General features: G+C 44.0%; 1 protein-coding gene across 1 annotated transcript; it reads right to left on the bottom strand.

The window, feature by feature from the left end:
- Positions 1 to 51,895: 51,895 nt before the first annotated feature.
- On the bottom strand, positions 51,896 to 125,566 carry LOC121290432 (NXPE family member 3-like). Its single transcript, XM_041210869.1, has 7 exons — positions 125,418 to 125,566; positions 90,059 to 90,226; positions 85,672 to 85,894; positions 82,827 to 83,605; positions 73,940 to 74,013; positions 63,720 to 63,929; positions 51,896 to 52,449 (listed from the first exon to the last, which is right to left on the bottom strand). Exons 1-7 carry the CDS (start codon positions 125,564 to 125,566, stop codon positions 51,896 to 51,898), a joined length of 2,157 nt encoding a protein of 718 aa, XP_041066803.1.
- Between the last annotated feature and the right edge of the window lie 18,613 nt (positions 125,567 to 144,179).

Genomic DNA, 144,179 nt, shown 5'->3' with positions numbered 1-144,179 from the left:
CTTCTTGCTTTACTGTATGCCAGTTGACTTCCTTCAACAACCTTACTCTACCTTCCCACATTTCACCTGGAGAATTATATGATGAACATTTTTAGCTATATTGAGTCAAGGCTTTTGATTATAAACTCTATTGCACAGTTCTGAGTACCTTAAAATTTTAAAAGGCAAGAATAAAGTTAAAATACTTTCTTACGTTGAAAATTACTTTTTTGATTATGTTTAATGCAATGTTTGAAATATTGAATGATTGTTCACTAGAAATATGCCTTGTTATCTGCACAGAATGTTTCATTATTACTCTTTTTATCTGGTAATGGGATCCTGTTGAATTAAAATGTTGTCTCTATCTGTGTAACTAACAGAGACTGTTATTGTCTTCTCTAGTGTTCGGTCTGTTTGCAGACAGAATATGGATTCATTAACCTCAAAAGATGCAAAGCTGTTGTAAGTGAATATAAATGAATGCCATGTCAAGAGGATAAAAATCATTTTGTCTTTCAGCCGCAGGCAATAACAGCTTTGTTGCCCATATTGGCTTAAGCCGAATCCAAGCACAAACATTGTGTTGTCAACAGGATACTAAATTACTAATCACAAATAATCCTCATAGTTGTCTGTTCAGTAAAATTGACAACTGAAATTTAGGGCACAGGGTGTGACTGTTTGAAACCATGAAAAGCAAGAAGCACATCAAGTTGTACATTTACCATCCATAAATGAGATTCTCGATGATAAGTGACCTCCTTATTAGTTTGCTTTTAGATTTGGCTGCCATTATAAGGCAATTTATTCTTTCCATGGCCCCCATGACCTCAGCCCTGTTAATTGCATGTTAATGGTATGTTATTATCAAGTTTAAAGTGAAGGACATTGATTAATTAAGTATTTTGACCACCCCCGGAAATGACATTTTAATTTGATTTGTAAGTTTCATTTGACGTTTTGTTTCAGTTACAGTGCCCCATCAGGGGATATCACCCCCTCTCATTTATTGACTTTAGTTTAATTTATTGATTGTGTTTTACAAAAAAAATAGAGTATAAATAAAGACTTGAAGGTGGTAGCACATGTTACTTGGCTAGTAATCCAGTGACCTGGGCTAACGTTCTGGAGACATGGGCCAGAATTTTATGTCCCGTGGGTGGGCATGCACCTGACCCATTTGGCCACAAGATAGCGTGTGATGACGTCATCATGCACTCGTGCGATATCTTGCTGGGCGGGCATATGCAGCAGTTGGAAGCATGCCCGCCGACAATTAAGCAGACAACTAAGCCCATTAAGGAGGCAGTTGAAAGTGATTTTTCATGGCCCATCCACTTTTACGATTGGCGGACGGGCCAATCGGCCAGGCAGCCTTTACATTTTTGCTCAAACCTTGATCCAGGGCGGGATGAAATCTCTGTGGGGAAATAAAGAGAGATATCTGGGAACTTGTTTTTTATGAAGTATGCTTTCAGGTGCTTGATTGTGCTGCATATTTTGCAGCATATTTGTTGTTTTGTTTATTCTGTGGAGGTCTGCAGCTCCCTGAGGCAGCTGTCTGCCTTCCAGGAGCTCACTGGAAGCACTCACCAGCATCCACAGTGATGTTGGCGCCTGCCCTCTTACCCGCCCCCACTGGCAGTGCTGAGCCTTTCCCAGCGCACATTTCATGCTGACTGGCCGTTAATTGGTCAGTCAGAGTGAAATCACAGTCAGGGCAGATTTCCCGTTTCCTGTCCATTCCCGGGCCTGCTGATCGCGTGTGCCTGACAAGTGAAAAATTCAGGCCATGCGTTGAAATCCCACCATGGTAGCTGGAAGAATATAAATAAAGACTTGGGTATTTAGGGAGGAGGCTGCATTCTGTAAGTAAATCTAGTATTTAGAAAAAAAATGGTTTTTGGTTTCCTACTTTCCCATCTGGCTTTGGAATGAATTAATAACCCCCTCCCCCCCCCCCACCCCCATCTCCTCCAGTCTCACAACCCTCTGAGATACCTGTGCTCATCTAATTCTGGCCTCTTGAACATCCCTGATCTTAATCACTCCATGAGTGGTGGCTGTGCTTTCAATTGCCTTGGCCCTAAGCTCTGGAGTTCCCTCCCTTGACCTCTCTGCCTCTTTATTTTGCTTAAGACACTCCCTAAAACCCATCTTTTGCCAAACTTTTAGTTATTTGACCTAATATCTCCTTATGAGGCTCAGTGTAATATTTTGTTTTGTAATGCTCCTTTGAAGCACCTTGGAATGTTTATTAAATTAAAGGTGTTATATAAATATAAGTTATCTATTAATCAAGAAATGAACTAACTTAACTTGACAGTTTGATATCAAATCCATGCATGACATTAAATAACTTCACTAAGCTTAACCGTATGTTAGTTAATGAAAGAGAATAATCACATGAAAAAACATGAAACGTGAACTGAGCATTTTCAACCAATGATTGATTACTCTTCATCCAATGATTTGTTACTTTTCAGTATCTGTGGTAAACCTCAAATCTGTTCCCAGTTAGAAAATCTTCCAACTTTTTCTCAAAGTAGTGATTTATGCTTTAGCTGAAAGCCTAATCCACAGATCTACTGTTAAATTGGTTAATTGTTATTGATTCACCCAGAATTAGTCATGGTCCATGAGGGGCCATAGGCATCGCTCTTTGTTCACTGCAATTCTGAGTGCTGCTGTCATTCCTCCCTCTATCCAGTCCTTCTCTGACCTGACCTGTTCTTTCCTGATGTTACACCTTCTATTGTTGCTAACACTAGACTCTCACTGTTATACAGTCAATTAATTGAAACAATATGTTGTAAGACTCATACAAAGGTAAAAAAAAATGTTACTGATAATGAAAGATTCAAGACCTCACAAATAGATTAGTCCTAAAATTTCTCTGGAGGCCCATTGAGGTTGGGTCAGTGGTGTAGTGGTAATGTTGCTGGAGTAATAATCCAGATACTCAAGCTAATTGCTCTGGGCTCATGGGTTCAACTCCCAGAGTAGCAGATGGTGGAATTTGAATTCAGTTAATATATCTGGAAAGTAAAGCTAGTCTCAGCAATGGTGACCACGACAAATATCATTGATTGTCATAAAAACACATCTGGTTCTCTTATGCCCTTTAAAGGATGGAAATCTCCCATCCTTACCTGGTCTGGCTTACATGTGACTCCAGACCCACAACAATGTGGTTGACTCATAAACTGCCCTCTGAAATGGCCTAGCAAGCCACTCAGTTTAAGGGCAATTAGGGATGGGCAACAAATGCTGGGCCTTGCCAGTGATGCCCACATCCCATAAAAGAATAAAGAAAAAAAAATGTGTCCAAACATTAGTCGAACCTCTGGCCATCTCATGTTTAAGTTACCAAGGACCATTTGTATGGATCAAATGGGTGCTTGCATTATTAATTGCACAACTGGGGTCTGTAGTCAGAAAACTCCCACTGGGGATTGACCTTAGAGGAACGGTGTTGCCTGAAAAAGTTGCAAGAGAAAAGGTTCATTTTCAAAGTTTGGTTTCCAAGCTGCTATCAGTCGCATTATGGAAACCCCACCTTAAAAATGTTAACCACTTCATTGCCCTATCAATGCTCAATACTAAGGATGCATGGCAACATACTACATCTATTAAAGGGTAAGTGTATTATATATACCTGCTCCTAAAATGTACATAAGTTTTATGGGAGACCAAAAGGAAGGGACTTCGCCAAATTCTTCCCCACCTCCATAGATAACAATGGTTTTGTAACTCCAGGGCAGAAATTTTTCACCCTCAATGTATAACGTATAATTTTTCAGGTGCAAGTAACTATTCTTCCCTGCCCAAAATCTTCTAAATTCAGATTTTCCACTTTGATACAATCAGCAATGAAACTGGGGTGAGATTTCTTCTCTCTTCTGATTAAAGGTCATAACTTGAAATGTTAACTCTGTTTCACACTCCACGGATGCTGTCAGAATTGCTGAGTATTTCCAGCATTTTCTGTTTTTATTTCACATTTCCAGCATCCTCAGTAGTTTTATTTTGAGATTTCTTCTGCCTGAGCAAGCTGGTATGAACCATTGTAAATTTTCAGATTTTAATTTGATTTCATTTAAGTATTCAGGCTGATGCAACCTCCGGGGGGTGGTTGAATTCTAACAGCTATAGGTGCTTAAATAGCTCAGCAGCTTCCACCACCAATCAATAAGTGGTGTTTATCAATTCCACAAGTTAACTGAGATGGTCCTCTCTCTAGTGATTTGCTTCCTGTATTAATTACATTTTTAATCATATTTGATTGCCTTCAGCAATGCTGAATACCTATTTTATGTTGACATGAATTGCATCTAGTGTTGTTAAAGTAAGGATGATGACTACAATGTTGGTGTCGGCTCTGGCATTCTTACCTCTGTGGCCTCAGTTGAAAACTGTCTTCAGGGACTGGAAATACAAAAATCTAGGCTGACACTCCAGCAAAGTGCTGCACTGTTGGAGGTGTTGTTTTTCTGATGAAAAGTTAAACCAAGGCTGTTCTTTCAGGTGAATTTAAAAGATTCCGTGGCACTATTTTGAAGAAGATCTAATATTTATCTCTCAATCACAGCATCACTAAAGAAAAAGATTATCAAGTAATTATCATATTGCTATTTGTGGGAGCTTGCTGTGTGCAATTTGGCTGCGGCATTTCCCATATACCAACATTTTAAAAGTGAAGCACTTTGTGGTGTACACTCAGGTCATGAAAAATGCTATATAAATGCAAGTAATTCTTTCCTTTTTATGCCAAATACAATATATCAAGTTGAACCACCATTAAACATACCTGTCAATTTTTAGCTGCGCATTTCTGATGCCTGCCACAGGTAACATTAGGATAAGGACATACAGACAGGGATCCATTTGAAATGGAGGTGATAAAGCCTGACAGATGCCTTCTCCAATAGATAGAACATGGCTCACTGGATTTTACCTAGCCAGTGAGATTTACACCATGTAAATGAGGTCGGTGGTGGGGTATTGTAGCTTCATATATTTTTAAAGACGTTAATTATAAGGAGGATCGAGATGGAAACCATTCATACTCTGCTGGTCAAACATCCTGAAGCCATTTTTTGGAGGTGGTTTTGCTTTTGCCAACACCAGCCCACGCTGACAGTTTTAATAGTGGCCTGCTCACAAGATGCTGTGACTGCTACCCAGGAAGACTCAGCACTGAACATGTTTTCAATGGAGATAGGATAGTTGAGAGGAGATACGATTAAAACTTTTAAAGAAATGGAAAATGCTGATACAAGATAGTTAATTAACTTAGATTATGAGCCCAGCTTTAAAGAACTAATGCATGAAGAAACATCAAATTTAATCAGCAAATCCTCTTCTCTTACTTAATAGCTTTGCAAAGATCTGAATAAGTGTTAAATGAATTTAAATGAATTACTTTCACATGTTCAGGATTATTTACCAAAGGTAAACCAAGACTATTGACTCAGTCTTTCTGCACAAGAGCTGCGGCTATGATTGTATCATTTATCTTGCTATAATTTTTATTGGGAGAAAAGAAAGCTCGGCAACTAGGATGCTGAAATAATTGAACACAGAACATTTTGCCACGAGAAACATGAATCCATTGTGAAAGAGGTCACCTTAATTCATAATAAGTCATGTAATGAACTGCATGATTTTCTCACTGGAATTTAGTTCCTTTTTAATCACTTGAATATTCCATTAAAAACTACAGTGGGTTATATGTATCAAAAGTGGTGCAATTATGTAAATCCACAGTTCAGGATCAGTAATACAGAAAATTAATTGTTGCAGGGGAGCTTTTTACTGATTCCTGTTGAATTTTATAAATCTTTCAGTGCTATGCTATTTTTCTTCAGGTTTTTGATAAATATTGACTGAAGTATTGAATCTGATATGCAACCAGATCTGTTGTTATGGTTACCATGACTGGTTGTCGAAAGATATTTTAATAGCAATGTGTTTTGTGATCCAATGTTCACATTTTGTAGTATTAAGTAAGTCAAAATTACAACACACAAGACACATATATTAAAACATTCACTTTTTCAGCAATGACAAATTCGAAATAAAGACCCTATTAATAAGAGTCCACTTGTGCCAAACATTAATTATATCCTGTTAGTTTGCTTACATGAAGCCATTGTCTATCTATTTCAGTAACACATGGAGAGGTTGGGATAATTTTTATGAATTAAATCTAATAGTTTATAATATGCAACCAGTTTGTTGCTTTCTGTTGAATGAACCATTAATTTACATATCTTATTTCTCATCCTTCTGCTATCACAAAGAAGATGAAACTCTCTCACAGATTGATTGCTATGAATCAGAATATATTATTTTACATATGTTGTTACAGGTCTGACATAATTAGTGCAGAGATGCAATTGTAGTGATAGGCTGTGGTGGTCTGGTAATTGTGTGTGTTTGGGGGTGGATGGAGGAACAGTGGGAGAAAAATAAATTTGTTATTGGGAGGATGGGGCAGCTGGTGGTCAGTGGTGGGAAGGTTATTCAATGCCTGCTGGTGGAGCTATGGCAATCAAAGATTAATGAGTGGCATCCTGAGTTCTTTAAATGTTGGGTCAGTAGACACCCAAATTAGTGTGCCCAAATTTCTAGGCTGTTGACTAGGTGACGGTTCCTCATCGAAGTGCCAATTATTATCAAGCATTTTTTGGAACTGTAGCCCATTATTCCAGCCCTCCTCCAGCCAAGTTATAAAGGAGCTGTGTGTACCTCCTCCTGTATGTCCCTGCTGTCCTCATCCGAATGTGGATTTACACTTGGCATGTAATAACCAAGTGGTTTCAAGTTTCCTGGGGTGTTCCATTATTTAATAGAAACATTATTCTTTTCCAAGGCCATGATGCTAGATCATAGTATTAAACTAGAAAGTGAAATTATATTTTCCGCATGACACAAAACAAGTTTTGCTATAAGATGAGTTAACACTCTTCTATTGGTTATAATATTCCAAAATATGTTATAAGAATACATCTTTCTTCCATTAATAGAGTTTCAGAACAACAGCTTGTATTTATACAGTACCTTTAATGTGGTAAAACATTGCAAGGTATTTCACAGAGGCATTAGCAAACAAATTTAGCCATATAAGGAAAAAATGGGGTTGGTAACCAAAAGCTTGGTCAAAGAGGAAGGTTTGAGCATCTTAGAAGAAAGAAGGGTAGAGATATGGAGAGTGTTAGGGAGGGAAATCTAGAGCTTAGGACCTAGGCAACTAAAGGCATAGCCACCAATGGTGAAGTGACTAAAGTCAGGGATGCTGAAAAGAATTGAAGGAGCACAGATATCTTGGAGGGTTGTAGGTCCGGAGCAGATTAAAGTGATAAGAGTAGTGAGGGCATGGAGGGATTTGAAAACAAAGATGAGGATTTTAAAATCTAGGTGTTGCTTAACCGGGAGCCAGTGGAGGTCACTGAACACAGGAGTGATGGGTGAACGGGAGTTAGCAAGCATTAGGACACAGGCAGTAGAGTTTTGGATAACCTCAAGTTTACAGAAGGTGGGGAATAGAAGACTGGCTGGGAATGTGTTGAAATAGTTGGATCTAGAGGTAACATAGAGATGAATGGGGATTTCAGCTGCTGGTGAGCTAAGGCAGTTGCAGACTCAGGTGATGTTGGGGAGGTGGAAAAAGGCGGTCTAAATGATGTTGAGGATATGTGGTCAGAAGGTCATCTTGGGTTAAATGTGGCACCAAGGTTGTGAACAGCCTGACAATGGTTGCCATAGAGAGGGATGAAATCAGTGACTAGGGAATGGATTATGTGTTTAGGTCTTCCCAATAGTTAGTTGCAGAAAATTTCTGCTCATTTGGTTCTGGGTGTTGGACAAGCAGTCTGACAATCAAGCAACAATGGAGGGGGTCGAGAGAGGTGTTGGTGAGGTAGAACTGGGTGTTGTAAGTGTACATATGGAACCTGATGCTTTGATTCGAATGATGACACTGAAGAGCAGTGTGTAGATGCAAAATAGAAGAGATGGCCAAGGATAGATTTTTATGGTCACCAAAAGTAATGATACAGCAGTGGGGAGAAAAGCCAGGTGATTCTCTGGTTTTGACTGGATTAATAAGAATTTAGCCAGGTGAGCGCAGTGTGACATTGGCGAGGTGTTGGAGGAGGATAGTGTGGTTGGCCTGTCGAAGGCTGTGGACAGGTTGAGACCGACAATGAGGACAAGTTTACATTTATCACAGTTGCAGGATGCCATTTGTGACTTTGCTAGGAACTCTTTCAGTACTATGGCAGGGCAGAAACCTGATTGGAAGGGTTCAGTCATGGCAGTTTTGGAAACATGGGCATGGAGTTAGGAGGTGACAACACTCAAGGATTTTGGGGAGGAAAAGGGGATTAGAGATGGGTCGGTGGTTTGCAGGGATGGAGGAAGAGAGCTTGGTTTTTTGAAGAGAGAGTTGATGATGGCAAAGTTGGAAAGAGGGCAGCACCTGAGGAGGGAGAACCATTAACATTAGGAATGAACATGAAGATCTGAAGTCCGCAGTTTAATGGGAATAGGGTTGATGGATCAAGGAGGTCAGTCTCATGGACAAGATGAGCTTGGAGTGGGTATAAGAAGAGATAGGAGAGAAACTAGAAAAAAATACACATTCAGGACTAGGACAGAGTGGGATCTTTAGAGGGATTTAGGTCCAGTGGGCTAGGAAGAGAGGGAAGCAGCAGTGGTAGCTGATTGGATGGTCTCAATCTTGATGAGCTCATTACCTCTTCACACATGTTCTTGGAGGTGAGGGTGGGAAGACATGGGAGATGAGTTTAAAGAGATGGTTTGCAGTAAAAAAAAATAAGCTGGGTTTTATCTAAGCATTCCAGGATGCCAAAGAGTCATTTAGGCAGATGAATAGGACTAGATAATGCTTTATTGGTCTAGCCAGAGCTGGTATCAAATAACTAAACCTCCATCCCCTTAGTACTGTATTGTCAGCCTAGATTTTTATGCTCAAGTGCCACCAACTGAACCACATCTGACATATCAATTCAATGGAACATATTTGATATTGTTTAATAACCTAGCATTTGATGATATTTCTCATCAAAAAGAATAATTCTTAATCATTAAATTATTTTTGTTGTCTCATGACTGTTATGGAATAGACACACAACTTAATCAACTCAGACAAGTTATTTTATTGAGATAAAAGCAAAATACTGTGGATGCTGGAAATCTGAAACAAAAACAAAAATTGCTGGGAAACCACAGCAGGTCTGACAGCATCTGTGGAGATAAAGTGTTAACTTTCGAGCCCAGATGACTCTTCTTCAGAACTAAAGAGAAGTAGAAATGTGGTGAAATATATACCGTATTGGGGAGGGTGGTGGGGGGGGGGGGGGGTATGTGGGAGAGATGAAGCTGGATAGAAGGCCAGTGATAGGCGGAGGCAAAGGAGAGATCGCAGAAGATGTCATAAACAAAAGTTGGAAGAGGTGTTGATGGTGGTGATACTGGCTAAAGGAGGTGCTAAAGGTGACATTAAGAGTAGAAAGCAGGATGCACCATTGACAGATGGCCCGAGTGGGGGTGTGGTAGGGGGAGGGGATGATGTGGGAGCAAGGATCAAAATAGGCTAAAAAGTGGGGATGAAAATGAATAGAAATAAATTTCAAAAATAATAATAGAAATAGGTGGGGAAAAAATGTATATACAAATATAAATATTTGAAAAAAGGGGATCAAAAAAGGGTGAAGAAGGAGAGAGTTCATGATCTGAAATTGTTGAACTCAATGTTAAGTCCGGAAGGCTGTAAAGTGCCTAATTGGAAGTTGAGGTACTGTTCCTCCAGTTTGCGTTGAGTTTCACTGGAACGTTGCAGCAGGCCAAGGACGGACATGTGGGCATGAGAGCAGGATGGGGTGTTGAAATGACAAGCGACAGGAAGATCTGGGTCATGCTTGCGGACAGATCGAAAGTGTTTCGCAAAGTGGTCACCCAGTTATTTCATTGCTTTTTTTTGCACATGCTCAACACAAGGGGCAAAGGAGAAGTTTTTCCTAAATTATTTGTTTTATGATTTTATTGTGCTAGAAATGTCACTAACTGGATGAGTACTGGTACTGGCTGTACACGAAAAGATCATCATATTTCCCCTTTCCAATTTTTACATAATGATAAGCATGCTTCCCCCAAATTTCTGACATCAGGAATTTTGGTCAATTAGATGTGGTAAAAAATGATGTGCTCCACAAATCCAATAGTGATTTAATATGTTTAAATATAGTACAGCCTATTTGGTTGCTGAGGAAAAAGCATTCATTTAATTCACATCAGTGGTAGATTTTAAGCAAACCTGTTACATTGGATGGATCAGCCCTCAAGAGAAAATTCAGCAAGAATCAGTATTCCAACTCAAGTTCCACTTGATTTAATGCTTCAGAAGCAAGTCCCAAAGTTTTCTTAACTTTATTTTAGGCTCAGTTCTGCCGTGCCTAGTTGAATATTTCTCAGGTAAGCAACACTGGTACAACCTTGTAGATTCCCCGTAGAACAGCTTAGCTGCATAGGACATGACATTTTACTGATAGTTTCAATTGTCTTTCTGTTTCTGTATAGACTAGACTATAATTCCAACAGGGCCTCAAGGCACTGAGAGGCTTAGTGCATCAGGGCAGATAGCAACAATCTAGAAAATAGAATTCTGCCTTGTATTAATTTGATGTACAAAAAGAATGACACTTGATTCTAATCTTCTGGAACATTTCATCGGATTAGTCATATTCCTTGGCCTGGTTAATATGACAATTCTGTGGCTACAACCTAATTTTTCACCAGCTGCACGGGGAGGGAGGACAAGTACCATAGGATAGCAACAGCGGAAAAGTTGTAAAGGCTTTGAGCTGGTTTCGTGGCACAAATCTATTAGATTTTAGAAAAATACATGCAGAGTATTAACCAGTTTTTTGGACTATCATCACCTTCTGGTCAACAATATTTCACAAACATCTGGCATTTAGTGAATGAAAGAGATGCAACTCAATGTTGCTAAAATGACATTATTATTGTTGGCAGTGAGCAATGTGTCATTTAGGAAGAACTTGTTTGTGATCCTAATAGAGAATGAAAGTTTACTCCCACATGAACTTCAAATTAAACCATGACTACAAGGTAAGGAAACATGCATACCAAATTGGTAAAAGACAAGTTGAGGGTTGGTGTCAGGAAACATTTTAAAAGAGCCATTAATACCTGGAGTGATGATGGTGAAATATAATTCTCAGAGAGAATTTTTTTAAAGGAAGGAATCTAACCACCCACTTACCTTCTAGATGGTCTGGTCATTGCAATTCATTGTTATTCCTCTTGTTCATTTTTATACAGATCTTCTGCAGTTCTACTTCTTAAGTTAGCATTAATTTTTCAGAGTCCAAAATGCCAGCTAATTCTGATCCTTTCAACATTGAATTCTGGTCGGCCTCAAACTCTTTGTATGGAACTGCAGCATGAAGGTGAGTAAACATTTGATCATCTAGCTGATCCCTTTACTGAAACTTACCATGCCCTTCATCATAGTATCTAATTGCCTCTTGGATTACTCCATATATTTTACCACCATCACTTCAGGTATTAATGGCTCTTTTAAAGTGTTTTCTGATGCTAGCCCTCAACTTGTCTTTTATAGGTTTGGTATGTATGTTTCCTTACCTTGTAGTCATGGTTTAACTTGAAGTTCTGTTTAGGATTAAACTTTCCTTCTCTATTAGGATCAGAAACAAGTTCTCCCTAAATGACACATTGCTCATTGCCAACAATAATGATATCATTTTAGCAACATTGAGTTGCATCTCTTTCATTCACTAAATGCCAGATGTTTGTGAAATATTATTGTTAACCAGGAGATGATGATAGTCCAAAAATCCAGTTCATACTCTGCATGTATTTTTTCTAAAATCTAATAGATTTGTGCCACGCAACCAGCTCAAAGCCTTTACAACTTTTCCGCTGTTGGTATCCTATGGTACTCGTCCTCCCTCCCCGTGCAGCTGGTGAAAAATTAGGTTGTAGTTACAGAATTGTCATATTAACCAGGCCAAGGAATATGACTAAACTGATGAAATGTTCCAGAAGATTAGAATCAAGTGTCGTTCTATTTGTATTTCAAATTAATACAAGGCAGAATTCTGTTTTCTAGGTTGTTGCTATCTGCCCTAATGCACTAAGCCTCCCAGTGCCTCGAGGCCCTGTTGGAATTATAGTGGCGAAGGCAGTCATTTCGTACTACTTAATTAATACTAATTAGGTCACTTCTATCAATTTCTGCTCTGCTTTCACATCAGTGACAGGAAGACAGAAAACGTCTCACATCAGTTAATCTAGGATGTTCGTGACTGGTAGTGTAATGGCATTGGCAAAGATCTGCAAACAAATCATCTAATCTCCTCAGCTGGGGAAAGGGCAGTGAGTGATACCCAAAGTGAATTGATTTCTAAATAAGAAGTTTAAAAATGAATTAGATATCACAGGAGCCATTTCTATCAAAAATGAAGGACAAATTGAAAATGTTTTAAATTCAGGTCATTAACATCATTTTAGTTATCTAACCCATTGAGGTCAATGTCTGATTTTAAAAAAAAATTCGACATCCACAAATGTTCCTCAAGTTCATGGAGTGTTTTGCATCATATTGTTTACAGTGGGTGCATCACTTAAAGAAAATGGAAGGGCGCATTACCATCTTTATCAGTATTGCATTCATCCGTCTTATTTGTGACAGACCATTAATTAAATGAACAGTGGATATCATATTTTTGGCTTCTTTTGCACTGCTATTTCATTTAACTATCTGATGAAATTTCCATGAGTAGGCCATGGGGTTAGGAAGCTATTAAACTATCAGGGAATTTGCCTGTCCTCAATGAATCTTATGCAGCTGTATTCTTCAGAGGTCATCACTGGATAGCAGTCAGTAATAATAGTTGTTACCCATACCAAGATCAATCATAATGTCTGGGATTTAGTGCTAGCGATGGCGCCCCTGTCACACCACTAGTAGGAGCCCTGCATTGCTTCATTGATGGAGATCTCAGGCACTTAACTGGACAGCGCTTGGCTTCCCATGCAATCAAGCCCACTGTAGGGTAGTAATCCTGCCCTCGAGAACTTCTGGCTAATTGGACACAGGCAGCTCTCCATTATCGGCAATGCCACGAGAAGCGGTGACTGCTGCCAGTAATGCTGCAAGGCCCAGCCCAGGATTGCTGCTGGATCCTTGGGGCAGAATTTTCCCACATTTGCACTGTGTTTTGCCCACCAGCCGCAATGGCGGGTTTTCACGCCGTATCTTCCCAAACCCTCCTCATTATTTTTCACTCCTGGGAAACAGGCTGTTTCCATGGCGGGTAGGCTCTCAATCGCTTGCCGGTCATCATCCTGCTTCCACATCACATGGGCGCCATGTTTAAAGGCCAGCTGCAAGCACAGCACTCATTGCTTCCAGCTCATCACTGCTGCATGGAAGACATGGCCAGCAAAAGAAAAAAGACTGCAGCCCCCCACTTCAACAACGGGTCCCTCAAGCGACTTCTGGATGCCTTGAAGGCTCACCGGGATGCCCTGTACCCTATCTCTGGACACAGGATGGGCAGCAATGTGACCAATCCAGCTTGGGAGTTGGTGGCAGTGGCGGTCAGCACCAACACCCTTCAGGAGAGGACAGCCACCCAGTGCTGCAAAAGGATAAATGAGCCCCTCCGTTCCACCAGGGTAAGTCACTCTTCTCATCACTCTCAGCTCACACACTCACAAACCCATCACACATCCAAAGGGCCCTCACTCACTGCCAGTGCAAGGGACATCACCATTCACTCTCTCACTCACACCGTCATTGTCCTCATCCAATCCATGGGACCATTCAGCACCTGGAATGGCCAGTCACACATCATCTGGCCTGGCAGGCATCTTGCTTACTCTTTCTTTATCTCTATCCATGCAGACAAATTGACATATCACAAAAGAAAGAGTCACAGACCAGTGGCAGAATGCCTGAAATCAAGGTCCTCACAGACTTTGAAAGCAGAGCCATTCAGCTGGCAGGTGAGGATCTGGACTGGTCCTGTGCTGACATTGAGGTTGGCAGTGCTCTAGCAAGTGAGGATCCAGCAGTGCAACATCCATCAGACAACCATGCCGTGAATGATATGTCCTGTTTCACAGGCCATTGCCATGCACTAATTATCTCTCCTTGCTTTCACAGGCACATCTACCAACAGCCAACAGTCTTCATGACCCAGGGCCTCAAATCAAGCCCCAAAGAAACCTCTGGAGAGGAATCTAGAGGCACCCTCCATGAAGTCCCGTCACAGGGCTCACCCATACCCTGCACCAGCACAGAGACACACACCTCGGTGGGACCTAGCTTTAGAGTAGCCCCGGGATCACAATCTGGTGAGCATATCACACTCTCTGATCCACAGCAGGCGGCGGCAGGGATTTCCCAGCCACATTGCACTCGAAGGACTGCTGGAAGCCAGAATGTTGCTGAGTCCGAGTCAGGCGATGAGCCTCTGGAGTCAGTCATGTCACAGTTGCTGAAGTTGCAAAGGCAAACCCGAGAACGTCAAGGAGGGATGGCCGGTGCACTCCTGAACTTGCAAGGCACGATGGAGGAGTCTGTCCACCTTCAGGCTGAGGTGATAGCACCGGCATGCCAACACACCAAGGTCAACACTGCTAGGACGGTGGCCGCCATGGAGACCTTGGTCCAGGACTTCACTCCTGCACACGATGTGGGCTCAACTCCATCACTGATGACATAGTTGGCCTCCAACAGTATTTAGGCAAGGGGGGTGCTGGGCAGCTCAATCTCACTCCAGCTACCCCTGCTCCTCAAGGAGTCAGCCTGGTGCCCCTGGGTACCCATAGAGGGGAGGAACAGCAGATGCACATTTCGGGCCCATCCATCCAGGGGACTCCGAAAGTGTCTGGCCAATCTGACTCCCCTCTTCCTGTGACCTCAGCAGTTCCAGCTGCACATTCAGTGAGTGGAACCCCTTGCGGTTGATGTAGTCCACCGTGTGTAGCGACAGAGAGCTGTGCGCCAAATGGGTGCAGTCAATCGCACCCTGCACCTGTGGGAATCCCAAGTTCCGGGCAAATCCGATGGCCCTTGCATCCTGGCTGTCACGGTCCTGGAGAAAATGCACAAAGTTGTGTGCCCTCAAGAAGATGGCATCTGTGACCTCATGGATGCATTTGTGGGTGGCAGCTTGTGATATCTCACAGTGGTCACCTGTGGAGCCCTGAAAGGAGCCACTGGCATAGAAATTGAGCACCACGGTTACTTTCACAGCCACTGGCTGTGGATGCCCTCCATGTCTCCAAGTCCTGCAGTAAGTGTCAGATGTGAGCGACCAGGTCCATAGACATGCGCAGCCATTGGCGAGACTGGTTCTTGGTCATCCACAGGAATGATAGGCGACGTCTATAGATCTTGGGTGTCGCTAGGCGCCGACCAGCCACGGCTTGCTCACAGGGCAGTGTGTGCGGGAGCCCCAGCAGTCCCTTCTTCCTGAGGTTGCTGCTCCTGCCTTTGTGCCAGGAGCCTGTCTCTCTCTCCTCCGTCTTCTCTGCTGTTCGTAGGCCATCAGGTATACAGCTAGGTCACCAGGCTCCATGCTCATGAAGCGATCCTCCTGCGGCACGAAAGAGAGAGAGAACTGGTTAGCATGGGCGTACTTAGCACCTTTCCTGGCCCTGTGTGATGGCCCCTTAATGCTTCCCAGAGAGTGCTGGCCATCTCCTCGGATGGCCACAGATGAGGGCGCTGTTTTGCTGCCCTGTCAATCTGCGACATGGGGGAGACTGCTCCTAACTGGGATGCTGAGATTGTAAGGGGCTGTGAGCGCCTCCAGCAGTGACTGCTCCATGGCCAGCATTGGCGAGGAGCTTGTACAGCGTGTGCGGTTCACAGCCACTGGCAGCTCTGCAGTCCAGTAAAGTGGTCGTGGACTGTGCCGGGGCAGGGGACACGAGTGAGAGGCCGGAGATGGGGTGGGTAATGTCTGGAGCACTTGGTGGCACTTTGGTGCCTCCACGTTGCTTGTGTGGGCAGGCTAGGAGCCTGACCCCAGTCATATCACTGTGGCTGCACCTGAATTGTCTCAGTTGCAGAGAAATGGTCAGTTTACACAGATGTCCCTACTGCATGGCCACTTCCCTCGCCTGCCCTGCCCCACATCTTGATTTCTTATGTGCGCGATCCAACACCAAGGCAGATGTTGCACCCCACCACCGCCCCCCCACACCCCCCATCCCACTGACAACAGTCGCCTCTGTGGCAGGTTGGCATTTCACCCCAGCACCCCGGAGCCCCTGAAGCCTGCAAAGCAACGACCCTGGCGAGCTCTGCAGAACTTTGCTGTTCACTCACCTCCAGTTCACCCAAAGTGAAGGCTGCCAAGTGTATGTCACCTGTGTGCCACTGAGAAATGGGTCAACGTGTTTTCCCGCCAACGTGGATGGCCAATCCGGCAGGGTCTGGTGGTATTGCCTTTTAATGATATGCTGATATATCACAATGAGCTCCCCGATGATTGTTAGCGGGAAACGCAGCCCGCCATCAGCAGGCTGAACGGACAATCGCATCCTGCCATCATGAAACCGATCACGTCATATTGTCCGCGCATGCCATCTATCACACCCGCTGCCAGCGGACACGGAAAATGCTGCCCTTGGACACAGGTGAGTGGGGCAGTATAGGTGTTTGCAGGGAAGGTCTCAGTGGAAGGGATTGGATCAAGGGGGTCAGAGGCAAGGTTAGGCTTTTAGCAGCTACAGCCTTTCCAATGGGTCCCTCGATCAGACATTAAATGCCCCAACAGGGCCATAGAGTTTGCTGGGCAGCCTTCGGGAGGCACAGGAGAGCCATGCAAATCCCATTAAATCCCTGAACCACCACTAAATTCCAGTGGCCTCAGAAATAATTGCTCACAAGCAGCTCATCAATGAGTCTGATTGACATACTGCCGTTGGGAGGCGGAAATCTCACGTCGGCCCCTTCCCATCCCCAACTTAATTGGGGCCAGTTTTTCTGATGCTGGGAATCTGATGCGGGTACTCCTGCCCAATCCGTCCATTCCCCCCAGCATCATGCCCACTCCGGCAGGCTCCATTAAAGTCCATCTAAATGTCAATACTGAAACCAGCCAACTCATTATATACCAGCGATCAAATCTGGGACATTTGTAGCTTGTATGGCTCAGTTCTACACTATGCAGAACCACACTGCTCAGTGCACTTACCAATGAAGTTACAGGGGAGCTTTTCTAATATGTCTTTAAAAATACATGATGTGCATCTGTGTATCTGGAAAGTAAAAGCACTGACACAGAAAGGTGTTATCTCTCACCATCAATGGTGTTGCAGGAGAATCAAGAGGGAGTGATTTTATTTTATCTTATTCATAAAGCATAAAGCACTTTTATTTCTCAGTGCTAAACTTTTTTTTTAATATAATGATTGGTGAAAGAAAATGACATGCTTGTCTTTTACACAGGGGGATGGGAAGCAGAGCGTAGATTCAGATGGGAGAGAAGCAAAACTGGAAATGGAAGGCAGGAAATTAGTAAGTGAGGATGAAAGGCAGAGAAAATGAAGACCAGAAAATAGATAACAAAGGAGTTGTTCAGTGATTAGTGGCATATTCTCCAATGCATGGAGACTAATGAATAAGGCAAATGAGCTGAGGACACAGATAGACACTTACAAATATGACATCATGGCTATTACTGAAGCATGGCATAAAGAAGGACAGGATTAGCAGCTTCTGTTTTCAGACGCAATAGAGAGGGGAATACAAAAGAAGGTGCCGATTACAACATTGCTAAAAGATACAACCATAGTTGCGAGGCAGGATGATGGCCAGGATTTTCCGTGCCCGCTGGCGTCGGATGTGTTCGGTGCTGCGAGTGGACAATATGGCAAGAAGGCCAAAAATTGATTTCACGATGTCGTGAACTAGTTTGCAATTGCCGCTCCGCCCGCCGATGGAGGGCCATATTCCCCACCGTCGGAAACCAGGAACCTCATTGTAATACTTTGGTGTATCAGTATAAGGCCAGCCGCCGGACTCATCGCTCTTCTGCTGGATGTCCGTCCACGTTGGCTGACGTGTTTCACAACAGCATATATAAGGCATGCACTTGGCGGCTGCACTTTGCTTGTGACTTCAAGGTTTGTTTGCCTACCTTGCTTTGGTCAGCACTCGCAGTCATCAGTGCCCGACTTCCCACATAGCACCACATCACTTTTAGGGGGTTCACGGGCAGCTCTCTACCTACCAGATCAGCCATATGTGGGTGGCTTTTCAATGGCTGGAGGGCTAGGTCTTGTTTGGGGAAGGAGTAGAAGTGGCCTCAGGCAAGGATAGAGGCTGCAGAATGAGGGCCTTACTGGGGAAGGATGGTATCCCAGGGTGTGTGTGGAGACGCATGTTGATCTGTGCAAGTGGCCTCAAGATGGTGAGGGCTGAGGAGGCAGTCTCCAGAGGAGAAGAGGCCAAATGGACATGTGAGGGTATGTGTGTGAGAATGGGTGGCGATGTCCCTTGAGCCGACAGTGAGTAAGATGCCAGTGAATGTGTGATGGGCTTGTGAGTGTGTGAGGTTAGAGTGATGAAATGGTTGCCATACCTTGGCTTCACGGATGAGATCATTCATCCTCTATCTGCATTGGATGGCCAACCTCTTCTGTGCAACATTGGCACTGATCACCACTGCCATTGCCTACCAAATTAGAGTGGTAATGTTGCTGCCCCTCCCGCGGCCAGAGCGGGAGTAGAGGACATCATAGTGGGCCTCCACAGCGTCCAAAAGGCGCTTGAGGGCTGCAGTCTTCTTGCCTTTCGGGGCCATGTCTTCTTCGTTGTGGTCCTGGGCTGGAAGCACTGAGTGCGGCTGTACTTTAAATGTGATGCCTGGCGTGATGAAGTGGTGAGGTGACGGCGTGGCAGGCAAATCGGAGCCTGCCCACCATTGAAACGGCGTGCATCCCGGGATTGCATAATTACTGTGGTGGGTTTGGGACGATACAGTGTGAAAACCTGCTTCCATGGCCGCCAGGTAAAATGTTGTTTTACCCACCCACTACCGCACTTTGTGCAAATCTGCGACAATTCCAACCAATATGTTACAAGGTTCATTTGTATCTTGTATGGCTTAGTTCTACACTGTGCAGAACTACACTGCTCAGTGCAGTGGGTTGAAATGAGGAAGCAAAAAGGCGTGATCACACTGCTGGAGTATACTCTAAATTCCTAAACAGTCAGAGGGAGGTAGAAGAGCAAATATGTAGGCAAATTGCTAAGAAGTGCAGAAACAATATTTTAACTACCCTAACATTAAGTGGGATAACATCAGTGTAAAAGGTATAGAGGGTGCAGAACTCTTTAATGTGTTCAGGAGAACTTTTTTTTAACCCAGTGCATTGCAAACCCAAGAAGCGAAGAGGCAATTCTGGACTTAGTTTTAGGAAATGAAACTGAACAGGTTGGAGGGTTATCAGTGGGAGGGTATTTTAGTGGTAGTGATTATAATTCATTTAATTTAGTACATTTATCCCAGTTATGGCAAAGGATAAATATAGACCAAGAGTAAATGTTTTAAATTGGGCTAAATACAACTTTACTAAGCTGAGATGTGATTTGGCAAAAGTGAATGGGCAAGTAAATCAATGTCAGAGCAATGGGAGGTATTTAGGGAGAATATAGAGAATGTTCAGAACAGATATGTTCCCAGAAAGGAAAAGAATGGGAACCACAAGTCTGGAGCTTCCAGGATGTAAAGAGCAGAGATAAAGCAAAAAATGGAAGTGTATGTTAGATTCTGAGAGCACAATTCTGAAGAAAGCCTAGAGGAGCAATGGAAATGCAGAGGGGAGATTAAAAAATATATTAGGAAAACAAAGGGAAGGCATCAAAAAATATTGACAAGAAAAACCAAGAAAGCCCAAAGATGTTTTATAAATAAATAAAGAGCAAAAGGAAAGAGTTGGGCCAGATAGAGACCCAAAAGGATAACTTCTGTGTGAATGCTGAAGACCTGGGTTATTTATGGGCAGGATTTTACCTTCATTGGGCAGGCGCAGCAAGCGGGTCTGGGAGTGGTTGTGAAACTGACCATCGCCCGCAATTGGGCCCTGACTGCGATTTCACGCTGGCGGGCCAATTAAGGCCCGCACTGGCTGGGAAGGGCCAACAGGGGCTGGGAGCCTGTTGGCTGCTGGGTCCATTGGCCAGTTTAACAGCGGCCCAGGCAGCCCCTGGAAGGCTGCAACAGAGGCTGTTCCCTGAGCCAGCACTATGGACCCGAGTATAGCTGGACACGGCAGGTGGGAGGGCAGGTTGGGTGGGCACTCAGACTCCTGCTTCTCTTATGAGTGCCTCGCCATCCTACTGGAGAGGTGGCTGCCAGGACGGCACCCTTGTCCCTAAGGATGGGAGGAGGAGGCCACCGCATTTCACCAAGAGGGCATGGGAGGAGGTGGCAGCACTGGTCAGCAGCCGTGATGCTCCTGGGTGCAGTGCCGGAAGCGCTTTAATGACCTGCTGAGCTCAGGATGGGTGAGTACCATTTTGGCATGGGTCAGTGTGCAGATGTGTTCAGGTCTGGCCATCTCCCGTGGACCTCAGAGGTGCTAGAGTCTGAGTGCCAACTGTCAATCACACTGGAGCTGGCCAAGTGGATGAACGCTGGCTGCTTGGACTGAGTGCCTGCAGCTTGAGGGCCACAACTTAGTTGCCAGGTGCTGCTCAGCTGGGGTTGGCCAGGTTGCAATGGGGCCGCATGTACAAAGTAAACTAATCAATGCTCCTCTGTTGTTTCAGGTGAAGACTGCCCACAACAGTATAGAAAGGTCATGGATTGGCGGACCTGCTAGCCTCCTAATCCTCTCAAGGTATAAGCGAGATGCCCTAGAGCCAGAGAGCTGGCACGCCCCACATGCAACCGGGTGTGTAGAGGTGGGGATGCCAGATGAAGGTAAGAGTGCAGTGCACAGAGGTGAGAATTTCAGCTTGTGCAACCATTCTAATGTAGTCCCTTTATTGATGTGAGCCTCAAGCCTGGAGTCCCCATTGATCATTGGAAGACGAGAGCACCATGATGCAGATCTCCATGATCTCACCAGGGTGCCTGATGACTTGAAATAATGACATCTCCTTCTTCTCCACCCCGACACTGGAGGACCGCCAGGCGTCATTTGCACCTGCGTCACACCAGGTCTCTGAAGCAGGCACCAGCGCAGATACCAGCTACTTGGTGGGCATTAGAGCAGCGTCTAGTATCTCGGTGCACATTGGTGAGGGCACTTCACAATCGCTTGACGTGCATGCGGAAGCAGAGAGTGCTCAGGATGACAGCAGTCGGAGGACTGCTGGGGGCCAGGACGATACTCGGGGGAGAATTACAACTTTAATGGGCTTAATTGCCCTCCTAATTGTTGGTGGGCGCACTTCTGGCTTTTGTGTGCGCCCGCCGACTGAAATATTGTGTGAGGGCAGGATGACGTCGGGACGCTTGTCCGATGTCATTACGTGGTACTTTACGCTCGAGCAGGTCAGGTGCGCACCCATGTTCTAATCTAAAAGGCAAAACCCAGTAAAAACACCTAAAAAGACTCTCAATTCCAGTTTAAAAACGTGTCAGCTTGAATGTTGGCCCTCATGGAGTTTTCCTTTTTCAGTCAATATTCAACTTAAGTGCTGACATTCTGAAATAACATCAGAAATGCTGGAAATACATCTGAAATGAAAAGACAGATTAGTCACTCAAGTGGTGCCTCTCATCAGATCTGAATAGTTTCAGACTTTGGTTATTTGGAATAATTAGGTATATATGAAAATCTTGCATAATATGCAATCATCAAGATTACATAGGATTACATAGGACCTGATAATCCACAAGCCAAAGTGCTGAGATGTGTGGCTGTAGAGATAGTGGATGCATTTATGGTCATCTTCCAAAATTTTATAAATTCTGGAATGGTTACTGCAGATTGGAACACAGCAAGTAAAATCACTATTTAAGGAAGGAGTGAGAGAGAAAATGGAGAAATACAGACCTGTAAGCCTGACATCAGTAGTCAGGAAAATGCTGGAATCTATTATAAAAGACGCAATAACTGAATGCTTAGAAAATAATGGTAAGATTAGGCAGAGTCAACATGGATTTATGAAACTTCAAACTTGTTGGAGGATGTAACTAGCAGAATAGATAAGGGGGAACCAGTGGATGTGGTGTAATTGGATTTTGAGAAGGCTTTCAATAAGGTCCAACACAAGAGCTTAGTAAACAAAATTAGAGCACATGGTATTGGGGGGTGATATGTCGGCATGGATTGAGAATTGGTTAACAGATAGAAAACAGAAAGTAGCAATAAAAGGTCATTCTCAGGTTGGCAGGCTGTGACTAGTGGGGTACCACAAGGATCATTACTGAGGCCCCAGCAGTTTATAATCTATACCAATGATTTGGATGTGGGGACCAAATGTGATATCTCCAAATTTGCTGATGACACAAAATTAGGTGGGAATGTGAGTTCTAAGGAGGATGCAAAGAGGCGTCGGAGAGATTTAGACAGGCTAAGTGAATGGGCAAGAATATGGCAGATGGAATATCATGTGAAAAAATGAAGTTACCTGATCGGTAGGAAAAACAAATGCAGAATATTTTTTAAATGCTGAGAGGTTGGGAAGTGTTGATCTCCAAAGGGACCTGGGTGCCCTTGTTCACGAGTCACTGAAAGCTGGCATGCAGGTGGATCAAGCAATTAGGAAGGCAAATGGTATATTGGCCTTTATTGCAAAAGGATTTGAGTATGAGTAAAGATGTCTTGCTGCAATTGCACAAACCTTGGCGAGACCACACCAGGAGTATTCCATGCAGTTTTGGTCTCCTTGCCTAAGAAAAGATATACCTGCCATAGAGGGAGTTCACCAGACTGGTTCCTGGGATGGCAGTATTGTCCTATGAGGAGAGATTGAGGAGACGTGACCTATAAGAATGAAAGGTGATCTCATTGAAACATATAAAATTCATACAGGGCTTGACAAGGTAAATGCAGGAAGGATATTTCCCCTGGCTGGGAGGTGCTTAGAACCAGGGGGAACAGTCTCAGAATAAGGGTTGGGCTATTTAGGACTGAGATGAGAAGGAATCTCTTCACTCAGAGGGTGGTGAATCTTTGGAGTTCTCTACCCCAGAGGGCAGTGGAGGCTCAGTCATTGATTATGTTCAAGACAGAAATTGATAGATATCTGGATAGGAAAGACATGCTGGGATATGAGGATAGTGTGGGAAAATGGCATTGAGCTAGACTGCAGGAGGATATGAATGAACTGGTCAGTTGGGCAGAAAAGCAGCAAATAGAATTCAGTTCAGGAAAGTGTGAGGTAATGCATTTGTAGAGGGTGAACAAGGCAAGGAAATACATAATAAATACTGAGCAGTGTGGATGGACAGGAGGACCTTGGAGTGCATGTTCACAGATCCCTGAAAGTAACAGAATAGGTAGAAAAGGTTGTTATGGTACACGGGATACTTCTCTTCATCAGCTGAGGCATAGAAGATATGAGCAGGGAGGTTATGCTAGAACAGAGTAAATCACAAGTTAGGCTTCAGCTACGGTACTGCCTACACTTCTGGTCACCAAATTGCAGGAAGGATGTAATCGCATTAGAGTACAGGGGAAATTTATGAGGACATTGTCTGGAATGGGGAATTTCAGCTAGGTGAAGAGATTGGATAGGCTGGGATTATTTTCTTTGGAACAGAGGAGGCTGAGAAGAGATTTAATTGAAGTGTATAAAATTATGAGGGGCCTAGATAGAGTGGATAAGAAGGACCTAATTCCCTCAGCAGAGAGATCAATAACCAGAGCATATAGATTTAGAAGAATTGGCAGAAGGATTAGAGGTGAGTTGAGAAATATTTTCACCCAGAGAGTGGTGAAGATCTGTAACTCACTACCTGAAAGGGTGGTCGAGGCAGAATTCCACATTGTTTATAAAAAAAAAGGTATGAATTTGGAGTGTTGTACACACTGCTGCTACTGTAAGTAAGTGGTGGAGGGAGTTTGTGGATGTGGTGCCAATCAAGCAGACTGCTTTGTCCTGGATGGTGTCAAGCTTCTTGAGTGTTGTTGAAGCTGCACTCATCCAGGCAAGTGGGGAGTATTCCATCACACTCCTGACTTGTGCCTTGTAGATGGTGGACAGGCTTTGGTGAGTCAGGAAGTCAGTTACTCATCACGGGGTTCCGAGCATCTGACCTGCTCTTGTAGTCACAGCATTTATATGGCTAGTCCAGGTCAGTTTCTAGTCAATGGTAAACCCCAAGACGTTGATAGTGCAGGTATCAGTAATGGTAATGCCATTGAATGTCAAGGGGCGATGGTTAGATTCTCTCTTGTTGGAGATGGTCATTGCCTGACACTTGTGTGGCGCGAATGTTACTTGCCACTTGTCAGCCCAAGCCTGGATATTGTCCAGGTCTTGCTGCATTTGGGAATGGATTGCTTCAGTCTCTGAGGAGTCGGCAAGGGTGCTGAACATTGTGCAAACATCCCAATTTTGATCTTATGATGGAAGGAAGGTATTGATGAAGCAGCTGAAAATGGCTGGGCCTAGCTCACAATCCTGAGGAACTCCTGCAGTGAGTTCAGTGAGTTATGTCCTGGAACTGAAATAATTGGCTCCCAAAAGCCATAAACATCTTCCTTTGTGCTAGGGTTCAACTCCAACCAGTGGAGAGTTTTTCCTGATTCCCATTTTGCTAGTGTTCCTTGATGCCATACTCGGTCAAATGTAGCCTTGATGTCAAGGGCATTCACTCTCACCTCACCTCGGGAGTTCAGCTCTTTTGTCCATGTTTTAACTAAGGCTGTAATGAAGTCAAGAACTGAGTGGCCCTGGCGGAACCCAAACTGGGTGTCAGTGAGGAGGTTATTGCTAAAAAAAGTGCCGCTTGATAGCTTGAAGTGACCTCTTCCATCACATTTACTCTTGTTCGAGAGACTGATGGGGCATAACTTGGACAGGTTAGCTTTGTCCTGCTTCTTGTGTACAGCACATACCTGGGAAATTTTCCACATAGCTGGATTGATGCCTGTGTTGTAGCTGTACTGGAACAGCTTGGCTAGGGGCACGGCAAGTTCTGAAGTTCAGTACTTTTGCCAGAATATTGTCAGGGCCCGTAGCCTTTGCACTATCCAGGGCCTTCAGCCATTCCTTGATATCAGGTGGATTGAACTGAATTGGCTGATGACTGGCATCATTGAGGATGGGAATACTCCAGGAGCCTCCTCCTCCAGAGAGTTGTTTAATTGTCCACCACCATTCACGACTTGATGTGGCAGGACTGCAGAGCTTAGATCTGATCCATTGGTTGTGGGATCACTTAGCTCTGTCTATCACTTGCTGCTTATGTTGTTTGGCACGAAAGTAGTCCTGTGTCATAGCTTCACCAGGTTGACACCTCATTTTTAGGTATGCTTGGTGCTGCTCCTGGCATGCCCTCCTGCACCCTTCATTGAACCAGGGTTGATCCCCTGACTTGATGGTAATGGTAAAGTGGGGGATATGCTGGGCCATGAGTTTAGAGATTGTGTTTGAGTACAATTCTGCTGCTGCTGCTGATGGCCCACTGCACCTCATGGGTGCCTGGTCTTGAGTTGCTAGATCTGTTCGAAATCTATCCCATTTAGCATGGCCCAGCTTCATTCCTTTGTAGTGGTTTGCTAGGCCATTTAAGGGTCAACCACATTGCTGTGGGTCTGGAGTCATATGTAGTTCAGAACAGGTAAGAATCGCAGATTTCCTTCCCTAAAGGACATTAGTGATTAGTGATTCCCAGGTGGGTTTTTTACAACAATCGACAATGGTTTCATGGTTATCATTAGACTTTTAATTCCAGATTTTTATTGAATTTAAATTCTGCCATCTACTGTGGTGGAATTCAAACCTGGGTCCCCAGAGCATTACCTTGGGTCTCTGGATTACTAGTCCAGCGACAATACTACTATGCCATTGCGTATAGGCAGAGGTAGATAGATTCTTGTTAGACAAGGGAATCAAAGGTTATTGGGGGTAGATGGGAATGTGAAACTTGAAACACAAACAGATCAGCCATGATCGTATTGAATGGTGGAACAAGCTCAAGGGGCTGAATGGCCTACTTCTGTTCCTATTTCATAGGTTCATATAAAAACTTCTGGACAAAGTGACAATAAATTTAACTCCATTTCTTTCCCTGCAAGTGTTCCATGTATTTTACCCTGCTCCTTTCACTTGGTGTTTTCTACATCTTAGTCTTGTCATTTCCCAGTGGCATAAGTATGAGAGGTGATTGGCTGCTGGATGTCAATACGAGCATGTTGGTCTTCAAGTGGTCCTATATACCCTTCCAGAAAATCAACTGCAATGGAATCTCTAATTCCACTCCCACAACTTTACATCTGGAATGCTCCAAGGATTTACCTTGACCTCATCGTATATCCCATTTACATGCTGTCCCCTGGCAAAATCATCCAAAAACACAAGGTCAGGTTCCACACGTACACTGCTAACATTAAGCTCTATCTCATTACCACCTTCCTTGACCTCTCTGCTGTCTCTGATTTGCCATACTGTTGATTTGATGTCCAGTATTGGATGAATGGAAATTTCCTCTTAACTAGATAATGGGAAGAACAAAGCCATTGTCCATGGTCCCCACTACAAACTTCAATTCCTAGCTATCAATAATACCCTCCCCAGGCAACTGCCTCAGGCTTAACCTTGGCTTTATTTGATCCTGATATGATTTTCCATTCACATATCTGCTCTATCACCAAGACCACTTACTTCCACCTCTAATTATTGTGTGACCCTTGCTTCAGTTCATGTGCTGCTGAAACATTCATCCATGCCTGTGCTATTTTTAGACTTGTCAATTCCAATCATCTTCTGACTGGCCTGGCATCTTCCACTCCCCGTGAACTTGAGCTCATCCAAAATACTGCTGTGCATGTCCTAAGTCCTCTTCACCCATCGCCCTTGGGCCTATTGACCAACATTGTTCCTCGTTCAGCAACACGTCAATTTTAATATTCTCAACCTGCTTTTCAAAACCCTCCATCACCAAATCCCTCTCTATCTTTGTAAATCTCATCCAACCCACCAAGCTATCTGTGCTCCTCCAATTCTGACCTCCCTGATTCTAACTGGTCTATAATTAGCACTGCACCCAGTACTGCACACGTGGTTTCACCAAAGCTCTATATAATTGCAGCAACACTTCCTTACTCTTGCAATCCAACTCCCTTGCAGTGAAAGCCAACACAGCACTTGATTTCTTAATTGTTTACTATCCTTGCATTTTAACTGTGTGTTTCTTGTAAATAGACACTCAAAACCCTGTAAACACTTTATAGTTTCTCACCGTTTCAAAAATATTCATGTTTTCTATTCTTCCTACATGAATTCCTATGTGAATTCCTTATGCTCCATCTACCATCTTTTTTCCCACTCAGTTAGGCTTTTTATGTATTTGCAGATTCTTCATGTCCTTTGCATAGCTTACACTCCCACCTAGCTTTGTATCATAGGCAAACTAGGATACATTACACTCAGCTCCTTCATCTAAGTCATTAATATAGATTGTAAGTAGCTGAGGCCCCTGCTCAGGATCTTGTGACGCCCTGCTAACATTCCAACCTGAAAAATAATGCATTATTCTTGCTGTCTATCCTCCATCCATGTTTATTAGTCCCAAACTGATGGCAGCTTATCAAATATCTTTTGAAAATCTCAATGTACTACATACACTGCTTTTCCTTTATCCACTCTGCTAGTTACAGTCTCAAAAATATCTAATAGGTTTGTCAAACATGATTTCCCTTTCATAAAACCATGCTGACTCTGTTCAGTCATATATGATTTTCCAAGTGCCCTATTGCCTCTTCCATCATAAGGGATTCCAGTATTTTCCCAATGGCTGATTATTTAGCCATGGTTCCCTGCTTTCTCTCTCTCTTCCTTCTTGAAAAGTGGTGTTACATTTGATGACTTCATTCATTTGGGACTGTTCCAGAATCTAGGGAATTTTAGAAGACCACAAGCAGTGTATCCACTTTCTCTGCAGCTACTTCTTTTAGAACCTTAGGATGTGGGTCGTCAAGTCCAGGAGTGTGTTGGCGTTTAGTCCCATTAATCTCTCCAGTAATTTTTCTTTACTAATATTAATCACTTCTAAGTTCCTCACACTCAGTAGACCCTTGGTTCCCCAATATTTCTGGTACATTTTACTTTGAAGGTGGATACAAACTATTCATTTAATGTCACTGCCATTAAAATTTCTCCAGACTCGACCTCTAAGGGACTTGTGTTTACTTTTGCTTTACTTATACTTATTCCATACTTCTAGAAGTTCTTACAATCTGTTTTTAAATTTCTGGCTAGTTTACTGTCATTCTATTTTTTCTCTTTTATGGTCTTCTTTTGCTGGTATCTGAAACTCTCCCAATCCTCAGGCTTACTACTCTTCTAGGCAATATTAAGCCTCTCCTTTTAATCTAATAATATCCTTACTCTCTTTAGTTGGCAATGGATGGATCTCTTTTCCTATGGAATTTTTATTTCTCAGCGGAATGTAGACTTGCTGAGAATTGAGAAATATCATAAGGTTGGAAATGAGAATGTGCGCTGATGAATGCATAGTATTCGGTTCCAGTCATAATTCCTCAGATAATGAAGCAGTCTGTGCCCACATGCAGTAAGACGTGGACAATATGCAAGTTTGATAAGTGGCAAGTAACATTTGTGTCATACAATTGCCAGGCAATGACCATCTCCAATAAGAGAGTCTAACCACCTTACCTTAACATTCAATGGCATTGCCAGCGTCAAATCCCCACCATTGTAGGGGGTGGTGGTGTGTGTCAGCTTCACCTTTGATTTCTGAGTGATCCGAATCGCTCCCACTCCCTGGGTTCTAGACCTTGGACTTATTTGGGGGTTGTGACAAAGTGCAGCAGACAACTGGTTTTGGTGCAAGAAAAAAAGACTGTGTTTATTGAAGTCACAAATGAACTTATAACATTAGGATTACACTGATATTATACAGACTTACAAAGTACACTTAGTTAAGAATGGGGAACACACGACATAACGAGGGAAAATCATGCTACTAATCCCCTTACCCTTGTCCCACCCCCAAAACCTAACTAAATTGAAATAGGAGAGGTCAGGGATCATGCTCACCAGCCAGGGTTCTTTGACAGTTCAAAATCCAGCCAATTAAGCCAGTTGCAGTTTTGGGGTACGGTCTTTGTGTCCTCTGGGGCCTGCTGTTCCCACATGGTCCTGGTCTGTGGAATCTGTGAAGGTTCTTCATTTGGGTGGAGGGCACGGTTGTGGGTGGTCGATCTTCATGGAGGGCTGCGGTTGTGTCCTTGTTGTCTTCAGTTGAGCCTGCCACCCGTGCCCCTCACCATGATGTTGCCTGCGGGCTTGCAAACCTCCAGATCTCCTTCCTCCACTTGGCTCAGCTCTCTGCTTAAACTCGGCTTCAACCAGTCCCGTGTCCGCTTTCAAAACTGCTCACTGCCCAAAACCTGCTCACTTCAGATCTCCTGGCCCAGTTATACTGTTTTTTTTCGAATTTCTTATCTCAATCCAAATCAAGATTAGTTCTTTGTTTGATTTTGGTGGGCTTCCCCAGGTTATTGTTGTCTCGTTGTTTTTAATGGGCTCACATGATGTTCATCATTGTCTTCCTGCCCCCGTAACTAGTCTTGAACTGAAAGCCATTGAATGTGTAGAGTATTAATGGATTTGCATAATTACATTGATTGTGATCTTCCTGCCTCCATAGTTAGTAGCGATTATTTATGCAAGATTTTGATGGACTTTAGTTTCATGTTGATTGTTTTAAAGGGAAGAATGTGTATTCTGTCTCCTCTCGTTGTCTGGTTTCAGGTAAAAGTCCAAAAGTCATATCCTTGTTGATGATATGAAAAATGTGGTAATTTTGAGAACCCTTCACCATCAATGTTCTGGGAATCACCATTGACCAGAAACTTAACTGAACTAGCTGCATAAATACAATGGCCACAAGAGTAGGCCAGGGGCTGGTAATTCTATGGTAAGTGATTCATCTTCTCACTCACTGAAACCACTGCCAAAGCACTAGTCAGGAGTGTGATGGGAATACTCTCCATTTGCCTAGATGAGTGCAGCTCCAACAACACTCAACAAGTTTGACAGCATGCCAGACAGTGCAGCTTGTTTTATTGGCATAAGATTGGTTTAAGGTGATGAACCACGAACAGTGCCTGCAGTGTATACCATTACAAAAAACAGAGACAATTCACCAAGGCTTTTACAACAGCACCTCGCAAACCAACAACCACTACCACCTAGAAGGACAAGGGCAGCAGGCACATGGGAACACCACCACCACCTGCAAGTTCCCTTCCAAATCATACACCATCCTAACCTGGTGCCATTGCTTCATTGTCAAACTCCTGGAACTTCCGGCCTAACAGCAGTGTGGTAGTACCTTCACCACATGGACTGGGAGGGTCAGGGAGATGGCTCGCCAACACCTTGTCAAGGGCAGTTATGGATGGGCAATAGATTCTGGCTTTGCCAGCAATGCCACCATTATATGAATGAATAAAGAAAAAAAAGTGTCAGCACTCGTGACATTCATAGAATCATAGAATAGTACAGTACAGAAGGAGTTTATTTGGCTCATTGATTTCGATTTAGTGTGCCCTTCTGGAAAGTGCACATCTGGATATCAAGTGAATGGAAGATTCAGATTAGTCTGAAACCTTGCATACTCAAATTGCCTGCTGATACTCATTGTCCAAGTTTTTCACTTGAGGATTGGTCACATGGGCAAAGAGGGCTGCCAGTAACTGCTGAACCATATCTCAGAATGCGTCAGCAATTTTAAGAGGAGGAGTGAAGATTAAGAAAAATGAAGTGGGAATGTTTGTTCAATGTGTTCTGGAATGCATCACCTATTGTAGACTGTTAACAAAAACCTGACAGCTGCTGGAGATTGCAAATTGCTTTTCCTCTCTCGCTGGAATTAATCAGCTTCTATGACTGAGAGTGTTGAATGCACTTCAAACTTTAGAGTCACTGTAATTATTCTGTTTTGCACTCACATGAGTCTAGTTAATGTGATTTAGTGAGCGATATAGGCTGTCCTATACGCCTTGAGTTTTAACTACTTTAAACCTTGGTGTGCAGTGGACTTGTTTACTTGTCAGGGTGATGCCAAACTCTGATGCCAACAATTCTATGCAACCAGAAAACTACTTCTGCCATTAATGTAAGATAATGATGGTAAGAGAGGATCTCTTGATGGCTCAGCAACTTTGTCCAATCAGTATTTGAGCTGTTGAAAGTTGCACGTTTAATCTATCTTCTGTGCTAATTATATAATCTCAGGTATGGCACTGATTGGCGCAATACAATTGTTCTTAGCACCACTGAATTAGGGGGAATAAAACAAATTTCCTCCTATTGGTTGCTGTGCAGTAACACTGCTGAAAATGGTTGTGGATATCAAGAGAGGATGGGATTGGACTTGGCTATGTTGTCCCCTAAAATAAAATCAGTATCAATCACGGTCAAAGTTTGTAATGGGTATTCTGGTGAGGTGCTGAAAGACAATGGCACCTGTGAAACTGTACCCCAGTCTAAAGAATCAATGGATCAGTGATTTATTATTATCTCAATTGTCAGACTTTTCTTCCAGTTTGCTTCAACACTAGCCTTTAAAACTTGATCCCAGCTCCAAAGCGGATGCTGGGAGCCAGTGAAAAGAAGAAACAGCATGAACAAAAGGACTAAAACTTCAATTTTTATGGTGAAAAAATACTAGTAAAGATAAGAACAGTTGAGTTAGCTGGAAAGGAAAACTAGGAGATGTTGGATTAGGGTGAGCACAAGGTGATTGGGGAACTGAGTGCATTGTTAACAGAGTGCTAAAGTCAGGAATTTGGTGCCAGTTGGAATTTGGTGCAGAGTGATAAGGAGGTGCAGCTTTTCATTCTTTTTCTTTACCTTCCGTAACTGGTGAGTTTTTTTTTAAGTGTGAAGTTTATTTATGTTAAGTTAGTTAATCTAATAAATAGAGGCATGGTGGGGCACCTCATTCCTATGGAATACACATCATATTCCCTGTAGGACCTCCAGGACACTTCGCGTGTCCTGGACAACCACAACTGCAGTAAATGTTCTCAGCTCGAGGAGTTAGGGCTCCAAATTTTGGTGCTTGAGCAGCAACTGGAGTTACTGCAACACATCTGTAAGGCTGAGGACTGTGTGTCTAGCACACTTCTAGAATTGGTCACCCTGTAGCTTAAGAGTGTGCAGGCAGAGAGGGAATAGGTGACTGCCAGACAGTCAAGAAGGACCTGACAGGTAGTGCAGGAGTCCGCTTCATGCATCTTGCTCCGTAATCGGCATACTAGTGAGATTGGCGATTCCTCTGAGGAATACAGCCAAGTCCACAGATGGCTCAGCTCTGCAGGAGGAAGATCAATAAAGCATATATTTCATATTGCCTTTCCTCATTCTTCTCTCTGTTAAATTTCATTGGCAACATGTCTGCCCACTTCATCAGTACTCAAGAAGCCTGTACTTATCCTCCTCAATTATTACAACCTTTATGAATTTCGTATGCTTTGCAAACTTTGAAATTATGCCCTGTATCATGCAGTTCAGGTCAGGTCATATATCAAAAAGCGTAGTGCTCCTGATTGATTTTTACAAATTCATACCAACATTCATTCATTAATCCTTAATTTTCCAAATGCCAATAAGTTTCATCCTGCGTTATAGTCTCTAAAAATTTCCCTACCACTGACATTAGGGTGACTTGTCTGTTACTTTCTGAATTTATTACTGTCACATTTTTTGAACAGTGGTGCAATATTTACAATCCCCTAACCTCCTGCCACCACCCACAAGGGGAATTGCAAGTTTCTGGCCAGATGTTCCATCAATTTCTACGCTCACACCCCTCAGTAACCTTCACGTGGAATATTTCAAAACGTTGAATTTAGGCTTGGGCAAGAATATTACTTGGACCAAGTCTTATTTATTTAATATCACCTTCCTTTAATTTGCACATATGTGCATTGACAGTCATTGGGAAAGAAATGAACAGTGCTATGCAGACTAACATTGATTCTCTGGAGCAGGCAGTGCTGCGACTGTGTTCCTCAATGATATCAATGGAAATGCTGTTACGAGCTGTGAAAGTAGTGGCCTGTGGTGCTCCCTGTTCCCAAGGAATCGATGTCAATTAGTATAGCACCCAGTGAACAAATTTCTTCACCGCTTTCTTTTAGCAATACAGCACCAGAATATTATCATCCCATACTGCCACCTTGTGGGGTTTACTATCACAATAACAAAGATGCAGTTTATGTCACTGCATGTTGAATTACAGTATACAAAATGCATAACATATTTTACCTAACTGGGTCAGGGCTAGAGAGAGGCGCACTATGCTTGCTTCTCCTCTTAATACCAAAGCTGCCTCATATAATATTCCAGCAATGGGTATTCGTGTACAACAAATTTACATAATCATTCATCCCACTTACTGTTAATATTGTTCCAATCCACTTAGAGACTAATGGCTGTTAAAAAGAAATGAATTTCCCAGTGAGCGACAGAAGGAATCACAGGACAAGATTTCATGTTTTAAGACTTTGACTGCAACAAACAAATTAAAATCAACATAGGCAACTAATACACCAAACTATAGAAAAGGTACTTCCACATTAACTGCCTAACACAACTGAGATACTTTACAACACGTTTTTACTTTACATCACATTCCGAGCATACGAAGATAAAGTCCCACACCCCTCCCGGCTTTTCAGGAGGCTCCCTTCTCCCTGACATGCCAGGGTGAGTCTTCCAGTGTCCTTTGAATATCATTCCACTTAGTCTTCTGTGTGTGCCCAAACTGACTTCCAGCAGCAAGGCCCACTCCAGCAACTCCTTGTTCTTTAAATCTCCGCAAGTCCCATCTCTGCAAACAAAGAACCAGTTCTCACCAGAATTCTGCTTGGTGGCCAACACAAAATGCAGTCTTTTCCTCTGTTTTTCACAGGAGCTGCTGTTCTATCTCCCTCTCCATGTCTCTGTCTCTATGTGTCTCTGTCCAGAAAATCAGCTGCTGCTATTTTACATCAAGGTGTGAAAATGGACATCTGATTTTCTATAGGTTTTGGTTACAGATCATATAGGCCTGTCTCTGGGCAGAATTAGTATGATGACAGCCTGCCCCCTATACAGGACATTTTGTTTTACCTTAAGTCAAAAATGACATTTTAAAACATAACCATCAAGTAAAGTCCTGCATTCTTAACACTAAGTTTCTTGTTGGACATAATGTCAACACACCAAATCAGTTTTTCCTTATTCTTATATACAGCATCAGAATTGTGTGATGGAGGTTGTTTAGCATTATAATTTTAACGTAGTGATAACCAGACTGAATTTAACTTAGATTCATAGTATACTGATGTTGCAACTCAGTCTAATAATCAGGGCTCAACTGTTGATCACGGCAGTAGCACTTCAACATTTTCACATCTGCACTTATTAAGAAAAGTCTTTGCATTTATAAACATGTCTATTAAGATAGCATGGCTGAAGTATTTGGCTCTGCTGCGGCACTGAAGTTTATGTTCCAGAAGTTGCAGATCTTCTGAATGGAGGCGTACAGCACTTTTGATGGCTTTCAATGCTGCCTGCATGGTGCCCCATGCTAGGAAGGGTGGTATTTGCGTAGCTGTGCCAAAAGGGCACTGGTATTTCTCAACTGGCCAGGGCGTGATGTAAAACAGTTATTCTGGTTAATTTGATGCAGATACTCCAAACTTGAATTGCACAGACCCACTGAATGCATTCACTTATCATTTACCAAAGAACATGTGTTCAACAATCATTATTGAAGTATGAAGAGTCCGTATTAAGAGTCATATGGACTCGGAACATTAACTGTATTCCTCTCTGCAGATGCTGTCAGACCTGCTGAGTTTTTCCAGCTATTTTTGTTTTCGTTTCAGATTTCCAGCATCCGCAGTATTTTGCTTTTATCATTATTTAAAGGATCAGCCTTTAAAATTGCAGGTAAGGTGATGTCATGAAAATATAACATTTTCATAACATTATTGTAATTTATTGTTAAGGTAGGTTAATAGTGGGGTTTGGATTAGTTTCTCTGTATAGGCATGTGCATGGGTTTTAATTGAATTGCAGATAGCTAGTCTGGAGCTTTGATGTACCAGAAGAGAAACTAAATTTGAAATGCTAAATATGTAAACAAGGTTGAAGTTTTAGAATGGGAGGTGTGAAGAACATTTGTATTTTTAGATAAACCCGAGTAGTGAATTTCAAAGAGATGGTGAGGTGTTACACCTAGCCAACAGAGGCTAAGCCAAACAGTGTGTTTATTTTTCCCAAAGGTTACTGATAATATGAGTGCTATAAAAGATTTATATTATGGAAAAAGTAAAGCTGCAAAGACAAATTGGGACAATGGGATTTACATTAAAAAGGAAGAAACCTGTATAAAGGAGATGAGGTCATGTGTAAGAAGAAGGACTTTTAAGATCTAACAAGTGTGAAAAGCCTCCAGCCTCTATGTATCAAGCTGCTGTCTCCAGCAACTGAAGCTAAGAGAATTCACTTTGAATATCACTATCCAGGGTATTGTGTGCCTTGCCTTGTCTGTTGAAATCTATGTTGTTTTATTGTTGCCTTAACAGAGGTGTAACTGGGAGTTAGATTAATTAGGGGATTTTGGAGTTATAGTAATAACTTGCAGACCTATGTATGTGCTTAAAATCATTAATTTTATTAATAAGTGTTTAATTTTGCTTTGTAAAAAACCTCTAAGACACAGTGGACTTGTTATTAGTGAATTCAAGGCATGCGTCTTGAAGTAAAAATACAAATTGCAAAAGCAGTTGTGGCAGCTGCTTCAAGTTTCCTGCTGGGATTTGAGCAGCTTAGCATTTACCTTCCACTGTGCTAAAACAGACAATATAGACTAACTTCTGCTATCACAAAGTTTTTGGATTGGAGGTGTTGTGGTGAGTTGCTGAATTTTGCAGGGAGGTTCACTGCATCCTCACAGGAAGGACAGAGGATTCAGTGACAGGTCTATAAGGCTGCAAAAGATATGGGAAGGTGGGCGAGGTGCTGCAGTTGCAAAACCTCTGGGCCTGTAGCACAATAGGGAGATGGAACAGAGGCTGCAGAGAGGAAAAATCGTATGGAGGGAGGAGGAGGAGGAAGAGACAGGGAGGAGTTATCCAAGAGACCTTCACTCTAGATGGGCTATCCATGAGCACTGACTTCATTCCCTTGGGGCAGTATCTACACCGCTATTGCTCCAATATACTCCATCTTCCCATTCATATGTGGTAGGCCATCACAGCATCCTCTTGGCCAGAATCCTGCAATAAAAGCCATTGACAAAAATCTTTCCATAATATCTTTACCAAACAACACATCAAATGATAAAAGCAAATTTGAACCATTCGACCTTGTACATTCCCTTAGCCCCTGTCTTGCAGATTTTTTTAATTCATTCTTGGGGTGTGGGCTTCGCTGGCTGGGCCAGCATTTATTGCCCATCCCTAGTTGTCCTTGAGAAGGTGTTGATGAGCCGCTTTCTTGAACCGCTGCAGTCTACGTGCTGTTAGGAAGGGAGTTCCAGGATTTTGACTCAGCTACAGTGAAGGAACGGTGACATATTTCCAAGTCAGGATGGTGAGTGACTTGGAGGGGAACTTCCAGGTGGTGCTATTCCCATCCATCTGCTACCCTTGTCCTTCTAGATGGCAGTGGTTTTATGTTTGGAAGGTGCTATCTAAGGAGCCTTAGTTAATTCTTGCAGTGCATCTTGCAGAATGTACACATTGCTGCTACTGTGTGTCAGTGGTGAGGGAATGAATGTTTGTGACTGTGGTGCCAATCAAGTGGGCTGCTTTGTCCTGGATAGTGTTGAGCTTCTTGAGTGTTTTTGGAGCTGCACTCATCCAGGCAAGTGGAGAGTTTTCCATCACAGTCCTGACTTGTGTCTTGTAGATGGTGGACAGGCTTTGGAGAGTCAGGAAGTTAGTTACTAGTCGCGGGATTCCTAGCCTCTGACCTGCTCTTGTAGCCACAGTATTTATATGGCTAGTCCAGTTTAGTTTCTGGTCAATGGTAACCCCCAGGATGTTGATAGTGGGTGAATCAGTGATGGTAATGCCATTGAATGTCAAGGGGCGATGGTTAGATTCTCTCTTGCTGGAGATGGTCATTGCCTGGCACTTGTGTGGTGTGAGTGTTAATTAACACTTGTCAGCCCAAACCTGGATATTGTCCAGGCCTTGCTGCAGTTGGACATGGACTATTTCAGTGTCTGAGGAGATTCCCTTGCTTGTCCTAGCGCTCCAACACAATGTTACCCCATTGGCTATAGCATAGTTGGTGGAAAGCTGCTGACATTCACTGCAGCATGAACTTGAGCAACACTGAGCTGATGGTTGCAATGTCAGATCAAGCGACAGGGCCTTTTCATCAGTTCAGTGGTGTTGTTGCCTCTCTTTCTCCTTGGGCTGCTGTGGCTGGGCTGGCAGCTATTGTTGGGCGTCTGAAAGCAGGAAATCAGAAAGAGGATGGTTGGGGTAAGTAAAGGGGTAGTTGGAAAGCAAGAGATCCGTGGTCACACCATCAGCAGCTTACACATTGTGCCACATGAAAGGACAGAGCCCTGAAACACTGGGCTGGATTTGATGCAGCCTGTCGCTGTGGGAAACACAGTGGTCAGGCTCATTAACTGAGGGATAGGCCCCATGTCAGTCTCCCGGCAGAGGCAAAACCACACCTCATTTAGTTGGTGGAAGGGGCTGACGCGGAATTCCCAGCTGGTGGCAACTGGGTGTCAATTAAGCTCATTAATGAGCCAATTGACACCCATTATCCCTAAACTCATCAAAATTTAGTGGTAGCTCAGGAGTTAAATGGGTGCCATATGGCTTTCCCACACCCTCGGAAGGCCGCTCATCAAACCCTGTCAGGCTTCCCAGTGGCCTCCTGGGGCGGGTGTTGGGGAGCACTATCAGGCACTCTGTGCCCAATCGAGGGACTTGGCATCAGGCAGGGGAGTGGCTGCTGAAAGCCACTCCCCTCCCCGCCTTTGCCTCTGGCCCCTGGATCCCCTCTCTCCTGCAACCCAAACCCCACAATCTCCATCCCGCCTTCACTCACCTGTGGCTAGAGGTCCCATGATGATCTTTGGTCTCTGGTGAGTGCATTGCCACCAGCAACCACTTTCCCTGCTGAGGAGCAGCATGAGGAGCTGCCAGCCTCTGACTGGCAGGCAGTTCTCAGAGGGTGGGAATTCTGCTGCTGGTAAGGCTTGACGGTGCCCACTTAAGTGCCTTAAGGGCACTCGATTCTGCCTGGCATCCCCTTTGGAATAGACTGGGGTCCCCTGCTGGTTCTCTGACTGGTGCATGAGAATCCTGTTGGCTTGACAAAATCCTGGCCATTAACTTTGTCCGTCTCTCCATAGGTAAGTGTTTCCAGCATTTTCTGTTTTCATCACAGATTTCCAGCATCTGCAGTATTTTGTTACGTTGCCACATGGAAGGTTGAGGGTGAAGTTGGAGTTGAGAAGAGGCAGGAACGCATCATCATGCTTGATGTTGTCAGTGATGCCAATTGCCAAGACCTCTGTTGTAGCCGGGTCCATGATGCAGAGAACCACCTCCTCTGTAGAGCTAAGAGTTGCAGACATCCTTGTCCCCCACTGGTTGTGCTCTGCTCCCAGCAGTTATGAGTCACCTTGTTCTGTAAGAGAGAGGGAAGAATGGCACTGATTGTGTTCCACCATGTTTGAGTAAGGTGCCTGCCATAGCTGAATTGCTATAGGTATGTGGAGGCAGAGAGTGATGAGTATGAGACTGGAAATGATGGCATTTGTTTGAGGATAAAGTGGAGAATCTGGATGTTAGGTAAGAATCCTGAGAACTAAGGGTTACTGATGGGTGAGTGATGGGGGGGTGTGACAAATTAAACAGTGTGAAAGGTTGGTGGTACAGTAGATAGGAGATGCCCTTGGAAGATGCATTCACTGACCTTGACCACCCACAAGAGGTCATTGAAGTTCAAATGGCACTGTTGCCAGGTCCTTGGGGGCCAGACTCCAGAGGTATTGACCTCCCTGACCACCCGTTCCCATTCCTTCCTGGGTGTGTTCCTTGATGGCCTCCTGGCAAAGGGCGATTTGCTTACACTGAAATGTGAGCCACTGAGAAAATGACTTCACAGGTGAAACAAGTTAACACCCGAGTTCTCAGTACCAATAGATTATCATTTTTAATCCAACTTTCTTTTGCTATTATAGTCTAGAGCAGTTGTCTTCACTATTTTTCAAGCAAGGGCCACTTTAGCAAAAAACCTGCAGTGTGTGAGCTACATCGACTACTAACTTATCATTGCTTACTACCCCAATAACTCACTTGGGCCAAAAACATACATGACACCAAAGATTGAATACTCTGTTAGTTCTATGATGGTTGCTATGGTAATATAACTGTTACTATACAACACACGTGTAGATATACATATTGGCGCACATTGTACCACATGATCAATGTGACATGAAAAGAAAGCTGACTCTTGATAGGTTCGATGCACATTTTTAATGTTAAAAATAAAATAAATAGGAAAATAATGCTGGGTTGGGCTCTGGCTCACTGCGACACTTTGGAGATAAAGGAGTTACTGAAAATGGATGGATGGAGTTGGGGAACTACAATTAGTGTCGATGGGAGCTGCCACTTGCTCAAGGGCCTTGCAATGAAGAATGCTGGTCTAGAGGGTCAGCTGTGGCTCAGTTGGTCGTACTCTTACGTCTGAGTCACCAGGTTCAGAATTCAAGTCCGATTCCAGGGTATGAGTGCAAAAATCATAGCTAACACTCCAGTACAGTACTGAGGGAGTACTGCACAGTAGGTGGTGTTGTCATTTGGATGAGTTGTTAAACTGGGACTCAATCTGCCAGCTTGGGTAGGTGCAAAAGATCCAATGGCAATCTTTCGAAGAAGAACAGGGGAGTTATCCCCAGTATCCTGGCCAATATTCATCCCTTAATCAACATCACAGTCATAATCATAATGCTCTTTGCGGGAGTTTGCTGAGTGAAAAATTAGCTGCTGAATTTCCTATGGTAAGACATTGACTACACTTCAAAGGAACTTCATTGGCTGTAAAGTGCTTTGGGACATCTGCTACATAAATGCAAGTCTTTCTTTTTAGACTCCCGGGTAATGTGCTTGCATGGATGATGGGTGGCACTGCGAAACCTGCACTTACGCTTGGCCAGGTAGAATTATATCTTACTGAAAGAGTTCAAACAAATGTTATGGAAGTGATAAAATAAAACACACCATACAATCTAAGTAATTAAGAAATTGCGTCTCTCGACTCAACACTACCATGTTGGTAGAGGTAGAGGGTGTGAAGAAGATGGGTACCAGCAGCTTTTGCTGTTTGTTATATAAACTGTTGGATTTCATGTCAACTTGTTGCCAACCTTCACAGGCAGGTTTTCTGCAGAATGAAAATGGACTGAAATTCTGTGGTGGCTCCATGGAACAGACTGCCTTTGTTCATTCTTTTCCTTAGCTTATGTTCTTATCCACTGTGAAGCTAACTGGTACCATTATAAAATTTCTACAAAGTCTTTGAGGTATTTTAATTCCGTCAATAGGAATCCTGGCAGTAGATGCTTAGATAATTAAAGGGTGCTAAAACAAGAGTGACTTAATTAATTGTGTTAAATAATTACTTTTTCACCCTTTTAAAGATGGGGTTTAACTAACAGAAATGCAATCAATTCCTGACTGATACACCTTTTATATTACAGAGCCTCTTCCAGTGGAAGCATTCACTCTATTTTTATAACCGCCAGCAATTTGCAGGCAGCCCCTTCTCAGACTTTCTGATTTTTGAGGGAAAATGGGAGAGTCAGTGTAACAATTACACCCACATGTTGTGGGCAACACATTGCTATAATAAATTGAGAGAATGTTTAAAGAGAAATATAAACACCTAATTCTTAACTGATAGAACTATGTCATAAGATTTCACATTTTAAACAAAAACAAAATTTATTACAAATATAAAGAAAATTAAACCAAGCAAGCGCTACTATAGTTTATAATAACTTATAGTTTATAGTAACTTATGCTATGAACTCAGTTCTGTTTTTTCCTTCTGTGCCCCAAGAATTTGCTTATAAATTACAATTATTTTAAAGGTTCATTTACTTCCTTAGGGATTGATCCACAAGGTATGCCACAGCTCTCTGGAATTCACTTTAACTCTCTTCAGTGTCCCATCTATTTTGAGGTAATATTTTACAGGGATCCTTCCGTTAGCTTTTTGAATAAGCGACCCTCCAACTTTTATTTAATATCTCACAACTGTGGTTACCACAGCTCTTTGCTCTAGTTGCCGACATATACCCAACTGCTTTGTCATAGATTCCAAGTTAACTCTGCTGACTGCATCCTGCTATAAGACTCTTCCTCAGTGCAAACTAGGAAAGTCTTCCAGCCGCTTTTCCCCTCACAAAATCCAAACTGAACTTGAGCCCCAACTGCTTTCCACACAATGAATGATAAAGTTAGTACTTCCCCTGCTTAATGTGCAGGTCGGACTAACACCATCATCTCCTGTGGCTCTCTCAATTCAATGAGATGCAGTCTATACCAAAGCAAAACTGCAACTTCCTGCTTTCTGAGCAAATACCTAGATAACTTAAAACAAAAGAAACTTCTACCCCAAAGTCCATCTCAATGACAATGTGGCATGCTTTGGAATGGTCTCCGATAGAAATGTAAATGAATTATTTTACCTTCAACACAACTCTTCGATTCTGTAACCCATATGAATCATTTATATTTCTAATGGATGCAATTGTCCTCTCTCCAGGTTCCCTGGGTCCACCAAATAAAACCCCAATGTTACAAAGCTGCTTTCAGCTTATTTTATTTATATAATGATGGGCATCCTGGCTCTACCAAGAGGTCCTGAGATGGGTCATCCATTTTTTAAGTTTCTCACTATGAACTCTGACCTTATTGCATAAACACAAGTTACCTTTTAACTGTAATTAACTCATGGCTTGATTTACATATACATTAGATGCATATCAGTTTCTTAATCAAGTGATATCATTTATTGTACATTCAATATTTCAACCACCAACCTAAAAGTTATATTCCTAAAACTATAAGTTATCTTCTAAAACATATGAATTATGAACTAGATTTTCACAACAACATGCATTAGATGTTTCTGCCAAGCGGAAACCCCGGAAAATTGGGAAAACGGTTTATGAGTAATTTGAGACATGACATTGGATGAGCATAGCCTGCTTGGGAGGAACAAGAGACTTTTTGGACCTATGGTTCCCAAAGCTTTACAACACTGGGATTTTACATGAGTATGTCAGTGTCTGTTCTGGACCGATTATTGTTTCATCGTGCAATCTATAGTAAAGGGTGAACCAGATGGACTATGGTTTTTCTTCACCTAGCAATTCCTGTGTTCCTAACAAGGACTTTGGGTGGAGCAGTCTCGTTCACTTGTTCTGGCAAATCATCCTTTATTAGAGAGGTAGGGGTGAGACGAAATCCAGAGATCGTCGATCCACAGGTGTAAGGTTTGCACTACTTCCAATGGGCTGCGATTCTTGCTGCAGCTTATTCTAATCAGAAATGCAGAGAAATGTGGAGGAAGTTATCGATGGCGGGATTGTCATATCAGATGGTGTACATTGTTAATCTCGCCTCTGCAAGAAAATCTGGGCCGATACTTTAAATTGAACTGCAGGGGTAGATCTAGGCAGAATTAGTATATGGCAACTTAAGAATTCTACTTCTTCAGTCAAAGGGTGTCAATGTGTGGAATGAACATCTAGATCAGGTACTGGAAGGAAAACACGAGAATTATTTAAGTGGCATTTGCATGTTATAATGAGGAGACATTGGGCAGAATTTGAGTTCGGCATGTGGGCCTGGAAGTGGCTGGGAATCAACCCCTGACCGGGATATCACGCTGGCTGGCCAATTAATGGCCGGCCATCGTGAAAGGTGCACTGAAACGCTCAGCGCTGCTGGGCTAGGGGCAGGAAGAGGGCGAGCGCTGAAGTCAGTGCGGGCACGGGGGAGTGCTCAAAAATCTCCCTGAAGGCAGAGAGCTGCCTCAGCTGATGAATCCAAAAGCCATAAATAAAGATTTTTAAATGCTGAAAAAAATGTCCATGCATCAGGATCAGTTGCCTGAACATATGGCTGATATAAATTCTGTCCAAACATGTTTATCTTTTTTAAAATTAATATTGGAAACCTCATCCCGCCCTAGGATGAGGTTTCCTCAAAAAAGCAAAGGCCGTCTGGCTGATTTGCCCACCCGCCAACCATGATGTTGGACGGGTAATGAAAAGTTACCGTTGATTACTGTGTTAATGGCCTTAATAGGCCTTTTAATTGTCTGTGGGTGCCGTTGACTGAAATATCGCGCAAGTGTGCAATGATGTTGGGATGTCGTCACGCGCTATTTCATGCTCGAGCGGGTCGGGCACACCTGCATGCCAAGTGAAACATTCTGTCCTTTAGATTTATAAGGTTTTTAACTCTTTAAGCTATGAGGTGGAAATGTAACATTTTCCTAAATAATTTTATTGATATTAAGACACAGCTTGTCAGATAAAGATGCTGCATAACCTCAATGATAGAATGCAACTAGAAACACTAGAAAAATCGGGAACTTGTTGGGTTATTTCTTTGTTGACACTTTAACTGCTTCTTTTATCTCCTAGAAATTGCTATTAAATGGCTGCTTTAATGCTCTTTTATTTCTGCAGAACAGGCTGCTCTCTCCTCACAGTTTGAGAGGACAAGTCTCTTTGTTATGCTATGCTTATCTTGATATTAACCAATGTCTTTCAAAGTTTGTCCTTGAGGAAAACTACAAGCCAGCAATTATTTTGTAATTTTTTTCTCGATTGAACACTTGGAAGCAATAATAATATCTGACATCTTTCCAACTTGTTCTAGTTTCTCAGAGGCCTCTGCCTCATGGTGTTTTGATAGAAATGATCCGCTCCTCAATACATCATCGACCTCAAACGAGGCCCCCTGTAATTTTGCTTCAGTTGTGATTGACTGCACATGGATTATGCTTCACTTGCTTTTCATGCTTTAATCCATCATGCTCTTTTACTAAAAGGTCTATTCCTTTATTCATCTTTTGGTTCCCGGTTGACCAGCTTCCTGACAGTTGCTGTTTTATAGGATTTATGTTAGCTTTATGTAAGAGTAGACATCGATGTCTATATTCTGTGTTTCAAGAGCATTATTTTAGTTTTTGGTAAAACCTAATATTAAAAGCCTGTGCTGAAAGCCCAAAATTCTTCAAAATGGATGGCCGAAAAGCTTTGCTCCTCTGTAATTATGTTGTGAACGTTTCATCCATTCCTGGCTCACTTCTCTTCCTACTTTACCTGCTGCTCCATGGTGACATTATACGCCATTCTGGGGTCAGCTTCCACACTTATGGTGCTACCCAGCTCTACCCTTCTTCTACCTCTGTAATGTTTCATTGCTTATCTCATATCTGGTCCTGGATGAACTCCAGCTACTGGGGAAGACCAAAACCATTGTTACTCAACAGAGGCACAAATAAGTGTTCTTGCCACCAACCCCATATCCTTCTCCGTCTGCTTCAGGCTGAACATTTCTGTGAGTAGCCTTTTCCAAACAGAGCTGAGCTTTGACTCCATAGCCTCCCCATCACAAAGGACACTATTTTTAATTCTCCTGCCTCTGTGCTTACCTTTCCTCATCTGCTGCTGTAACTATCAATTATAGATTTGAGACCTTCCTTTAAGACCTCATCTGAGTCTGGGGCCTTCAGCAGGTAAATGCTGACTGGAGAGAGGAGGCTGTTTTCCTTCTACTGCTGTTTCCTACCAACGCCTTCCACATGGCAGGCCCTGGAAGTGGCAGTAAATAGGGTAGATGGCACCAAAATTTTTCAGGTACCCATCCCCCAGAAGAGGGTAAATCCCAATCAAAACAGTATGCCTCATTTTTTGAATGTTTCCTTGTTCTTTGATATCAGATGGCATAGTGAAGGAGAATTCCCCTTTATCAAAGTACAGAAAAGAGTTGGACCATGAAATTTTTCCAAATTCATTTTAGGCTATGCTAGGATCATTCCCTTCAATGCTTATCACATTGGAGCTATGGGGTCAATGTGTGAGCATGGCATAGGGTCAAGCAGCTGAAACTGCTGATTGTGTGGTGCATCTAAGGTGCTAGATGCTGACAGGAAATGACCTATTTCCACCATTGGCGGGCTTCCCTGTGCCCTTGACCCTGCCAGTATTCCCTTGGGCCTTTAAAATATAAGCGTCTTCCTATACCATTTCCCCTGAATAATTCCTTCCTTCTGGGGCCCAGACCACTTGCTTCATTTGGGCCTTATGTGGACCTTTGTGGAGGCTAGTGCAAGTCCACTCACTAAGTGGGACAGTCACTCTGGTCCATGTTGTGGAGCAGCATGCAAGTTTCTAGCTGAGAAAATCCTTGCCCCAGTCTTGCCTGTGGCTCATGATTAGTCTTGTCAGAAGTTAAAAACTCTCAGAAACTGGGATTCCACTGCTGGAATTTCAGCAATAAACTGAAAAGAACTTGCTCTTCAATATTAAATAATGAATTAATAATAACTTTTTGTGAGTGTGAATAGAAATCGTGCATAGAATTCTATAAAATTCTGTTGCTGTCAAGTATAAAGATCAGTGAAGTTACTAATACAGTTGACGTTAATTAAAATCAAATGATTTTATTTTCTCTGTTCTTTGCATCACGTCCTTGATCAAAACAAAGGGCATCTTTCTGACTGGAGGTCGAGGTCTGATCCTCCCATTAGCTATGTTAGTCACCATTGCATTAAGATTGATGGACCACACATTTCCTATCCTTCTTGATGGATATAGACAAACAAAAACACAGAGATATTCACTTCTACAGACTACAGGGGCAATTGATGTAATAGTATAGATGTGTATCATACAAAACCTCTTTGACAACACTAAGATAAAAGCAAAATACTGTGGATGTTGGAAATCTGAAACAAGAACGAAAATTGTTGGAAAAACTCAGCAGATCTGACAGCATCTGTGGAGAGGAAGACAGAGTTAATGTTTCGAGAACCATTCTCTTGAAGAGTCATATGGACTCAAAATGTTAACTCTGTCTTCCTCTGCAGTTTTGATCTCTGAGACTCTCCTGGTTAATGTCCTTACTCACACCCTTAATGGGGTGAGAGATTCCACAAGATTGAAAGGGGAGATCTTTTGATCTTTTAACTCTTGTTGGAAGCTTCCAGGACCCCTGTGAGTCACGTCACCTGTAGCAGCCATCTTTTGGTTCAACAAAAGTCCATTTTAAAAGTAGCAAAAAAGAATAAAGCTTGACGTACACAGTTTTGATTTCATGTCTTATTGACATGATAACTGGCTGCCCACCAGGATTTTCAGTTTGAAATGCCATTTGCACTTAACCAGGGGTAAATCTCAACTAGTCAGCTGCGCCCAAATCTTATTTAAATCACTGAAGTACACTGAAGCTTGGTTGATGATGCCATTGCCTGCTGATAGTCCGATGAGGTGAGTTAGCATGTCACCCTAAAAATTAGAGCATTTCTCCCTACCAAATATAAATCCAAATTGTGTATAAGCTCAGAGATAGATATCAAGTAGATTAAAAAAAATAATACATTTGAATTTAGTTAAAGACACTGAGGAGAATGGCTGCCGAAAATCCCTATGGAGAAATGAAATGAGTAGGTTATTTTAAAATATCAGTACACCTGCTACCATTTTGACCATCAAAATGAATTTAGCATTTTAGTTCCTGGGCTACTCATGAAGTAATGGCAAAATGGTGGTGGAGCCTTCACAAGTAAAGAAAGCAGAATTATATTTTGGACGGCTACCTTGTTAGGTGTTACTTATCTCCTCACTTTGAATGCTACATTATTCCTCTGAGTGTAGGCTAGTTTCTAACTTGATCTGAACTGATAAATTCACACTGTTGCAGCACAAATAGTAGGGAAGAACTAATTCAATTTGGATTCATTAAATTTAATGCACGGAGGTGACAGGGATCATAACAAATCCTGCTTTACAGCTGCAGCACATAATGTGTTGAACCCAAGTATAGCATAGACTTATCACATGTACAACATGCAGGAGCTGTAAGGAGTTGGTGTTGAACAAATAAAGCATCTATATAATTGACACTGATGCTGCAAAAGTCTCACTGTAGACATTTACATCACATAAGGGGTCCTTTGTGAGTATGCAATCATTTGCTGCTGCATCTATAAATATTAGTCAGGCCAGAGTTAGAGTAGAATACAGCTATGGGTGCTCTATTATTGAAAGGACATTCAAGCTATAAATAGCATACAGCATGGATTCACCAGAATTATTGTAAAGACAGGAAACTCAGAGTTTGAGAGACTGGGGCTAATTCTGCTGGAGCAGGGAAGGCTAAGAGGATATTAATAGTGGGTATTGAAATTCTGAACAGTTTTTATAGGATGACTAGGGAAAATCTGTCTCAGCTGGTTATTTAAGATTGAATAGAGAGGAGAGATCTGCTTCCCCAGTGGAGAGGTCAGTTACCAGGGGTCACAGATTTAAAGGTGATTGGTAGGAGGATTAGAGGGGACATGACATGAGGAAAAACCTCTTCATCCAGAGGGTGGTGGGTGTCAAGAATTCACTGCCTGGTTTGGCGGTGGAGGCAGAAACTCTCAACTCACTTAAAAAGTACCTGGATCTGCACCCGAAGTGCTGTAATCTGCAAGGCTACAGACCAGGTGCTGGAAGATGGGATTAGATTGGGTGGCTAGTTTGTATTTTTTTCTTTTTCGGCCAGCACAGACACAATGGGCTGAATGGCCTCTTTCTGTGCCGTAACTTTTCTTTGGTTCTATGGTTGGGGAGTCAATGATTAGAATTCATCATAACGGAGTAAGGAGAAACATTTTTGCACAGCAGGTTATTGGAGTATAGAATATTTTACTATAGGGAAATATTCAGGTAGAGACACATTTTTAAAGAAAAATTGGGGAAGTATTTGAAGCAGAGAAAAAATATAGGACAATGGGAAGAGTGAGGTGCAGGAAAATTCATTATAGTTTCTTGTATGATTGACTGATACTTAAAGCGCTTGTATCAATTTTAGAAACATAATAAATTCATAGAACAGAGGGAGGCCATTTAGCATTACGTGTCAGTGTCAGCCAAGAAAGAGTTACCCAGCATAATCCCATTTTTCAGCTCTTGGACCATGGCCCTGTAGGGTCCAGCACTTCAAGTGCATATATTTTTAAAATACGATGAGGATTGTGTCTTTCCCTTTCAGGCCATGAGTTCCAGATTCCCAGTCTCTAGGTGAAAAACATTTTCAACTCCTCTCTAATCCTTCTATGGATTGCTTTAAAATGATGCTCCTGGTTATTGGCCCCTCTGCTAATGGATATAGGTCCTTCCTATCCTCTCTATCTAGGCACCTCATAATTTTATACACCTCAATTAAATCTCCACTCAATCTCCTGTATTTTAAAAAAATGCTATTTAACCCTCCCTCACAGCTAAAATTCTCCATTCAGGCAATATCAAACCAGCTATCCTCAACCTCCCTGCTACTTCCTTGAAAAATTCAGGTTGTTAGCATGACCTTCCCTTAACAAATCCATTCTGGCTGTCCTGGATTAATCCATGTTTTTCTGAATGATGATTTATACTACCTCTCAGAATTTTTCCAATAATTTTCTTAACGCTGAGGTTAGGCTAACTGGCCTGTAATCACTCTAGCTACCCCTTCTTCCCTTTTTAAACATTGGTACAATGTTAGTCGTTCTCAAGTTCTCTCGCACCATGTCTCTGGTCAAAGAGGAATGGAAAACTATGATCAGAGCCTTTACTATTTCTTCCCTTGCTGCTCTTATAAGCCTGGGATGCATTTTATCTGGACCTAGTCATTTATTCACTTTCAAGGTTTCTAGACTCCTTAATATTTCTACCCTCATTATGTTTATTTCATCCAATATTTCACACTCCTCCTCAGCTATAGTGTCTGCTTTGTACCCCTCTTTCATGAAAAAACACAAAATATTCATTAAGATGTATGTCTACCTCTTCCACCTCTTTAGACAATTCACCTTTTTCACCTCTGATCTGTCCTACTTTTTCTTTAGCTATCCTTTTGTTCTTTATGTATTTGGTAACTTGAGTATTGCTGATAAAAAGATACTGTCAAAGCTTTTCGCCTTGCATTCATCAGGACAATCACAAGAATACCAACGTCAAGGGAAGCAACAACTTTATACACCATGGCAACACCTCTACCAGTGTCCATTTGCCAACCAATCAGCACTTTCTTCTCATACAGTATAAAGTTGTTGCTTCCCCTGACGGTGGCATTCTTGCAATTGTTCTGATGAGTGCAAGGTGAAAAGCTTCGTCAAAATGTCTTTTTTCAGTAATACTTTAATCATTTATAAAACATCTTTGGGTTTTCCTTGATTTTACTTGTCAATGTTTTCTCATCCATTTCTTTGTTTGCCTAATTTCTTCTTGAAAAAGGGACACTTAAGACTCTGGCAGCCCATTGTCATGAAAATGGAAACAGATAAGTATATCAGATTGGGAGCACATTGCCTGTCTATTAGCATTTGAACTGCTCCTATCGCCCAACATCGGGTATGGAGTGGTTAATATCAAGAACCATTTTTCTGCTTTCTCCTTAGGTGACAAACAGCCTTGATATTAGTCTAGCTTGTTCCATTACATCATCAGTCACATTCTTCTTTGTCTGTCTCCTGATGTATTATCTTATCCAGATGGTGCCAAACCCAACTTCTAAATAATGTGACCACTTTATCTTACACACTGCACATTTAACCAGGAACCCATTGGATGGATCTTAAGCTTTAGTTACTCATCACTTTTATTAGACATCTTTACTTCCCTATAAAAATTAGAATGAATCAAACTCAACAGCAAATTACAAATAAAGTTATGAAGAAATATACAGAAGTGATAAATCCAGTAACAGCAAGGGAAAAAAGACATTTATTGCACAAACTAAATCAGAAATAATGATAATTTAATATTGTGCAGTATAAGTCAACCAAATTCTGCAATGTCCACAGATGTCATCGCGAAGGGAAGTCATTGTAATGATATTGTCAGGCTGAAAGAAAGAGTATTTGCTCCCCTCAGGCTAGATTTCTCTCCAGACAGGGATCTCAAGTAAAAATTGTTTTGTTTCATGATTTAATGGAGAAAATAATTCTCATCCAATGCTTCATTGACAGAGAGGATGTTGTTTGCAGTTCAGCAGCAAGCATGATCATGTTAAAAGTGTAAGCTTGGAAGTTCATCGATTTAATAATTGAAAAATAAAGCACACGTGATTTCAGGCCTAATTCAGAGTGAGTATGCAGATTTGTAATGAAGACATCCATTCTTGAATTATTCTCAATACTGGTGACCATCAGTGATTGTTATAAAAACCCATCTGGTTCATTAATGCCCTTTAGGGAAGAAGTTCTGCTGTCCTTACCTGGTCTAGCCTACGCATGACTCCAGACCCACAGCAATGTGGTTGACTCTTAAATGCCCTCAAAAATGTCCTAGGGCAATTAGGGATGGGCAACAAATGCTGGCCTTGCTTGAGATGCTCACATTCCATGAAAGAATAAATAAATTTAAAAAATCAGGAAACAGGACTATCTTTGCATAACAGGTGGTTTTTAAAAGTACCACAATCAACTAGGTAACAATTAAAAATATATATTTACCTGAATGTGGAGCCGAGGAGCAGGAGTGCTCACCCTGACTCCAAATTCAAAAAATGTGGGCTGCTGCTCACCGTCACTTCCCATCCCCTCTGACATCACTACTGCCTTCCCCAACCCTTCCCTGCTCATCAGGACCAAACCTTCACTTCAGCCAATGTCTGTCACCTCTTGGGCACTGACACCCTTTTCCCCCACTCAGTCAGTCCTACCCTCCCTCCTAATCCACCTGTCCACTACTACCCTCTTGTCCCACTGCCCATGCCAGCCTCTCCCCCATCTGGTCACCACTACCCCACCCCCCCTCCCCCCCACCGCTACTCTCCACCCTGCCATCCAGCACCAATCTCTCCCCAATTCAGTTACCATTACACCCGCCTCGCCCATTGCTATCCTCCCCCTCATTCGTCCTCACTACGCCACCCCGTTACGGCTATCCTTCCACCTCTCAGCCACTTCCACGTCTTGAGCTGATTGCATTGGCATCGCAACTGCCCAATCTCCCATTCTACTCTGTCAGCGGGCTGTGCACAGTTTGCTTGCTCAGCAGTAATGAGGCTGGAGGCCCAGTATCGGGTGTGCCTCAGGCCTTACCATTCTGGTCCTGTGATGGAAGCCTGCAAGGCCAGAAACAGATGCACCAAATTTCTAGACTGGTGTATTAATGTTACAGACTGTGGTTCTGGTTGCCCAAAGACATTCAATTTGATATCTTTCCCTTGAAATTTTTAATGTTCAGTGGATGATTAGGAAAGCTTCTGTGGAAATAACTGCCATGTATATTAATATCAGGCAGTTCCATAAACCTTAGCATTCTGATGGCATTGTTAGTTTTCATAGCATTTTCAACATTAGTATTAAGATTGTAATAACTTGATTGGAACATATCTAAAACTATATTTAACCCTTTTGCAAAGGACACACATATGAAAGAAACACATCTACTTCATTCTTTATAATTACTGGCTCGGGGTGTATATTGTGTGGCAGGTAATGTGCTATTGTCATCTCCCAGGCATCCACAAATGTAACATTGACACCCTCAAACATCTTTCTCATCACTAAATCTAGTTGATAGGAATACCAGTCACTGTTGTAGAGACTGAAGTCCTGTGGAAGGGCCTGGACATTGGCAGCCTTTATTACAACCAGTGTGTCTGGACTCCTGTCCAGCAATCGTAGAATTGACCTACGGATGTTCTGGAGCCTTCGGATGTATGTTTCAACTGGAAAAGTGTTGAAATGACACCATATGGTGAGAGCTATAATGGTGCTCTTTCCTCCTTTAATCTCATCCAGTTTATTTGCAATGAATGGTAAATCCTGATTCAAAATGGGGCTGATTCGGATCGGTGTGCCATGGGCATAATATTCCATGCTGATATTGTTTGCCACATCCACAGAGAAGTAAGGTCTGATAACTATATTCTTGACATCGTTCAACTTTCTAAGACCTAAAACAGAAGATAATCATATCAACAAGATTATTTTTTTATTTTGCAGCTAAGTACTGACAAATTTGAATCAGGGACACATAAGCAAGAAACTCATTCGTGTAGCACTACTTGTGGCAGTGCTGTGCAGGCTTAGTGTGTTTCCCTGGGGATAGGCAGCACTGTAGCTGTTATCTGCTCTGCCTATGGGGTGTTTTTCATTAATATGGTTGCAGGCAGCACTGCCCTTTGCATGCACCCAAACACATTGAAATTGCACTCCTAACGTCACTCAATCTAACTGGCTGATGCCAGGTGATGCCACCACCCTAAATTTGGGCAATGCCTATGCTGTGCACTCCTGAGAAAAGCAGCATGAAGCAGACAAGATGGGCCTTGCAGTTGCTTTTTTTAAAGGGCTATGCAACTTTATTGCAGCTAAGTAAAATTTATGGAATTTTTTTTATCCAAAAGTGTCTGAAAGGAGCCTGGACTATACTTGGAGCAATTTACCAGTAAAGGAGCAGGTGACCTGTCCTCACAAAGAATGCAATAGCTATGGGACAGAGATAATGGGCGGAATTGTCCCAGATTTGCACTAAGTGCAGTTGCGTGTGGGTGAAATGAAGTTTTACACCACCAGCTGCAATGGCGGCTTTTCACAATGTAGCATTCCAAACCTGCCATATTATTTATGCATTCCTGGGATACGTGCTGTTTCGATGGCGGGCGGGCTGCAATTCGCCTACCTCACAGCTTCATCACACCAGGCACCACATTTAAAGTACAACTGCACTCAGTTCTTTAGCCCAGGACTGCAGCGAAGAAGACATGGCCCCGAAAGGCAAGACAACTAAAGCCCTTGAGTGCCTCTTGGACGCTGTGGAGGCCTGCTGTGATGTCCTCTACCCCCGCTCTGGCTGCAGGAGGGGCAGCTACATTACCACTCCGACTTGGTAGGCGATGGCAGTGGTGATCAGTGCCAATGTTGCACAGAAGAGGTTGGCCATTCGGTGCAGATAGAGAATGAATGATCTCATCCATGCAGTCAGGGTATGGCAACCATTTCATCACTCTATACTCTCACACTCAAGCCCATCACACATTCGCTGGCATCTCACTCACTGCCAGCTCAAGGGACATCACCACCCATTCTCACACACACACCCTCACATGTCCATCTGGCTTCATCTCCTCTGGAGACTGCCTCCTCATCCCTCACCATTTTGAGGCCACTTGCACAGATCAACATGGGACACCACACACACCCTAGGATATACTCTCTTTCCCCAATACAGCTCTCGTCCTGCAGCCTCTTCCCTTGCCTGCGGCCACTTCTCCCCTTTCCCCAATCAAGACCTTGCCCTGCTGCCATTGAAGAGCCACCTACATATGGCTGATCTGGTAGATAGGGACCTGTTGTAAGCTCCCCTAAAAGTGATGTGGTGCTGTCTGTGAAGTCTGATGCTGATGACTGCGAGTGCTGCCCGAAGCAAGGTAAGCAAACAAACCTTGAAGTCCCGAGGGACATGCAGCCTCCCAACTGCATGTTTTATATAAGCTGTTGTGAAACGCGTTGGCGTGTTTTCATGCCATCATGTGCGGATGATGCAGCAGGGGGAGGATGAGTCCACCGGGCTGGCCTTATAATGATATGCTGATGTATTAGAATGAGGTTCCTGACGTCCAATGGCGGGGAACGCGGCCCACCACCACCAAGCGGAACAGACAATCATAAACTGATTTCATGACATGGAACTGATTTTTGGCCTTCTTGCCATGTTGTCTGCTCATGCCTGATACCGGTGGGCATAGGAGATCCCAGTCAATGCCTCTGATTCTGCAGCTCAACAGGGATATAGAGCAGAGGCTGTGCAGAAGCTCTTTGCCATTACAAATGTGTGGATCACTGAAGCTCATGGCGAGGCAGAAATTCATCTTCAGTCATGGCGAAAAATGTGAGGCACCATATCAGCCTCCTGCACAGCCCACTGATTTTCAATGTCATTGACTTCAATGGAATTTTCTGATTCTGCTCTGTGAAGCGCTTTGGGTTAATTTTCTAAGTTTTTGCCATTGCCATTGAGTATATTTGCAAATCTAGACTCAGATGTTTACAGCACAGAAGGAGGCCATTCGACCCATCTGCTCTGTGCCGGTCAACCAAGATCTGACGGCACTAATCCCATTTTCCAGCGCTTGGCCCAGAGCCCTAGAGGCTTTGGCAACACAAGTGAATATCTAAATACTTCTTGAATGTTATGAGAGTTTCTGACTCAACCACCCTTTCAGGCAGTGAGTTCCAGACTCCCACCACCCTCTGGGTGAAAAAATCTCTCAACTCCCATCTTAGCCTTCTAGCACTTACCTTAAATCTATGCCCCCTGGTTTTTGACCCCTCTATTAATGGAAAAAGTGCCTTCCTATCCACCCTATCTATGCCCCTCATACTCTTATACACCTCTATCAGGTCCCCTCTCAACCTTTGCTGCTCCAAGGAAAACAACCCAAGCCTATCCAATTTTTCCTTATAGTTCAGACCCCTCCAGCCTAGGCAACATCCTGGTAAATCTCCTCTGCACCCTCCCCAGTGTGATCACATCCTTCCTATAATGTGGTGACCAAAACTGTACACAATACTACGGTTGTGGCCTAACCAGCATTTTATAACCTCCCTGTTCTTTTATTCTATGCCTCGGCTAATGAAGGCAAGTATCCCATATGTCTTCTTAACTACCTTATCTACGTGCCCTCCTACCCTCAGGGATCTGTGGATATGCACACGAAGGTGCCCCTGATCTTCAGTACTTTCCAGGGTCCTACATTCATAGTGTAGTCCCTTGCCTTGATAGCCCTTTCCAAGTGCATTACCTCGCACTTTTCTGGGTTGAATTCCATTTGCTCTGCCCACCTGACCAGTCCACTGATAGTGGAGTTTACGGTTATCCTCCTCACTGTTTACCACCTTACAAATTTTCGTGTCATCCACGAACTTCTTGATCATACCCCTTACATATAAGTCCAAATCATTTATGTACACTACAAACAGCAAGGACCCCAGCACTGAGCCCTGCAGAACTGCACTGGGAACAGACTTCAAGTCACAGAAACATCCCTCTACCATCATCCTCTGCTTCCTGCCTCACAGCCAATTTTGGATCCAATGTGCCACTTTGCCTTGGATCCCATGGGCTCTTACTTTCTTGACCAGTCTGCCATGAGGGACCTGATCAAAAACCTTGCTAAAGTCCATGTAGACCACATCAAATGCATTACCCTTATCAATACTCCTGGTTACCTCCTCAAAAAATTCGATCAAATTTGTCAAACATGACGTTCCCTTAACAAATCCATGCTGACTATCCCTGATTATTCTGTGTCTCCCCAAGTGCAGATATATCCTGTCCCTTAGAATTCTTCCTAGTAACTTCTCCACTACTGAAGTTAGACTGAGTGGCCTGTAATTTCCTGGTCTATTCCTTCCTTCCTTTTTAAATAACGGGACAATGTTAGCAGACTTGCAGTCCTTTGGCACCTCACCTGTGGCCAGAGAGAATTTGAAAATTACTTTCAGGACCCCTGATATCTCTTCCCTTCCTCCCTCAACAACCTGGGATTCATCTCATCTGGGCCTGCAGATTTATCCACTTTTAAGGCTGCTGAACCAACTAGAACCTCCTCTCTTTATGTTAATTTCCTCTAATATTTCACAGCTCTCCATCCTGCTGCCTATATCAGCGTCGTCTTTTTCCATGGTCAAGACCGACGCAAATTATTCACTGAGGACTGTAACCACGTCTTCCGGGTCCACACACACATTATCTCTATGTTCCCTAATTGGCCCTACTCTTCTGTTGCTCTTTATATATTTAAAATACCCCTTTGGGTTTTCCTTTATTCTACCCACCAATGCTTCCTCATGCACTCTCTTAACTTTCCTAATTTCCATTTTAAGATCCCCCCTGTACTTTTTATACTCCTCTAGGGACTCTGCCATATTGAGCCCTCAGTGTCTGCTATAAGCTTTTCTTTTTTCCTTAATCCTAACCTTTATGTCCCTTGACATCCAGGGCTGAATTTTGCCATCGGCGAGCAGGGGCGGGCCCCACTCGGCGACGTGTAAAATGACACGGGATGATGTTGGGCAGAACCCCTGATGTCATCCCGCCCCATTTAAATTTTCAGGAAGGTGGGGGCACAGCCAAATTAGCTGTGCACCCGCCGACCTGTCAGTGGCCAATTGAAACATTAAAACAATTTAAGGACCTGCCCGTCCAACCTTGAGGTTGGACCGTCAGGCCAGGAGCCCTGGCGGGCTTCTGAAAAAACATGAAACCTCTTCCACCGGCAGGATGAGGTTTCATGTAGGGTTTAAAAAGTGTAATAAAGTTTTTGTGAAATTTATTAACATGTCCCATCTCGTGTGACATTGTCACATGAGGGGAACATGTTAAGGATTTTTTTTCTATTTTTTAATGCATATACAGCTGTCAGCAATCTCCCTGAGGCAGCACTTAGCATTTGGGGAATCCACCCCCCCACCCGCACAGGAAGCGCATAGCACTTCCCACCGGGTGTCACACTGGGCAGGCCTTAATTAGCCGCACACTTAAAATGGCGGCGGGGCCCGCTTCTCCAGCGGGGATCAGCTCCCCGCCCACTGGAGATTGGGTCAGACCCGCCCACCTGGTAGGCAGAAATTTCTGCCCCCAGGGTCTGTGGACTTGGCCACCCCAACCACCCCCCCCCCTCCTCCTTTGTCTTTATGGGAACATATTTGCCATGTATCCTCATTATTTCCTCCTTGAATGCCTCCCACCGCTCTGACAGAGTTTTATCTGCAAGTAGCTGCTCTCAGTCCACTTGGGCCAAATCATATCTCATCTTAGTAAAATTAGCCTTTTCTCAGTTTAGAACTTTTATTCTTGGCCCAACTTTATCCTTTTCCATAACTATCCTAAATCTAACTGAGTTATGGTCACTATCTCCAAAATACTCCCCTACTGATTCACCTTCCACCTGACCAGGCTCATTTCCAAATATTTGGTCCAGAACTGCCCTCTCCCTTGTTGGGCTTTCTATGTTGTGTACAAAATGAACTGTAGAGTCACATGCACCTGGAAGAGTTTGCTTAAATGGAAACATGTCCTTTGAGCCCTGACTACTTGAGTGGGAATTTCCTAACAGAGTTGTTGAGCATTATTGAATAGTTGACAAATGAAACAATCTGTGACTAACAGTAATAAGCAGGAAAATGATTGCACACAACTCCCAAGGAGGACAGGAGGGTGGGGGACAGCATCAGGGAAAGGCAAATGAATCATAGCACATAGCACAAAAGGGGGTCATTTTGCCCATCAAGTTGGCATCAGCTTTCACAGAGCAGATCAGTTGGTTCCACTCAAATGAAATATGGGAGCTCACTGCAGCTAATGTTGTAGGAAATGGAGACATGGAAAAGCCAAGATTTATAAATGGTTTATGTGATTAAGCATTTATGGTCAAAGTTTAGAAACAGTTTATCTTTTTTGAGATCCATGCTCTAAGAACACCATTACATAGGCAAAGAGAAAAACATTGACAGTGTATCTCCAGGAAAGAAGGAAACATGCTGCACTACAAGGTGCACTGCAGCAACTCACCAAGGCCTCTTTGACAGCTCTTTCCAAACCCGCAACTTCTACTATGTAGAAGGACAAGGGCGGCAGATGCATGGGAACACCATCACCTGCAAGTTCTCCTCAAAACCACACACCGACCTGACTTGGAAATATATCGTTGTGCCTTCATTGTTACTGGGTCAAAATCCTAGAACTCCCTTCCTAACAGTACTATGGGTGTTCCTACAACACATGGGACTGCAATGTTTCAAGAAGGCAGCTCACTGCCACCTTCTCAAGGGCGTTTAGGGATGGGCAGTGATGGGCAACACCCATGTCCCATGAACGAATAACAAAAAGAGAGAGAGAATAAAAGAAAGAACCAGTGTCAGAGCCTTCAAATTAACCCATGACTCCTATCACCAGTCCAATTCGGTTAGCTTGAGGCAATACAGAAGAGGTGAAATTTGCTTAGTACAGTAGTATGAAATAAGTGAATGATAACCCTTGTTTAATGCACCTTGCTTTACGCTTCCAATGGAAAAGAAAATTGAGTGTGATATAGGTTGCTGATTTGCATTTGCCCATTTTACACCAAGATAAATTTCATTCCCAGATAGTCTAGATAAGGAATTTATGAAGCTGTGTATCACTCAATAAAAGAAATAAGTAAGATGTGGTAATAGAGATGCTGCATAATATAGTTGAAGTTTAAGAAATATCAGACATGAGCTGTTGAAAATTCAGACAATGCTTTCAGGAGTCCCGGTCAAGTAATGCTTCAAATTTTAAAATTCCTATCCCTCTGTAGCTTTGCCTTTCCCTATCTTTGTAGCCCCCTCTTGCCCCACCACCTGTGTTCCTCTAATTTTGGCCACTTGAGCATCCCCGATTTTAATCGTCCCATCATTGACGGCTCTGGCTTCAGCTCCCTAAGTTCTAAGTTCTTGAATTTCCTCTCTGCCTCTCTTTCACAGAATCACGGTGCAGAAGAGGCCCTTCGGCCCATTGAATCTGCACCGACATGTGAGAAACACCTGACCTACCTACCTACCTAATCCCATTTACCAGCACTTGACCCATAGCCTTGAATGTTATGACGTGCCAAGTGCTCATCCAGGTACTTTTAATCCTTTAAGATTCTCCTTAAACCCTACCTTTTTTCATGGAGCTTTTGATCACCGGCCCTAATAACTCCTTTTGTGGTTCTGTGACAAATGTTGCTTTGTAACACTCCTGTGAGGCACCTTGGGACATTTTATTATGTTTGAGGCATTGTATAAATACAAGCTGTCGTTGCCCTCCAATGACTAGGCAGGTTGTTGCCGAGCACTGATACTTTATGCAGGAGCCCTCAGAAGATCGTCAGCAGATGGCAGCAGAGTGCGCTGTCATCCTTTGATAGCGCTAGCAATACATAGAACCCTGGCAGAAGCAGCAGCACAAACCTCTGTACATGTCACAAATAACTCATTGAATATATTGATGTTCTGGATTATACTCCTGGTGATTGCATATTTCTATGAGGGTTTATCTGGATCTCCAGTGGTATTGCCGTATCAGACTGGCTTCACAGGTTCCTCTTGCTGCTCCTGCTCCCCCTCTTCTGCCAACAACTAAACAATAAAGATGAGAAATCCCACAGGAGAAAACAGTTTTCAGCCATTCCCTTTGTTTTAAAGAAACAGTGCCAGGAAAGACTTCCAAACAAAGCAAAGAGTCTCCAAAAGTACATAGAAATAATGTTGACTGAAGAGCACTTAAAAGTAAAGTTGCAGGCCTAGACATTTAGGAGTGCCTATATCTGGGGAAGGAGGAATTGCTGTTTAAGTACTCTGAGCCAGAGTAGTAAGTTCTGAGGCAACCCTGACATTGGGTGCCTGATCTCAATGTCATAGTATGGTGCTACAGCTTGCTGGTAAATGCAGAAGAAAAATCAGACAATGGCTAGCATTGCATTGGTTCTCAGCTCCAAGGTCCAGTCAGGGATGCGGGGCAAGGGAGAGAAAGTGGCACTCCGGGTCAGATTCGGCATGGGGCAAGGCTGGTCAGAGTTGGATCGAAGGGCTTGGAGTTGCAGGAGAGAGATTGGGGTTTAGGACCCGTAGTGGTAGAAGAATGGAGCTGGGGGCTAATGGTAGAAGATCAGTAGTTGAAGCTGAGGATTTGGAGATTTAGGTGGAGGGAGTGCGGGAGGGGCATCAGGTCCTTTAATGTGGAGGCTGGAGGAGCACTCCTGATCCATCCAACTCCACGTTCAGGTAAGTTACATAACTTTTTGGTTGGCAGGCAGTCCCCAGCTGCTACTGCCTCCCTTTAGCTGCTAGATTTTCCAGGCCCTAGGAAACCTGGCCCAGAGTTGTTAAATTCAAATGGCTCAAAAGATTTGACTAATGGAGCACGTCTAAATATTGAAATCATTGTCTCACTTTTCAAAAGTTGGGTGCTAGGATACCGCAGCCCCCCCGCCCCCAAAAACTCACCATGGTTGAATTGCAAGTGGCAGGTTGGGGTCTGGTTTCACATGTTTACCAATTTCAACTCTCCCCCCCGCCCCACGAAAAAGAAAAACAATCCCCTCCCACATGTCACGGGGTGTGTTCAAAATTATATCCATAGCCATGGAGCCAACTGAACCACAAAAAGACTCACTTATACCTTTAATTTGCCAGAAATAATTTTGGGGGGGTGGAGGATGTGTTAACAACAAGAAAAAAACACAGGCTTGTAACAAGGAAAAAACGCTTTAGGCGCTACATTCTATCCACTTTCCTGTACACCACAGAAACCTGGACATTAAGTAAAGATCTGGGAAGAAATTGGAGGCCTTTGAAATGTGGACGCTAAGACGTATGTTTATAACTCCATACACAGACCATATGACAAATGAAGAGGTACTTGAAATTACAAGAGCAAAAAGAACTAAAAAGTGACAAAGTAAATAAAAGGCAGTATTTCGGCCATTTGAGCAGAGCTTTTCTTTCTTTGTTCATTCATGGGATGTGGGTGTCGCTGGCAAGAATGGCATTTGTTGCCCATCCCTAATTGCCCTTGAACTGAGTGGCTTGCCACACCATTGCAGAGGGCACAATTTAGAGTCAACCATATTAACCATATTGCTGTGGGGCTTGGAGTCATGTGTGGGCCAGACCAGGTAAGGGTGGCAGATTGCCTTCCCTAAAGGCCATTAGTGAACCTGATGTGTCACATACAAACAAGGAGCATGAGTAGGCCATTCAGCCCCTCAAGTCTGCTCCGCCTTTTAATAAGATCATAAGATCATGACTGATCTGACAGTAGCCTAAAATCTGCATCCCATCTACTGCCGATAACCTATTATCCCCTTGCTTACCAAGAATCTACCCACTTCTGCCTAACAAATATTCAAAGACTCTGCTTCCACCGACTTTTCAGGAAGAGAGTTCCAAAGACATCACTGAGTGAAAATATTTCTCATTATCTCTGTTTTAGATGGGTGGCCTCTTATTTTTAAACAGTGGCCCTTAGTTCTAGATTTTCCCACAAGAGGAAACATCCTTTTCACATCCACCCTATCTAGACCCTCAGGATCTTATACGTTTCAATCAAGTCGCCTCTTATTCTTCTAAGTGGATACAAGCCTAGTCTGTCCAACCTTTCCCCATAAAACAACCCATCCATTTCAGGTATTAGTCTGGTAAACCTTCTCTGGACTGCTTCCAACGCCTTTACATCCTTCTTTAAATAAGGTGACCAATACTGCACACCGTACTCCAAATGTGGTCTCACTAGTGCCCTGTACAACTGAAGCATAACCTCCCTAATTTTGTATTCAATTCCTCTCGCAATAAATGATAACATTCTATTAGCTTTCCTGATTACTTTCTGTACCTGTATACTAGCCTGTTGTGATTCATGCATTAGGACCCCCAGATCCTTCTGCACTTCAGAGCTCTGCAATCTCTCATCTTTTAGATAATATACTTCTGTTTTATTCTTCCTGCCATTTCACATTTTCCAACATTATACTCCATTTGCCAGATCTTTGCTCACTCACTTAACCTATGTATAGGTCCCTTATGTCCTCTTCAAAACTTACTTTACTGCCTATCTTTGTATCATCAGCAAATTTGGCAACCATCCCTTCATCCAAATCATTTATATAAATTGTAAACAGTCGAGGTCCCAGCACTGATCCCTGTGGCACACCATTTGTTACATCTTGCCAACCTGAAAAAGGCTCATTTATGTCTACTCTCTGCTTCCTGTTAGCCAGCCAATCTTCTATCCATGCTGATATGTTACCTCTTATACCATGAGCTTTTATTTTCTGCAATTTTATGACAATCAACAATGTTTCATGGTCACCATTATACTGAGATTAGCTTTTTAATTGCAGATCATTACTTGAATTCAAATTCCACCAGCTGCCATGGTGGGATTTGAACCCTTATCCCTAGCCTGTGCTTCTGGATTACTAGTCCAGTGACATTGCCACTACGCCACCATTTTCCCCCGCTCTAGTGAACTCTTCTAGAGGGCTGTTATGATCGATGCAGTTGGTAAAGCAGAGTTTTTTAAAAATCCCAGGGGGAAGCTTTAAATAACTGTTATAACCTATTATTTTAAGTGTTATGTTTGAGATGCGACTTTAAATTCAGGAATCAGGTCATCAGTTCTCGAGGCTTTTCATGAAACTAATTGAAACATTTTATTAATTTACACAGGTTAAAATATATACACATGGCTACAAATTACTACTATCATAACTTTTAACAAATTCCCAAACTAATCTCCATTAAGGCAACAGCAACCCATAGACTTAACCAAACACCAGGCAAAGCATTTTCACCGTACAAACTCAAAATGAGGTTCCTTTCACTGTGGAGCCAATTGGAGCCTTTTGATCTTACATTGCCTCTGCCTGCACACCTGAAAACTGCTGAAGTTATACCTACCACAACTGATTGAATTCAAATTCTCATTGCCTCACCAGCCTCTTTGAACTTCATCTTTTAACAATGAAACCCTTTTCATAGAACCATTTTTACTAGTCATATAAACATATTGCTTGGTAGCTGCTAGAAAGGCATCAAGTTTTCACCCCACTTCTTGAATGCTCTATTCAAAAATGCAAATGCATGCCATCTCCCTTATATATCATAACTAGTATATATCAAAGCACCCAGGCAAGCTGGCTTTAATCTAATTAAGACACACCCGCAGACTAAACCTCTATTTTAAAAGAAAAATATTTTCCAAAATATTATATACATTAATAGCTTCATGACAAGGGCAAAGTGGAGGGCAGCAGAAAGAAGGGTCAACCCAGGCATAGTTGGATGACAGATGTTTCAGATTTGTTGCAGACAAGCTACAGTGGATGTATGAAGATGGTGCAAGATAAACAAGACAGCAGATCTCCTGGCAGTAGTAGCCATAACCAAGATACCTTTACAGCAATAATTAACTGTTGTTTTGCACAAGGGCAAATATTAAAAATGAGTAACCCAGGCAGTATCTAGCAACAGCAAATCTCTACCAGGATGTTACCTTTTGTACAGTGGTTACAGGAATGCCATAAAAAAAATAGTGATACTATTCAAAAGTGCTCTTATTCATGGAAGTACAAATATAATAATTGGTTCTAGATTAAGTGGTACTTAAAACAGTTTATATCATAATACTGAAATACAAATGGCTGAACTTAACCTGGTGCAAATTCTGTTAAATATCCAAACCACTGGCGTATAGTGGAATCACCAAAAATGTAAACATTTTTTCCACTGAGACAACCTGTGACACTGGCAGGTGTGTCGAAACGCCGAATGTTACAATTTGTTGACATCCATTGGTCCTGATAATAAAATCCAGATGGTGAAAGCAGAGGTTTTCCAGGGACACATTTTTTGAGTCTTTTACCTGAGAATAAAATGAACTGAGACTGAAAAGGAATTCAGGCACACATATTCTAATGCACTTTACCGTTACAATATGTCCTCAATACATTTTCCAAATGCTAATCAGTTTCATTGGCAATGATAAATCACGTTGTGCTTTTCGCTGGCAGCATAGAAAGTTTGCATTCACAAACAGTAGTATTGTGAAAAAAGCCCCATCATGGTCCTAAGTTGTACAAATATGGAAGATGCAATGTTCAATCCTTGATCTATGCTGAATTAACCAATTTTATTTAAGTAATATAGGAACACAAGGCTGCAGAAAATCAAATGAAACACTATAGTATAACAGGCCTTTTCCATAAAATGAAATATCATATAGTTTTGCATCTTAAAAGTCACAATATTGTAATTTCCATAAGTAAATTCTGTCATTGCATTAGAAATTGGCCATTAAGCTTGTTCTGATATTGTGGGCCGAATATTTGGTCCTGGGTCAGAAGTGCAAATTTCTAAAACCGCCCAACTCCACAAACCCAACTCAGAAGAAAGTGTCAGGACATTTAAGTTTTCATTCCAGGGGTGGGGGGAGCAGTGGGTTCTAACTGGGCCTGCTGCCCCAAGAAACAGGGCGGAGGTGGCAACAGGGTCTGCTGGGTGCAAGGCAGGCTTTTTAAATGCTCACCTCCATGCTCTGGGACTTTGTCCCAATTGTAAAATGAAACAATGGAACTAAAAACAGCCCTCTAGCCCTCATACTCCCTCACACCCCCCCAAAAAAAACTCCCTATGCCCCATCTATGTCAACTCATGCCATCTCATGGCCCCTCACTCTCCATGGCAACCTATGCCCCTCTACTCAAGACCCTCCAATAGCCACTAATGCCCTCCTTGCCAACCTATGTCCCTCTATCTACCCCAATGGACACTCATTCCCTCCATGCCAACCAATTCCCCTCTTCTCATCCCCATGACCCTTCATACCCTCCATGCCAACCTATGCCTCTCTACCCACCCTCCATGGTTCTTTATCTATGCTAAATTAGTGCAAAAATATGACAGCCCATGCCCTCTACCCACCACTCTTTGCACTTACATCCTCTGTGCCAACTCACCCAGTATCCACCATGGGCAGACCTCAGGAGCCACGGCAAGATGAAATTTTAAGTGTCTATTGATGACCACTATGTTAAAAATGCTGTCATTCATAAAAACCCATACATTTAAATTCACTCGAGTACTTAATCCCTCATAAAAGCAAATATTTGTACTCATAGCCCCATATCGAAGATCTTATAAACATTTGGAGCTGTCAAACAAATTGTGACTTGCAGGCCTCGCACTGTGACAAAGATAGGTTGTGGAATCAGTCATGCAATACTAATCATATAATGGTAGACCCCAGGCTCCTGTCAACAGACAGCTAGTGAAATTGCAAGCATTGATTTATTCCCAAAAATTCTTTTCAAAAGTTTGAAGATCTTGGGGATTTAAATGCTTTGACAGCTTGATAGCTCTGCTGAATTTATTCACTCTTTACATACATTTATGTCTAATTTTAACAATCCGAAAGGAAACCTCATTGCTCCCAAAAGGTACCTGACCTCTCCCAAAGAGGTACCTGGACATCTCCAAAAAGGGTACCTTACTCCCCAAATTTCTCCGGCAGCTTTAGACCTTTTCCCCAAATGTCTAAAGCCCATAAGTTGTGTTTTGGACATCCCACTAATGAAAATTGCATCTGTTTGCAGGCAGCTGCACTTTTACACATGCAGCTGCCTCCATGAACTATGGATGTGTAAACTATAATCTGTCCGTTCCCTCTCCCACCCCCCACCTCTCCCCCCCCACCCAAACATTCATCTATATTAAACATGGTAAATGAACAGCCCACATTTTAGTTTAGTTTACCACAGCTTTGAATCTTTTGTGGTACTGCTTCTGGAGGAATGTGGAAAATACCATGAGGAGTTAATTTTAACCCCACAAAATATGTGGGTTTGGGCCAATTGAGAGATTAAAATTTAAAATATTTCAAACTGCACTCAGTTCGCCTCAAACCCATGTCCAGTTTGAATGGCCCCTTATGAATAGCTTCACAGGCCCTCCCCCTCACTCCCCACCCAACCATCTTATCTTCCCCACAAGCCCAATCCTTCTGGGTCTCTTGAGATCAACTCTCCTCCTCTCTTGATCACTCTATGCTCCCCATTGATGTGTCTCCGCACTACCCCCACCTCACCCCTCCACCCCTGGATCACATGCTCCCTTCTCTAAACTCCCTGGCTGCGACCCTGATGCTCTAGGCCTACCCTTTGGATTCCAAAAATGGCCATGTTAAACTTGGCAGGACCTAAAGGGTCTAGGACAAATCTAAGCTGCCAGGGCAAACAGCAATCTGGAGCAAAACGCACACATAAATGTTTAAGTAATGCGAGTGTGTGGAGGAGACATGATTTCATGTGGCCGGAAGAGGCGGCAGTGGGAGGGAAGGAGGAAATTGGCTGATGGACCCATGTGGGAGGCAGCTATGGGAGGGGATGAGGTGACTTGTGAAAGATAAGATCTGGGTCAACTGAAGCTTGGGCCTTAGAAGCATGTAGCTTTGGATGGGTTTTGGATACAGATGGTGGAGTTGGGTCTCAGGCAATTTGGTAGGTTGAAGGTTGAGATGTGGGGTCTTCAAATACCCAGGTGCAAGTGCAAGTGGTAGGTGAATTTGGGAGTAGTTAGGAGTTTATAAGCATTGGGGCTGTGGAGGTGGTGAGTATTCAAGGAACATGGAGAGTTGGGGAGCTGTGGCTTGGAAGCACTAACCAGGGGCCAGGGCAAATCCAAGTTGCCAAAGCAAACAGGAACAGGAGCAAAGTGCAGTGTGTGGAGGCTTAAAAATTGATGCAAGTTCAAAGAGGAGCCATGTGACTGGAAGAAGAGGCAAGGGGTTGTTGGAAAGTAAGAACTCTTGGATAGAATTTGAATTAGTGCTAATTTGTTCTGAATAAAGCTTTGCCCCCACCAACTTTATGGATTGATGAACAATCATAATTGTCCTGCAGAGCCCTTAAAAAGAATGAAAATGATCTTGAGACCTCTTGAAAGAAGAGCAGATCTGTGTAGGAAAGTATTAAACTAGCATGGGAAGGTAGAATGAGCAGGTTTATGGCATTGTTTTGCCATTTTTTTCATTAACCAGCCATTGTTTCCAGGACTGTCACTGACCTCATCTCCTTTGGGGATCTTCCTCCCACAGCTTCCAACCTGATAGTCGCCCAACCTCGGATGGCCCGCTTCTACCTCCTACCCAAAATCCACAAACAGAACTGTCCCGGTAGACCGATCGTGTCAGCTTACTCCTGCCCCACAGAACTCATTTCTCGTTATCTTGACTCCCTTCTCTCTCCCCTTGTCCAGTCCCTCCCCACCTACATCCGTGATTCCTCTGACACCTTACGTCACATCAACAATTTCCAGTTCCCTGGCCCCAACCGCTTCCTCTTCACCATGGACGTCCAATCCCTCTACACCTCCATCCCCCACCAGGATGGTCTGAGGGCCCTTAGCTTCTTCCTTGAACAGAGGCCCGAACAATCCCCATCCACCACTACTCTCCTCCGTCTGGCTGAACTTGTTCTCACACTGAACAATTTCTCCTTCAACTCCTCTCACTTCCTTCAAATAAAAGTTGTGGCTATGGGTACCCGCATGGGCCCCAGCTATGCCTGTCTCCTTATGGGGTATGTGGAACATTCCTTGTTCCAGTCCTACTCCTGCCCCCTTCCACAACGCTTTCTCCGGTACATCGATGATTACTTCGGTGCTGCTTCGTGCTCTCGTCAGGACTTGGAAAAATTTATTAATTTTGCTTCCAATCTTCACCCTTCCATCATTTTCACGTGGTCCATCTCTGACACTTCCCTTCCCTTCCTTGATCTCTCTGTCTCAATCTCTGGTGATAGACTGTCCACCAATATCCATTACAAGCCTACCGACTCCCACAGCTACCTTGACTACAGCTCCTCACACCCCACTTCCTGTAAGGACTCCATCCCATTCTCTCAGTTCCTTTGCCTCCGTCGCATCTGTTCCGATGATGCTACCTTCAAAAACAGTTCCTCTGACATGTCCTCCTTCTTCCTTAACCGAGGTTTTCCACCCATGGTCGTTGACAGGGCCCTCAACCGTGTCCGGCCCATCTCCCGCGCATCCGCCCTCACGCCTTCTCCTCCCTCCCAGAAACATGATAGGGTCCCCCTTGTCCTCACTTATCACCCCACCAGCCTCCACATTCAAAGGATCATCCTCCGCCATTTCCGCCAACTCCAGCATGATGCCACTACCAAACACATCTTCCCTTCACCCCCACTGTCGGCATTCCGTAGGGATCGTTTCCTCCGGGACACCCTGGTCCACTCCTCCATCACCCCCTACTCCCCAACCCCCACCTATGGCACCACCCCATGCCCACGCAAAAGATGTAACACCTGCCCCTTCACTTCCACTCTCCTCACCGTCCAAGGACCCAAACACTCCTTTCAAGTGAAGCAACATTTCACTTTCATTTCCCCCAATTTAGTGTACTGCATTCGTTGCTCCCAATGCGGTCTCCTCTACATTGGAGAGACCAAACGTAAACTGGGCGACCGCTTTGCAGAACACCTGCGGTCTATCCGCAAGAATGACCCAAACCTCCCTGTCGCTTGCCATTTCAACACTCCACCCTGCTCTCTTGCCCACATGTCTGTCCTTGGCTTGCTGCATTGTTCCAGTGAAGCCCAACACAAACTGGAGGAACAACACCTCATCTTCCAACTAGGCACTTTACAGCCTTCTGGGCTGAATATTGAATTCAACAACTTTAGGTCTTGACCTCCCCACTCCATCCCCACCCCCTTTCTGTTTCTTCCCCATTCCTTTTGTTTTTCCCAATAAATTATATAGATTTTTCTTTTTCCCACCTATTTCCATTATTTTAAAATATTTTTAAATCTTTTATGCTCCCCCAACCCCCACTAGAGCTATACCTTGAGTGCCCTACCATCCATTCTTAATTAGAACATTCGTTTAGATAATATCACCAACTTCGACACCTGTGTGTTCTTTTGTTCTGCTGTCTGTGACATCTTTTGATGATCTTCTTCTATCACTGCTTTTGCCTACAACCACACCACCCCCCTCCACTTCTCTCCCCCCACCCAACCCCACCCCCCCACCACCTTAAACCAGCTTATATTTCACCCCTTCCTGGGATTTGCCTAGTTCTGTCGAAGGGCCATGAGGACTCGGAACGTCAACTCTTTTCTTCTCCGCCGATGCTGCCAGACCTGCTGAGTTTTTCCAGGTAATACTGTTTTTGTTTTAACAAAATGCATGTTACCCAAAGTATTAAACACTACCATAATTTAGAAATATTTCAGCTAAGTACTGGAAATAGGATTACTTGAGGAAGGATTTCAAGGCCTTCAAGAGGATGTAAAAGGGAATTACCAGACTGACATCAGGGTGGAGAGACTGGAAACACTCGGCTTGTTCTGCTTCAAACAGAGAAAGTTAAGAGGAGGTTTGATCGACATATTCAAACTCATGAAGGATTCCGATAGAGTAAATAATGAGTAACTGTTTGCAGTGGCAGAGCGGCAGTAACTGGGGGACACAGAATTAAGATGATTGGCAAAAGAACCAGGAGTGATATGAGGAAACTTTTTCTGTCACAGCGAGTTATGACCTGGAATGCACTGCCTAAAAGGATGGTGGAAGCAGATTCAATAGTAGCCTTCAGATGAGAATGTGAAACAATTTCTAGTAGAGATATTTACAGGCCTGTGGGAAAGAGCAAGGTAGTAGGATTGATTGGATAGTTCTATCAAAGAGCTGGTAGACATGATGGATTGGATGGCTGCCTTCTGTGCTATATCATTCCATGATTCGATTATTCCACAAGTTTTAAATGTGTTTTGTATGTTAAAAGTTTAGTTTAATTTTTAAGGGCATTTAGTAATGTGGGAAACCAACATGGCTGATGAAAGTACCCTACTCTTACTTATTCATTCATTCATGGGAAGTGGTGTCACTGCTAAGGTCAATATTCGTCATCCATAGGTGCCCCTGGGAAGGTAGTGGGGAGTCATCTTCTTGAATACAATTTTATTTCCTACGCCATCTAAGAGGGGACAGTCAACCACATTGCTGTGGTCCTGGTAAAACAGACCAAGTAATGCCAGAAGACGGCTTTTCCTGAAGCACATTAGTGAAACAGATGGGTTTCTATGACAATTGAGCAGCTCCATGGTCACCATTACTATATTAGCCTTTTATTCCTGATTTTCATTTTATTTAATTGAATTTAAATTCCCCAGCTGCCATGATGGGGTTTGAACAAACATTGCCAGATCTTTTGTCCAAGCCTCTGGACTACTAGCCCATAATAATCACTGTGCTTCAATATTGCTATTTCCCCTAAGGTTGGGATTGGATATTTTTCATGAACAGTTTTTCCCTCAAGAGATAGTGGTCATAGGCATCATAGAAATTTACAGCTGCTCAGAAAGCCATTCAGCCCATCATGCCCATGCCAATCAACAAGTAGCCATCCAGCCTAATCTCATTTTCCAGCTCTTGGTCCACAGCCCTGTAGGTTACAGCACTTTTAATGCATATCCAAGTCCTTTTAAAATGTTATGAGGGTTTCTGCCTATACCACTCTTTCAGGGAGTGAGTTCCAGATCCCCATCACCTTCTAGGTGAAAAGAATTTCCCCTCGAATCACCTCTAACCCCCTAGCTCTTACCCTAAATCTATGACACCTGGTAATGTACCGCACAACCAAGATTAATAGGGCTTTCCTATATCCACTCTATTTAGTCCTCAATTTTATACACCTTAATTAGGTCTCCCCTCAGCCTTCTAACATCCAATCTTTCCTCATAACTAGAAGTCCCCAGAACAGGCAACATCTTTGCAAATCTCCTCTGTTCCCACTCTAGTGCAATCACATCTTTCCTATAGTGCGGTGACCAGAACTGCATGCAATATTTCAGCTGTGGCTTAACTATTGTTTTATACAATTCCAGCATAACCTCCCAGCACTAAAATTCTATGCCTTGGCTAAAAAGGCAAGTATTCTGGATGCCTTATTGACCACTTTAACTACCTGTCCATCCATCTTTAGGGATCTGTGGACATGCACTTGAAGATCCCTCTGTTCCTTTACACTTTTCAGTATCCTATCATTTATTGTGTATTCCCTTGCCTTGTTAGCCTTCCATAATTCCTCAATGTCACTGGATTGAACTCCATTTGCGACTGTACTGCCCACTTGACCGGTCATTTGCTATCTTCCTACTGTCTACAGCTTTCTTCTTTATTATCAACCATTCAAGTCCAGATCTCTATATGCAATATGCTTGTCTTCCTTTGTTTCTATCTTAGTGAATGTGGAATTGGAGCCAATCCGCATGCTTTGAGTTCAACGGCAAAAGTGACAATATTTCAGTCTCCATTGTTAACAGAACCAAGCTGATTGGTGAAGTCAAAACCAGGACCCAGAGCTTTTCTTTATCACGCGAGTTTGTTGAATTTGTTCAGTCTTACACTCTCCTTCCATACACCCAGCGTCTCCTATTTGTATGTGCTCCAAGTACTTAATTAAACAATGCCCTTCACCTCTGTATCCTAACAATATGACTAACATACCATTAACAGATTCCCCTTTCTTTCTTTAAACAGTAACTTTATAACATTCATCACTGTACCTAACAGCTGCCTCATCCCAGTCAAATTTTTATGGTTTCTCACCCTTGCTGTTCCCATTGATACACCGTTAAATTTTAAGACCTCAAATCAGTGGGGTGCAGGCTTGAGCATATATGGTCATCCTCGGCAATACCTGCCTTAACCACCTCAAACTGCCAATTTTGTCCCTCAAACATTCACAACTTATTCCAGCCATTTTCCAGTTATCTTGAAAGGAAAGTGCAAACCTAAATTCTCGTTCACCAAGTTACATTGCCTGCTGGACCTATCTCTTCTTTCCTCACTAATGAGGCCAGACAAGGAGAGTTTGTAAATTTCTTTGTTTCCAAAATGAGACTGTCTAACCCTCTAACTCAGCCTCAGCCATGTCCTGCCGAATTCCTTCTTCATTCTTCCCTTCCAGCCACCTCCTATGTAAGCCCTAGCTACAGAATACTCTGTCGTTATACATCTGTCACCTCCAGCTCTAATCAAATGCAACTGCTCCTTGAATCTGTCACTACTCTTCCAATCTCTTATTGACCCTGCTCCTGATCACTCAGTTGGCAAAAAACTCACATGGACAGTCTTTCTCAAGGATAGTCAACAGCTTCCTTTCCTCGGGCATTGTTTTCACACTTTTGAACTTTCTGTTGCCACTCCTCTACCCCATTGTGCACACACTCAATGATCCCCAAAGATCCACCTTTGTCCCCTTCTATTCCTCATCTACAAGTTGCCATCTAACTATTTTATCCACATTTATAGGGATAGCTTCTATGTGTATAAAGACAATACCCAGCATGATCCTCACCTCTACTTCCTGAATGCTTATCTGAACCAATCTGTGAATCGAGTCAGAACTTTCTCCAAGTAAGGAATGGCAAGAAAAAAATACAATGTATTTGGTTCTCATGAGAATTTCCACAATTTTCCAGCCTTTCTAAATGGGTTATCAAAATTAAATGATAGCTTGCAAATTACTCTTAGTGATGAATGCATACCTTGTATGCACCATATTTCTCTGCCCACTCTCAAGAGAAGTTGGCCCATTTATTTTAAAAGGATTAATACTTCAGTTAAAATAATGGGGGAAAGAATTTTATACAAGATTAAGCATTTGTACACATGTAATTTCTAGGCTAATGTGCATGGTGAATAACCCAAAGCTCAACTTTGAGACATACCTACGTATTGGTCAACAGCATTAATGAACAGTTAAAATTGTGGGAATACTTTCCTTATCAAGGAATTTGATACTATGTTGGACTGTGCATTGACACTAAATATCTGCACTAAGACTGATGTACAATACCTCAGCAAATTTTGATGGAGGAAAAAGGATTTTAAAAAAAATTCAAACTTTAATATCACAATTTTTTAAAAAAGAACAACTTTTTTAAACTACAAAATTGTGTTTAAATGGTTAAAATGCACCAAACTGCCTGCATCTCAAGTCCTATGGTAAGTGTTGAATAGTTCGTACAAAAACAATAAGCAGATAGTAACTAGAACAGTATTAATCACATAAGACCATAAGACATAGGAGCAGAAATTAGGCCATCGTGTCTGCTCCGCCATTCAATCATGGCTGATAAGTTTCTCAACCCCATTTTCCCGCCTTCTCCCCGTAACCTTTGATCCTCTTACCAATCAAGAACCTATCTATCTCGGTCTTAAATACACTCAATGACCTGGCCTCCACAGCCTTCTGTGGCAATGAATTCCATAGATTCACCACTCTCTGGCTAAAGAAGTTTCTCCTCATCTCTGTTCTAAAAGGTCTTCCCGTTACTCTGAGGCTGTGCCCTCGGGTCCTAGTCTCTCCTACTAATGGAAACATCTTCCCCACGTCCACTCTATCCAGGCCTTTCAGTATTCTGTAAGTTACAATCAGATCCCCCCTCATCCTTCTAAACTCCATCGAGTATAGACCCAGAATCCTCAAACATTCCTCATATGTTAAGCCTTTCATTCCTGGGATCGTTCTCGTGAACCTCCTCTGGACCCTCTCAAGGGCCAGCACATCCTTCCTGAGATACGGGGCCCAGAATTGCTCACAATATTCTAAATGTGGTCTGACCAGAGCCTTATAAAGCCTGGATGTTAACTTAAGAAAATACAATTTTCTTGGGGCATAGCTTAATTTCTTTAAATACTGCATTCAAAATCTTAATTAACTGAGTAAAAAAAAATTATACTAACAACATAAAATTTAATGTGTCTGCAGCACCAATTCCACAATTCTTCTAACATAGAAAATCTCTAATGTGCTAGTCATTGCAATAACTTAAATTCTGTTACCTGCTCTAGGTGAAGGCTTTACAATTACATAACCTGGACCGCTGGGCATTATGGGCTTTTTGATGTTTAATTTTCTGCAAATATAATACACCATTACATGTTAAGCTATTGGATTCTTCAAGTGTTAACAAGTAGAGCTCATAATGTACTAAGCTTAAAAGTACATACAGGGGATCAATTTCACTGTGAACCTACTGATCATCCACCATAAATTTGGCAGAAGAATGGAGGAAATATAACATAAATGGTGCCAATATTTTATCTGAGGGCATCTGCGGTTCTTCCTCCAAAGCTGCAAAGAACGAGTTTTTTAATGCATTCATGTGATTTGGGTGTCACTGGCTAGGCCAGCATTTATTGCCCATCCTTAAGTGCCCTTGAGAAGGTGGTGGTGAGCTGCCTTCTTGAACTGCTGCAGTCTATGTGGTGTAGGTACACCCACAGTGCTGTTAGGGAAGAAATTCCAGGATTTTGACCAGTGACAGTGAAGGAACGATGATATAGTTCCAAGTCAGGATAGTGAGTGACTTGGAGGGGAACTTCCAGGTGGTGGTGTTCCCATGTGTCTACTGCCCTTGTCCTTCTGGGTGGTAGTGGTCATTGGTTTGGAAGGTGCTGTCTAAAGAGGCTCAGTGAGTTCCTACAGTGCATCTTGTAGATGGTGCACAATGCTGCTACCGTCAGTGGTGGAGTGAGTGAATGTTGCGCAAGTGGAGAGTATTACATCACATTCCTGATTTGTGCCTTGTTGATGTTGGGCAAGCTTTGGGGAGTCAGGAGGTGAGTTACTTGCTGCAGTATTCCTAACCTCTGACCTGCTCTTGCAGCCACAGTATTTATATGGCTAGTCCAGTTCAGTTTCTGGTCAATGATAACCCTCAGGACATTGATAGTGGAGTTTCAGCGACGGTAATGCCATTGAAAGCCAAGGGGTGATGGTTAGATTCTCTCTCTCTCTATTATGGAAATTCACCCCACAGTCTTTCATTGAGGGTCTGAAAGGAATCTTTTTCTCATTTCAAAAGAGAGTTTTCAGAAAATTATGATTCTGGTGCATATTTGAAACATATATGGGGTAGATTTTGAAATTGCTACCTAGATTGTAAAATTAGTGTACAGATTGGTTGCTAGATTATAGAAATGGCATGATTCTTATTTCCATTGAAGTTAATGGGGGCAAAATTGGATGGCTTCTATAATGACCTCCTGATTCATCTCTCAGTTTTACACTCTATTCAGTAATTTGAAAATTTATCCCATTTAACTCATTTTCCAAATTGTTAAGTCAATGCAGATAAATTGCAGCATTATAGCATAGAATTTAAGCATACAAACTGCACAAAGGTTATAAAAGAAGGTTGGTTTATTCCATTGGCATCAAAGTGGTATCAACTCTCAGGGGAAAGTGTAATTCCAAGAAACAAACTGTTTACAGAGAATATTCACTGCTCCAGATCTCTGTCCTATTCAGGGTCTCAGCTTCTCAACACAGTCACGTACCAGGCTTATTCTGCTGCCCAGCTCCTGTCTGCAGTCCTGTTTTCTCACTCTCCCTCCTTCTCATAAGGTTTCCCAGACTCAGGATTTCTGCCAGTCAGTTTGACTAGGTTTCCAATTTCCTTCCTGGCTCCTTAGCTACCCTCAAGAACTTCAAACTGCCCTAGGTTCCTGCCACTCACAAACTCAGAATTAGTCCTTGCTACTTTATCCCCAATCTCATGGCACCTGGCTCTACCCCCTCAGCTTGTCAAAGACACTGCTCCTTGCAGGGAGGGGCCCACAGGGACTGACCAGACCTCCTGCTTGGTGCTGTGCCTCAACATCGCTACCTGCTGCTGGAGGCCCCACTACACACTACCTTGCTTGAGAGTTGCTGTGCTGGCAGCTTGACATATCACACAGTAATAGTTTACTGAGCAGTTATGTGATCAGCAGGTTCGATTGAGCTACAAAAGCTAGCATATTCGACTCCAAATTAGTGGCAGCATTCCTTCGTGCATCACTGATCTGGGCAAATGGTACAGGTTGGGATGATATTCAACATTTACTCGAGATGACCTTCACAGCTCCTCTTTCGATCTGGCACTTCCAATCCCATCCAGCTCTGTGATGGGTCACCCAAGTAAGGGGCTAGACAGGTCAGGTCTCCAGGCACTGGTTGCGCCAGTTGCAGCCTCCCTGTCAGACAATGCAGTTTCTCCTTCCAGCACTGGAGTTGGCCTCCTCACACTGGAATCCCTGACACACACATTCCAGGATTTGCTGTTGCTATCCGACTCCTCTTCACTCAAGCCACTGCGACTGCCACTTCAGGTTCTGCTACACCATTAATCGGCTGTTTGCCCCTATATCATCCATCAGACTTTCGGCATCGATAAGCTCCCCTCTGGAAATGGTCTTCTGAGGTTGCTCTCCAGCTGAAGGTTCGATGTCATGGGTGTGACCACCATGTCAAAACACTTCCCTGCTTTGGCCAACGTACATCTCTCACAGCTCTGTCAGTAGTTGGCAATATGGGCAGCCATCCCTGGCCAGTAAGAACACCTTCTTGTCAGTGCAGCTGTGTTCTCTGACACTTGGTGCCCCACCTGATCATGAACCACAGTCAACAATTGATACTGGAGACTGCTGGGCAGGATGAGTTCTTCACCTCTCTCCTGTTGTCATGATCAAGGTGATAGAGAACTCGACCTTCCTCCATCATCCTGCTGGGCAGGATGAGTTGCTTCACCTCTCTCCTGTTGTCATGAACAAGGTGATAGAGAACTCGACCTTCCTCCATGATCCTCTTCCAGCACCTCAGCCCCTTTGGACTCCTTCATTAGGCAATGTTGGGTCAGTGGATGTTTAGCTAAATTTACCAATGTCTTTATCGACCAGTTGAAGCTGCCTGAGCCCTTCTTTTGAGATGGATGGCAAAGGTGAAACGATACAGGCTCTAGCCCTCTGGATTGGGTTTGGACCTCCCTCATAAACACATCGGTGAAACTTTGAAGGCTCCCTGGCTAGATTCCACAGAGGATTGGGTTGTGAATGCTGCTGTTTCCTTGAAGCATGAACATGGCATCAGCTGTAATCCTCTCTAAGCTGGCAAAAGCCTTCCATGTTCCATCTTCCAGCTGAGGGCCTCAGCTTTACATTTCCTGTTTTGGGCCTGTATCTACTCTGGTGAGGGATGAGGAATTGAGTTCTCAGGATGGGGTCGCCATGCCTGACGTCTGTGGCATTTGTGGTTGTTCAGGGTAGTCTCATTTGAAGTGCTTAACCCTTTTTCCTGGTTTTAGGAGTCCTGTCTTCCCCCATGATCAAGATGACGTAATCTTGCGCGTCAGTCAGCATTTGTCACTGTTGAGTCACCTTAGCTCCCTCTGAACGTCTTCATCCCTCACTGCTTCAGCCAGCCAATATTTTAGCTGCATGTCGCTGGTCAATCCAAAGGATTCAGGAGGATGATGAGGTTGAGTAACTTCACTAGCTCCAGGGATATGGAGACCAGGTCCTCTCCTTTGGCTTGCTTGCACTATTATGACACAGCTGATAGTGAAGGCTGAGTTGTTCAAATCCCAGAGAGAAACTTGAAATAACTGTCATAACCCATTTTTGCAATTTGTATGTTTCAGGATTCAAGCTTTGAATTCAGCAGTAATAAGACCACCGAATCTCAAGAGGTTTGTTATAAAACTAAATTAAACATTTATTAATACAAGAAAGATTGTAAATGCTTACATACATCTACAAAATCTACTACTATGATAATTACAAAAATTACCAAATTAATTGAATCTCAGTTACACCCCCATTAAGGTAACAGTAAATCTCATAGATTCAAGAGACACCTGGCAAAGCATCCCCTGGACAGTTGCATTCAAAATGCGTTTCTTTCAGCTCTGGGTCTTTGCAGACAGCAGCTTGAGGCTTATAGGCTGGAGGCTTCTCACACTAGTTGGATCTTAAAATGCCTCTACCTTACACATGATTTCCTTTCTCCTTTATACATACCTTTCCCTTTGAATGTAAATTTTCCATTGTATCACTAGGCTTTTAACTTTAACTCTTCAAACAATAACATCCTTTCATTCCACCAATTTTATTAGCAAATTGAAAAAAAAACATATTGCTTGGTGTCTTCTACCTAGGTGTAAGATTTCACCACAGTTTTGAATGGTTTTTTTTTTAAACAACTGCAAATTTACACTTTACCTCCTACCCTCCTTATGTTTACCTAATTAACATCTCAAAACTACTATACATCAAAGCACCCTGACTAGCTCACTTTAATCCAACTAAGACACACACAGACACACACATAGCCACAGACCCCACTTGAACTCTATTTTAAAAAATAATTTCCAATAACACTACAGACATTAATATCTCTTCATGACAGCACTCATAAACCATCTGCTGCAGCTTTGAATGGCCACTGCTATCCCCAAAAATCCATTCCAGGGCCTCAAAGATCTGCCGTGGACTTCTTTGAACATTTCCCAGTGAGCTTTCCCATACAGATGTTCCAATACAAACACTGCCTACTCCCTCTCATTGAAGCCCCTGGATGCCATGACCAGCTGTGCATCCTCAATCTAATCCTCAGCCGCTGGGTCGATGGATATCTCCGGTTTTCCCCCAGATCTGTCCAGCCTCCTATCCTTTGTCAGGTAGGATATCCTTGATGGGATATTCCATCCTTCCCCTGCTACATTAAAGGGGAGGGGGGGCACATTGATCTGCTTTCTGGTCACTGCTTTGACTCTCTGCTTCATTCTGTGAAGCCTGCACCTCTTCTAGAGCTGCAGATACTTCAGTCTCCCTCGCTAACAGGATGAGTTCCAGTTCTCACATCCGTTTGATCTCGGCCAGGTACCTTTCCAGTTTGTCTGCCATGACCTGATGCCTGTACTGTGGAACCTGCCAACAATGCCAGGAGGTAACATGTAATTTCAGCACATGGATTGCACAAAGGTTATAAAACGAGGTTTGGCATCAAAGGGGTATCAACCCTCAAGGGAAAGTGTAACTCCAAGAAACAAACTATTTACAGAGAATATTCAGTGTTGATGTTCCAGATCTCTGTCCTACTTGGGGCCTCGACTCCTCAATGCAGTTACTCACCAGGCTTGTTCTGCTTCCCAGATCCTGGCTGCAGTCCTGTTCTCTCACTCTCTCTCTTGTAAGGTTTCTCAGACTCAGGGGTTCTGCCAGTCAGTTTTACTAAGTTTCCAATTCCTTTCCCGGCTAGTTAGCCATCCTCAGGAGCTTCATGCTGCCTTAGGTTCCTGCCACACTGCCAGTCGCAAGCCCTGGATTAGCCCTTGCTGCTTTCTCCATGGCCTCATGGCACCAGACCCTGCCCTTCAGCTTGTCAAAGACACACGTTCCCTGCAGGGCGGGGTCCACAGCAGCCAACCAGTTTCCCTGCTCAGTGCTTTCCCCCAACATCATTACCTGTTGCCAGAAGCCCTGCTGCACTCTGATGGGTCCATAAGTTTACCCAGTGAGTAGCTGAGTCATAGACACCTGAGAAATCAAGTTTGATGGCCCATCTATGCTGATTTATCTGATCTTAGCCAGTAATTCCTGTTGGAAATATGAATATGTAGATATTGAGTGAAGAGCAGCTGTGATATCCCAGTTAGCAAATACATTGCCAATACATATCATTATATATGAGTAGTGACAATGTTGGTGAGGTATGAGAGCGACCAGCATCTATGGAATTGTGATTCATCAAATATAACCTGTTTTTTTTTAATCATTTTTGCCAAATAAAGTGTAGTTTGTGAGTAGGGTTATATGGTACCGTAGCCTCCAGTCCATGCCATTATCTTATAACTTCAGACCAGTTTTTCACTTCAATCAAGAAAGCCAACCCAAGGGATTGCAGGTAATCCCTTGTAATGAATTGCATTGTAATGAATTTGTGCCACTTCCAACCTGTTGTCCTTTGACTGCATTGTCAACAGAACAACATACAGGAAGATATTAACAATTCAACATCAAAAGCATCGATATCCATGCTTTGCATTCTGCCAAATACGATGGCTTCCAGAGCACAACAGTCTTGGAGTGAGAGCAGCATTGAAAATTCTGTGTATTCTGTATCCCGAATTGCCCTCTTTTACAGGCATGTCGGCTTTCACAATAAGGTTGAGATAGAGATTCCTTCAAAATTTTGCATTCACAGTCAGCTATTCATAGGCAATTTCAGATCAGTGAGCATCAGCAATGTAAAGGCAGGAATCAGGATATCATTAGGCAGATGGAAGAAGAGCAGTGTCAAATAACGGATTTCAATGGAGGAAGATTTGTAGCATTGAACATCAGAGGTAAAAGGGGAGATAACAAGCAATGAGCATCAGAAACAGTAAGGCAGGTACCAAGCATTAAATGTCAAAAGGCATGAAGGGCAGGCTGTGAATGCAAACTTTTAAAGGAATCTCTATTTGAACCTTATTGTGAAAGCTGACATACCTGTAAAAGAGGACAATTTGGGATACAGAATACACAGAATTTTCAAGGCTGCTCTCACTCCAAGACTGTTTGTGCTCTGGAAGCCATCATATTTGTACAGCATGCAAAGGAATAAAACATGGATGTTGGCACATGATGGCTTGGATTTTGCAGTCAGTGGAGAAACAAGGGAGCTTGCCACTGACCTCGAGAAAAGCCTTGCTGAGAGATGTAGTGGCTTGTGTGGCAGGAACTTGAACTTTCTCAATATGCAACTGATGTTAGCGTTGTTTAATGGGAATTTGCAGGGTGGAGCTGCAGTAAGATCACCAAGATGCCTGAGTACCATTCACATTAAAAAATTCTCACAGGCAACCAAGAAAAGAAAAGCACAAAAGTCAAATCACTTTTTAGAGGTTTTCCACAGAGCAAAATAAAGTTTGGGACCTACACATAGGATTAAGATAAAAGCTGAAATATTTGGACAAACTTATTAAAAAATTAGTTACTCAATGAACTTAGTTTTCAAAATCTAGCAATTAATCGTAATGGAGATGTTTAACAGCAATCCGCAAATATAAAATTAGTTTTTCAGGGCCAGACTAGTTGTTCAGCAATGGTTATTACTCAAACTGCCATTAAAAATCCAGCTACACCCCATTGAACAAGATTTAATTTTTAATGGGATTATTAGACAGCGACGTTAAAGCAAAGTTCACTAGCTTAGCATCAAAAACCCTGCAAATGTTGGGGCATTATTGTAGCACTAATGGCCTGAAGGTATTGGGAGGAAAATGAGACATATGTAAGAAAAAGACTGAACCAAGCAGCAGTACATGTAATGGGCATGATTCTCTATTTTCTCTGGCTGCATGGACCCCAGGAAAGATCAGGGAGACCTATGAGGGGCCATCAAGGAGATGCTAAGCAAAGGATCTCAGGTGCTAAGGATTACATATGAGCATACGAGTTCAGAGCAAGAGTAGGCCATTCAGCCCCTCGATCTGCTCCATCATTCAATAAGATCATGGTTGATCAGGCTGTGGCCTCAGCTCCACGTTCAGCCTGTCCCCAGTGGAGTTAAAGTTACTCCATTGGGCAGGCTTAGGAATAAGATACTTGAGAAAATTTACTCAGGTTCCTGCTATCCCAAGAGTAGAAATCAGACTGAAACAAAACAAAATAATCTTGAATGGATACGTATTCTACAGGGTAACCAGTTGGTACTCTTCATATTTAATGGTCAAGTTTTGTCTAAAGACAAATACAAAAGGTGTAGTTGCTGCCTCTGTGGGTGAGCCTAGATTAAACTTGACCATTTTCCAATTAGGTTACATCATTAGATTGGTCCCCCATTGTCAGGTTGACAATACCACATGGATTCTGCAGAGCAGTTTGCTCCCCAAATAGAAATTGATGCAAAAATGGACAGTTAGCATTAAACAGGTTCAATTTTAAGTGCTCCCAACCTTTTCTGGAGTTAACAGAATGGCAGTGGTCTCTAAATGGGGTCAGTATAGTCTTACAGGCCTGTTAACAAGGGCGATGAGGCCAGTTCCATTTTAAAAAGGACTTACCACAGGGTATCCAAAGCAACTGCGTATTTCAGGCAATAGGCTCCTTTTAATTTGGAAATGACAGTGCTATGACATAACTAGCACCCTGGAACTGGTCGATACAGAAGCAGCATATAGTACTTTTAAGTCTCATGCAAGGAAAGTGGAAAGAAAACTATGGCCAGAATCATCAAGTGAGCGTGCGGGGGCGGGCCCACTCACTGACACGTAAAATGACACGTGGTGACATCGGGCGTGTGTCCCAACATCACCACGTGTCATTTAGACCCTCAGTTTGGCATGCGCACACTGGAGTCGGCTGTGCGCCCGCCGAACTGTCAAAGGCCTATTAAGGCCTTTTAAATTCCAATTAAAATAATTAACTGAGCTGCCCATCCAACCTTAAGGTTGGCGGGCAGGCAAGGAGTCCAGGTCGTCTCAGCATATATCATGAAACCCCATCCACTGGTGGGATGAGGTTTCATGAAGGTTTTCAAACTTTAATAAAAATTTTTAATAAAATTCATAGACATGTCCCAGTTCATGTGACATTGTCACATGAGGGAACATGTCTTAATTTTTTTTTCCCCTTTACTTTGATTTTTTAAAATTTAAATATTCTTCCTGAGGCAGCTCTGTGCTTCAGAGGGATTTTGCGCTCTTTTATGTGCATGTGCGAAAGAGCACAGGCCCCGGCTCAGCTTACTCCCCTTGCCCACACAGGGAGTGCGCAGCGCTTCCGGGTGTGCGCCACACTGGGCGGGCCTTAATTGGTTCACCCACATAAAATGGCGGCGCGCAGCCTATCACCCGCTCCCACCCAACCCCTCCGACGGGGGGAGAATTCTCCCCTATAAATAAGAAATTGTTAAATGACATACCTTTGGAAGTAAAGTCCTTCTTCACCTATAAAGAGTATCTGCTCATAACCTCCCATTGCATGGTTGATACGAGCAGAGCAGGGAAGCTTCTTTGGTTTGTAACAGAACCAGGGCTCTCCGGTCCTGAGATCAGTAAAGTTACAAAGTGATTCAGTTTGTGGCAAACAAAGATTACATACAGTGATCTCTGAAGTATCCCCATGTTCAAATGCACTTTGAAAATACACTCTATTTGGTTGTTCCTTACGTAGTCTTTCAAGCACTTGGATCCCTTCACTGGGATGAACGAGGGAAACAGACACTTCAACTTTCCCTGGCCAAGATAAATTAAAATTTATATAGTAAAATCCATTTTGGTTATCTACAACTGTTCCTGCTGAACCAGCTTTTAAATCTGGGGTGTGGATCCAGCCTTGGAGATAGTCACCCCCATATTGCTTTGGGTGGCCTTCAAAATCAATCATTTGCAGCATCACTTGTAACTGATCCCCAACGTAGAAAGTCTTTGTAGAATTTAAAATTACAAAGCGGACATGTGCTGGGTCGCTGCTTTTCTGAAAGGGCACAGCAGGGTTGGGTGGTTTTGGCCATTCAATCATTTTCATAAGGATTGTCCCCTCTGACCTTTCCTCGGGGGTGAAGCTGTGAATCTGGTAGCCACATCGCAACAGTCTCTGTGTCCAAGGAGTCCATTCTTTCTTAATTTGTTTCTTAATTGACTTCAGACCTTGGTATCTCTTCCTATTTAGCTCTGATCCAGAGATTGCATATTTATTAAGCTGTGAAAAGGAACAACATTTTATAAGAAAAGTTTTCTACATCCAGCTTCCACATGCCATTTTCCAATGCACTTCCTCCTCCTTTGCAAAAAAAAACAAAAAAACAAGAAAGTGTGGTTGAGATCTTAGATGTCTTCACGAGTTTGACTTGGAACTGGGATGTACTTTAAAATATGAGAATTCAATCATTTTCTGATTTGTGGTCATGAATGAGAGCCTAGCCTGTCAAGAGTCATTATCAAGAATTTGGGCAGACACAATGGGATTTTGGGGGGCCGTGGAAAGGGAGGAGCGCATAACGGACAATAGCAAATTGTTAGCTTGCTTTATCCTCCAATTACTGCAATGGAGAGGAAAATGAGATGTGGTGCAAAAATGGGCTGTCAACTCTCTGGTGCCTGATACAGCCTGAATTGATTTTCTAATTGTCTTGCCCCTACCTCCTTAATACAGTATGGTGTCTCAAATCTGGCTGTCCAAAAACCAGAGTTGTAAGGACAACTGGACATTGTTAGAATGTGCCATGCACCAATTTTAATTGAGCAAAATAAAAAAAAAATACACAACAATTTGGCTAGGGGACAAAATGGCAAAGGGGATAACTAGTAAGGCATCACACCGCATCAATGCAGCATGTAGCCGAATTGTCCACGTAGGTTTTTTTTTATTTTGCACAATTAACATTGATTCATAGCAGATTCTAAACACGTCTGCTTTTTGGACAACTCTGTTTTTCGGACAGCCAGATTTGAGACACTTTACTGTATTAAGGACTCAGTAGCAGGACATTCAGAAAATCATATTACAATCAGGCAGAGTCAACATGTTTTCGTGAAAGGAAAATTTTGATTAACAAATTTATTAGAGTTCTTTGTGGATGTTAGCAAGCATGGTGGATAAAGGGGTAGTAGTAGGTGTGGTGTATTTGGATTTCCAAAAAAGCATTTTATATGGTGCCACACAAAAGGTTACTGTACAAGATAAGGGCTCATGGTGTTGGGGATGATACATTGGCACGGACACAGTATTGGCTAACTAACAGAAAACAGGTGGTCAGAATAAATGGATCATTTTCAGATTGGCAAACCGTAACAAGTGGAGTGCCACAGGTATCAGTGAGGGTCCTCAACTATTTACAAACCATATTAATAATGGTAATGTGGCTAAATGTGATAATGATGCAAAAATAGGCAGGAAAGCAAGTTGTGAGGACGAAGAATCTGCAAAGGGATATGGATAGGTTAAGTGAGCGGGCCAAAATTTGGCAGATGGAGTATAAATGTTTTTGTTCATTCATGGGATGTTAGAGGCTTATGAGGAAAAGAACAAGCTATATTTTGAAAGCCATAGCTTCACTATGGTGAAGCTTTCTTTTTCTCAGGGGAAAAGAGTGTCAAGAAATAGGATTCCTGAGTGGAGGTTGGGAACTACAATCCTAACATGCCCTGGGGGTTTTTGCACATGCATGGATTTGGAGCAGGCAGCGCATGTGCAGCCCAGCGTTTTAGAGTTCTTTGGGCAAAATGCCCAATGCACCTGCATGGGAAGAAGTGATGTGAAAAACCTGATCATGGGGCTGAGGTGTGGGGTGTCATAACAGAAAAGTCCTAGGACAGGGCCCAGACAGAGGGGACAGAGGGAGGTCCCATAGAGGGAACCGAGGGAGAGGGGACAGGAAGAGGTTACAGAGAAGTTGAGAGAGAACCAGATGGAGGAGCAGGTACTGCTGGTAAAAACTCCAGGTAGTAAGGGCCTCGGGGAGTCCGGAAGAGATGAGAAGCTCACTGGGTCCATGCCAGAAGGGATTTGGGCTCAGAAGAATTCCTGTGAGCCATATATCACTGGGTACAGCTGGGAGACCAGAATTCAGAGAAACCCAGGGGCAGTGCTAGCTCAGTGAAGCTAGCTGTCTAGCAGAGAACTGAAATTAAATCAGTAATTAGATTAGATTAGAGTAATTAATTTCAATCTCCAAAGACTGTTCCTGGATTCCTGGCACCAACTCACAAGTGCAACTTTAGCTCTTCATGCCTGTCGAGCAGAAAACCACTGGTCCAAATGGTTACCTTTGCCCCAAAGGCCCACAGCACTTTGTCACCAACTTTCCACTGCCTTTCACTCTCCAGAGCTACTCCCAAGCCCTCACTACGTGAAGCCTGCCACAGCACTTTTATTGCTGTGTCAGGCTTCTCTTTGCTCCTCTTTCCGGTGGTTCTTACTTGTGGTCTCCCCCTGTCATTGAGGCAGTCCGAGTTGGAGCAATTTTTGGAGGGAATTCTGAGGTTAGTTCTTCAAAAGAGAAGAGTGAAGACTTGCAATCCCTCATAAGGGTGATAGTGTGGGAGATGGTAGCTTGATGGCATTGTCACTGGACCAGTAATCCAGAGACCCAGGGTAATGCTCAAATCCCACCATGGCAGATGGTGGAATTTGAATTCAATTTTAAAAAATCTGGAATTAAAAGTCTAATGATGAGCATGAAACTATTGTTGATTGTCGTAAAAACCCATCTGGTTCACCTGACCTTTAGGGAAGGAAATCTGCTGCCCTTACCTGGTCTGGCCTACATGTGACTCCAGCCCCACAGCAATGTGGTTCTCTCTTAAATGCCCTCTGAAATGGCCTAGCAAGCCACTCAGTTGTATCAAACCGCTAAAAACAAGTCAGTAAGTAAAGTAACTGAACAGACCACCCAGGAAATGACAGCACAGTTGACCCTGCAAAATCCTCCTTACGAACATCTAGGGGCTAGTGCCAAAATTTGGAGAGCTGTCTCACAGACTAGTCAAGCAATAGCCTGACATAGTCATACTCGCAGAATCATACTTTGCAGACAATGTTCCAGACGCCACTATCACCATCCCTGGGTTTGTCCTTCCGACTAGCAGGACAGACCCAGTAGAGGTGGCGGCATAGTGGCATATAGTCAGGAGGGAGTTGCCCTGTGAGTCCTCAATATCGACTCTGGACCCCATGAAGTCTCATGGTATCAGGTCAAACATGGGCAAGGAAACCTCCTGCTGATTACCATCTACCACTTCCCCTCAGCTGATGAATCAGTACTCCTCCATGTTGAATACCACTTGGAGTAATACTGGGGGGGACAAGGTCACAGAATGTGCTCTGGGTGGGGGACTTTAATGTCCAACAGTAAGAGTAGCTTGGTAGCACCACTAAAGACTGAGCTGGCCAAGTCCTATAGGACATAGCTGCTAGATTTTGTCTGTGGCAGATGGTGAAGGAACCAGCAAGAGGGAAAAACATACTTTATCTCACCTCACAAACCTGCCTGCTGCAGGCGCATCTATCCATGACAGTATCCATAGCCCTTGTAGAGACAAAGTCCCACCTTCACATTGATATTGCCCTCCATTACGTTCTGTGGCATTACCGCTGTGCTAAATGGGATAGATTTTAAACAGATCTAGCAACTGAAGACTTGATGTTGTGGACCAGCATCAGCAGCAGAATGGTACTGAACCACAATCTGTTACCTCATGGCCCAGCATATTCCCCACTCTACCATTACCACCAAGCCAGGGGCTCAACCCTGGTTCAATGAAGAGTGCAGGAAAGCATGCCAGGAGCAGCACCAGGCATACCTAAAAATGAAGTGTCAACCTGGTGAAGCTACAACACAGGAATACTTACTTGCATGCCAAACAGTATAAACAGTAAGTGATACACAGAGCCAAGCCTTTCCACAGGCAATGAATCAGATCTAAGCTTTGCAGTCCTATGTGGTCCTGTCATGAATGGTGGTGGACAATTAAACAACTGACTGGAGGAGGAGGCTCCACAAATATCCCCATCCTTAATGATGCCCAGCACATCAGTGCAAATGACAGGGCTGAAACATTTGCAACAATCTTCAGCCAGAAGTGCCAAGTGGATGATACATTTCGGTCTCCTCCGGAGGTCTCCAGCATCACCGATGTCAATCTTCAGCCAATTCGATTCACTCCACATGATCTCAAGAAATGGCTGAAGGCACTGGATACTGCAAAGGCTATTGGTCTTGACAATGTTCTGGCAATAGTACTGAAGACTTGTGCCCCAAAACTTGTCGCGTCCCTAGCCAAGCTGTTCCAGTACAGCTACAACACTGACATCTACCCGGCATTGTGGAAAATTGACCAGGTATGTCCCGTATACAAAATACAGGACAAATCCAACCTGGCCAATTATCGCCTCATCAGTCTACTCTCAGTAAAGTGATGGAAGGGGTAATCAATAAAGCTATCAAGCAACACTTGCTTAGCAATAACCTGCTTACTGACACTCGGTTTGTGTTCCGCTAGGTTCACTCAGCTCCTGACCTCATTACAGCCTTGGTTCAAACATGGATAAAAGAGCTGAGCTCCAGAGGTGAAGTGAGAGTGACTTCCCTTGAAATCAAGGCAGTATTTCACCAATTGTGGCATCAAGGAGCCCTAGCAAAACTGGAGTCCATGGGAATCGGGGGAAAGCTCTCTGCTGGTTGAAGTTATACCTAGCACAAAGGAAAATGTTTGTGGTTATTGGAGCTCAATCACCTCAGTTTGAGCACATCACTGCAGGAGTTCCTCAGGCTAGTGTCCTAGGGCCAATCAACTTCAGCTGCTTCATCCATGACCTTCCCTCCATCATAAGGTCAGAAGCGGCGATGTTCGCTGATGACTGGACAATGTTCAGCACCATTTGTGACTTCTCAGATGCTGAAGCGGTTTATGTCCAAATGCAGCAAGATCTGGATAATATCCAGGCTTGTTCTGACAAATGGCAAGTAAAACGTATGCCACACAAGTGCCAGGCAATGACCATTTCCAACAAAAGACAGTCTAACCATTGCTCCTTGACGGTCAATGGTATTACCATCGCTGAATCCCCCACTGTTAACATCCTGGGGGTTACCATTGACTAGAAACTGAACTGGGCCAGCCATATAAATACTGTGGCTACAAGAGCTGATCAGAGGCTAGGAATCATGCGACAAGTAAGTCATCTGCTGAGTCCCCAAAGCCTGTCTACCATCTACAAGGCACAAGTCAGGAGTGTGATAGAATACTCTCCACTTGCCTGGATGAGTGCAGCTCCAACAACACTCAAGAAGCTTGACACCATCCAGGACAAAGGAGCCCGCTTGATTGGCACCCCTCTGCAAACATTCACTCCCTCTACCACCTATACACAGTGGCAGCAGTATGTACCATCTACAAGATGCACTGCAGCAATTTACTAAGGCTCCTTCGACAGCAACTTCCAAACCCACAATCACTACCATCTAGAAGAGCAAGGACAGCAGACACATGGGAACACCACCATCTGGAAGGTCCCCCCCCAAGCCACTCACCATCCTGACTTGGAACTATATCGCTATTACTTCACTGTCATTGGGTTAAGATCCTGGAACTCCCCCTGCTAACACCACATGGACTGCAGTGGTTCAAGAAGGCAACTCACCACCACCTTCTTAAAAGCAATTAGTGATTGGCAATAAATGCTGGCCTAGCCAGTGACGCCCACTGTGGATGGATAAAAAAAGAGTTTTAACAAGATTGTTTAATTCACAGTGAGCTTTGACATCTAATTGGGTTGCTGAAAAATCCTTGGGTTCTGCCTTGGTCGCATCTCCATTTATTGTGCAGTGTAGTGCCAATTAAGGCTTGCCCCGCATGATGCCCGGCGGGAAGCGCTATGCACTTCCTGTGCAGGCAGGGGGGATTCCCCAAATGTGAGAGTACGCTCTTTCACGCATGCGCACGAAAGAGTGCACATCTCCTTGAGGCTAAGTGCTGCCACAGGGAGATCACTGACAGCTGTATAAACATTAAAAATAGAAAAAAAATCCTTAACATGTCCCCCTCATGTGACAATGTCACACGAGATGGGACATGTTAATAAATTTCACTAAAACTTCATTACACTTTTTTAAGCCCTACATGAAACCTCATCCCGCCGGTGGTTTCATGTTTTTTCAGAAGCCTGCTGGGGCTCCTGGCCTGCCCACCAACCTTAAGTTGGACGGGCAGGTCCTTTAAATGTTTTAATGATCCTGTCAATGGCCTCAATTGGCCATTGACAGGTCGGCGGGCCCGCAGCTGATTTCGCTGTCCGCCCGCCTTCCTGAAGATTTAAATGGGGTGGGATGATGTCGGGAGTTCCCCTTGACGTCATCCTGCGTCATTTTGTGCGTCGGCGAGCAGGCTCTGCCCCCTGCTTGCTGGCGGCAAAATTCAGCCCATGTACCTCATGTTAATTCTGAATGTTAGAGCATAAGATAGATGTGGTAAATTGTTTTATCTTTCTGTTCTTGTATAATAATGTTTTTTTTTGTTCAAAACCATGGGATCTTGTGGTTTTATTCTCTTAGGAAGTACCTGAGATCTCAAACTTTATCTACTTTAAACAAAAGGTTACTGGTCCCTAATCAGATTTTACCAAAAACTTGGGAATATGGTCCAAGATCATCACCTAAATTGAGGGCTCTTGAGGGATTTCGAATCCACGGGCAGATACAAGTGCTGCGACTTGCCGAGGTTCAGGCTTACAAGATTTACACGGTGACTTTTACTGTACTTATTGAAAAGCAGAATAGCTTCGTAAATTGCTACCACTTTTCTGGAGCTGGGAGATTGATGCCTGAATGATTTGCAAGAATTAACCAAAGATTAGGTTAATCACATTTTTAGAAGGGTTAAAGTTAGAGTTAATAATAGGGGCTAAGAAAGCAGAAATAATTGAGATAATAACATAGCATCTGGAAGAAGGAAAAGTTAATCCAGGTAGCAATTCAGTTAAGGTGGCTAGAATTTAGTTGCAGATGAAGCAGCTCGAGACAGAAAAAGAAATGAAAAAGCTCAAATTGAAAAAAGACGAAAAAGAAGAGAGAGAGATGTTAAAGCTTGAATTTGAACTCCTGAGAGAGAAGTTAGCAAGATAGGTAAAAGATAAGGCAAGAAACAGAGTGCTTCAAAGATAGAAAGTAATCAGAAAGTATGATCTAGCTTGAAAAGTGCTTAGGTCATGGGATGAAAGAGAGTCTAATAGTTTGGATGATGTGTTGAGTTCCACTCCGAGCTTTGATATAACAAAGAATCTTCACCTAGTGCCTAAGTTCACTGAGGGTAGAGCTGAGAGATATTTTATCTCATTTGCAAAGATGGCTACTAAGCTAAAGTGGCCAAAGGACACATTGGATTCCAATTTTGCAGAGCATTTTGTTGGGAAACTATATATTTGTATTCTAACCTTTTGGCAGAATAATCCTCAGATTATGAGGCAGTTAAAACTGCAGAATTTAATGCTTACGAGTTTACCCTTGAAGTATATCAGTTGAAATTTTGGACTTTAAAGAAGAGGCCGAATGAAATATTTGTAGAATTTGCTAGGGAGAAAGGAATGTTGTGGGACCGATGGTTTCAGGCACTAAAACTTGAACAGAATTTGAGATGGTAAGAGAGTTAATGATATTGGAAAAATTTCAAAACAGTATTCCAATAGCTATCAGGTCACATCTGGAAAACACAAGGTTTCCAAGGTAAGGGAAGTGGCAGTTCTGGCAGGTGAATACGATATATCACATAGGCAGCTAGGCGACAATAGGTTTTCATTTGGAAACCCACAGGGAAGCTGGAGGAATAGAAAAAAGAGTCTATCTTTGGAAAGAAGGCAGACGCTGTTTCAGTTAATGAAAAATGATAGGGCAGAATTTTCCCGTTAGTGTGCGGGGTCGGGCACGTCACCACGCGCCATCACAATGTTTTGTTTCCGGGTGCTACGTCTTGGTGCTGCCCCATCCCTGGGAGTGGCATCTGAGACAGCCTGCTGACTCTGCTGTCCTGTTAGCTTTGATGACCTTGGTGGTCGTCCTCTGGCCGTGGAGCCTGTGCTGGCCCCGCCTGGGAGGGATCTGCCAGTTCCACAGCTGGCATTTCCCCAGCTGTCACAACCTCACTGGATGCTACGGTCACTGGGAGAGATGAGGAGGAGCTGCCGCCCTCATCCAGAGTGCCTTGAGAGGTGCCCGCAGGGATGACAGGCAGCTGCTGTGCCAATGTGAGGTTGCTTTGGACCTCCATGCTCACTGTGGATGGATGGGCACTGAGCTGGGAAACTTGGTGCCCACACCATCTCCCACACTGGCACTGACCAGCTGAGGTTAATGCTGATGTGAGGGCTTGCTGGTCAGAGTGCATCCCCAGGAAGCCCTGATGGGTCTCCTGGGGGAGCCTCTCCACGAGAGTTGCCACTCTCACCATGGAGGATGCATTGCGCTCAGACATGTGGCTCATTGCTTCGGCGAGCGTCCGTATAGACTCCTCCACCACGGAGACCAAGCCAAGCATAGCCTCATGTATCTCCACCAGAAGCTCCTGCACACCCAGCCGCATTTCCTGCATTTGCTGCGTCGCGGACGACTCCAGAGGCACATCTTCAGGCACCAACTGAGCATGTGCCTGGTCCCCTGCAGTCCTCCAACTGCTGGTGCCATGGGCACTCCCTGTCTCTGCCAGCTCCTCCAGTGACAGTGAAGTGCCCTCACCGTTGTGCCCCAGGACACTAGCCAATGTTCTAACTCCCACCGAGGTGCTAGTATCTGCGCTGGTACCTGCCTGACGGGGATGGTGTGACGCTGGTGAGACTTCAGGCCTCTCAGGTGTGAGAGGGGGCCTCTGTGGCTCCTCCTCCTGGCCCTGCTCCAATGATGTTGAAACAAAGAACAAGGATGTTGGATCAGTTAATGTGGAAAAAATGATAAATTGCATCCGTGTCTCAGGATCATTATTTGCTCATCCTTCCATAAGCAATGGTCAAGCCATGTTGCAAAATTAAATCACTTAACATTCAGCACTGCCATGGCTGTTGGGAGAACAATCCTGACCTCACTGCTGGGCATACATACCTGGCTGTGGCACCCCAGCCTCACCGACACCAGTGGACCTGGGCGCATGGCACCTCTCCAAATCCAGGGCCTCCTGCTCAAATTGGCTGAGAATGGAGATCTGCGCCTGGCCACCACCAGTCCTCACACACTCTGCAGCATTATGAGCATTCTTCTCCTGAAAATGAGAGAAGAGCATTGATTAATGCAAATTGTACATGGACTCTGCTCGCGCATGGCTCACCCCAACCAGAGTGGGACATATCAGTGCTCCAATGCCTCCTTATCCCGCTGCTGCTGAACACTCAAACAAAGGTGCTAGGCCTGTACCCCACCCCCTCACCCTCCTCCGCCTCGGCCACATGCTGCCTACATCACATTAGGCGCCACATAGTATATAATTTCATAGCAAGGAGCCTCAGCACGTGAAGTGCAGAGGGCAGCAGATGGTTTGTTGCCACGCCACCTTGAAGCTCTTCTCCCAGTATATCATCACCCTGACTTTGACATGTCCTGGAGTTCCAGCACTGCGCCTAGGTGCAGCTCCTCCAGGTTACCCCCAAAACAGTCAAGTAAATCTCAGTGCACCACATGCTGCGGGTGCAGAACCCATATCTTCACCACCCTCTCAGGCTGACTTCGGCATGGGCAGTATCTGCTGGCCCATCTCGCGAAGGACATACGTCATCAATGATTCAATGCAGTCACTACACTCAGACTTGCGGGGGTGCGGGCAACGGGTCGGAAAGCCAACCTGCTGGGTTAAGTGACCAATGCTAATATTGTCCTCACCCTTCCAGAGCAAAAGTCATTGAAGTGCTTGCGACACTGGATCCAGGTGCGCCACGCCATGTCGTGGGAGCTCACCACCTCCACCACCTCCTCCCAGGCACGTTTTGTCATGTGAGGAGGCCTCCTCCTTCTGCCCTGGGGAACCAACATCTCCCGTCATGCTGCCACCACCTCGAGGAGGGCAGCAAGGCTGCCATTGGAAAAACGAGGGGCACACTGGCCTGGCCTGCCCCGATGGCCTACCCTCCGGCCTGGCCTGCCCCGATGGCCTACCCTCCGGCCTGGCATGCCCCGATGGCCTACTCTCCGGACTTGCATAACCACCATTGCTCCTCTGCAGAGCCCTTCTCCCAGCCATTGTGAGCAGCCTTTCCAAGGCTGCCAGGCCTTCATTTATACAGGCTGCCGGGTCACCATTGGACCCGGCGGGCTGAGCGCGCCCACCGACGCCCACCCATTCCGGCTATGCACAGGAGTTGTGAACAATGCCAGGCAGGCCTTAATTGGCCCACCCGCGTGGAATGGTGGCATGGACCCTATCACATGCAGCAATCAGGCCCGCGCTCGCTCCCACTTTGTCCCCCCACCCCCATCCAGAAAATCCCACCCATCGTGTAGACAATAAAAGCGATTTAAGGAAGCCTGTATATTTTCATTGCTGTAACCCAGGGCATGTAAAAGCAAATTGTTGGCGGCTGAATGTTAAATCAGTGTCAGCAAAATGGATGCTTAAGGAGTCAGAAAAGGAGGTACCAGTAAAGGAAACGGGTGTTAAAAAACTGTCACTGGTGCAAATGCACAGGAATTTGCACAGGAAAAGCTGCACCAGAAAGCAAAACTTGTGAGAAAGCCATCACTTCTAATGTTTTTGCAGTAGGAATAGATAGACCTGAAAAAAAAATAAGGGGTTTATATTAGAAGGGGAAAGCACTCCATTTTTGTCCAAGAAAGAGCCTAGAAAGTACCTTAGAGGTACTGGTTCGGCTCAGAGCTTATTGTTAGCAAAAGATTTAGACCTTTCTTCAAAAGGTTTGCTGAACAAAAAATGTTAATACAGGGTATGGATAGGAAGTGCGTGTCGTTCGCATTACATAAAGCAAACCTGAATTGTGCTCTAATGAAGGGGCCTTGTGTGGTTGGCATTGTTTCTGAATTACACATTAAAAATATCAACTTTATATTTGGCAATAAAATAGGACGGTTTTTCCACAACCTGGAACAGGGTGTCACAGTTCTGAAGTTGTTCCTGTGACTAAAAATAAGGACCTCTTTGTGATCTCGTTGGGCCAAGAACTGACTCAAGAAAAAAATACTGATGTATCCACCTCAGTAAAGAACGGTACAGAGACTGTGCAAAGGTCTGCAGAATTGCCAAGTGAAGCTTTCAACGGGAATGGCTGAGGCCTCAAGGTGACCTTAGGTGGTTAATGATACATGATACCAAACCAAAAATGCTGGCCAATGTTGAGATGCAGGATACAGCATCAAGAATCCAGTGGATGTTTAACAAAAGGATTTTTAAAATCCCAAACTGATTAGAATGATGTGTTTTGTGACTTGTGTGGAAGACTCAAAATATTGGAAAGAAAAATAAAAGTCCAGAATGAGGAAGTAGAACTTTGGATCGCTCAGATAGAACTAAATAAGACCTGTTCAGAATGGGATCAGGAGAATCAGAAAGATCTTAAAATGTTCAAAGATCAAACCAAGCAAGAATACCAAACCCTTTTCGGTGAACATAAAAAGCATCTCAATAACATCCTAAAAGAAATTTCAATCAGAGGCGAAAGGAATTGTTGGTGCACAAAGAAGCCATTTTGACTTTATTGTCTCAAATGAGGATTTACCACGTTTCAGTTCAGAAAAAGAGCTTAAAGACATAATTATGCTTACAGCTAACAAAAAAGGCAACAATTTGGCTGTGGGCTTAACTATAACATTACTTGCCAAGTTAAAGAATGGACATAAGGGAAAAAAACCTCACAGGCTCTGAGTTATGATTGTTTGATGATATTTAACTCCTGCTAGTCCTACTTGTCACATTTGCTTGCTTTTGTTTGGGTTAACTTTGCAAAAATGATATTTTGGAAAAATGAAAAGATTATCTGTACAGTATGTAATAAGATATTTGTTAGAGGTTTATGAGGAAGATAACTTGTTGCATTTTCAAAGCCATTGTAAAGAAACCTTCACTATGGTGAAGCTTTCTTTTTCTCAAGGGAAAAAGGTATCAAGAAATAGCAACTTACCTGATTTCTGAGTGGATGTTGGGAACTATAAGGCCCAACAATCCCAAAACCCTGGGAGTTTCTGCACATGCACAGATTGAAAGTGGGTGGCATATGTGCAGTCCTCTTTGTGATCCCGTTGAGCCAAGAATTGACTCAAGAAAAAATATTAATGTATCCACCTCAGTAATGGATAGAACAGAGGCTTCCCATCAATACCCTGTATTAATATTTTTATTCAGCAACCTTTTGAAGAAAGGCCCTAAATCTTTGCTAACAATCAGCTCTGAGCGGAACCAGTGCCTCTCAGGGTAACAATCTTTCTAGGCTCTTTCTTGGATAAAAATGGAGTGCCTTCCCCTTCCAAACTAAACCCTTTCTAATTTTTTTCAGTTCTATCTATTCCTATTGCATTTTAGAGTTCTTTGGGCCAGGATCAAGTGCCTAGTGCACCTGTATGGAAAGAAACAACATGAGTAATCAATTCATGGGACCCAGGGTGGGCACCATAACGGAGGAATCACTGGACAGGGAGAGGGGATAGGGAGAGTCCCAGAGAGAGAGAGAAAGAGAGAACTGGGGAGAGGAGCAGGTGCTGCAGGTATGCACTATGTTGCATTCGACCACAATTTGCCTGTTAGTTCACATGTAACACATGTTAATTCTGAATGTTATAGTATAAGATAGATATTGTAAATTGTTTTATCTTTCTGAACTTGTGAAATTTATTTTGTTTGTTTAAAAACTGTAATGTTCAGCTTTATTCTCTTAGTAAGTACCTGGGATCTCAAAATTTGTCTACTTTAAACAACAAGTTACTGGTCCCTAACTGGATCTTACCAAAAACTTGAGGAGTCTGGTCAAGAATCATAACAGAATAGAAAAGCAGAATATTATTTAAATGGAGAGAAACAGCAGCATGCTGAAGTACAGAGGGGTCTAGGTGTCCTTGTAAATGAATCCCAAAAAGTTAGCTTATGGGTACAGCAAGTAATTAGGAAGGCAAATTGATTGTTGACCTTTATTGCAAAGGGATAGAATATTAAGGTAGGGATACAAATGTACAGGGCATTGCTGAATACCTAGAACACTGTGACTCATACTGAGAGTCATATTGGACTCAGAATCATCCCAGATTGCACTAAGTGAGGTAGCAGGTGAGTAAAATGATGTTTTACCCGCTGGCCGCAATGGCAGCTTCTCATGGCGTATTATCCCAAACCTGCTGTGTTAATTATGCATTCCTGGGAAACACAGCGTTTCCAAGCAGGTGGGCTCTCGTTTTCCTGCTACACCATCACCTCGCCGCTTCATCACGCTGGATGCTATATTTAAAGTGCAGCCATGCGCACGCCTCTCAGTGCTTCCAGCCCATGACTATTGCATAGAAGACATGGCCCCAAAAGGCAAGAAGCCTGCAGCCCCCAGGTTCAATGATGCATCACTTGAGCACCTTTTCGATGCAGTGGAGGCTCGCCGTGATATCCTGTATCATGTTTCTGGCCGAAATGTGGGCAGCAACATCAATAATCCAGTTTGGGAGGTGGTGGTGGTCATGCCCTATGAAAGAGGACAGCCACTCAGTGCTGCAAGAGGATGAATGATCTCCTCCGTTCCATCAGAGTAAGCCTCATCACTCTCAACTCACACACTCACAAACCCATCACACATCCACAGGGCCTTCACTCACTGCCAGTAAGGATCTGGATCATTCCTGTGCTGACAGTGGGGTTGGTAGTACTCTACCAAGTGAGGATCCAGCAGTGCAATATCCATCAGACAACCATTCTGTGAGAGATGTGTCCTGTTTCACAGGCTACGGCCATGCAATATTTATCTCCCTTTGCTTTTGCAAGCACATCTGGGAAACTGCCAAGAGAGACCACAACCCAGGGCCTCTAATCAAGTCCCGAGGGAAACTCAGGAGAGGAATCTGCTGAAACCTGCCCTGAAGTCCCATCATAGTGCTCACCTACACCCTCCACCAGCGCAGAGACACACTTCTCAGTGGGACCTACCTTTAACATAGCTTGGGATCACAATCTGGTAAGCACATCGCACTTTCTGATCCATGGTGGCAAGGTGTTCCCAGGTGTCTGGCACTCGGAAGACTGCTGGAGGCCAGAAATTTTCTGACTCCGAGTCAGTTGATGGGCCTCTGGATTCGGTCATGTCACAGTTGCTGGAGCTGCAAAGGCAAGCTCAGGAACATCAGGAAGGGATGTCTGCTGCACTCCTCAAATGGGAAGGCATGATGGAGGAGTCTGTTTGCCTTCAGGCTGAGGTGATAGCACTGGCATCCCAATGCACTGAGGTCAAGACTGGTAGGATGGTGTCTGCCATGGAGACCTTGGTCCAGGACATTGCTCCTGCACTGCTGTGCGGGCTGAACTCCATCACTGACGCCATAGTTGGCCTCCAACAGTGTGTATGTGAGAGGGGTGCAGGGCAGCTCGATCTCACTCCAGCTACCCCCTTCTCCTCAAGGTGTCAGCTTGGGCCCTTGTGCACCCATAGGGAGGAAGATCAGCCAGTGTACCCTATGGAGCCATCCATCCAGGTGACTCTGGGAGTGTCCGGCCCATTCGATGCCAGGGCCACACAGCAGGACCCTGAAAGCAGGCCAGGGCCCTCCAGGTCTCAGCCCTCCAGAGAACGCCTGCCAAAGTCAGCTGGCTGCCTCCACCTCTGCTGTGGATGTCTGGGAAGAACCAAGACATAGCGGCAAGGTAGGAAAGTTAGGAAGATGTAGTTGCTCTTTCCGACAATGGTATCTGCCAATATCCTTTTAGCAAGTCAATTTTTGTGATAAATTTCAATTGTCTCAGTTTCTCAATGCAATCTTCCAGCCATGGTATAGGCTAGGAATCCACTTTTGTCACTGCATTCACCTTTCGATAGTCCACACACAGTCATTGTGTTCCATCTGGTTTCAGTACCAGCCCAATAGGCGGACTTCAGTTACTGCCACTAGACTCAATTATATCATTTTTAAGCATGAAGTCAGTTTCTTTCTGTACTTGTGATAACTGCCATATTTAATCTATAAGGATGGTGCCTTATTGAAGATGAAGCCTGTACAGACACATCATTTATAGCTAAATCTGTCTTCCCCAACTTATCCCCACAAATAGGTTTATGTGACTGCAATAGCTTTTCCTAATCACTTTGACACTTGTTTGGAAGGTCACTCAATATTTAATTTAAATTTTCAAGCACCCCCTCATTATCTAATTTGATTAGAGGAAAATCAATTTCAGAGTTCTGCACTTCTACCATTTTCTCATTATTTACCACCACTAACAACTCCTTTTGGTCCTCTTCCCTGTCAAAGTACTTTTTAAGCATATTTACATGACACATCCTCTGCTTCTTTCTTCTGTCTGGAGTACTTATTAAATAATTTACTTCACTCAATTTCCTTTCAATCCTGTAAGGCCCACTAAATCTTGCCTTTAATGCATCACCTAGTACTCGTAACAGAACTAACACTTTCTTGTCTGCCTTCATTTTCATTACTTGCCGTGGCATTTTTAAGTGTTCCCTAGCCAACTCACATGCTCTGTTCAATCTTTCTCTGAAATTTGATACATGATCCAGGAGGGTAATTTCTGGATTTTGACCCACCAATTTCCCATAAATCAATTTCAGTGGTCCCCTTGCCTTGTGACCATAAACTAGTACAAAAGGGCTAAGACCAATTGCTGCATTAGGAGCATCTCTAATAGCAAATAACAAAAATGGAATTCCCCATCCCAATTCTGTGGATAATCCTGACAGTACACTCTCATCGTAGTTTTTAAAATTTGATGCCACCGTTCCAAAGCCCCTTGTGACTCTGGATGACAAGCTGCTGACTTAAGTTGTTTTATCCCAAAACTGGTCATTACTTCTTTAAACAGCTGTGACATACAATTTGAACACTGATATAATTGTACTTCTTTAGGTAAACCATATCTCATAAAAAATTTAATTAACTCTCCCACAATCTACTTACTTGTAATATTTCGTAAAGGTATTGCTTCATGAAACCTGGTTGACACATCCATTGTTGTCAGTAAGTGCTGATTTCCACTTTTAGCCTTAGGGAGGGGCCCTGGTAAATGGTTCTTCAAATGCTGGTATTGGGATTAAAGGTGCCAGCTTAATCACTACTTCTGGTTTCCCTATTACTTGACATGTGCAACATCATTCTACAGAATTTGACTACATCCCTATGCAATCGTGGCCAAGAAAAATGTTTCTGTACTTTTGCCTGTGTCTTTCTAATTCCTAACTGTCCCCCATTGGATTTTCATGAGCAATTCTTAGAATCTCATTTCTATACCCTAATGGGATAACAATCTGATGCACCTCCCTCCAGCTTTCATTTGCTGAAACATGATATGGCCTCCATTTTCTCATTAAAATATCACCCTTAAGGTAATAACATACTGAAATATATTTTGCTTCTGTTTCTGAATGAGATGCCTGATATAACTGTTAATTGCAGATCATTTTTCTGTAACTCCACTAACCTCCTTATGTTAAACACTTCAGCTGAATTATCCTCCTGAACAATGTTATCAAATATTGTGCCAGTTAATTGGATTTTAACACCTTCTCCTTGCCTTTGAACTGCCTGCCCTTCTTGTTTTACTTGTTTCAGCCTGTGTACCTGTGACCTCATTATCACCCAACCTGGAAACAGTCCAGGGTGCTCCTCCTGTAACAATTCTGTTGAAAAGATTTCTACAGGCTGCTCAACTACCATAGACATCACCCACATTTGTGGTCCAGCTATATCATTACCCGGAATAAATTGAACCACTGCTATGGGTAATTTTCCACTACTCCAACAATAACTTTGCTTGTTTTCCATTTACTTTTTAAATTTACCCTGCAAAAGGGGATAGGTTTAGCATCTCCTTAAACCCCACTTATTATCACCTGTTCCTGCAATATTCCCTCTGCACAACAAATGTCACCATCCCACAACATTAAGGATTGACTAGCCCTATGTCTCTTAAAATTTTAACATCTTTACCTACTCCACCCTGTACACATGGAAAGACTTTTCTTTCACACACACACGATCTTTAAACATTTCTGCAACCTTCTTCTTGGAATTATCTTGGGTAAACTGTGAACATGTTCCCACTTCTTTACCTATCACTGATTCTCCCTGTTTTATCTGTACACACATCATTGTTTTTTTCCTATGCCTGAACCTCTGAACCCACAATACCTTTACTTCCAGAACTTTTCTGCACCCCAATTCCAACAGATTTTTCCTGCAATTTCCAACACGCTGACTTTGTGTCCCCCCCTTTATTACAGTAAAAACACCCCAATTTTCAAATGTCACTCTTACCCTCAGCACCTTCCTTTTTATTCTGAGAAAAAACTTCCTGGGAATTTGCAGTTAGTCTTTCTCTTCCCTGACTATTTACCTTTCACCTTCTCACTTTCTATCCTTTTCAGATTTAAAAGGGTGACAAAAAAAAGGTTTAGATCTATGAACCATCTCATAATCATCATCTATCTCTGCTGCTTGCCTTACAGTTTAAACCCTCTATTCCTCCACATGAGTTCTCACTACTGAAGGGGTTGAATCTTAAAATTCTTCCAAAAGAACTATTTCCCTAAGAGCTGCATATGTTGTGTCTATTTTTAATGCCCATATGCACCGGTCAAAATTATTTTGTTTCACTCTTTCAAACTCAAATTAAGTTTGTCCAGGCTGTTTTCTCATGTTTCTAAATTTCTGCCCATATGCTTCAGGATCCAACACATATGCACTCAAAATAGCCTTTTTCATCGCATCATAATTCACCAATACTTCTTCAGACAGCAAAGCAAAAAGCTCATGCGCTCTACCCACACTTAGGCTGTAACAATAATGCCCAGTAGTCCTGTGGCCATTTTATCTGTTTAGCTACCTTCTGAAATGAAATAAAGAATGCTTCAGTATCTATTTCCTCAAACTTTGGAAGAGCTTGTACAAATTTAAACATCTCCCCCCTGGAGATAAGTTATTTCTCATCTCCTGGCATCTCTTTTTTAACTGCCAACATTTTCAATTGGAGTTTTCTCTTTCTCTCTTTTTCTCTTTCCTCCTTCTTTGTCTTCACAATTTCTAACTCTCTTTCCTGTTTTCATTCTCTCTCCTGCCTTTCTGCCTGTTACCTTTGGAATGCCCTGTCTCTTTCCTTTGCTTCTAATTTGAGTTTTTTCAGTTTTTTTGCTTATTCAATTTCAAGCGTCTTCATTTGTAACTGAAGACACACTACCTCCAGCTATGACTCACTAGTGCCAGGTAGCACTTCCAACTGTAGATGCTGTGCTATACCTTTAATTATGTCTGATTTCCTAGCCCCCATAGGTAACCCCAATTGTAATTTATCCACCAACTCTGTTAGCTTACTTTTGGTTACTTTTGGTAACCCAATCAGAGTTATATCTTTTACTTCCAAAGAGGATTCAGCCGTGGTTACAGCCACTTTTGCCGTCTCATCATTTATAAAAACCCTCACCAACTCCTGAATTCAAAGTGCTTCTCATATTTGTAACCTTAACATTCACCAATCCCAAACCAATCAAGGAATTACAAATATTATCCCACCAAAAGCCTCTAAGTGTTATGTCACAGCAGTCGGTAAAGTCTGAATTGTTTAAATCCTAGAGGGAAATGTGAACAACTGTCATAACCTATATTTTCAACTGGTATGTTTAAGATGCAGCTTTGAGTTCAGGAATAAGATCACTGAGCCCTTATTTATTTTAACTTTTATTAATTTAACAACAAATTAAACACACACTTGTCTACAAATTACTTCCATAATAATTTTTAAACAAATCCCCAAATTAATAACTCCTGGGTAAATCTTCACCAAGGCAACAGTAACCCATAGACTTTAAACACACACCAGGCAAAGCACATTTGACCTAACAAATTCAAAATGAGGTCCCTTTCAATTTGGTTCCTTTGTATATACAGTTGTAGGCTTACAGGCTGGCTAGATTTTAAATGCTTCTGATTGACACACACAAACTCCTTCCTGTTTATACCTAGCTTCCCCTTTGAATGTAAATTTTCCATTGTATTACTAGCATTTATTTAATTTTAACTCTCCTAACAATAATCCTTTCATTCCGCCAATTTTATTAGTAATGTAAGCAAATTGCTTGGCATCTCCCAGCTAGGTGCAAGATTTTAACCATTCTTTTGAATGGTTAATTCAACAAATGAAATTTACACTTTACCTTCTCTTCCTTACATTTATCTAATTAACATCTCAAAACTATAATACATCAAAGCAGCCAGACTAGCTGGCTTTAATCCAATTATGGCACACAAAAACACACACAGAAGGAAGAATTTTTGGGTCGATGAGTGGGGGGGGGCAGGGCCCACTTGCCAATGCATAAAATGATGCTTGGTGCCGTTGGGATGGATTTTCAGTTCAGCGGGCACGCAGCCGAGTCAGCTGCGCGCCTGCCGAACTGTCAAAGGCCATTTAAATATAAATTAAAACAATAACATGAGCTGCCTGTCCAACCTTAAGGTTGGCGGCATGTGAAGAGCCCAGGCGGCCTTCATATTTTGCATGACACCTCATCCACAGGTGGGATAAGGTTTCATGAAGAGTTTACTAATTAAAAATAAAGAATTTTCAAAAAGTTGATAAACATATCCCAGCCCATGTGACGCTGTCACATGAGGGGACATGTCTAAATAATTTTCTTCTGACTTTAATAAAAACTTATATTTCGAATTTAATCTCCCTGAAGCACGGAGCTGCCTCAAGGAGATCTCTGCGCTCTTTCGCGCACATGCCCCGACTCAGAGAATCCACCCCTGCCTGGACAGGGAGCACTCAGTGCTTCTGGGTGTGTGTCACGCTGGGCAGGCCTTAATGGGCCCACCCACATAAAATGGCGGTGTGGACCCGATCAGGGGCGCCGATTGGGTTCGCACCCACCCTCGCACAACCTCCCCGACGGGGGGAAATTTCTGCCCATAGAAACATTGACACAGACCCTATTATAATTCCAATTTAAAATAATTTCAAATAACATTAGAGGCATTAATATCTCTTCATGGCAATCAAATGCTTTTAAAGTTTCATGGCTGCATCTCTATGATATGGCCCTGATCATAGGGCGCAAGTGAGCTGCCATTGGCCAGACAGGAGTCAGACATTCTCAGAGGCTATGTGAAGATCAATGGAGTGTCCTCACTGCATGTGATCATCATTCTCCTGCAATCAAGTGACTATTAGGGCCTCCACTGTATCTCCATGATAGGAGCCTTATCACAGAGGGTATGTGTGCTGCCATAAGCCAGACTGGAGTCAATTTTTAAAAATTCATTCACGGGATGTGGGCTTTGCTGGCTGGGCCGGCATTTATTACCTATCCCTAGTTGTCCTTGAGAAGATGGTGGTGAGCTGCCTTCTTGAACCGCTGCAGTTTGGGGGAGGCAGTGGCGTAGTGGTATTGTCGCTGGACTAGTAATCTAGAAACCAAGGGTAATGCTCTGGGGACCCGGGTTGAATCCCACCACGGCAGATGGTGGAATATGAATTCAATAAAAATCTGGAATTAAAAGTCTAAGGATGGCCATTGTCGATTGTTGTAAAAACCCATCTGGTTCACTAATGTCCTTTAGGGAAGGAAACCTCATCTGATCTGGCCTATATGTGACTCCAGGCCAACAGCAATGTGGCTGACTCTTAAATGCCCTCTGAACAAGAGCAATTAGGGATGGGCAATAAATACTGGCCAGGCCAGTAATGCCCACATCCCATGAATGAATAAAGCCCATGTGTTGTAGATACACCCATTGTGAAGGGCATTCCAGGATCTTGACTCAGCAACAGTGAAGGAACTGCAATATATTTCCAAGTCAGAATGGTGAATGACTTGGAGGGGAACTTCCAGGTGGTGGTGTTCCCAACTATCTGCTGCCCTTCTCCTTCTAGGTGGTAGTAGTCGTGGGTTTGGAAGGTGCTGCCAAAGGAGCCCTGGTGAATTCCTTCAGTGCATCTTGTAGATGGCACACACTGTGCGTTGGTGGTGGAGGGAGTGAATGTTTGTGGATGTGGTGCCAATCAAATGGACTGTTTTGTCCTGGACGGTGTCCAGCTTCTTCAGTGTTGTTGGAGCTGCACTTATCCAGGCAAATGGGGAGTGTTGCATCACACTCCTGATTTGTGCCTTGTGGATGGTGGACAGGCTTTGGGGAGTCAGGAGGTGAGTTACTTGTCGCACGATTCCTAGCCTCTGACCTGCTCTTGTAGCCACAGTATTTATATGAATAGTCCAGTTCAATTTCTGGTCAATGGTAGCACCCAGGATATTGATAGTGGGGTACTCAGTGATGGTCATGCCATTGAACATCAAGGGGCGATGGTTGGATTCTCTCTTGTTTAAGACGGTCATTGCCTGGCACTTGTGTGGGCGTGAATGTTACTTGCCACTTGTCAGCCCAAACCTGGATATTGACTCGGTCTTCCTGCATTTGGACATGGAATGCTTCAGTATCTGAGGAATTGCAAATAGTGCTGAACATTGTGCAATCGTCAGTGAACATCCCCACTTCTGATCTTATAATGGAAGGAAGGTCATTGATGAAGCAGCTGAAGATGATTGGGCCTAGGACACTACCCTGAGGAACTCCTACAGTGAAGACCTGGAACTCAGATGACTGACTTCTAACAACCACAACCATCTTCCTTTGTGCTAGGTATGACCCCAACCTGCGGAGTGTTTTACCCCCTGATTCCCATTGACTCCAGTTTTGCTAGGGCTCCTTGATGCCACACTCGGTCAAATGCTGCCTTGATGTCAAGGGCAGGCACTCTCACTTCACCTGGGGAGTTCAGCTCTTTTGTCCGTGTTTGAACCAAGGCTGTAATGAGGTGCGGAGCTGAATGGGCCTGGCCGAACCCAAACCGGGCATCAGTGAGCAGGTTATTGCTAAGCAAGTGCCGCATAATAGCACTGTTGATAACGCTTTCCATTACTGTACTGATGATCGAGAGTATACTGATGGGGTGGTAATTGGCCAGGTTGGATTTGTCCTGCTTTTTGTGTACAGGACATACCCGGGCAATTTTCCACATAGCTGCGTAGATGCCAGTGTTGTAGCTGTACTGGAACAGCTTGGCTAGGGGCGCGGCAAGTTCTGGAGCACAAGTCTTCAGTACTATGGCCGGAATATTGTCAGGGCCCATAGCCTTTGCAGTATCCAGTGCTTTCAGCTGTTTCTTGCTATCACTTGGAGTGAATCGAATTGGCTGAAGACTGGCATCTGTGAGGCTGGGGACCTCCGAAGGAGTCTGAGATGGATCATCCATTCGGCACTCCTGGCTGAAGATTGTTGTGAATGCTTCAGCCTTATCTTTTGCACTGATGTGCTGGGCTCCTCCATCATTGAGGATGGGGATAGTTGTGGAACCTCCTCCTCCAGTGAGTTGTTTAATTGTCCACCACCATTCACGGCTGGATGTGGCAGTACTGCAGAGCTTAGATCTGATCTGTTGGTTGTGGGATCGCTTAGCCCTGTCTATCACTTGATGCTTAAGCTGTTTGGCATGCAAGTAATACTGTGTTATAGCTTCACCAGATTGACACCTCATTTTTAGGTATGCCTCGTGCTACTCCTGGCATGCTCTCCTGTACTCTTCATTGAACTGTGGTTGATCCCCTGGCTTGATGGTAATTGTAGAGTGGGGAATATGCTGGGCCATGAGGTTACAGATTGTGAATGAGTACAATTCTTCTGCTGCTGATGGCCCACAGTGCTTCATGGATGCCCAGTCTTGAGTTGCTAGATCTGTTTGAAATCCATCCCATTTAGCATGGTGGCAGCGCTGCACAGCACGATGGAGGATATCCTCAATGCAAAGGCAGGACTTCACCTCCAAAATGACTGTGCGGTGGTCACTCCTGTCATGGACAGATGCATCCACGTGGCAGGCAGGTTGGCGAGGATGAGGTCGAATATGTTTTTCCTTTTTGTTGGTTTCCTCACCACCTGCCGCAGAACCGGTCTAGCATCTATGTCATTCAGGACTTGGCCAGCTCAGTCAGTAGTGGTATTACTGAGCCACTCTTGGACATTGAAGATCCCACCCAGAGTACATTCTGCACCCTTATCACTCTCAGTGCTTCCTCCAAGTGATGTTCAACATAGAGGAGCATTGAGGGAGGGCGGTACGTGGTAACTAGCAGGAGGTTTCCTTGGTTTGACCTGATGCCATGAGAGTTCATGGGGTCTGGAGTCAATGTTGAGGACCCCCAGGGCAACTCCCTCCCAACTATATACACTGTGCCGCCACATCTGCTGGGCTTGTCCTGCTGGTGGGACAGGACATACCCTGGGGTGGTGATGGCGGAGTCTGGGGCATTATCTGTAAGGTGTGATTCTGTGAGGATGACTATGTCAGGCTGTTGTTTGACTAGTCTGTGAGACAGCTCTCCCAAATTTGGCACTAGCTCCCAGATGTGAGTAAGGAGGACTTTGCAGGGTCGACAAGGCTGCGATTGCCATTGTCATTTCCGGTGCCGGGTGGTCCGAATGGTTTCATTCCTTTTTTGTGATGGTTTGTTACAAATGAGTGGCTTGCTAGGCCATTTCAGAGTCAACCACATTGCTGTGGGTCTGGAGTCACATGTAGGCCAGACCAGGTAAGGACAACAGATTTCCTTCCCGAAAGGACACTAGTGAACCAGATGGGTTTTTACAACAATCAACAATGGTTTCATGGTCATCATTAGACTTTTAATTCCAGATTTTTATTGAATTCAAATTCCACCATCTGTCATGGTGGGATTCAAACCGGGGTCTCCAGCCCGTTACTCTGGGTCTCTGGATTCCAGCAACAATACCCCTACACCATCACCTTTCCCTTTTTACAGATGCAATGTAAGGATCTATGGTGTCACTTCACTGCATGTCATTATCCTCCACAAATCTAGCAGCTATGTGGGCTTCCAAAGTGTGCCTGCCTTGTCTGGCTCGTGCGAAGGCCTCATCGCCGCCATTGTTGCCTTCGAGGACTTCAGCACCCTCAACACTGTTGACCTCCTCCTTATCGGAAGAGATCTCCAGCTCCTCCATCTCCTCCTGAGCCAGGTCCTCTCCCCGTTGCAGTGCCAGGTTGTAAAGGGTGAGGCAGGCGGTGACGATGTGTGACATTATATTGCAGGGCTCCACCAGACCGATCCAGGCACTGGAACCTCATTTGCAGCATCCTGATGGTTTGCTCCACCAAGTTGCGAGTTGCAGCATGAGCCTCGTTATACCTTGGCAGTGCTGCGGTCTGAGGCTGACACTCAGAGGTCACCAGCCATGTCCGCTGCGGGTAGCTCTTGTCCCCGAGGAGCCATCCATGCAGCCTCTGTTGACCCTGGAATACATCAGGGACCTGTGACTGACTGAGAATGTAGGAGTCATGGACTCTCCCTGGAAACTGTGCGTAAACCTGCAGAAAGCATTTGTAGTGGTCGCACACCAGCTGTACATTCAGCTACTGGAAGCCCTTGTGGTTGACATAATTGACCCCTTGTTGTGGTGGACATCTGAGTGCCAGTGAATGCAGTCGATGGCACCCTGCACCTGTGGGAAACCTGAGATCTGGGCAAATCCAATTGCTCTTGCATCCTGGTTCTCCTGATCCCGGGCAAAATGCACAAAGTTATGTGCCCTCACGAAGATGGCATCTGTGACCTCATGGATGCATTTGTGAGTGGAGGCTTTAGATCCCACAGAGATCACCTGTGGAACCCTAAAAGGAATCATTGGTGTACAAATTGAGCGCTGCGGTCACTTTAATGGCCACTGGCAGAGGATGCCCTCCACGTCCCCGTGGTGCCAAATCCTGCAGCAACTGGCAGATGTGACTGACCAATTCCCTAGACACTGGTTCTCGGTCATCTGCAGAAATGAATGGCGGTGTCTGTAGACCCTGGGTCTAGCTTGGTGTTGACCAGCGACTCTGTGGCTCTTCAGCAGCATGTGCAGGAGCCCCAGCTGTCCTTTCTTCCGGAGGGTGATGCTGGTCCTCCCTTTGGCAGCCAGGCACCTCCGTTGCTTTCTTCTCCGTCATCTCCACTCTCTGTATGCCACAAGGCATACATCTAGTTCACCAGGCTCCATGCTCCTGTACTTTGTATCCAGGAGAGCTTTTTAAGCCAGTTCATAGAAGGTCTTACAAGAAAGGGGGCGGTCCTGGGCTTAATTTTAGGGAATGAAACTGTTGGCAAGCGGTAGAAGTATCAGTGGGGAGCATTTTGCAGATAGCGATCATAACTCCGCTAGATTCAAGGTTGTTATGGAAAAGGACAAGGAATGGCCAGAAATCAGAGTTCTAAATTGTGGGAAGGCTGATTTTAATAAGGTTAGATATAATTTGGCCAGAATGGACTGGGAGCAGCTACTTTTAGATAAATCTGCATCAGAGCAATGGGACTCATCCAAGGAGGAAATAGGGAGAGTACAGGGCCAACATATTCCAGTTAAGACAAAGGGTGGGACCAACAAATCCAGGGAACCCCGGATGTTGAGGGATATACAGGATTGGATAGAGAGAAGAAGGGAGGCTTATGGCAGATACTGAGGCTTAAAACAGCGGAAGCCCTAAAAGAGCATTGAATGTGTAAGGGGGAACTTAAAAAAGAAATTAGGAGAGCAAAAAGGGGGCATGACAAAACATTGGCAAGTAAAATAAAGGAAGACCCCAAGTTATTTTACAAGTACATTGAGAGTAAGAGGATAAGGAAAGGGAAAGAATACGGCCCATTAAGGACCATAGTGGTAATTTGTGTGTGGAGCCGGAAGACGTAGGTAGGATTCCAAGTGAATACTTTGTGTCGGTGTTCACGAGTGAAAGGGACGAAATGGTTATGGAAATCAGGCAGAAGGACTGTGATATAACTAAAGAAATTAGCATAGAAAGGGAGGAGGTTCTAAGTGGTCTGGCAGGCTTAAAAGTAGATAAATTCCAGGCCCGGATGAAATGTATCCCAGGCTGTTGAGGGAGGCAAGGGAGGAGATAGCAGGGATGCTGGCAATAATTTTCAGTACCTCTTTGGCCACAGGAGAGGTCCCAGAGGACTGGGGGATAGCCAATGTGGCACTGTTATTCAAGAAGGGAGGAAGGGATAAACCAGGGAACTACAGGCCAATCAGTCTAACTTCAGTGGTGGGGAAACTATTGGAAGCAATTCTGAGAGACAGAATTAATCTACGCTTGGAGAGGCAGGGATTAATCAAGGACAGTCAGCATGGTTTTGTTAAGGGGAAGTCATGTCTGACCAATTTGATTGAATTTTTTGAAGAGGTAACCAGGTGTGGAGATGAAGGCAATGCATTTGATGTAGTCTATTTGGACTTCAGCAAAGTTTTTGATAAGGTCCCACATGAGAGACTGATAACGAAGGTAAGAGCCCATGGGATCCAAGGCAATTTGGCAAATTGGATCCAGAATTGGCTGAATGGCAGGAAGCAGAGGGTGATGGTCGAGGGGTGTTTTTGTGACTGAATGCCTGTGTCCAGTGGTGTTCCACAGGGATCGGTGTTGGGTCCCTTGCTGTTTGTGGTATATATAAACGATTTAGACTTGAATGTAGGAGTGTTGATTGGTAAGTTTGTGGATGACATGAAAATTGGTGGGGTGGTACATATTGAGGAGGATAGCCTTAGATTACAGGAGGAAATAGACAGGCTGTTCAGATGGGCTGATCAGTTGCAAATGGAATTTAATCCAGATAAGTGTGAGGTGATGCACTTGGGCAGGACAAACAAGACATGGGAATACACGATGAATGCCAGGACCCTGGGAAGTACCAAGGATCAGAGGGACCTTGGTGTGCATGTCCACTGGTCCCTTAAGGTAGCAGAACAGTTAGATAAGGTGGTTAAGAAGGCATATGGGATACTTGCCTTTATTGGCCGAGGCATAGAATATAAGAGCAGGGATGTTATGCTGGAACTGTATGAAACTCTGGTTAGACCACAGCTATAGAGTTTTGCGTGCAGTTCTGGAATCCGCATTATAGGAAGGATGTGATTGCAATAGAGAGAGTGCAGAGGAGATTTACCAGGATGTTGCCTGGGCTGGAGAGTTTTAGTTATGAGGAGAGATTGGATAGACTGGGGTTATTTTCCATGGAGCAGAGGAGATTGAGGGGGGACATGATTGAGGTGTATAAAATTATGAGGGGCATAGATAGGGTAGACAGGAAGGAACTTTTCCCCTTGGTGGAGGGATCACTAACCAGGGGGCATAGATTTAAGGTAAGGGGCAGGAGGTTTAGAAGGGATGTGAGGAAGAATATTTTCACCCAGAGGGTGGTGGGAACCTGGAACTCACTGCCTGAAAGGGTGGTCAAGGCAGAAACCTTCGTAACATTTATGAAGTAATTGGATGTGCACTTGCAATGCCATGGCATTCAAGGCTATGGGCCTAGTGCTGGAAAATGGGATTAGAATAGTTAGGTTCTTGTTTGACCGGTCCAGACTCGATGGGCTGAAGGGCCTTCTTCTGTGCTGTAGACCTCTATGACTCTACTCCACCTTTAGGATGAAAGAGAGAGCTGAGTGAGTTAGCTTGGGTATAAGAACCTCTCTTGATTAAGCCTCCAGGCCCTTTTATGCATCCCAGAAAGCGCTTGCCACCATTTGAATGGCCAAAGATTAGTGCGCTGCATGGTTTCCCGAAACTCCAACCACCTCCATCCCACTCCACCTGACCAATTGGTGGCAGCCTTGCCCATTGGACTGCATGCTGTGCTCTCAGTTCAAACACAGGCATTCTTCTAACTGACACTGCATGATTGCACTGTTAGCTTGAACCATGGGGGAGACTGATCCAAACCAGGATGATGACGTTGCAAGGGGCTGTGAGCGCCTCCACCAGTGACTGCTCAATAGCCAGCTTTAGCAAGGAGGTTGGACAATGTGCCCAGTTGTCCAATGTTTCTGCAGTCCATTAAAATGCTCATTAGTTTGCAATCTGTGCCCAAGGCGTGAAAAGCTCTGGAGCACTTGGTGGCACTTGCATGCTTCTGCGTTGCTTGAGTGGCCAGATAAGCTTGAGGCCTGACCCCATACATTTTAATGTGGCTGCATCTGAACTGTCTCAGCTGTAGAGGAATGGTCACTTTACACAAGTGTAATGTGTGGCTGCTTCCTTCCCCCACACACCGCACGTGCTTGTGCACTACTTTCAACTGCAGGGCAGGCCTAACCGCCCCCTCCAATGTGCTTCTACCTCAGGGCAGCCCTTATCCCCACCCTCAAGTCACCTCAGCCGCATGGCAGCCCTTGCCCCCATGCTTCCAACGCACTTGAACTTTGAAGTCCAACAGGCGACCCGGTTGAGTGCTGTGCAATGTTACTGTGTACTCACTTCCGAGTTCCCCCCAAACTGCACGCTTTTTGTATGCTGTTGTGAAACACTTCGGCATGATTACATGCTGATGAGGGTGGACGATCCAGCAGAGGGGACTTTTTTGGCAGGTAATGATGTGCAGATGTATTTCAATGAGGTTGCCAATGTCCGATGGCAGGAAACGCAGCCAGCCATCAACGGGATGAGGAAACGATCACAAACTGGTTTCACGACATCATGAAACCCATTTTTGGCCTTCTTGTCATATTGTCCACTCACGCCGTTGAGCACACCCGACGCAAGTGGGCACGGACGATTCCACCCATTAACCCTTGTTTCTCTCTCCACAGATGCTGCCGGATCTGCTGACCTTTTCCAGCAATTTTTGTTTTTATTTCAGATTTCCAGAATCTTCAGTATTTAGCTTTTATCCTGGAGTGCTGTGTGTACTTACTTAAGTAGGGATATACTGGCTTTGGAGGCAGTTTAAAGAAGATTCACTGGGCTGATTCCTGGGATGAAGGTGTTGCCTTATGAGGAAAGGTTGAGCAGGTTGTGCTCTGCTCATTGGGGTTTAGAAGAATGAGGGGTGATCTTATTGAAACATAAAAGATCCTGAAGCAGCTTGACAGAGAGGATACTGAGTGCATTTTTCTCCTCATGGGGGAATCCAGGACTGGGGGCACTGTTTCAAAATAGTGGGTTGAAAGATGGTGTTACGATCCTGTTAGGGACCATTAATATTTAAAGAAGAAATCTGAACATACAGCAATCAACTGACAGAACTATACCACAAGATTTCATGTTTTTTAACAAAAACAAACTTTGTAATATTTATAAAGAGAAATTAAACAAAGCAAGTATCACTAACTTAGCACTATTGTTTATAAAGAATGATGCTATTGTCATGAAACTAACATTTTTTTCCATTATATTATTGTGGTTTTTTGTAAAATAGGTTTTTTGTACTGACCATATTGGCAACATAAAAGATTTTTATAACATGGATTAAGTAAATTTACAAAACCATATAGAACATTGGACTTTACAGATTAAAAAGAGAGAAGCATATATAAAGAAAATTGAAGGCTATGTTGTGGGGCGAAGTCAGATCTAAAAGGAGTGTGGAAAACAGCTTTGGGGAAGCCTCCAGCCATTGTAGAAGTCTGTGGTGTCCAGTAACCAAAGGTGGAGGAAAACCTTTGGAATTCCGCTGTTGAGTGGGTTCTGTGGTAAACTTGCTGACATGCTATTTAAATTTAAAATCTATTTTTGACTGTTGCTTTAAAGGGGGTGTGTAGTTGGGAGTCAGGTTAATTAGGAATTTTTGGATTTGTTACAGTATTAAGTAACTGTAATCTTATGTATGTGCTTGAAATCTTTTCTTGTGTTAATAAATGTTTTAAGTTAATTTTTAAAATGTATAAAGGTGTTTGTAGACTCATAACTTCTGAATTCAGTGCACATATCTTCTTGTAATAAATATAAATTCCAAAACCATTGTGATAGTGTGGCCAAATTTCCCTTGTGGATTTGGTCTGCCTGGCAGACATCATCTATCACATCATAACAGCTATGAACTCAGTTGTACTTTTTACTTCTCTCCAAGAGTTCCCGTATCTTATGAAATCTTAAAGGTTCATTCACTTTTCCTGGGACCAAGCCAAAAGTATGCCACAGCCCTCCAGAATTTACTTTAATTCTCCTTAGTGTTCTAGATATTCCTTGAGGTACAAATTTCATGGGGATCCTTCCATTAGCTTGTGGCTAAGTGACCCTCTAATTTTCTTTAAAGACTTTGTGGCAGTGGACTTTTCAGCTCCTTGTCCTGGTTTTGAACATATATAGATTTTTTTTCCTTGTCTGCTACCAGAGCTTCTGCATAGCTCTTTCCAAGCTAACTATTCAAGCTGACTGCTTTCTGCCACAAGGCTGTGTGAGGACCACTGTAGATTTCTTCCGCTAGCTGCAAGCTAGAGCAAATCTTCCAGCTGCTTTGCCCTCACAAAACCAAAACTGAATTGAACATATTCTGTGAGCAGACACACAGATAAATTAAACAAAAGAACCTTCTAACCACGGCTCCATCTTGAATCACTATCTCTATGGCAATGTGGCATGCTTTGGGATAGGTTCAAATAGACCTTTAAACAATTTATTTTACCTTCAACACAACTCCTTGATTCTACAACCCCCCCCCCCCCCCGCCCAACACCTAAAATTAAATTGCTAATGGATGTAATTGCCCTCTCTCCAGACTCCTTGGCTCTATTACAGACTTATAGATGGATCATTAATTGCTCAAGATTTTCACTATCAACTCTGACCATGCAAGACAAACATAGGTTAGCTTTAAAGTGTAATAAACCCAGGCTTTTTTGAGTTGCCTTTACATCAGAGTTACTTAACCGTTTCTCATTCAGGTGCCCCTATTTGTCTACAGTTAAAATTTTAATTTCTAAATCTAAAAGTTACATTCTAAAACATATAAACAATGAACTAGACTTTTGCAACAGTGGAGATGAGGGGAATTTATTCTCTCAGAGGGTCACTAGTCTTTGGAATTCCCTTCCCCATTGAGCAAAGAAGACTGCATCATTAAATATATTCAAGGCTGAATTAGACAGATTTTTGACTGACAAGGGAGTCAAGGGCTGAATGGTCTCCTCCTGCCCCTATTACTTATGATCTCCTGATTCCCAGGCTCTAATTCCTCACTTACCTGAGTGCTGCTGTGATGCTAGCATTGGTCTGATCATCATTTACTCTTTGCTCTCTGGCTTTTTGTGACATGCCAGTTTGATGTTAGTGAGACCTCAAAAATGGCATGTCTGAATGTCTATCCTGAAGATGTCTGTGGCAGACCCTAGTTGCATTTTTACCAGTAGCCAAAGATGATACAGGCAAAGATATGGGAACATCCTTACTGCCTGTTGACAGGGATATATAACTCAGAAATATAGCTAGGAAAAAGAAAAAAAATGGGGAGAAAATCTGACCCTCATTTAACAAAAGCATAACATTGGCTTCCTGACTGGAAACATGTATGAATGCATATTGGGTGAGGGCAAGATTGGATTTGACTACGATAGCCGGTCGACACTTACTGTCAAACCTTGCATCACATTTGATTAATAGCCACTTGGATGAGGTAATAGACAGAATAAGGTAGAGCTGCCTGTTGAATTTTGTCCCAGGAACTTAATCACTGCCTCAGGAGAAGTGGAGAGCAGAGAAATTTAGGGAGAGAAAATAGGACCACAAAGGGCATGAGCATCTGTTATAAAAGAAATACAAAGGCAAAACATAATAACCATCCTAAGACTTGCTAGTTGGAATGCACAATTGGCATATACACAAACCATTATATTTTAACTGATATGATGCAGCTGTACATCCCCAATACCTTTATATGCTCCATGTTTAGAATCAAAACTGACACCAACAAGAAAAGGAAATAGAGAACGGACATGGTGGAGTATTCATCCATTTATGGGCTCACAATGGACTTCTTTTTTCAATCGGTTAGGGCAACACTTGCTGCTTTTCAAATCTGGAAGAAAGAAACAGGAAAATTATGCACTAATTAAACCTGGGCAGCTGCCCATCTTAGCGTCTGGGTGCTTATTTGTATAATATAGCAGCATGATTGCAGGAAAACATTTGAGCAGCAATGAATTCTTTGCCGTTAGGCTATCATAAAGAAGGTAAATGGGCCCTTGGCTTTATACCTAGAAGGCTTAGAGTACAAAAATAAAGTTACTGTTTAACTCGGAGATAATATTAGTTAAGTTGTAATTCAAGTGCTAAAGCTACAGCTTTTGGCACTGGAAAGGTATAGTAGTAAAGGGAAAGGTGGAACATAATTCACTAGAATATTAGCAGGGTAAAAGATGACAGTTGATGAAATTTGAGAAGTGAGCTTATTCTTCCATAGAACAAGTTAACAAGTGGTCTGATAGTGGTCTTCAAGGTTATGATCAATAGAATGGGAATGAAATTCAGTCTCTGTGGTAGTGCAAAATGGACGATATTGAATCAGCAGCTTGTTTTACATCCTGCCAGCTTTCTATTCTATTGAAGTTAATAGAGGAGGAGGCCAGCACCATATAAAAGTGACTGCCAATTTGCTCTTGCCTGCATTGTGCAACCGCCAAACTTGAATTTCAGCCTCAATGTTTGAGGTGATAATGAGAAGGCTCAAGTGTAAGCTAACTAGCAGAAGAATTGAATGAGAGGTTAAAATAAAGGGCGAAATTTACTGTTCTGGAGACGGGATGATGGGTAGGAGAATTGGCATGATTCCCGGGGCTAGCTCTTACCCCAGATCATTTGCTTTTCAGCTTATTACTTATGCATTGGTGTGGAGTTCATTGAATCTCATAGGGCAGGCACTGATTCTTCCACCCTGCCATTACCTTATGAGGTTGAAGGTTCTGGCACCAAAATTAAAGGGCACCCACGCACACATTCACTTACTGCAGGCCAGGTGTGGGCTAAATGTCTCAGTTAGCATGATGTCCAAATGAATAAAACCATCTGCACCATGTTTAGTGATGCCTCCCTTGAGACACTCCTCCAGGCCACCCAGGACAGTCGGGAGGTCCTGTTTCTGAGAAATGGGAGCAGGAGGTCGACAGGAGGTTGATGTTGGGAATGGCATTAAACAGGAAATTAGAGATGCATGTAATAAAGGAACATCTGTAATTATGAGTGACTTTAATATGCATATAGATTGGGCAAATCAAATTAGCAACAATACCGTAGAGGAGGAATTCTTGAAGTGTATACAGGATGTTTTTCTGGACCAATACATTGAGGAACCAACGAGAGAACAGACCATCCTCGACTGGGTATTGTGTAATGAGAAAGGAATAATTGGCAATCTAGTTGTGCGAGGGCCCTTGGGAATGAGCGACCATAACTTGATAGAATTCTTCATCAAGATGGAGAGTGACATAGTTGATTCTGATACTTGGGTCCTGAATCTTAATAAAGGAAACTACAATGGTATGAGGCGCGAGTTGGCTATGATGGATTGGGAAACATTACTTAAAGGGATGACAGTGGATAGGTAATGGCAAACATTCAAAGAGTGCATGGGTAAACTGCAACAATTGTTTATTCCTGTCTGGCGCAAAAGTAAAACAGGAAAGGTGGCCAAACCATGGCTTACAAGGGAAAGTAGAGATAGTATTAGATGCAAGGAAGAGGCATGCAAATTGGCTGGAAAAAACAACAGACCTGAGGATTGGGAGCAGTTTAGAATTCAGCAAAGGAAGACCAAGGGATTGATTAAGAAGGGGAAATAGAGTATGAGAGTAAGCTTGTGGGGAACATAAAAACTGACTGTAAAAGCTTCTATGTATGTGAAGGGAAAAAGATTGGTGAAGACAAATGTAGGTCCCCAGTCAGAAACAGGGGAATTTATAATGGGGAACAATGGAATGGCTGACCAACTAAGTACATACTTTGGTTCTGTCTTCACAAAGGAGGACACTAATAACATATCAGAAATGTTGGGGAACACAGGGTTTAGTGAGAGAGAGGAATTGAAAGAATCAGTATTAGTAGGGTAATGGTGTTGGGGAAATTGATGGGATTGAAGGCTGATAAATCCCTAGGGCTTGGTAATCTACATCCCAGAGTACTTAAGGAAGTGGCCCTAGAAATAGTGGATGCATTGGTGGTCATCTTTCGAGATTCTATAGACTCTGGAACAGTTCCTACAGATTGGAGGGTAGCTAATGTAACCCCACTATCCTAAAAAGGAGAAAACAGGGAATTATAGACCAGTCAGCCTGATGTCAGTAGTGGGGAAAATTCTAGAATCCATTATAAAAGATTTAATAGCTGAGCACGTGGAAAACAGTGGCAGAATCGGACAGAGTCAGCATGGATTTATGAAAGGGGGATCAGGCTTGCCAAATCTACTAGAATTTTTCGAGGAAATAACTAGTAGAGTTGATGAGGGGGAGCCAATGGATGTGCTTTATTTGGACTTTTAGAAGGCTTCCAACAAAGTCCCACATAAGAGATTGGCATGTAAAATTAAAGCGCATGAGATTGGGGGTAGTGTACTGAGATGGATAGGAAACTGGCTGGCAGACAGGAAACAAAGAGTAGGAATAAACGTGTCTTTTTCGAATGGCAGGCAGTGACTAGTGGGATACCGCAGGGATCGGTGCTGAGACCCCAGTTATTCACAATATATGTTAATGATTTAGATGAGGGAATTAAATGTAATATATCCAAATCTGCAGATGACACAAAGCTGGGTGGGAGGGTGAGCTGTGAGGAGGATGCAGAGATGCTTCAGTGTAATTTGGACAAGCTGAATGAGTGGGCAAATGCATGGCAGATGCAATATAATATGGATAAATGTGAGGTTATCCATTTTGGTAGCAAAAACAGGAAGGCAGATTATTATCTAAATGGCTATAAACTGAGAGAGGGGAATGTGCAACGAGACCTGCGTGTCCTTGTACACTAGTCACTGAAGGTAAGCATGCAGGTGCAGCAGGCGGTAAAGAAGGCAAATGGTATGTTGGCCTTCATAGCAAGAGGATTCGAGTACAGGAGCAGGGATGTCTTGCTGCAATTGTACAGGGCCTTGAAGAGACTGCACCTGGAATATTGTGTGCAGCTTTGGTCTCCTTATCTGAGGAAGGATGTTCTTGCTATAGAGGGAGTGCAGTGAAGGTTTACCTGACTGATTCCTGGGACGGCGGGACTGATATGAGGAGAGATTGAGTCGATTAGGATTATATTCGCTGGAGTTCAGAAGAATGAGGGGGGATCTCATAGAAACCTATAAAATTCTAACAGGACTAGACAGGGTAGATGCAGGAAGGATGTTCCCAATGGTGGGGGAGTCCAGAACCAGGGTTCACAGTCTGAGGATATAGGGTAGACCATTTAGGACTGAGATGAGGAGAAATTTCTTCACCCAGAGAGTGGTGAGCCTGTGGAATTTATTACCACAGAAAGTAGTTGAGACCATTTTATGCTTTCAAGAAGGAGTTAGATATAGCTCTTGGGGTGAAAGGGATCAAAGGGTATGGGGAGAAAGCGGGAGCAGGCTACTGAGTTGGATGATCAGCCATGATCATAATGAATGGCGGAGCAGGCTCGAAGGGCTGAATGGCCTACTCATGCTCATAATTTCTATGTTTCTATGTAAACATGACCACACTGGCCTGGGAGGAGGTTGTCAGGGAGGTCAGCACCCATGAACCCCAAAGAAGGACTGCCCTGCAGTGCAGGAAGAGAATAAATTATCTCATCCACTCCGCCAGGTTAAGTGAGCCTTCTGCTCACTCCAAACTCATTTTCATAAGGGCATCAGGCAGTCTAAGGGTTACAGTCCACAGGGATGTCACACACTACCAGCAGATGGGACATCAGCGCTGATTGTCTGGCAGCTACTTTAATATCACCATCATGCTTATCAGTAAGGCACAGGGATAATCATGGGAGATTTTAATTTACATATAGACTGGAAAAGTTAGGTGGGCAAATATAGCCTAGATGAGGAGTACATTGGATGTTTTCAGGATAGATTCTTAGAATAGCATGTCCTGGGGCCAACTAGAGAGAAGGCTATACTAGACCTGGTATTGTGCAACGAGATGGGATTAATTAATGATCTCATAGTGAAGGCACCCCTAGGTAGCAGCAACTACAATATGATTGAAATTTGTATTCAGCTTGAGGGTGAGAGGAGTGGATCTGAGACTAAGCTTTTAAACTTATATAAGGGAAATATAAGGGCATGAAAGCTGAGCTGGCTAAAATGAATTAGTAAATTAGCTTAAGGGATTAGGTCAATTGAGATGCAGTGGCTAATATTTAAAGGGTTATTTCAGAATGCACAGAATAGATACATTACAATGCATAAGAAAAATACAAGAGACATACCATCTGTGGTTAGAAAGGTTAAACAGAGCATCAAACTTAAAGAAAAAGCATATAATTATGCAAAGACAGGTGGCAGGTCAAAAGATTGGGCAGAATATAAGGAACAGCAAAGAATGACTAAAAGACTAATAAAGAGAGAAAAATTAGAGCATGAGAGAAAGCTAGCTAGAAATATAAAAACAGATAGTAAGAGTTATATAAATATTTTAAAAATAAACAAGTTAACAAAGTTAGTGTTGGCCCTACAGAAAGTGAGACTGGAGAATTGATAATGGAAAACAAAGAGACGGCAGATGAATTGAACAGGTATTTTGCATCAGTTTTCACTGTAGAGGATACAGATAACCTCCCAGAAGCAGCTATAAACCAGGAAATGGAAAGGAAGGAGGAACTCAGGAAAATTACAATCACCAGGGAAGGGTACTGAGTAAATTGTTGGAACTGTGGTTTGGCAAGAGCCCAGGTCCTGATGGACTTCACCTTAGGGTCTTAAAAGGAGTGTCTGGTGAGATAGTTGATGCACTGGTTTTAATTTTCCAAAACTCCATAAATACGAGGAATGTATGAATAGATTGGAAGATAGCAAATGTCACTCCATTATTCAAATAGGGAGGGAGACAGAAAGCAGGAAACTACAGGCCAGTTATGGTCGAAGCTATTATTAAAGAAGTTATAGCAGGGCACTTGGATAAGCTCAGGCAAAGGTCATCAGACAGAGTCCACATGGTTTTGTGAAAGGGAAATTGTGTTTAACCAACTTATTGGCATTCTTTGAGGAAGTAATTTGTATTGTGGATAAGGGGGAACTGATGGATGCAATGTACTTAGATTTCCAGAAGGCATTTGATAAGTGCCCCATCAAAGGTTATTGCGGAAAAATAAAAGCTCATGGTATAGGAGGTAACATATTGGCATGGATAGAAGGACCTGAACCATTTGCAATTTGTATAAATGACTTGGATGAAAGGAGTGAAGGGATGGTTTCCAAATTTGCTAATGATCAAAGATAGGTAGGAAAGAAAGATGTAAAGAGGACATAAGGAGACTACAAACAAATATACATAGGTTAAGTGAGTGGGCAAAAATCTGGCAAATGGACTATGATGGAAAATTGTCCATTTTTGCATGAAGACTAAAGGAGAAGCATATCATCTAAATGGTGAGAAATTGTAGAGCTCTGAGGTGCAGTGGGGTCTGGATATCCTAGTGCATGAATCACAAAAGGCTAGTATGCAGGTACAGCAGGTAATTAGGAAAGCTAATAAAATGTTATCATTTATTGAAATGGAATAGAATACTAAAGTAGGGAGGTTATGCTTCAGTTGTACAGGGCACTAGTGAGACCACATTTGGAGTTCTGTGTACAGTATTGGCCACCTTATTTAAGGAAGGATGCAAATGCATTGGAAGCAGTTCAGAGAAGGTTTACCAGACTAATACCTGGAATGGGTGGGTTGTCTTATGAGGAAAGGTTGGGCAGACTAGGCTTGTATCTGCTGGAGCTTAGGAGAGTAAGAGGTGACTTGATTGAAACATGTAAGATCCTAAGAGGTCTTGACAGGGTGGATGTGGAGATGACATTTCCTCTTGTAAGAGAATCTAGAACTAGGGGGTCACTGTTTAAAAATAAGGGGTCGCCCATTTAAAACAATGATGAGGTGAAAAGCTTTCACTCAGAGGGTCATGAGTCTTTGGAACTCTCTTCCTGAAAAGGTGGTTGAAGCAGAGTCTTTGAATATTTTTAAGGCAGAGGTGGATAGATTCTTGGTAAGCAAGGGGGTGGTAGGTTATCGGGGGCAAAGCAAGCTTGAGGGGCTGAATGGCTTACTCCTTGTTCATATGTTCATATCTCCTGTAAGATCCTGCACAAACAGTGTCTTCAGCCCGTAATGGGTAGGACGCAGCACACACAGCAGGCATGTACACTGGATGGACCCTCACTGGCTTGTTGGGGGATGCCAATCTCGCCTTCAGTGCAGAACGATCCCTTTCCTCTCCAACCTGCTTGGCCGCCTGCTCCTCATAGTGGGTGTGTCCTGAACCCCAACATCTCCCCACTACTTTGAGATCTCTCCCTCTTATTGTGGGAAATCTTGTCCCGCATAAAGACAGATAGGTAGGCTGTGAGCACCACGGATGAAAGAGCAGTTCAGAAGCATGCATGCCTACTGGTTTGTTGTTATGTCCTGTGCTCAGTGCTATTTGTCTTAAATTATTTTGTTTTTGATAACTACTGACAATTATTATTTATATCAACCTCTCATTCAGTTGAGGCACCGCTATATCTTTACTTAAGTGCTACATTCTGATGATGCAAAAATCAGAAGTCAATAATTAAAGAAATGTTTTGTATTATTCAAAAATAAATTATTCTGCTTCAACTGCTAAAGTCGCTTTGATAGTAAAAACTGGGCAATATCAGATCAGCCACTTGTTTACATCTTTCCTGCTTTTCATTTCCTGGGCCAGAATTTTTACCTCGTCGGGCAGGCTTGTGCCCGACATGAGGGAGCATAAAATGATGTGCGATGACTTTGGGCGAGCGTCCTGATGTTATCGCGCACTCACACCATATTTCTGTCAGTGGGCGTGCGCAGGAGTTGACAGTGCACCCACTGACAATTAACAAGCCCATTAAGGCCATTAAAGTACCAATTAAACATAATTTTTCACTGCCCATCCAACCTTACGGTTGGCGGGCAGACAAAAAGGTCAAGCGGCCTTTCCAATTTTAGGAAACCTCATCCACGGGCAAGAGGAGGTTTCCCACAGCAATTAAAAATAAAATTTTAAAGTTTTTACTTTTCATTAATAGCATGTCCCTGCTCATGTGACAGAGTCACAAGAGGTTATATGTTCGTTAACGTTTTTAAATGATTTTATTTTTGATTTTTTTATATCTTCAGTTCCTTGAGGCAGCTCTGTGCCTCAGGAATCTTATCCTGTGCGCTCTTACGCGCATGCACAAAGTTCCCACTCACCCTCTTCCCCTACCCCCGACACAGGCAGCGCTGAGCACTGCAGCCCACGTTTCATGCGGGGCAGGCCTTAATTGGCCTGGCATCATGAAATCACAGTGCAGCCTGATCGTGGGTGGCAGTCGACTACCTGACCACTCCTGCTCACCCCTGCCGAGCCCGCCCGACGAGGGCAAAATTCTGCCCCTGAAGTTGGTATAATGGGCCTTTGAAGATGCAAACAGGTGAACAGGTATGAGGCCCCCTTCCAGAGGTTGAGCTGTTACTTCAGAAGCAGGATTTTTTGGTCGGCGTGCGGGCACGTTTGGTGGGCCCAAGAGTGGCTCGGATATGGACCGCCGACCATGATGGGACCCCGATCACAATTTCACACTGGCTAGCCAATTAACAGCGTGAAGCGCGCACTGAAGTGCTCAGTGCTGTCGGGAGGAAGCGGGAGGAAAGTGGGCACTGATGTAAGCGCGGGTGCGGGGGAGTGCTGAATGAAAGCTCCATGAAGACAGAGAGCTGCCTCAGGGAGCTGAAGACTTTAAAACCAATAAATAAAGTTTTTAAAATCTGGAAAAAAATGTTCACAATCACAATGCATCACAATCAGCCACCTGAACATATACATGATAAAAATTCTGTCCATAGGGGTTAGGGATCGCCCTTTTCAGACAGAGATGAGGAGAATTTTTTTTTCTCTCAGAGGGTTGTGTGACTTTGGAACCCTCTGCCTCAGAAGGTGGTGCAGGCGGGGTCATTGAATAGTTTTAAGGCAGAGGTAGATAGATTCTTGTTCAACAAGAGAATCAAAGGTTATCGGAGTTACATGGGAATGTGGAAATCGAAACACAAGAAGATCAGCCATGATCTTATTGAATGGCGGAGCAGACTTGAGAATGGTCTACTCCTGTTCCTATTCCTTATGTTCTTATGTTCATACATTTTAACTTTTAAAAATTTAATAATGGAAAGCTCATCCCGCCCTTGGATGAAAAATGTAAAGTCTGCCTGGCTGATTCGCCCGTTCTCAACCATAAGGTTGGGCGGACCACGAAAAATCGGAGACAATTACAGCTTTAATTGCATAAATTGGCCTCTTCATTGTCGGCGGGCACGCTTCAGACTTTTGTGTGTGCCTGCCGATCGAGCTATCGCACGAGCGCAGGTTGACGTCGGTATGCTCGTCTGACATCATCTCACGCGATTTTGCATCTGTTCGGGTCAGGCATGCACCCGCATGCCGACCTAAAAATTCTGCCCCAGGATAGCAATGTCTGGTGATGTGTTACAATTCACTCAGGGGGTCCCAGTTGCTGTGGCAACATACAATTTTATATGCATGTTGTAACCTGGAGCTATGGATAGTGATGGTTGAGGCTCCAATGTTCTATCCATTACATGTCTGACCAGGAATCTCCCCTGCTCTTATTTCCTGCCATTGATTTGCATTGGACGGATTTACAGGTTGATATTCACCCTGTTTGGCCACATTATTTTTATGTCTTGCGTCTATGAGTTCACTAGCTGAGAAAACTCTAATTGCACGCCTTCATATACTCTTGTTAGTTGATGCTCGCTATCAATATTGGAGAGAGACCAACGTAAGAGCAAACTGTGATTGTTTATTGCAACGGAGGGCAGAGCACTAAATCCTTGCGTGCTCCCACAGCCACCTCCAGCTCTCAACTTACAGTTAACCAGTGGCCCCCGTTTTACATTGTTTGGTCAGTACTGTTGCATGGTTAGTCTACTTTCATTCTCCTAAAGGTACATGGTAGTCCACTTTACCACATTCCTCCCCCTTTATTTAAAAAATTCAGCTGACAAACTTAATAACATGTGAACTATTTGTAATAATAACTATTTACAAATCAAGTCTCTCAGGAGGCTTCCTTGGATGTGTTGAGCATCGCAGTTCAACAACCTCGGCTGGTTTTTCCGAGACTTTCTTTTCATGGGATAGTTGTCTACCAAGTTCTTCAGTGGAAATTGGAAGGGTTGTCTCCCTGACCCCTTCGGATCCCACAGGCCCCACCGGTACTTCCAAATTATGTGATCTGTCCTCTACATGTGGAACAGATTCAGGCGTACATGAAGACTGCATTTCTTCTTGTGGGGCTGGTGTTCTTTTGCGGAGATGATCCACATGTCATGTAATTATTTGGCCATTTACTGATACATTATAGGAGAGGGGTCCAGTTACTGCACTCACCTCGCCTAACAGCCAATTAGACCCATCTCCAAAGTTCTTCGCAAAGACCGCATCTCCCACTGTGAAAGTTCTTTCGTGACTGCGACTATCGTGGCATTCTGCACCTCTTGGCTTTCCTCCACCCTTTCCTCTAAATTCGGCTGGATAAGAGTCAGGCAGGTGCAGAGACGTTTCTTCTTTAGTAGATCTGCAGGGGCAATGCCGGTGTGTGTGGCGTGGTCTGGTGTGCGAACAAGAACTGGAACAACCTCGTGCTGATGGAGTCCCCTTCCACCTTTTTCATCCCGGGTTTAAAGGTTTGGACTGCCCGCTCAGCCATGCCGTTCGATACTGGGTGGTCGGGTGAGGTTTTGATATGGGGAATGCCGTTAAGGATTGTGAACCTGTGGAACTCCCCGCTGGTAAAAGCAATCCCATTGTCAGACACAAGGACCTCCAGCTACCCATACACTGCAAAACTCTGCCGCAAACGATCTATGGCGGCAGCTGACGTGGGCGACCGGACATCATAGACATGCATCCATTTGAAGCGGGTGGCGAGCAGTAAAAGGAAGATTGTGCCCAAGAAGGGTCCCACGTAATTGACGTGGAGGCGCATCCACGGCAGCCCCAGCCATTCCCATGGGTGCATTGGAGCTAAGCGGGGACGTTTGCATCTGCTGGCATTGAGGACAGCTTTTGACCAGGGTTTCGATAACCGAGTTCATGCCTGGCCACCACAAATAGCATCAGCATTTTGCTAATGCCCAGATGAACGATATGTAACTCGGCTAATAATGGCCTTCTTGGGGGCACGATAACCCATGCTGCCCAGAGTAACATACCATCCTAGCAGGAGACTTCATATTTGCGATCAGAATAGTGATTCATCTCATCAGATTTAGGTCCACCTGACAAACCATTCAAACCTGCTCCAAGACCATAAGACCATAAGACATAGGAGCAGATATTAGGCCATTTGGCCCATCGAGTCTGCCCCGCCATTCAATCACGGCTGATAGGTTTCTCAGCCCCATTCTCCTGTCTTCTCCCCGTAACCTTTGGTCCCCTTACCAATCAAGAACTTATCAATCTCGATCTTAAATACACTCAATGACCTGGCCTCCACAGCCTTCTGTGGCAATGAATTCCATAGATTCACCACTCTCTGGCTACAGAAGTTTCTCCTCATTTCTGTTCTAAAAGATCTTCCCTTTACTCTGAGGCTGTGCCCTCGGGTCCTAGTCTCTCCTACTAGTGGAAACATCTTCCCCACGTCCAATCTATCCAGGCCTTTCAGTATTCTGTAAGTTTCAATCAGATCCCCCCCATCCTTCTAAACTCCGAGTATAGACCCAGAGTCCTCAAACGTTCCTCATATTTAAACCTTTCATTCCTGGGATCGTTCTCGTGAACCTCCTCTGGACCCTCTCCAGGTCCAGCACATCCTTCCTGAGATACGGGGCCCAAAATTGCTCACAATATTCTAAATGTGGTCTGACCATAGCCTTATCAAGCCTCAACAGCACATCCCTGCTTTTATATTCTAGTCCTCTCGAAATAAATGCCAACATTGCATTTGCCTTCCTAACTGCCGACTCAACCTGCAAGTTAACCTTAAGAGAATTCTGGACTAGGACTCCCAAGTCCCTTTGCACTCCAGATTTCTGAATTCTCTCCCCGTTTAGAAAATAGTCTATGCTCTATTCTTCCTACCAAAGTGCATGACCTCACACTTGCCCACGTTGTATTCCATCTGCCACTACTTTGCCCATTCTCCTAACCTGTCCAAATCCTTCTGCAGCCTCCCCGCTTCCTCAATACTACCTGTCCCTCCACCTATCTTTGTATCATCTGCAAACTTAGCCAGGATGCCCTCAGTTCCTTCATCTAGATCGTTAATGTATAAAGTGAAAAGTTGTGGGCCTAACACTGACCCCTGCGGAACTCCACTGGTCACCGGCCGACATCCTGAGAAGGACCCCCTTATCCCCACTCTCTGCCTCCTGCCAGACAGCCAATCTTCTATCCATGCTAGTACCTTGCCTCTAACACCATGGGCTTTTATCTTACTGAGCAGCATCCTGTGCGGCACCTTGTCGAAGGCCTTCTGGAAGTCCAAGTAGATAACATCCATTGCCTCTCCTTTGCCTAACCTACTCGTTACCTCCTCAAAGAATTCTAACAGATTTGTCAGGATGACCTCCCCTTGATGAAACCATGCTGACTTTGCCCGATTTTACCATGCACTTCCAAGTATTCTGAGATCTCATCCTTAATAATGGACTCTAAAACCTTACCAACAATCGAGGTCAGGATAATCGGCCTGTAATTTCCCGTCTTTTGCCTCACTCCCTTTTTAAACAGGGGGGTTACATTAGTGATTTTCCAGTCCTCTGGGCCCTCCCTGACTCCAGTGATTCCTGAAAGATCACCACTAACGGCTCTACTATCTCTTCAGCTATCTCCTTCAGAACTCTGGGTTGTAATCCATCTGGTCCAGGCGATTTATCCACCTTCAGACCTTTCAGTTTTCCTAACACCTTCTCCTTGGTAATGGCCAGCATACTCACCTCTGCCCCCCAACTCTCTTGAACTTTGGGAATGTCACTTGTGTCTTCCACTGTGAAGACTGACGTAAAGTACCTATTCAGTTCCTCCGCCATTTCTTTGTTCCCCACTACTACTTCTCCAGCGTCATTTTCTAGCTGCGCAATGTCCACTTTTGCCTCTCTCTTACCCTTTATATATCTAAAAAAACTCTTGCAATCTTCTTTTATATTACAGGCTAGTTTACCCTCATATTAAATCTTCTCCCTCATTTCTTTTTTAGTTGTCCTCTGTTGGTCTTTGTAGGCTTCCCAATCCCCTGGCTTCCCACTGCTCTTCGCCACATTGTGTGCTTTCTCTTTAGCTTTTATGCTGTCCCTGACTTCCCTTGTCAGCCATGGTTGCCTCGTCCTCCCTTTAGTATGCTCCTTCTTCCTAGGGATGAATTTTTGCTGTGTCTCTCAAATTACTCCCAGAAACTCCTGCCATTGCTGTTCCACTGTGTTTCCTGCTAGGCTCATCTCCCAGTCAATTCTGGCCAGCTCCTCCCTCATGCCTCTGTAGTTGCCTTTATTCAACTGTAATACCGTTACATCTGATTCCAGCTTTTTCCTTTCAAATTGCTGGGTAAATTCTATCATATTACGGTCACTTCCTCCTAAGGGTTCCTTCACCTTAAGCTCCCTTATCAAATCTGCCTCATTACACATCACTAAATCTAGAATTGCCTGTTCCCTAGTGGGCTCCACCACAAGCTGCTCCAAAAAGCCATCTCGTAGACATTCCACAAATTCCTTTTCTTGGGATCCACTACCAACCTGATTTTCCCAGTCTAACTGCATATTGAAATCCCCCATGATCACTGTAACCTTGCCTTTCTTACACGCCTTTTCTATCTCCTGGCGTATCTTGTGCCCCACATCCTGACTACTGTTCAGAGGCCTGTACACAACTCCCATTATGGTTTTTTTACCTTTGCGGTTCCTCAACTCTACCCACACAGATTCTACATCATCTGACCTTACATCATTTTTTGCTATTGATTTAATTTCATTTCTTCCTAACAAAGCAACCCCACCCCCTCTGCCAACCTGCCTATCTTTTTGATAGGATGTATATCCTTGGATATTTAGCTCCCAGTCCTGATTCTCTTGCAGCCATGTCTCCGTAATGCCCACCACATCATATCTGCCAATTTCAACCTGCGCCACAAGCTCATTTACCTTATTTCGTATACTGCGTGCATTCAGATACAACATCTTCAGTCCTGTATTTCCCGTCCCTTTCTCATTGTCGTCCGTTTATCTGATGTGCTTGAAGTTAGATTCCTAGCCCTTTCCAAACACTCTGTCCTATTTTGTGTTCTGGAGACTTTAATAGCCTCTCCTGGGCTCTCCTTTCTTTTCAGTTTTTGCATAATTTTCCATGAAGTTGAATCCACCACCCCCCCCTCCCCACCCCCCCAACTCACGCTAACCTGCTGCTTTGTTTCCTATTAGTCATACTTCTTGGAGTTTTACCCTTCCCTCCCCCCACCCCAACTTTCTAGTTTAAAGTCCTGTTGACCACCCTATTTACCCTTTTCGCTAGAACATTGGTCCCAGATCGGTTCAGGTGGAGACCGTCCCAATGTTACAGATCCCTCCTGTTCCAATACTTATGCCAGTGCCCCACGAAATGGAACCCCTCTTTCCCGCACCACTCCTTTAGCCATGTGTTTACTTCTCTTATTCTGGCGTCCCTATGCCAATTTGCACGTTAGACAATAGTGCGTTCCGGCTTGCCCATTCATGGATTTGTCTGGTCTGAACAGGGGAGGAATCCAGGAAATTTAACACAAAACCAGTTCCAGGGGCATTGGAGCCTCCCCGTTATCAGCTGGCAGGGGAAGGCGGTTTAGTGCATCAGCATGTGGATTTGACTACCCGAATGGTGAACAAAAGTGTATTCGAAGGCAGCTAATATTAGTGCACATCTCTGGATGTGATAGGTTGTATTGTTTTGTCTTCTCCAAATAATCCCAGTAGGGGCTTATGGTCAGTTATAATATGGAAATGGCAACTGTGGAGATATTGATGAAACTTCCAGCTGCTGAACACAATAGATAAGCCGTATGACCCTCCTTCAGAGCTGAAGAGAAATGGAAATGTGATGAAAATTTATACTGTTTGGGGGTTGGGGCAGGTGGAGCTGGATAGAAGGCAAACGATAGGTGGGGACAAAGGAGGAATTGACAAAGATGTCATGAACTAAAGGACAAAGGGAGTGTTAATGTTAGTGGTTACTTCTAAAAAAGGTGCTGATAGTGGCATAGAGGTAAGAAAGCAGAATGTGATAATAGCAGAACAAGGGTAGCAATGTATGAAAGAACAACATGGCAAACACCAGGACGGAAATGGAAAGCAATGAAGGTGAACAGGGCCTAAGAGACAAACTTCGGAGAGAAGAGCAGTATTTCTTCAAGGAAGGCATTCCTGGAAGTGAAGTGGCAGTGAATTAAACACTAGATAAAAGCAAAATACTGCAGATGCTGGAAACCTGAACCAAAAACAGAAAATGCTGGAAAAACTCAGCAGGTCTGGCAGCATCTGTGTAGAGAGAAACAGAGTTAACTTTTCGAGTTCGTATGGCCCTTCTTCAGAGCTGAAGAGAAGTGGAAATATGATGAAATTTATACTGTTTAAGGTGGAGCTGGACAGAAGGCCAGCAATAGGTAGGGAAAAAACACCTCCTGGTGTTTGCCATGTTGTCCTTTCATACAATGCTACCCTTGTTCTGCTATTATCACATTCTGCTTTCTTACTTTTATGTCATTATCAGTACTTTTCTTTAGCACTAACCACCACCATTAACACTCCCTTTGTCCTTTAGTTCATGACAGCTTTGTCAATCTCTCCTCTGTCCCCACCTATCGCTGGCCTTCTATCCAGCTTCACCTGCTCCACCCGCCCCTTAAACAGTATAAATTTCATCATATTTCCACTTCTCTTCAGCTCTGAAGAAGGGCCATACAGACTCGAAACCTTAACTTTGTTTTTCTCTCCACAGATGTTGCCAGACCTGCTGAGTTTTTCCAGCATTTTCTGCTTTTGTTTCAGACATCCAGCATCCTCTATATTTTGCTTTTACAATAGATAAGCCCTCTTTTTCAATTTGGGAATATCATCTCTCTGCAACACTGTGTGAGATGTATAACCAATGGGTCGTTTGGAGCCATCCACCATCCAATGTGAAAGGACAGCCCCTATATGGCACATGGGATACAGGGTAATTTGATAAGGTGGATTCAAAATTGGCTTAGTTGTAGGAGGCAGAGGGTGATGACAGGAGGATGCTTCAGTGACTGGAAGCCAGTGTCCAGTGGCATACCACAGGGATCTGTGCTGGGTCCCCTATTATTTATCATTTATATAAATGACATAGATGATTATGTCGGCGGGGGGGGTTAGGATTAGTAAGTTTGCAGATGACACAAAGATTGGCCAGGTGATTAACAGTGAGGTTGAATGTCTTGGGCTACAGGAAGATATAGACAGGATGGTCAAATGGGCAGATAGGTGGCAGATGGAATTTAACCCTGAAACGTGTGAGGTGATACACTTTGGAAGGATTAATTTGACAAGGAAGTATTCAATGAATGGCATGACAATAGGAAGTTCTGAGGAACAAAGGGACTTTGGTGTGTGTGTCCATCGATCTCTGAAGGTGGAGGGGCATGTTCATGGGGTGGTGAAAAAGGCATATGGGACACTTGCCTTTATCAATCGAGGCATAGAGGGGGCTAGTGCTAAAATTGGGAGAGCTGTCCCACAGACTAGCCAAGCAACAGCCTGACATCATCATACTCATGGGATCATACCTGACAGATAATGTCCCAGACTCCACCATTACCATTCCTGGATATGTCCTGTCCCACCGGCAGGACAGACCTGGCAGAGGTGGTGGCACAGTGGTATACAGTCGGGAGGGAGTTGCCCTGGGAGTCCTCAACATCGATTCCGGACCCTATGAAGTCTCATAGAATCAGTTCAAACATGCTAATTACCACGTACCGCCCTCCCTCAGCTAATGAATTAGTGCTCCTCCATGTTGGAGGTCACTTGGAGGAAGCACTGAGAGTGGTAAGGGCACAGAATATACTCTGGGTGAGGGACTTGAATGCCCATCACCAAGAGAGGCTCGGTAGCACCACTACTGACTGAGATGGCTGAGTCCTAAAGGACAGAGCTGCTAGACTGGGACTACAGCAGGTGATGAGGGAACCAATAAGAGGGAAAAACATAATTGACCTCATCCTTACCAACCTTGCTGCCACAGATGCATTTGTCCTTGACAGTATCAATAGAAGTGTCATTGTGGAGACAAAGTCCCGCCTTCACATTGAGGATACCCTCCATCGTGATGTGTGGCACTACCACCTTGCTGAATGGGATAGATTTTGAACACATCTAGCAACTCAACACTGGGCATCCATGAGGCGCTTTGGGCTATTAGCAGCAGCAGAACTGTACTCGAACACAATCTATAACCTCATGGCCCGGCATATCCCCCACTCTACCATTACCATCAAGCCAGGGGATCACCCCTGGTTCAATGAAGAATGCAGGAGGGCATGCCAGGAGCAGCATCAGGCATACCTAAAAATGAGGAGTCAACATGTTGAAGCTATAACACAGGACTACTTTCGTGCCAAACAGCATATGCAGCAAGTGATAAACAGAGCTAAGTGATCCCACAATCAAAGGATCAGATCTAAGCTCTGCAGTCCTTCCACATCCAATTGTGAATGGTGCTGGACAATAAAACAACTCACTGGAGGAGGAGGCTCCACAAACATCCCCATCCTCAATGATGGAGGAGCCCAGCACAGCAGTGCAAAATATAAGGCTGAAACATTTGCAACAATCTTCAGCCAGAAGTGCCGAGTGGATGATCCATCTCGGCATTCTCCAGAGGTCCCCAGCATCACAGATACCAGTCCTTAGCCAATTCGATTGACTCCAAGTGATAGCAAGAAACAGCTGAAAGCACTGGATACCACAAAGGCAATGGACCCTGACAATATTCTGGCAATTATACTGAAGACTTGTGCTCCAGAACTTGCCACGTCCCTAGCCAAGCTGTTCCAGTACAGCTACAACACTGGCATCTACCCGACTATGTGGAAAATTGCACAGGTACATCCTGTACACAAAGAGCAGAACAAATCCAGCCCGGCCAATTACTGCCCCATCAGTCTACTTTTGGTCATCCATAAAGTAATGGAAGGGGTTGCCAACAGTGCTATCAAGCGGCACTTGCTTAGCAATGACCTGATCACCGTTGCCGAGTTTGGGTTCGACCAGGCCCACTCAGTTCCTGATCTCATAACAGCCTTGGTTCAAACATGGACAAAAGAGCTGAACTCCCGAGGTGGGGTGAGAGTGACTGCCCTTGACATCAAGGCAACATTTGACCGAGTGTTGCATCAAAGAGCCCTAGCAAAACTAGAGTCAATGGGAATCGGGGGAAAACTCTCCGCTGGTTGGAGTCATACTTAGCACAAAGGAAGATGGTTGTGGTTGTTGGACGTCAGTCATCTCAGCTCCACGATATCACTGCAGGAGTTCCTCAGGGTAGTGTCCTAGGCCCAATCATCTTCAGCTGCTTCATCGATGACCTTGCTTCCATCATAAGCTCAGAAGTGGGGATGTTCACTGCTGATTGCACAATGCTCAGCACCATTTGTGACTCCTCCAATTCTGAAGCAGTCTATGTCCAAATGCAACAAGACCTGGACAATATCCAGGTTTGGGCTGACAAGTGGCAAGTAACATTCGTGCCAAACAAATGTCAGGCAATGATCATCTCCAACAAGAGAGAATCCAACCATCGCTCCTTGATGTTCAATGGCATTAACCATCACTGAATCTTCCACTATTGACATCCTGGGGGTTACCATTGACCAGAAACTGAACTGGACTAGCCATATAAATACTGTGGCTACAAGAGCAGGACAGGGGCCAGGAATCCCATGACGAATAGCTCACCTCCTGACCCCCCAAAGCCTGTCCACCATCCACAAGGTACAAGTTAAGAATGTGATGGAATACTCCCCATTTGCCTGGATGAGTGCAGCTCCAACAACACTGAAGAAGCTGGATGCTGTCCAGGACAAAGCAGTCTGCTTGATTGGCACCACATCCACAAACATTCACTCCCTCCACCACCGACACACAGTAGCAGCAGTGTGTACCATCTACAAGATGCACTGCAAGAATTCACCAAGGCCCCTTAGACAGCACCTTCTAAACCCATGACCACTGCCACCTAGAAGGACAAGGGCAGCAGATAGATGGGAACACCACTACCTGGAAGTTCCCTCCAAGTCATTCACCACCTTGACTTGGAAATATATTGCCGTTCCTTCCCTGTTGCTGGGTCAAAATCCTGGAACTTCCTTCTTAACAGCGCTGTGGGGGTACCTACACTACATGAACTACAGCGGTTCAAGAAGACAGCTCACTATCACCTTCTCAAGGGCAACCAAGGATGGGCAATAAACGTTGGCCCAGCCAGTAAAGCCTAGCTCCCATGATGAATAAAAAAAATCATAGTCACCTATTGTCCCCTCTGGAAGCCTGTTCCTTGAATTGAACTTGAAGTGCTGCACAGTGGCTGAGGGCTTCGGTCTCAGGTGGTTTTGTACAAATTTTGTTAACTCATTGAAAGTATTTGAGTCCGGGGCACTAGGTGACGTAAGGCTGAGGATCAGCCCATATTTGCTCCCACATGTGGACAAAAGAGTCGCCCCCTTCTTCTCTTGCCCCGCAATGTTGTTAGCAGTAAAAGAGAACAGTAGGCATTCGACATACTGAGACCAGTCATTTGAAGTGGTGTTGAACGGATCAACACTCCTGAACTGTGGCATCGTGAATGACTGCAAGGGGACTGTGCTTCCGATGGCTTCCCAGTTAATGATGAGTTCAGGTGTTTGGCTTACCGCGGCTTTCTTGACTGCCATCGATCAATTTTTGTTTTGCCTTCCGCAGAGTTGCCCTCTCCCTGGGGTCTCTTATAATTTTCTGTCCATAGCCATTTTTCTGGCATGTACCTCTTTAAATGTATTGCCATTTTAAGAGCAGTCTCCATTTTCTGAAACTCCGTCTCTGCAGTTGTTGGCTTTTCTGAGCTGTGTTTGTGCTCTTTTTGGGTTTTGGCAGGATCCCCACGATCGCAATTCTGCAGGGTTTTTTTTCTTTTCTTTTTTTTTCTTCTTTTCATATTTAAAACTGCAGCACTACTTTCTGCTCTGACTGTCATCTACTTTACAACAAAGTACAAATTTTCTTTATAATATTTTGCTCACCTCTCTTGTGGATTCTCACTGAGGATCTTACAATTTTGCTATTCCATTCTCGTCGCCCATTTTATGTCTTGTGCCTATGAGTTCGCTAGTTGAGTAAGCTCAAATTGCATGCCTTCATGAGCGTGGGGACGAAATATTATAGTGATATTGTTGCTGGACCAGTAATCTACAGACCCCAGCGTAATATTTTGGGGACCTGGGTTCAAATCCCATCATGGCAAATGATGGAATTTCAACTTAATGAAAATTGAGTGTCTAATGATGACCATGAAACCATTTTGTTAAAAACCCATCTGGCTCCCTAATGCCCTTTAGGGAAGGAAATCTGCCATCCTTATCTGATCTGGCTTACATGTGACTCCAGAGGTTGACTCTTAAATGCCCTCTGAACAAAGGCAATTAGGGATGGGTAATAACTGCTGGCCTAGCCAGCGACTCCCACATCCCATGGATGAATAAAAAAAATATATATTTGTTCTTTGATGCTTGCTATCAATAACGGAGAGAGACTGACATATTGCAACAGAGAGCAGAGCATTTAATCCTTGTATGCTCCCACAGCCACCTCCAGCTCTAGACTTACGGTTAACCAGTAGCCCACACTGTACATTGTCAGTACTGGCTATCACATGATGCTCCACTTTACCACAGTGATGAACGCACCTTCCTTGACCATACACACCTTGCTTGGCCATCAAGTTCTGGGGTGGGATTTGAACTTGGAATTCTGGCTCAGATATAGTGACATTACCCATGGCATCATCCCTACATGTGGCCCATCCTGTGGTCCTTGAAGGGACTGTTATAGGCAGTCACCAAAACATAAGTTTTTACAAGATATTTACAGCTGCATATGGAGCCTGGAGGAGTCACTCTTGTTGCCCCAGATCCACAGTGATGCAGAAAACCATTGCTGTCCTCCTACTGGACTCTGCCCCTCCTGATCTCATTCCTGTTCCTACACCCTTTCACAGTTGACCCCTTCCTCCCACTCCCAATCACCTACTCTCTTTCTCTCAATTGTACCCCTCCTCCCGAAGGGGCTCCTTCCTGGTCAACATCTGCCTCCCCCTCCCCAATCGCCTTCCGCCCGCTTCAGGCCTACCTGAGGACCACTGGAGGTAGATCTCAGCTCAGTTTTGTCCTTGTGGAACCCCTGAGCTGTTTCTGGTTGTCCAATTGTTGCCTGTTGCTTGCTGACAATATGATGAGGCCTAGTGCCTAGTCTCAGGTGAGGTTCATGCACTGTCATTCCATTTCAACACAGGAGATAGAGCAAAACAGAAGTACTGTGTCTGAACAAAAAGCTGAGAATGAATCCTGTTGTAAAGGTTGTCTGGTGTTTCACAGAGAGGTTTGGAGACTTGTATAGCTGAACATAAACTGTTTATTGGTAACCCATAACTATTTACATATCTAAAGTACTGCCATGCACGGGTGCTGTCTCCATGTGGCGTCCTTCCAGACTCTACTCCAAATAGTCCCCTATCATGTGACTTTCTGCCTCATACCATGGCCAGTACCATTCTCCAGTCCCACATTAACCCTTGCGCTGCTGAACACCCTAGCAGGGATTAATGGCAGATATCGGGAGAGTCAATAAGGTGGGAGCTGAAAAATCAGTTTCCTGCCTACATGAAATGATGGTGGATCACCATTCCTGCCAGAGGCCGGCATGAAACCATTTTGCATACCGTTAATGGATGCAGATGAAGCCCCAACTGGAATTGTTACCCTCATCCACTTCGCCAGCAGGATATCACACCGGTCTGGAACACGTCTGGACCAATGTGGCATGGACATGTTGTGACTGACCTGAAGAAGGCCTTGGGTGGTTTGCGGAAAGTGAAGATGGAGGCCTCCAGTGACCACAGGCCCTGAGGCACCACATGCAGTAGTGGGTGTGTGGAGCATCAACCACGTGGAGCTTCACACTGCAGGGGCCTCCAGGATGTGGATCCTCACACTGCAGGAGCCTCCAGGATGTGGATCCTCACACTGCAGGAGCCTCCAGGATGTGGATCCTCACACTGCAGGAGCCTCCAGGATGTGGATCCTCACACTGCAGGAAAATCCAGGATGTGGATCCTCACACTGCAGGAGCCTCCAGGATGTGGATTCTCACACTGCAGGAGCCTCCAGGATGTGAATTCTCACACTGCAGGAGCCTCCAGGATGAGGATTCTCACACTGCAGGAGCCTCCAGGATGTGGATTCTCACACTGCAGGAGCCTCCAGATGTGGATCCTCACACTGCAGGTGGTTGCATGTTTGAGATATGTTTTGAGGGCTGATAATCTAGGCTGGAGAGGTGGGAATTTGTTGGAGAGGAGAGGATTGAAAAGGTGCAGCAGGTGTAGAGGCCTGGGTGGGAGGGGGCGCAGGGGAGGTTAGGTATGGTAGGGAAAAGAGAGAGATGTTGCGGGAGTTGTGAAATGGGTGAGGCAGCTTATGGAGTGGGAGGGTTGTATGGGCTGTGGTGGAGTGTTGTTGGGGGGTTGGGGTGTGCAGATGTGAACGGGCATGGGTTGGTGTGCAGGTGTGAACGGGCATGGGAATGGAAGAGGGCAAAAGCATTCAGAGGGAGGGGTCCATTTTGACAATTAATGAGTCCTGGGGGCATACTGTGTTTCATTCATTTATAGGATTTGGCCAGCATTATTTGCCTATCCCTATTGCCTTTGAGAAGGTGGTGGTGAGCTGTCTTCTTGAACTGCTGAAATGGTGTAGGTACGCCCACAGTACTGTTAGGAAGCGAGTTCCAGGATTTTGACCCAGCGACAGGGAAGGAACAGAATAGTTCCAAGTCAGGATGGTGTGTGGCTTGGAGGGGAACTTCAAGGTGGTGGTGTTCCCATCTATTTGCTGTCCTTGTCCTTCTAGATGTTAACGGTCCTGGATTTGGAAGTTGCTGCTTAAGGAGCCTTAGTGAGTTCCCACAGTGCATCTTGTAGATGGTTCACATTGCTACCACTATTCATTGGTGGTGGAGGGAGTGAATGTTTGTGGATGTGGTGCCAATCAAGTGGGCTTTGTCCTGGATGGTGTCAAGTATCTTGAGTGTTGTGGGAGCTGCACTCATCCAGGCAAGTGGGGAATGTTCCATCACACCCCTGACTTGTGCCTTGTAGATGGTGGACAGGCTTTGGGGAGTCAGGAGGTGAGTTACCCTCTGCAGGATTCCTAGTTTCTGACCTGCTTTTGTAGCCACAGTATTTATGTGGCTAGCCCAGTTCAGTTTCTGGTCAATGATAAACCCCAGGATGTTGATAATAGTGGATTCAGCAATGATAATGCCATTGAATGTCAAGGGGCGATAGTTAGGTTCTCTCTTGTTGTTGGTCATTGCCTGGCATGAATGTTACTTGTCACTTGTCAGCCCAAGCCTGGATATTATCCAGGTCTTGCTGCAGTTGGATATGGACTTCTTCAGTATCTGAGGAGTCGTGAATGGTGCTGAACATTGTGCAATCATCAGCGAACATCCCACTTCTGACCTTATGATGGAAGGAAGGTCATTGATGAAGCAGCTGAAGATGATTGGGCCTAGGATACTATCCTGAGGAATTCCTGCAATGATGTCCTGGAACTGAGATGATTGACATCCAACAATCACAAACATCTTGCTTTGTGCTAGGATTCGATTCCAATCAGTGGAGAATTTTTCCCGATTCCCATTGACTCCAGTTTTGCTAGGGCTCCTTGATGCCACACTGGTCAAATGTGGCCTTGATGTCAAGGGCAGTTGCTCTCACTTCACCTCTGGAGTTCAGCTGTTTTGTTCATGTTTGAACCAAGGCTGTAATGAGGTCAGGAGCTGAATGGCCTTGATGGAACCCAAACTAAGTCAGTGAGCAGGTTATTTCTATGCAAGTGCTGCTTGATAGCACTGTTGATGACTCTTTCAATCGCTTTAATGATGATTGAGAGCAGACTGATGGGGTGGTAATTGGCCTGGTTGGATTTGTCCTGCTTTTTGTTTACAGGACATACCTGGGCAATTTTCCGCATTGCTGAGGTAATTGTTGATAGGAATAGATGGTGAGGTTTAAAGAGGGCAGTGAGAACTGGAAGGGTGGAAGGCTGAGGGTCCCGCGATGATGGGTGACTGGACGCTGAAGGTTGTTGGAGGGGACAGGGAAGTAAAATCAGATTTTGGGGGTCAGCAGGATGAGGGGGCCTATCTATTGTCATAGGGGTGGGCTTCTCACAAAGACAAGAGACCTGCACATTCACCAGCACGTGATGGAGGATGATGAGTGAGGGTGATAGGGTGACTGTGAGGAGGTCACGCCAGGAGGGTCAAAGATTATGGGGTGGGGGCGTGGGGGGGTGGGAGGGTGCAGGTGGAAGATTTTGGGCTCCACCTGAAAAGTCACACGCACAATGGCCACTTGTAAGTATCTAGAGTCTTGAGGTGGGGGTCTTGAGATGCTGCATAGGAGTTGGGTTATCGGGGGTGGTCGGAATGCATAATTGAAGGGGAACCCAGCACGTAGTACTGACAATGCTAAGATGTTTCAACAGATGAACGTGTGAAGGGCAAGGGCTCAGCATTTGCAGGGAGACTTCTAGCACGTAGCTTGCAAGGGCCTGGGCAAAGATCCTTGCCTCCCTGCACATCCATGATTCTGGGGTGTACCCATGAAGATGGGGGTGGGGAGGTGTGCAGGGTGGCACACATGCTTAACAACTACAAATTGCTATTAAACCACATCAGACCTCATTAAAGTGCAAGTGTGGTCCATTTACAAAAGTGTAAGAATATTAACAATTATAGTGCACCTGTGCAATCACATGTCAAATCATAACTTCTTAATCTTTCATTCCCTACCACTTCTTCTAGTTGCTCCCCCGACATCTGCGGCAGGGCTGGAGGCAGCCTGCTGATCAGTTTGCACTGTTGTCTTGGATAACCTTGGTGGCCGTCCTCTGGGGCCCCGAGGCCTGGAGGGCCCTGCCTTTCTTTGGCTGTCCTGCTGTGGGGCAGCTGCTCTCTCTACGGTCACAGAGGACAAAATTGAAGTGATTACAGAGAAGGGGGATTCCGTAGTGCCGGACACCCTCAGAGAGTCCTGAGTGGAGGTCTTCCAGGTGTCCAACAGCTCTTCCTCTTCCTTTTGTGTGTGCAAGGGTCCCAGCCTGACTCCTTGAGGGTAAGGGGCACCTGGAGGGAAGCTGATGTGCTCCGTCTCCCTCTTGCATATCTGCAACATGATCTCACCCATGGCTGCAGTGGAGTACAGGTCTACGTACATCTCTGACAGATACTTGGCATTCTGCTGGATGAGGTTCTCCATGGCGTTCACCATCCCCCCATGGAGACCTCCATGCACGCACAGGTCAGAACCACTTCATCAGACAGCAGGCAGCCGGACTCCTCCACCTCAGGTCTCACTCTGTTGAGGGCCTTCGCCATCTCTGCCTGACGTTCCCCTCCTCTCACTGCATCTCTAGCATCTCATGCAGGACTGACCCAATGGCTCATCATCGGGCTCGGACATCGCAGATACCTCTTCCCCAGCAGTCCTCCAAGTGCCAGTGAGCTTAGCTGATCCTGCCTACACCTGCTCTCCATTTGGTGACCAGCAGAATATGAGACCCTGCCCGAGCGAGATTTAGTACCCACCGAGGTGTGTGTCTCTGGGCTGGCGGAGGGTGCAGATGACTTGTGTGACAGCTGTACATGTGCACTTTCTTCCTACTCCTCAATGTCCTCAGTCCTCTGCGGGCTTGTGTAACAGCTGGTCAGGGCTGCTTCTTAAGACCATAAGACATAGGAGCAGAAATTAGGCCATTCGGCCCATCGAGTCTGCTCCGCCATTCAATCATGGCTGATAATTTTCTCAACCCCATTCTCCCACCTTCTCCCCATAACCTTTGATCCCCTTACCAATCAAGAACCTATCTATTTCGGTCTTAAATACACTCAATGACTTGGCCTCCACAGCCTTCTGTGGCAATGAATTCCATAGATTCACCACTCTCTGGCTAAAGAAGTTTCTCCTCATCTCTGTTCTAAAAGATCTTCCCTTTACTCTGAGGCTGTGCTTTCGGGTCCTAGTCTCTCCTACTAATGGAAACATCTTCCCCAAGTCCACTCTATCCAGGCCTTTCAGTATTCTGTAAGTTTCAATCAGATCACCCCCTCATCCTTCTAAACTCCATCGAGTATAGATCCAGAGCCCTCAAACATTCCTCATATGTTAAGCCTTTCATTCCTGGGATCGTTCTCGTGAACCTCCTCTGGACCCTCTCCAGGGCCAGCACATCCTTCCTGAGATACGGGGCCCAAAATTGCTCACAATATTCTAAATGTGGTCTGACCATAGCCTTATCAAGCCTCAGCAGCACATCCCTGCTTTTATATTCTAGTCTTCTCGAAATAAATGCCAACATTACATTTGCCTTCCTAACTACCGACTGCAAGTTAACCTTAAGAGAATCCTGGAATAGGACTCCCAAGTCCCTTTGCACTCCAGATTTCTGAATTCTCTCCCTATTTAGAAAATAGTCTATGCCTCTATTCTTTCTACCAAAGTGTATGACTTCACATTTCCCCACGTTGTATTCCATCTGCCACTTCTTTGCCCATTCTCCTAACCTGTCCAAATCCTTCTGCAGTCTCCTCAATACTACTTGTCCCTCCACCTATCTTTGTATCATCTGCAAACTTAGCCAGGATGCCCTCAGTTTCTTCATCTAGATCATTAATGTATAAAGTGAAAAGTTGTGGTCCCAACACTGACCCCTGCAGAACTCCACTGGTCACCGGCCGACATCCTGAGAAGGACCCCCTTATCCCCACTCTCTGCTTCCTGCCAGACAGCCAATCTTTTTTCCATGCTAGTACCTTGCCTCTAACACCATGGGCTTTTATCTTACTGAGCAGCCTCCTGTACGGCACCTTGTCGAAGGCCTTCTTGAAGTCCAAGTAGATAACATCCATTGGCTCTCCTTTGTCTAACCTACTCGTTACCTCCTCAAAGAATTCTAACAGATTTGTCAAGATGACCTCCCCTTGATGAAACCATGCTGACTTTGCCCGATTTTACCATACACTTCTAAATGTTCTGAGATCTCATCCTTAATAATGGACTCTAAAATCATACCAACCACCGAGGTCAGGCTAATCGGCCTGTAATTTTCCGTCTTTTGCCTCACTCCCTTTTTAAACAGGGGGGTTACATTAGCGATTTTCCAGTCCTCTGGGACCCTCCCTGACTCCAGTGACTCCTGAATGATCACCACTAACAGCTCCACTATCTCTTCAGTTATCTCCTTCAGAACTCTGGGGTGTAATCCATCTGGTCCAGGCGATTTATCCACCTTCAGACCTTTCAGTTTTCCTAACACCTTCTCCTTGGTAATGGCCATCATACTCACCTCTGCCCCCTGACTCTCTTGAACTTTGGGGATGTCACTTGTGTCTTCCACTGTGAAGACTGATACAAAGTACCTATTCAGTTCCTCCGCCATTTTTTTGTTCCCCACTACTACTTCTCCAGCGTCATTTTCCAGCGGCCCAATGTCTACTTTTGCCTCTCTCTTACCCATTATATATCTAAAAAAAACTCTTGCAATCTTCTTTTATATTACTGGCTATATTTAATCTTCTCCCTCCTTATTTCTTTTTTAGTTGTCCTCTGTGGTCTTTGTAGGCTTCCCAATCCCCTGGCTTCCCACTGCTCTTCGCCACGTTGTGTGCTTTCTCTTTAGCTTTTATGCTGTCCCTGACTTCCCTTGTCAACCATGGTTGCCTCATCTTCCCTTTCGTATGCTTCTTCTTCCTAGGGATGAATTTTTGCTGTGTCTCCCAAATTACTCCCAGAAACTCCTGCCATTGCTGTTTCACTGTGTTTCCTGCTAGGCTCATCTCCCAGTCAATTCTGGCCAGCTCCTCCCTCATGCCTCTGTAGTTGCCTTTATTCAACAGTAATACCATTACATCTGACTCCAGCTATTTCCTTTCAAATTGCTGGGTAAATTCTATCATATTATGGTCACTTCCTCCTAAGCATTCCTTCATCTTAAGCTCCCTTATCAAATCTGCCTCATTACACATCACTAAATCTAGAATTGCCTGTTCCTTAGTGGGCTCCACCACAAGCTGCTCCAAAAAGCCATCTCGTAGACATTCCACAAATTCCTTTTCTTGGGATCCACTACCAATCTGATTTTCCCAGTCTACCTGCATATTGAAATCCCCATGATCATTGTAACCTTGCCTTTCTTACACATATTTTCTATCTCCTGGTGTATCTTGTGCCCCACATCCTGACTACTGTTCGGAGGCCTGTACATAACTTCCATTATGTTTTTTTTTACCTTTGCAGTTCCTCAACTCTACCAACACAGATTCTACATCATCTGACCTTACATCATTTCTTGCTATCGATTTAATTTCATTTCTTACTAACAAAGCAAACCCACCTCCTCTGCCAACCTGCCTATCTTTTCAATAGGATGTATATCCCCTCATCCTGCTGGAACCTGTTAGTGAGAGATGAGAGAGTGAGTCGTCGCATGAGCTGCCTCCAACTTGGAAGAATACATGGCCCTTAGGTTTCTATATAACTTCATTATTCATGGATCCTTACTGGATGAAGGCCACCTGCTGACCTCCATCTGAACAGGCCAGGTCCAGTTCCTCCCCTGACAGCTCGGCTGCCCGCTCCTTGAACTCCTATGTTTCCTCAGGTCAAGGCAGGCCCCATCCCGTCTTCTCTCTCTCTCTCTCTCTCTCTTGTTGTGCTGTAACTGTTCCTGCGCAAAGAGAGAAGATGGGGTTTCAGGTTTCAGGTATCTGTCTCATGCTTCCACTCTTACAAATTACCCACTGGTTGTGTGCCATGTGACTGATGCACTGCAGGTTGTCCACAAGGGTTCTGAGGCAGCACCCTCCAGAATGGTGAACCCATGCAGATATAAGGATAAGGCTCACAGTGGCATGTCATAAGTGGTGCTTGCTGGTGCCCTCAATGCTTAACCCCCTTCCCCCCACCTCAGACAGTATCTGAGCCCTCTGTGTGGAAGTGTCAGAGATCTGCAATGACTTCTCCACCTGCAGACTGGATGGGCTGCAGTGAAGCTATGATGCATCGCCGAACCACGTTAGTTCTTTTATGCAAAGGCCATACAGAGGGCGCTCTTGCCACTGAGGCCCAAGTCCCAGCTACCGTTCAATGAGGTGAGTTTGAGCAGTTGAGGGTTCACTTGCCCTGGCAGCAGGCAGTTTTTTAAATTCATTCATGGGATATGGGCTTTGTTGTCTAGGCCAGTATTTATTGCTCATCCCTAATTGCCCTTGAGAAGGTGGTGGTGAGCTGCCTTC

This window comes from Carcharodon carcharias, chromosome 18 (genome assembly GCF_017639515.1).
Source record: "Carcharodon carcharias isolate sCarCar2 chromosome 18, sCarCar2.pri, whole genome shotgun sequence".
NCBI classification, from domain to species: domain Eukaryota; kingdom Metazoa; phylum Chordata; class Chondrichthyes; order Lamniformes; family Lamnidae; genus Carcharodon; species Carcharodon carcharias.
Note: the sequence above shows the minus strand (reverse complement) of the source record. Positions and strands in the feature narration are given on the sequence as shown.

Excerpts from the sequence above, each read along its gene's own strand:
- LOC121290432 (XM_041210869.1), bottom strand. The coding sequence starts at position 125,566 with ATGCGCCTCCACGTCAATTACGTGGGACCCTTCTTGGGCACAATCTTC. Across the intron at positions 74,014-82,826 it reads GAAGGACTTTACTTCCAAAG|AAAATTAAACATCAAAAAGC; the intron begins GTATGTCATTTA and ends TTATATTTGCAG. Across the intron at positions 63,930-73,939 it reads AAAGCCTTCACCTAGAGCAG|GTAAAAGACTCAAAAAATGT; the intron begins GTAACAGAATTT and ends TTTTATTCTCAG.